This window comes from Myotis myotis, unplaced genomic scaffold, assembly GCF_014108235.1.
Source record: "Myotis myotis isolate mMyoMyo1 unplaced genomic scaffold, mMyoMyo1.p scaffold_m19_p_1, whole genome shotgun sequence".
In the NCBI taxonomy this organism is placed as follows: Eukaryota; Metazoa; Chordata; class Mammalia; order Chiroptera; family Vespertilionidae; genus Myotis; species Myotis myotis.
Window position 1 is genome coordinate 48,354,299 of NW_023416313.1, and position 144,179 is coordinate 48,498,477.

Genomic DNA, 144,179 nt, shown 5'->3' on the forward strand with positions numbered 1-144,179 from the left:
GCTTGATCCCCGGTAGGGGGCGTGCAGGAGGCAGCTGATTAATGTTTTGCTCTCACATCAATGTTTCTCTCCCTCTCTCTCTCTCTCTCTCTCCCTCCCTCTCCCTCTCTCCCTTCTTTTCTCTCTAAAAAACAATAAACTATTTTTTTAAAAAGAATATTTTCAAAAAACATGAGAAAGCATGAATTCAGTACAACCTGAGGTGAAATCTAATCTAATAAAAGACAAACATGCAAATTGACTGTACCTTTGCTACACCTTAAGCCACGCCCACCAGCCAATCAGAGTGACTATATGCAAATTAACCCAACCAAGATGGCGTCCGGCAGCCACAGAGCTGAAGCGAGCAGGAGGCTCAGTTGCTCCAGTGATGGAGGAAGCCAAGCTTCCCAGCCAGCTCTGAGCTCCACTCAAGGCAACAAAGTTTCAATTATAGAAGATAAATAAACCCCAGATACCTGCTCTCAGCCGGGCATGGCCATGGAGCTGAAGTGAGCAGGAGCCGGCTCTGAGCTCCACTGAAGGCAACAAAGTTTCAATTATAGAAGGTAAATAAATCCCAGAATAAAAAAAGAAAAAAGAAAAAAAGGAGAGGCTGGGAGCTTCTGTCGCTGGGGGGCTTGGCCAGCCTGAAAACGGCCCTCAGCCCCTCACCCAGACTGGCCAGGCACCCCAGTGGGGACCCCCACCCTGAAGGGGGTGTGACCAGCTGCAAACAGCCATCAGCCCCTCACCCAGGCTGGCCAGGCACCCCAGTGGGGACCCCCACCCTGAAGGGGGTGTGACCAGCTGCAAACAGCCATCAGCCCCTCACCCAGGCTGGTCAGGCACCCCAGCGGGACCCCCCACCCTGATCCGGGACACTCTTCAGGGCAAACCAGCCGGCCCCCACCTGTGCACCAGGCCTCTATCCTATATAATAAAAGGGTAATATGCAAATTGACCCTAACAGCAGAATCACTGGGAATAACTGGTCACTATGACACACACTGACCACCAGGGGGCAGATGCTCAATGCAGGAGCTGCCCCCTGGTGGTCAGTGCACTCCCACAGGGGGAGCTCTGCTCAGCTACAAGCCAGGCTGACGGCTGCCAGTACAGCAGTGGTGGTGGGAGCCTCTCCCGCCTCCTCAGCAGCACTAAGGATGTCTGACTGCAGCTTAGGCCTGCTCCCCGCTGGCAAGTGGACATCCCCCGAGGGCTCCCGCACTGTCAGAGTGATGTCTGATTGCCAGCTTAGTCCCAATTCCCCAGGGAGCGGGCATAAACCAGCAGGTGGTCATCCCCCAAGGGGTCCCATACTGTGAGAGGGCACAGGCCAGGCTAAGGGACCCCCCCCCCCGAATGCACAAATTTTTGTGCACCGGGCCTCTAGTCTATTAAGATATGTTACAACTGATGATGGAAAACATATGTCTGTTGCAGAAAAAGAAAAGCTTACTTGAATAATTTGCAAATATTGTGAAGATGTGTTTAAAGCCAAAGTTATTTAATGTATTTTTACATTAGTTGTGGTAAGTATTAGAATGTGTCATGTATTATTAAGCCTGTGGTGTCAATGGTGAACATTTGCTTTCATGGACTTAACTATTTTCAGTTCCATGGGTTTCCCCAACCCTCCAGAAATAGAAGCTGAATATCCTGACTTACTGTACCATATGTTAGTGAAATAATTTAGCAGTGGTATGGCTTTATTGTGTGTGTGTTTTAAGCTCAGATCTGAGAATAAAATTTTCCTGAATGCGAAGAACCGGTCCTCAATCACTATACTCTATGACTTTGGAAATTAGCTTTTGCTGCCCTCTGCATTAGTGAATTTCTTTGTGTTGCATGTGACAGAAACCCAATTTGAACTAGTTGATCAAAAGGGGAAATTAGTCCAATGCTCATAGATTGGTGAAAAGGGCAAGGATGTGGTTGCACCTCAGAGCAAATGTGACTAGAATGCCACCAGCTCTCTTTTCTCCCATTTCTCCCACTCTCTGAGAGTCAGGTTTCTATATTCTATTTCTGACTAGTTTCTTCCCCATGCTGGAGTGGCCCACCAGTGTAGTAGAAACCCATAAGTTTATCTCCAGAGAGCAATTATTAGTGGAATTTTGTGATCCCAAGTGTAAAAATCCTGGGAAAGTGCACTCAGTAAGGCAAACAGAATCTGATGTCCATCCATACCAATCACCGTGGCAACAAAGGCAGGCTGCATGGGGAGATGCAGCCACCACTGGAACCACCTGCATAGGGGAGGGGGAAGAGCTTTCCCTGAAAAAAAAAAAAAAAAAGGCTTGCTTTGGACAGATAAAACAGTTGATATTCATAGTAACCTTCTAAGACAGCGGTTCTCAACCTGTGGGTCGTGACCCCTTTGGGGGTCAAACGACCCTTTCACAGGGGTCGCCTAAGACGATAGGAAAACACATATATAATTACATATTGTTTTTGTGATTTATCACTATGCTTTAATTATGTTCAATTTGTAACAATGAAAATACATCCTGCATATCAGATATTTACATTACGATTCATAACAGTAGCAACATTACAGTTATGAAGTAGCAACGAAAATAATTTTATGCTTGGGGGTCACCACAACATGAGGAACTGTATTAAAGGGTCATGGCATTAGGAAGGTTGAGAACCACTGTTCTAAGATGTTTCACTAAACCAATAATCTTGAACATATGGGCCACAGACTTCTAGGGGTCTCCAAGATGATTTCAGGTCTGCAAAGTAAAAGGTATTTCCATAATTATAATAAGACTAGAGACAAGTGCACAAAATTTGTGCACTCGGGGGGTGGTCCCTCAGCCCAGCCTGTGTCCTCTCACAGTCTGGGAGCCTTCGGGGGATGCCAACTGACAGCTTAGGGGCATGTCCAGGGAGTGGGCCTAAGCCGGCAGTCAGACATCTTAGTGCTGCCACGGATGTCTGTGCTCGCCAGCTGTGAGCCCTTCTCAGGGCTTCTGGCTGAGGGGTGCTCCACCTGTGGGAGCGCACTGACCACCAGGGGGCAGCTCCTGCATCGAGCATCTGCCCCATGGTGGTCAGTGTGTGTCATACTAGTCATCTGCCGTTCCTTCTATTTGCATAGTAGCCTTTTATTATATAGGATGCTTTTTACTTGATTGATTGATTGATTGATTGATTTATATTGGCATGTTGACTTTTGCATTGATGGTGCAAAAGCAGTTGTGGGTAAAACTTCTGGTAGCTTAACATAAATGAAGCTAGTGGCACCAAATTATACAAGTAGTCATTACATACTTCACATACTGTGAATGTTCAGTTTAAAGTGAGGAAGAAAGCAAGTTTCACTTAAAAAGGTCTTATTAAATCTTGATCTTGAATATACATTTTTTCATATCTTTGTAAATAAATGGAATGTATGCATAAAGCCTGTTGGCTGCATACCAAAATGAGATGGCCATCTCAAAGAAATGCACTTTGTGATGACTTCAGTTGCAATCTGAACTAATCACTTTTTTTCATGGAACACCGTTTTTACCTGAAAAATGACTAGGAGACATACTGTGGTTATTTAGACGTGGATATTTGTATGACGTTTTCTCCATGGAGTTAGCCTGTCACTTCAAGTAAAACAATGAATAGTTTTGGTGCCAATGATAACATTCAAGCTTTTAAGTGAAAATCAGAAATTTGACAAACTTATATTCTCTACCATTAACTTTACAGCTTCCCAATATTTGAAGACTTTTCTGATTAGTAAATGTAATTTTTTGATGTTGTATAATGAAAGGTGTTAACATTTGGAAGATCTGCATAACACAGTGAACCAATATTTTCTATATGACCAATGCATGAAGTTACAAAATCATACATGCGTAAAAGGTACACTCAAAGTTCAAGATATACCAAAGGGTTTTAATGTAAAAAAAATACAAAAATTTCATTGGGATGCTTTCACATTCCACATTGCTGCTAACGTTTAAGAAACTACTACTTATTGAGTTTTGGTGCAATATAACAGAAGAAAACTACAATTATCTGAAAGGGCCTTTAAAATGCCCCTTCCACGTAAACAGTTTCTTAATACATTTTAGGAGTGTAAAGGTGTCCTAAGACCAAAATATTTGAGAAGTGCTCCTCTAAACTATGGCTACAGAGACTTCAAGAGACAAGTGATATTGCCAATGTCTCTGAGTAGTAAGGAGTCTCTAATACCCTAATGACAAGGGGAAGATTTTACTATTCATAATCATTTTTCATCATTCTCATAACTGCTCCTACCAAGTTATAACAGTAAGCATTTATTGAGTCTTTCCTCTGTCTAGGATCTGTTCTAAATGTTTTCCATCATTTATTTCTTGCAATAATCCTTTTAAGCAAAGCATTATAAGCATCATCTCCAATTCACAGAAGGGGAAACTGAGACTTAGGGAGGTTAATGAAGGTTAGAAGCCATGCAATCAGCAAGTGTTTGGCTTCCAACCACGCCACTGTCAGTGAATCAAGTCCACCAGCACCGCTCTGTGCTTTTACAGAACATATCCACGCGGCAAGGTAACAGACTGGGCCAATGCTCGGTAGCTACTAACCACATCTGGTTATTGAGTATTCAAAATGTGCCGAATCTGAATTGAGATATCATGTAAGTATAAAATATACACTGGATGTCAAAGACTTAGAATGAGACAAAGAATGTAAAATACCTCATTAATATATTTGTTTTCATTATATGTGAATTGATGGATATTTTAGATATATTGGGTTAAATAAAACATGGTTAAATGTGCTTTGAGTAATTAATGTGATTAAATTCATCTGTTCTTTCTCCTTTTTAAAAATAAGACTTCTAGAAATGTTTAAGTTACATATGTGATGTGTGTTGGTTCTCTGGACAACGCAGGTGTACAGTACCAACCCAATCAGACTCTAGACTTGTTTAAATGAGAGGTTTCATTATGTGCATTATCTCTGAGAAGCCTGTTTCTTCCTTCCTGAAATAGTTGTAGGACTTTCTCCTTAATTAAAATAAAAATTAGTGACCTGCGGTTAAGTGTCCTCAAAGAGCTCATGCAGCTCCAAACAACTTCATTTAAATAAGGAAAACAATCATGTTTCATCATGCCCTATTAAAACTGCCCTTGTTCAAGCAAATATTTCTTGGCAAAGTTCCAAATTTACCTTTTTTGCACATATTGTATAACTGTTTTAAGTATTATTTGCCATTCATTTTTTAAATATTTTTTATTGATTTCAGAGAGGAAGGAAGAGGGAGAGAGAGAGATAGAAACATCAATGATGAGAGAGAATCATTGATTGGCTGCCTCTTGCACCCCCCACAGGGGATGGAGCCCGCAGCCAGGCATGTGCCCTTGACCAGATCGAACCTAGGACCCTTCAGTCCACAGGCTGACGCTCTATCCCCGGAGCCGAACCAGCTAGGGCTCATTAATATTTTTAAAAAGAGGGAATTGGAGTTAAGAGACAAGCACACTGATGTGAGGAAGTGTAGCAGAACCCATGGAGACATGTTTGCAACTCTGCTTGGGAAGAGGAATGAAACCAAGGAGAAATACACCAGGGTCTACCCTGCTGCTTTCTGGCCTTTGGGCAGAGGCGGGTGGGAGTGGGGAAGGCGCTGCCAGAGACAGTTTAGAGCTCTCCCCTGCAGCTCAGTTGTAGCAGGAGTGGAGTTACTGAGGACAGAGCCCAAGTTACAGAACTATGTATAAAGTAGCTGCCGCAGGCATAAATGCTTTTTCTTTGTAATATAGATCAAAAAATTTTTTTAAATGTACCCCAAAGTTTCTCCTCTAATAACAGCTAACATTTATTGGCAGTTAGAACGTGCCAAGTTTTTCACATGTGTAATTCATTTAATCTTCCCAATAAAGCCAGGACAAAGCGGAGGCATAGAGATGGCAAGTTAGACGGCAGAGTTACTTGGTTAGATGGCAGAGGGCAGATTAGAATCCAGCCTTTGGGGGCCATGGGCTAGACCAATGGTCAGCAAACCGCGGCTCTTGAGCCACATGCGACTCTTTGGCCCCTTGAGTGTGGCTCTTTCACAAAATACCACATGCGGGCGCGCACGTACAGTGCGATTGAAACTTCGTGGCCCATGCGCAGAAGTCAGTTTTCGGAAAGGAGATAGATGAAACAAGTATACGAGAGGAGTGTAGATGGGAGAGTTGGAAGGGGTCGACCTCAGAGAACGTACCTCAATCAGATTGAGGACGTTTTTTAGCAAAGGCCAGCTTAGGAGTACCCTAATTAAGTTAATAATAATGTACCTACCTATATAGTTTAAGTTTAAAAAATTTGGCTCTCAAAAGAAATTTTAATCATTGTACTGTTGATATTTGGCTCTGTTGACTAATGAGTTTGCTGACAACTGATCTAACATATATTATATAACATTATCTAAATTATAATAAATTTAGCATGTCAAAAATTAAGTCAACAAGGATGTTGACATTTTTGAAGGTGTTGAAAGTCTACAACACTAGAAATTCATTTTAACAGTAATAAAAAAAAAAGTGGGAGTCAGTAAAGGGCAGATGTATTTTAGATTTTATCCCAGTGACACATTATAAAAGAATCAAGAGGATTCTGTAAAGACACCTGCTTTTGCTGTAAGGATTGACTAACAGGTTGCATGCAAATTCCATCCCTGACCCCATGGAGGAGTACAAGTCACCCTGCAAGATCTCATAGTATCTTTTGGTTTCCTTCATACTTAAACTCTTTTTAAGTATCTCTCAGGTGTTTTTTCTTGTGTGGATTTTGTAGGTGTTTTTGTTTTTCTTTTTAAATAAAATTGGGATAACTTTCTAGAGTGAGAAGTTTAAACAGATTACATAAAATGCTTGGAATAATCCCTAACACGTAGCAAAAACTCAATAAATGTTTGTGGGTATTATTCTTTATATCATACAACATAAATTATTGCATATATTTTTGACATCACTCATTCAATCTTTGACTCCCCATTACTAGAATATAAGCTTCCTAATAGCAGAGACAGTTAACCGTTGTGGCACGCTCACAGCTGCCCATGGCTATCAGCTCTCCTTTCCATCTGAGCACACAAGGAGATTGTGCTTCCCTGATTTCTCGAAGTTGAGCATGGCCTCTCACCTGCATTAGCCAATGAACTCTGAGTAGAAACTTCCAGGTGGAGGATGTAAATGTTGCACTGACTCTCCACTTCTCTTTTTCCCTATCTTGGTGAGTGTGGAAGCAGGTTTTGATCTGGAGGTAAAACCCTGATTCCTGACGTAGAGAACAGCTGCTCTGAGAAGACGTTGAAGAGCTAGAAATAAACCATTATTGCTTAAGCCTCTGAGACTTTAGGGTGTTTTATTATAACAGGATAACCAAGCCTACCCTGACTATTACAACCTGTTACATTCCCACAGCCTAGCATAGAATCTGGTACCTAGTAGGTGATCAAATGTGTTTTCACTAAATTGATACAATAACAGATTTAATTATTAATGAAAGTAAATTATTTTAGTCCTGGCAAGTGTTGCTAAATGGTTAGAGCATTGGCCCAGGCACCAAAGGGTCATGGGTTTGGTTCCTGGTCAAGGGCTCATACCTGGGTTGCAGGTTCGATCCTGTCCACAGTCAGGCACATTTGGGAGGCAACCAATGGATGTCATATCCATGTCTGTCTGTCTGTCTCTCTCTCTCTCTCTCTCTCTCTCTCTCTCTCCCCCCCCCCCGCCCCCGGCTCCTTCTCTCTCTCCCTACCCCTTCCTTCCTCCATCCCTTCCACTCTCTCTAAAAATCAATGGGAAAAAATATGAGGAGGTGAGGATTAACAAAAAATAAACTAAAAAGTAAATGATTTTGTTAAAGAAATTATTTCAACTCTATTTTGCATACAGTGAAAAACCTTGGACATTTTAACTGATTAGTATGTGGGCATCACCATCCTTTGGGTACCAAATAATCATCTTAGATATCAAGTCAGAATCACACATGCTTTGTACTCCATAGGGACTTCATTAAAATTTTGTTGAACTTCAACTGAATCATTTTTTCTGTGGTTTTGAAAAACCTTTATTTCTGTCATAGAGTCACTTAATACATGGCCCTAGTTAAAGGCACCAGCTCCTTATGGAGCAGCCCTGCAAAAATCCATCTGTGTGTGGTCCCTGACTCCATGACGACCACAACCCAGATGCAGAAATTCTTCATAATCACGTAGATTACATCAGAAGCCAGAAAGACCTCCGGTCAAAAGCATTCAGAGAACGTGTTTAACAAATTGAATTTGCAGTTTCTCTAGCCAGGAAGGAGGGAAGGGAGATGGGCACTGTTTGTGCTGATATATTTTACTTCTCATTCCAAAAGGAATCAATAAATTTACCAAAGCAAAAGAAAACCTCTGAGCCCAGTTTTTCTTTCTGGTTGTAGAAGCATGACAAGTTCTACAAGTGGTTGTCAGGTAGAGAAATGGACCCTGTCACAGATAAAGTAATGAGGCCCAAAAAGGGGGAAAGGTAAAACCTGAGGCTCCGGTATGCGAGAAAGAAGTCACAGAAAACAAAGCCATTCTCCAGCGCTACTAATGGTCCTGAACAAATCAATTCTTTTGGAAGGCTCATTAATTCCTGCAGCTTCCTAGCTCTAGTGACTAGGCGACCACCAGACTCATAGTCACATAGATATTACGTGATGATCCACCATCTGGTCTGATAGAGGTGAGAGAAACAAGCCAGTCTAAATTAGTGGAGGATTAAGTGAAAGGTCAGCTTGGATCAGTGTTTACACACAAAGCTTTGGGGGCTTTGAAGAATGAGTAGAGTACAGGGGATCACCCAGTGTGTTTGGCAGGCATCTTACCTGTACCATTAGCTAGTTGTGAGACCTTGGACAAGTACTTAAGTCTCTCTGTGTTTCCATTTTCCTCCCCGAGAAAATGAAGCTATAACAGTGCTCACCTCAAAGCACTGCTATGAGAACTTGACTTGGTGAAAACCTGTGCAGCACCGTTGTCCATGCAGCACACACTCAGGAAATGCCAGCCTTTGCTATTAGCGCCCTGGCGCATACAAACTGTGCAATTACGAGTCCAGCCCCTACCAGCTCTGCAACATTGAGCACATGACTTCTCTGTGCCTTGGTTTTCCCATACGTAAAATGGAATAATAATTATTATTATGTCATAGGGTTGTTAGAAGGAGTCATGGTACAAGACCTAGTCTTATGTCTTGCTCAGTAACACCATGATCAATGTTACCTGACATTAGTGCTATTTCTTCTAGTAAGAAGCTAAATCAAGCAGCAGACATCCTGGCTCAGGTACCAGGAGGTGCAGTGGGGTTGAATGTGTGCGAGGGTTTAATACACAGGCAGGAACCTTCGAAGAAAGGATGGAAAGAAATGTGTGTGCTCTTATAATGATGAGTTTGGCTCTTGGAGGTGAGGTCTAAAATGGCATAAGATCACCTGTTTAAAGACTGTAAGCTCTTGTAAAAACAAAACAACAACAGAAACCTGAGATAAATTCCTGAGAGCAGAGATCTGCTCACACTTCTTTGCATCCCTACTCCCCAACACGGAGCTAGACACTGAACATTCTCTGAACCCAGTCAGAACGCGGCTCTCCAGCCCTGACTGTCCAGCAGAGGCCGCCCTGGGCCGGGCTCCCGGGACGAAGCGCCGGGAGAGGGAAGGCCAGGGGGTGGCCTTGTGGTCGCCGCGGGCCGGGGTGGGAGGGGTTTGGCGCGGCGGGCGCGGCGGCGGAGGCGGCCCCAGGCTCCCGCAGCTGGGATGGAGCAGAAGCTCGCCGGCCGCCGGAGGACACGCAGCTGACGGAGCGGAGCCGGAGCCGCGCCGCGTTCGCCTGGCTTCCCCGTCCGCCCGCCGCCGGTACCTCCCGGGCCGCTGGGCTCCCACCGCCAGCCCGCGGGGCAGAGAAGGAGCCGTCGGCGCCTGGGGCGCTCGATCAGTCCCGACAGACTCTCCCGCTGCCCGCGCCGAACTCGGCACCCAGCACCAGGAGACCATGATCTGCAAGACGCTCTTCGCTCTCTGCATCTTCACCGCAGGTACTTTGGGGCGCCGTGTTCCCGGGGGACGGGGGGGGTGGGGGGGCGGGCGGCTGGCGCCAGGGTAGGGGCTGAAACCCGGAGACTGAGAAGTCAGTCCCCGCGTGCGCGGGGGGGCCCCCGAGTAGTGGGAGCCTCGGAGGTTGTGCTAAGGGTTGTGCGCCCTGAGGCTTGGGGTGATGTGCGCCTTTGGGGATCCTGAACCCCGCCGGACCGAGGGGAGGGCTGGGTCCCTCCTGCCACAGCCCGCGGCGTCCGCACAAAGTCCGGCTGAGTTTGTAGAACAGGTGGCTGCGCGGCGCGTTCGAGTCGCGGGTGGGCAACACGGTCTGCTTCTGGGCTCCGCCAGCACCGCCTGCCTGAGTCGGGCGCCCCTCTTCTCGGTGCGGTTGGACCCTGGGAGGGATGAACAACGGAAGAAGCGAGGGGCTGGGGAGCGGGAATGGGGGGAAAGTGGAAGTCCTCCGGGAAGGTGTTAGGCAGTGGCTGCGCGCCCCGCCAGGCTGGTCTGCGTTCGCGGAGATTTGGCGGTTTCTGGCCGTCCCTGCCTCGGGATGACGATGCGGCATCGGAGTCCCAGGGAAGCTGCCCCGACCGGGTTCAAGCTCGGGCTCACCAATGGGGTTTGCAGTTTTACCCAGTGGTCTGGAACCTCTAAAACTGCGTGGCGTGGCAGAAACTGTTAACTTAGCTAAAACTAGCATCCGCCCGTTTCATCCACTCTCCCCTGACATTCACGACAGAAACGCACTGCCTAGGACGGCTTCCCCGCCAGCGCCTCTCCGGTCTTGAGAGTACGGAGATCAGGAGGCTGGAGAGGGAGGAGCGGGACTGAGCTGGGCTCGGTGGGGGCCTGGGAGAGACGCAGAGTCTGGAGTTGGGATATCCGGTTTTTGCAGAAAATGCAGTCCAACAAGGGACACCGGAGTAGGGACAAGGCCAAGGCACGGGGGGAAACAGTAGCTTGAGTGCGCGGACTGGCATGTTTAGATAAGAATGTTGCAAAGTCACATGCACACGCCAGTTTGACTCCTGCTGGTAGTCCAGCTATAGTTTTCTTCCTGGTTTGCTGTAATTGTGGACACAAGTCGCTACAGTCCCTTGAAAAGAAGCTAGGGCTTCCTGGCAGCTCTCAAAGGATAATGCGTTTTGGGGAAAAGTTTCCCGACGTGAGACTATAGCGTGCGTTTTTCCTCTACTTGCTGTGCGCCGGAGAAAATTCCCTTTTCCCTCTGGCATCTGAACAGTTAGCAGACGCGTCTGCAGACGATCCGGACTGTGGCTGCGCAGCCCTGGGCCGGGCTGGGAGCACCTGGAACCAGCAGGTGTAACCCGGCATCCAGCCCCATGATTGCCCTTGTGGCAATATCCGGGATCCTCTGAGCAAGAGATGTTTACAAGTGACATGAAGGGTGCCTTCACTTTCTCTTACTAGAAATCCTTTCTTGAGGCTCCAGAGAGACTCAGAGAACCTTGAGTGAGACAGTAGAGCTAGTAGGTAGGTTTGTCTGCTAATTTTATTTCATGACTTGTCTTTTTCATATATATATATGCACTGGCAGTTGGCAAAACCGGGATTAATCCTACGAGGCAGTGTATTGTGACATTTTCCCCGCCTAAGGAGCTCAAGATTTTTTTACTTAGCCTGTTTTAGAATTCCACCCCGCTATTCCAGGGACAGGAATAATACCTTGTTCACTGCCAGAATGAGGAGGGTAGGGGTAGCGGGTGGCTCAGGGACCAGGGAGCCGCCTTATCTCCATCCCTGCACACTTGTGTGGCGGTCAGAGCCAAGCAGATAACAGGCTCCCTGTTCTGAGGCTCTCCTGGCCTGGAAGACAAAGTTATGCTTCTGTGTGTGTCTCCCCAAGAGAATGATGAAGCTTCCTTCCCTCCTGCGGGTTTGTACCTCTGAGGGAATCTCTTTAGGAGTCAGTGTGGTCTTAGAGCTACTTGAGGTTCTTTGCATCCCAAAGTAAAGTGTTTACAGAAACTGAAAAAGCACTTTTTAAAGAATAAATAGGTATGTTGGTAAATGGCAGAGGGTTGAGGTTGAGGGTTCTGGAAAGGAAAGTGGCATGCATGTTCCAGCTCTCAGGTGTTTCACCAGGCAGCGGCTTCTTTTCTGTTTTCTTCTCCCACCCTCCTGCAGCTTTAGAGGTTCAGGACAATTTCTGTAAAACTCTTCAGATGATACTATCGTGAGCCGGGAATGGGGTTTGGCAGAGCACATTTTTAGCTTAATAAATCAATATATACTTAGCATTTCCTCCACCCTGCATAATGGACACTGGAAAATATGTGTGCATTGTCAACCCAACAAAGTAGATCTCCATATTTACTCACTTGTATTTTTTAAAAGAAGGAAGACCCCTAACCGGTTTAGCTCAGTGGATAGAGCGTCGGCCTGCGGACTGAAGGGTCCCAGTTTCGATTCAGGTCAAGGGCATGTACCTTGGTCGTGGGCACATCCCCAGTAGCGGGTGTGCAGGAGGCAGCTGATCGATGTTTCTCTCTCATCGGTGTTTCTAACTCTCTATCCCTCTCCCTTCCTCTCTGTAAAAAAATCAATAAAGTATATTTTTTAAAAAATAAAATAAATAAAAAATAAAAGAAGGAAGAGAGAAACCATGGACTGTCTTCAGTTCTCTCAAAGTTAATTGTGGTAGAAAATTAGCTATCATGCAAGCCATTCCCCAACACCTCTAACGGCAGTGCAAGGCATACAGGAGTCCTGCCTCCAAACTGAAATACAAGCCAGAACCATCGAGGTTTGGCAGCAGAACCTGGAGTGAGGGAGGATAGCTGCCACAGAAGCTTCCATTTCCATCCCTCCCCCTCTCCCCTCTGGATTCTCTTTCTTCATTATCACCACCATCATTGCCACCCTTCTGTGTTCTATGTCCCAATTTGTTTTTAAAAACTTCCTCACTGAGATATTCTTGGACTTTCAAAGGGCCTTTCCCAAACACTCAAGAAGGACAAAGGGGAAAGAAGCATAAGTAAGAGAGACACAAACCCCGGGGATCCAGCCTTTCCTGCCCTGGGCCTGCCCTCCCTGCCCCTAGTCTCCCTGCATTCTGACTCACCACACAGGCCCACTTACTGGCTCCTGGGTGGTCAAGACCAGGAGCTAGATTCCAGTCTGCCACCCAGCTACAGATCCTATTTGTGTTTTGGGCCTATCATAGCTCTCCTCCAAGTGACTAACAGCTAGAATGTCCTCCTCCCTTAAGGACAACCCCACCCTACACATTTATGGCTCTGTTCTTACCACATATGTCAGGACCCTGTCATAAGCATATTGAAGCCTTATAAATCTTATCACAAACATGTTAAAAGTAAACAAAAAAATATGTACATACATTTATAGGAATAGCAAGGTTGCCTGTGGTTGGGTGGAGTGAGGGTGAAGGGTTGCTTGCGTTCCTTACTTCCTGCTCCCCTGAAGTCTGTGTCACAGTTCAAGAAGTGACACCTTCACCTGAGAAGGTGGAAGCTCTTCCTTGTTACCTGATACATTTACTGAGGCAGAGTTGCAAAGTGATAAGCACAGAGATCCTGCCGCTAGATTGTCTAGGCACAAAGCCAAGTTTTACTGCTTACTAATTGTGTAATTTAGGGCAAGTAACTTAACCCCTTGAGTTTTCTTATCTACAAAATTGAGGGATTAAACCTCACAAGGTTGTATAAAGTGTTAAATGACTGAAGATACCTACAGTACCCAGGACATAGTAAGCACTCAATAAATGCTAGTTATTGTTGTTGGTATTAGTCCTATTAATAAAATTTACTGTATTTGCCACCGATTAGGTCATCCTCTCCAAAAGCAGAGTTTATTATGTTTATTCTTGGACAATGTAAATCAAAGATCTCAACTAATATTCCAGCACAGTGCCAGCTGTTCTGGCAAACCCTAATGTGCAAATTAAGAAAAGATTCAGCTCAGCCTACTAACTGCCTAATTTGAAAAGGTTAATAACATGCCAGCTCCAATTTAGCACAACAGTCTCAAAAATGCTCGGTAGAAGTCTCACCAAGGACTTTATTTTTCCATAGTCTTTTGCAAACTGGTATGTTTCAAAAGCCCAACTCAGCTAAACCTTAAGGTCAGGTTCCCAGAGATGCAGATTTGAGATAATCCCATCAAACAACTTAGGAAAAGACAGCTCATGGTATCTGAATGATCCAGAATGGCTCTCTACAGTACCCAAATCATATTGGCCAGATCGCTACTTTGGCACATTTTGACCTGATCTAATTATACTTGTGTTTATATACTGTATATACTAGAGGTCCAGTGCACGAAATCGTGCACAGGTAGGGTCCCCAGGCCTGGGTGGCGATCAGGGGCCTTCCTTCCCCTCACTGCTGGCTGCTGGCTGGAGCCTTCCTTCATTCCACGCTGCCCCCTGGTGGTCAGCACACATCATAGTGAGCTGTTGAACTCCCGGTCAGTTGAACTCCTGAGGGGACAATTTGCATATTAACTTTTTATTATATATATATTAGCCTGGTATTTTCATAGTTTGAGCAGGCTTTTATAGCATCCACCCGAGAGAGACATTTAAATAGAGACATTTAAAAATATTTTCAAGAGGGATTGGCTGTTTTAATACCCAAATGAAAGGAATCCTGGCATTTACAACAATTTGCTTTCTTTTGGAACTATCTGTCACTGACATTGGATGTGTTAGTTTAGGAACCACATATTTTCTTTGCTAGTAAGAGATTGAATGAAATGAAAGAGTTGCTTGGAAAAATTGATGTTTCATTTAGAAGACAGAGGCAGTTCTTAAAAGAGGTAGGCTGAGCACATGTGCCTGATGCAATGACTACTTTTTACTTGAAAATGCAGGGCTAATAGGTTATAATCCAGTTAATGTGCAAACAGGGTGACTATAAACTAAGAAGATTTGTGTATGTAGTTCACGGCATTACTTTTTTTAGTCACTGCTTAAATTAAAGTGACGAGGATTGACATAACATCAGATTTTCTAATCTGTGGATCTTTAAATGTTCATTATCTTTTACAACAGCATAGCTTATTTCTTTTACCTGTTTAATGTCATTTATAAACCTTGAGACCTTTGCCATTTTATAAGTAATAGAAATCACAAAAACAAAATAGACAATTCCATAATACATTACAATTATATAATGTTTTTCTTTGGTTCAGGATGGTATAATGTAGATGGAAAATAAGTTGTTCTAATTTTACTTTGGCTAGTGTTGCCAGATTTAGCAAATGAAAACACAGGTTTGCCCAATACAATTTGAATTTTCAAATAAATGGTGAATTCTAAGTATATCCCTCCCACACAATACTTGGGACATGCTTAAACTAAGTAATTCTTCCTAGTTTACTTCAAATTTAACTGGGCATCCTGTGATTCATCGAGAAACCCTACCTTGGCCTTTTCACCTGCAGTTCATCTATGCAGTGGGTTTGACATTAAGATTAGCTTTATTTTGAACATGACCTCACCCTGCTCTATTTCATTGGTAACAATCTGTTCATGGGAAGACATGGGGATTTCATAGCAGCTCTCTCTTAAAGAGAAGCTACAAGGATTAGGATTCAGAGGCAGCTCTCCAATGAAATATTTGGAGTCTGACTATATATCCAGTAATAGTGCATTATTGTGTATTTCTGTTCAGTTGGTAGGATTTCTGTGCCTCCCTGAAGCTACATTACTGGACCCTCTTGTAACCATTCCTCTTTACAAAACTATATTTTAAAGGGTGGTAATGTTCATGCATAGGAGGTGGAAGTAGAAGCCTTCTAGAATCCAGCTGGCAGCTGATTACAAAAGAAAGTTATAGAAGAGCTTTGGATTTCAATGATCTCTTCTGTGCCAGGCTCTTATACATCTCACAAATATTAATTAGATAAGGTTTACATGATTCCTGCGGGAAAGGGCTACTGGTATCACTTGTGACTATATAAAGCCTGAAGCAGCATATTAGACAGAATTTCAAGGCAGATAAAAATTATTTAAGCTATCGGATCGTGGCAGAAATTTGTACCTTTCATACCCAAGGCAAAGTCTGTAAGTAGGTAACTGTTAAGTGGGAAAAAATTGTGGGAACTTACCAGGTGTCATATTTAGAAAATATGTATACTCAGTCTCAAATAAGATGAATGGTAGAATACAACTTTGATGATAATATCTTCCACTTACTGCCCAAATTCTGACATCTGATTTTCTTTTCCATTTGTGAGGAAATAAGGATATGGGAGCTTTAGTGCAGGTGTTGAACATGAAAAGGATTAAGGGAGAGAAGATTTTACTTACTTCTTTGTTTGATTTTTATTTTTATGGCCATGGTTATAAAATTCCAGCTATTATTCCAACTTCCCATTAGTTAAAATATATATTTTCTTATATTGGGTTATTAAAATACTAGAAGCCCATTGCATGAAGATTCACGTAATAGGCTTTCCTTCCCCTGGCTGCTGGCACTGGTTTTCCTCCAGCACCCGGAACCCAGGCCTTTGGTCTGGCCGCAGCGGAGAAGCCAAGCTTCTAGTCTAGGCTTCTCCCCTCCGGCCGCAGCAAGGCTTGGCTTCTCCACTACAGCTGCAACGAGAAGCCAAGCCTCTTCAGTCTTCAGCCTTCAGTCTTCAGTCTTCACTCCAGCCAGAGCCTTCAGTCTTCGCTCCGTGCCTGCATATGCAAATTAACCGCCATCTTTGTGGGGTTAATTTGCATAGTCACTCTGATTGGCTGGTGGGCATAGCAGAGTGACACCAATTTGCATGTTTCTCTTTTATTAGTGTAGATATCTTCTTTTAAAGATGATATTCTTGCCAGCTTTATGTAGTCCAGAAGCATAACCTCATTACTGACAGAATTGATTCACCCACTGCTGTACCCATGATGGATTGTGACTGGTGCTGCCTGCCCCTTATGAAACCTTTTCAGTTTCTGTTGGAAAAGCTTTTGTGATCCCACAGATAGACGGCAGAATAATACCATTATACTAGCAGTGAACTTACTTTTATTTTATTGCTAAACACTTTATACTATATGATTCTTGCTTTGTACTGTGATTCAGATCCTTTAGGAAGAACAATAACAATTATCTATACTAATAAAAGGGTGATATGCTAATTAGACTGGATAGACCGGATGTCTTCCGGACCTCATTCCAGGTGTCCTTCTTGACAAAGCCTGGGACATGGCCAGCCTGAAAACCACCCGCAGCCCCTCACCCAGACCGGCCCTGCCCCCAGCAGGGACCCCCACCCTGATGGGGGCGGGGCCGGCCTGCAAACCCTGCAGCCCCTCACCCCAGACAGACTTGCCCCCAAGCAGGGACCCCCCCACCCCAATCTGGGGTCCCCTACAGGGCAGGCCAGCTGGCCCCCACCTGTGCACCAGGCCTCTATCCTATATAATAAAAGGGTAATATGCATATTGACCCTAACAGCAGAACGACCAGAATGACCACTGGACTAGTCACTATGAGGTGCACTGACCACCTCTTGGTCCCTTTCCCCGGCCAGCAGACTTCGATCGCCTGATGGCCACCCATGGCAGGGGCAGGGCCAGTGAGTGGGGAGGAACAGCTGACCTCTCAATCCCTCCCCCGGCCATCAGGTACCCATCACCCAATGGCGAAGGGGGAACCAGGGGTGGGTGGTGGTGGAAGGAGAGGCTGGCTACAGGCAGCTGGGGAAGATGGCCCTGATCGCAGGCCAGGCTTAGGGACTGTATCTGCACATGAATTTTGTGCATTGGGCCTCTAGTTATGAGGATAAAAGGATGCTCTCCTATTCACAAGGCATTGGTAGTCTCTTTGTATTTTAGGGAAATGTCTAAGACTTCAGTCATTCAATTGAGTCATGTGTCATATTATGAAAGGACATCAATAGGTCTCCCAATTACAACATGAGGGGTCCCAATGCCCATTTATTCAACAGAGAGTCCTAAAGAAATCTGGTGGACTGAACACTTTTCTTGGCCTGGGAAAAGAGTCAAGTTATTGGTGGATCACACCCTCTGTCAGTCATGGCAGTTCTTGCTGTTGATGGATCTGCTGAGTGAGAGGCAAGATTAAGATGGATATGGCCATCATCCAACCAATGGGAAACCCTGGATATTTTGTCTTAAAAATTATAATTGTTGAGAGACAGAGAACCAAGATGGCGGCATAGGTTAACGCCGGAGTTTGCTGCTTTGAACAACTACTTCAAAAGTGAAACCAAAAAACGGAAGGGACATCACCCAGAACCACAGGAACGCTGGCTGAGTGGAAGTCCTACAACTAGGAGGAAAGAGAAACGCATACGGACACTCAGAGGAGGCGCAGTGCTGAAGTCAAATTCTGAGGTGCGGAGTGCTCGGAGCGGGCTGGCGGCGGAGGGCGCGGTTGGCGTTTTCAATCGGGAGGGAGTCGCAGACTCTGAGCTCCAGATCCGGGCGAGTCTTTAGGGTCCCAGACTCAAACGGGAGAAGCGGGACTGTCTGGCTTCGGTCAGAGCGAGTGCAGCTTTCTCTCTGAGCTTTGCAGCGGGTGCTGGGACTCAGAGAGGCAGAGCCCCTGGGGACAGGACTGAGAGCCGCCATAACTGCTCTCTTTGGCCCACCCTGTTGATCCTGTGCGACCCGCCCCGCCCAAGCCCTGCACACAGGCATTTGCCAGATAGCCTCAGGCAAAGGCTAGATTAGCACCTCCCTAGAGGACAGAAGTTCTCTCACTGCTGACACAGCTGATTCTCATAGCCACTTGGCCTGGAGGTCAAACCCTCCCTGGAATTAGCTACAACAATCAAGGTTTAACTATAAGACTGCGAACAAAGACCACTAGGGGGTGCACCAAGGAAGCATAACAAAATGCGGAGACAAAGAAACAGGACAAAATTGTCAATGGAAGATATAGAGTTCAGAACCACACTTTTAAGGTCTCTCAAGAACTGTTTAGAAGCCGCCGATAAACTTAATGAGATCTACAAGAAAACTAATAAGACCCTCGATCTTATATTGGGGAACCAACTAGAAATTAAGCATACACGGACTGAAATAACGAATATTATACAGACTCCCGACAGCAGACCAGAGGAGCGCAAGAATCAAGTCAATGATTTGAAATGCGAGGAAGCAAAAAACACCCAACCGGAAAAGCAAAATGAAAAAAGAATCCAAAAATGCGAGGATAGTGTAAGGAGCCTCTGGGACAGCTTCAAGCGTACCAACATCAGAATTATAGGGGTGCCAGAAGATGAGAGAGAGCAAGATATTGAAAACCTATTTGAAGAAATAATGACAGAAAACTTCCCCCACCTGGTGAAAGAAATGGACTTACAGGTCCAAGAAGCGCGGAGAACCCCAAACAAAAGGAATCCAAAGAGGACCACACTAAGACACATCATAATTAAAATGCCAAGAGCAAAAGATAAAGAGAGAATCTTAAAAACAGCAAGAGAAAGAAACTCAGTTACCTACAAGGGAATACCCATACGACTGTCAGCTGATTTCTCAACAGAAACTTCGCAGGCCAGAAGGGAGTGGCAAGAAATATTCAAAGTGATGAATACCAAGAACCTACAACCAAGATTACTTTATCCAGCAAAGCTATCATTCAGAATTGAAGGTCAGATAAAGAGCTTCACAGATAAGGAAAAGCTAAAGGAGTTCATCACCACCAAACCAGGATTATATGAAATGCTGAAAGGTATCCTTTAAGAAGGGGAAGAGGAAGAAAAAGGTAAAGATACAAATTATGAACAACAAATATGCATCTATCAACAAGTGAATCTAAGAATCAAGTGAATAAATAATCTGATGAACAGAATGAACTGTTGATTATAATAGAATCAGGGACATAGAAAGGGAATGGACTGACTATTCCTGGGGGGGAAAGGGGTGTGGGAGATGCGGGAAGAGACTGGACAAAAATCGTGCACCTATGGATGAGGACAGTGGGTGGGGAGTGAGGGCGGAGGGTGGGGCGGGAACTGGGAGGAGGGGAGTTATGGGGGGAAAAAAAAGAGGAACAAATGTAATAATCTGAACAATAAAGATTTAATTAAAAAAAAAAAATTATAATTGTTGATAGAGGTGGCATTCACAAGGAGAAATCCCTGGAATTCTCCTTTTTGAAGAACTGTTCAGGCAGATCTGAGCAGAAGAAAGGATTATCAATTTTTGAGGCTAAATGATCATTCATCATTTACATTCTAGGAGATGTTGGTGGGGAAGGAAGTTCCAAATTACATATGGAATTTGTCAGTAGAAAGGGGCTGAGGCTATTTTAGAAATTCTGCATAGGATGCGAGGGATAGGCTGGAGGTTGTCTGTTGTATGAGATGAGAAGAATATATCAGAATGGGAGATGATAACTAGAAATCATTTGGGGCTACTAAAAACCAAACCACTCGATGATGATGATGATGATGATGATGATGATGATGGGAATGAAAAATTCACGAAGTTTCATTTTTAGGGGGCAGGATAAGAGATTCCTCCTCAAATGTATATGAATATAAATCCTATTTTAGTATACTGTTTTAATTTTGCGAAAGGTTACAAATGGAGCCTTTTAGATTAAAAATGTGGTGGCCCTTAATGGCTGGTATTTAAGTACCATCAGCACTGTGAAAGGGGGCAAAGACTGAGACAATGCCCCGAGATGTCAAGAGGAATTCTCCTTCAAGGTTGGATCCATTAAAAAAGGCGGAGTGGCCTGGGGTTACTCACTCCCAGGCAGCCTTCCTAGAACTGCACTTCAAAAAGAGTCCTATTTAGAATATATTCTCCTTTAAATGCTTACAGGAAGAGAACACAGTCCTGATATTTATCAGGTGAGGATGGGATTTGTGTTACTTCATATGAGAAGCAACATGGTGCAGTAGAAGGGGCTTTAGAGAAAGACAGGCTGCCATAGAATGCCAACGCAAGGATCTTAGTTTCTTCCCCTTTAGGGTGATAATATACGGGGTAAACATTCAACAAATGTTATTGAGCAGGGGTACCAATAGATAGGTTTATTTTACTTTTCTTCATTCACTTGTCTGCCCCCCACTCATAGACTTTAAGGTGCATGAGAGCAGAATTTCAGCTATTTTGTCCCTGCGTTGTCCTCGGCAGGTAGAACAGAGCAAGACACATAATGAGTGCTTAGCAAATATTAATTATCTTTTCATGGAGAACCTACACGTGCTAAACACTGTCCAAGGCTCTAGAGATACAACAATGAATAAAATAGGCAAAACTAGACCCTCAGAGACTTACATTCTTTGAGGTTGACTAGTTTTGACTTGGTGAGAAGAAAATCAGAAGTTGAATATCTAATCACTATCTCAAGCTCAACATGTCCAAATCTGAACTCCTGGATTTCCCTCCCTCAAAAGGCCCCTAAACCCTCCCCATCTCAATTAGTGGCAATTCCAACTTTCTAGTTGGTCAGGCTGAAAATCACAAGTCATCGTTGAGCCTCTTTCTCTGAACACCCCTTATCCAAATGGAAAATGTTTATTTTTACTTTCAAAATACATACAACATTCAAACACTTTTTGCCACCGCCATTGCTCCTACTCTGGTGTGAACCACCCACATATTTCTCCTGGAGTAATGCAGTGGCCTCCGCTCAGGTCCACCAGCTTCGACTCTTTCCCTCCTAAGGTCTGTCCTCTGCATAGCAACAGTTGATCTAATGGAAATGTATCAGATGATGTCAGTACTCTGTTCACAGTTGTGCAATAGCTCCCATTGTACTCGGAGTAAAATTCCAAGTCCTTGAAATGACCATCAAGACCTGCTCCAGCTGCTGCCCCATCCATTCTTGGACCTGGTCATCTACTTTTCCTTTGCTCACCCTGTGCCAGCCACACTGGCTTCCTTATAGCATGCAGTGGCTCCTTCCCCTGTCTGGAGCATACTTTCCCCAGATATCCACAGGGCTAATTTCCTCACCTGCCTCAAACGTTTGTTCAAATGCCACCTTCCCAATGGGACATACCCTGACCAACATTTAAAAATTGCTTTGTTTCACCTGTGAATACCGTATTCCCAGTGTCCCTTATCTTCTCGTCTTTACTTTTTCTTTAATGTGAAACCCTCTCCATCCCTTCACTCCTCTCCCCGCCCCCCCACCCCGCCCAGAGATGTTGTCTCTTGTTTACTGTGGTGTCCCCAGTGCTAAATACTCTGGCACTCAAGGGGTGCCAAAAGTCTTTGTTGAATGAATAAAATACATTTTTGTGGGCTGGCAAAATGAAAACTTAATCCAAAATTTTCCTTAGATCACCCCAAAATGAGACATTGGCAAAACTTGCTTACTATCAGGTGCTTCTGTCTAGTGTCTCCAAATAGCTTTTTTGAAAAATGAGCCAAGGCATTCAGTTTTCATGGAGGGTTACAAAAAATAAACTTTAAAAATCAGCATTTTTGGGGGGAGCTGTGCACACGCAGAACACTTCTGTTTAAAAATGTATGCCTTTTTTTTTTTTGCCACAGCCATCACTGCAAAATAGCTGCAACTTCTGAAACTCTCTGGCCAATTAAGAAAATGTTGCCTTTGAGCTCAGCTAGAGGAGATAAAGAGACGTTCACTATTTGAACATTTCTGAGCATTTTCGGAGTAACTGAAAATAGCCTGGCGATGAAAGCGATCTGAGTCTGAGGGAAGCAGCTCCGGCAATTTCCCAGTCATGTCTGAGCAGCTTAAGTGAAGTTGGATGCTGAGGGTTGAGAGTGTCAGTCAGTCACTAGTGAGCAGAAGAATAGACTGGAGTTTTCTCGGCCCTCCAGACGTTGTGTTTTGCTCTCATTGGTGATTCTGAAATAGGAATTGTGTTTTAGTCCAAGCAATAAATAGAAGTGAAGTCCTGACTAAAATCAAATCTGGACCCTCTGAGCACCAGTCTGCAGGACTGACACCCCTTGATGTGACTGCTGTTAAAATCGCTCAGCCTCATCATCCCACAAATACTCATGGTACTTTCTAGCTTAAATAGGAACATTTGATTATTTAGCAACTGCCAAAAAAGAACATGAGCTTTAAATTTTATATATATTAAAAATATAACAATATATTGAAGCCTTAGGGATAGTGGTAAAATTTCAGATTATATCAACTTGAAGATCAACCTATAAACAAACCAAAAAAATGGAAAAGATGATACTTCATATTAAAAGCATGGACCTCACTTGTTCATTGAGGTCCGCGTGTCCATTCAGTTTTCTTCAAGTGGGAAGGCACTTGGCCATCTTGAAATGCAGCAGCATTGACTGTAAGCATTTCAGTCCTTTCTTAAAGGTGAGTAACCCTGACCTTGAGCTGGAGGACAGGCAGGGACATGTGTCTGATGTTGTGGATGACACTGGAGGACAGGTGACCATTCCCCCACCTCTCCTCCAGGGGAAGATACCATCTTCTCTGCTTAAAATGAAAAGCAGGGCCTAGGTTCTCAGTAGAAGGAAAAGGAAGATGCATTAAAAAGAGAAGGCTTGGGATACCTCAAATCTCAAAGGCAAGTGTGGCTGATGAAGGAGAAAAAAATTACCACATTACCAAGAACAGAGTTTTAGTTTGGGGGTTGTCAGAAAAAGGGGAGGTGTGATTTTTGAGATTCATAAATTTACAGCCAATTTTTTGTTAAAAACAAAATAAATGTCACCAAGTGACAGTTGCCTCTTGTTTAAAACAGTTTTTAAAAGCTGCACTCAAGCACTGATCTAAATTTTTTTTTTTTTACTCTGGAAACTATAAACATACACAGAGATTTAAAAAAAAAAAAAAATATATATATATATAGTACAAACCTGACTTAGAATCTTATTTGTTTGTTTTGGTTAAGAACTTTTACAAATATTAATACATTGGAAACAATGTAAATGTCTAACTATATAGTGCTAATCAGATAAACTAGAATGCATTCAATGTTTATTCCATGGGGAAACAATAAACAACTGCTTAAAATAATGAAGTGGTTCATTTTGTACTGACAGGTAAAAAGGGTTACAATATATTGAACTAATTTTGTAACCTAATATTTCACAATATATTGAAAAAGTAAGCTAAGGAATAAAATGTACATTGTGATGAAATATTTAAAACATCATGTTTATGTGAGAAAATGGTTAAGAAGGGTACAGTGGTTTTCTTTGGGTTTCACTTTTAAAAATAGTTTGTATTGTCTTCATAATTAAAAAATAAATGTATTATCAATATTTTAAATCCTCTTTATCAATAGTTAATGTGGCCACATAACTGCTAGATGGCTATATCTATCTTCAAAATCTTGATTCAAAAATCCTTCTGACAGGGCCCTCAAAAATAAGATCTTAGAAAAGCAAATAATCTCAGAAAGGTTTACAGGATATCACTGACATGATGGGCAAGGAAGGTTCTGGGAAGAAATTGACTTAAAGTAATATTGTATTTTCTAAAGCCAGAATGTTGCATAGATCATTGATCAGGACAACCATCGTAGATAGTATTTTAAAAGGCTCTGAGCTAACTGATTAGTATTTAATGTTCTTTGTTAGTTTTTAATATCTTCAACATTTTCACTTATGGGAGCAATTTTAAATGAAAACATTATTCTAAGCTTTTCTGGAAGGAAATTTGTCAACTTAAATATCAAATAAGAAAAACAGCCCTCAGAAGAATAGCTGATTTGTTGTTCTTCGGGCAACATTAAATTCGTTATATCATCTTTTTAATAAAATAATCAATAAGATGTGGTTTAGGCAAACGCTGGGGGATCCATTAGTAATACTCCATGGCATCATCAGAGGACAATGAAAGTGTGACTAGCGAGAGGGCTGGAGCAGACGGAACTAGAAGAGGCTTTGTGATCTGTACCAACTCCTTCATATGACAGATAAAAACTAGACATGTTAGAGAAAGGGGGGAGGATTCAACATTTTAAATTTTTAGTTGTACTAGGTATCACATGTTATACTATGTTCAGGTCAGCGAGTCTTGAAGTAATGAGCTGTAGATCACAGGTTGGTGTGAGAAAGTTAGGCTTTGAATCCAGATCTGTTATCTTTTACCCACCTCAGCCCCTACAACCTGAACTGCCAAATCAGCTAATAAATCCTTTTGTGTAAATTTAATCTCTAGAATTTCTCCAAACTCTGATCTCCTTCCCCATTCCACAGATGCTCTCTGATTAAGAATCTTATCATCCGTTCCTAGACTGTTACAGTAACTCTTAGTCACTGGTCACCCTTTTCTTCTCAGTCTCTTGCCACTCTGAGGCCAGAATGCCTGCTCCTCTCCCAAGGAGGCACAGACCAAGATTTGCTTCAGAGTTTCCATGTGCTTGGATTGTGGTTGCTAAGTTCCATTCCCACTAAAAGAAAGGAAGCTTCCTTAGAGAAGTCGATAATTTTGTGTTGGGTTAAGAAATGTACATGATGAGTCTGGAATATCTTATTATACCAGATATCAATGATGCTATTAAAGACCACCAGGCTCCTATCACAAAAACTCAAAACCACTTAATAAGGATCCCATGGACAAAAATGGAACAATTTGAGCATCAATGAGGATAATTTCAGTATTGAATCACATAGTCTAAACTCATGAGTTCATATTGATACCAGAAACAAAACAATGATAACACAAAACTTCATTGATCTCCATTGGAAGATGCTAATAAACCAACACATTATCTTGAAAAATAATAGGAAAATAGAAAGAATTAAGTATTACTGATTGATTAGTTGATCTTATTTTGCCTTTATGAGGTATACCACAAGGTGACCAATTATTAAATGACTAGAGGCCCGGTGCACAAATTCGTGCACCGGTGGTGTCCCTCAGCTTGGCCTATGGGATTAGAATGAGCCAAAACAGGCTCTTTGACATCCCCCAAGGGGTCCTGGATTGTGAGAGGGCTCAGGCCAAGGGACCCCACAGGTGCATGATCAGGGCCAGGGAGGGAATTGGGAGGTTGGCCAGCCGGGGAGGATCCGCGGGAGGGCTCCAGGGTGTGTCTGGCCCTTTTTGCTCAGTCCTTATCTGCAAGACCACAGCAGCAAGCTCACCTACCAGTGGGAGTGTCTTCCCCCTGGTGGTCTGTGCATGTCATAGCAAGCAGTTGAGTGGCCTGAGCATATCGTTAGGATATTATGCTTTGATTGGTTGAACAGCCAACTGGACACTTAGCATATTAGGCTTTTATTATGTAGGATGGGATGGCCAAGTCTCTATATAAGTATTCCAGAGAATAAATGAAGATGGCACAGTGGAAATAAAATATCACCATATTGCATGACCTAATGAGTTGGTAGATCTTGGCACTAACTATCAGTGGCTATCAACATCATGAAGTATGAAACAACCAATCCCCTATAAAAAAGTGATTCTATATATATTTATATATATATTTCCCAATATATATTTATTTGTATATATTTATATATATTTCCCAATCCCCTATAAAAAAGTGATTCTATATATATATATATATATATATATATATATATATATATAAAATATATATTTCCCAATATATATTTATTTGTATATATTTATATATATTTCCCAATCCCCTATAAAAAAGTGTTGCCACATTGAAAGGAAACTACATCTGATCAAGCCTCCATATCCAACAATCTAGTGATAAGGAGCACAGAGGACCAAGGAAAATGTTAACTAACACCACAGGAATAAAGTCAGCACACTCCAGACTATAGAAAACTCTACAGGATAAACAATGTGGTTTCTGCAACAAATAAACTACAAGGAAAAAAAAGAGCAAGAATGAGAGAAAGATTGGTGGTAGCATGGGGAAGGACGAATAGATTAAAAAGACTAAGAGGCATAGCAATTGTGGACTTTTATGGATCCTGAATCAAACATGAACTGTAAACATAAGTGGTGGCATTTATGAGATAGTTGTGAAGTTAATCATTGGCTAGATACTTGATTATATTAAGACATTGTTTTCAGCGTGATAATGATGTAGCCCTTATGTTTTCAACTGAAGTCCTTATTTTTTAGAAATACATATGTTTATATTTAGATAAGAAATGCTATGATGCCTAGGATTTGCTTCAAAATAATGTGGGAGTGAGACAATAGGCAGGGTTATTAGAAAAAACATTATTGTGAGTTAATTCTTGAAACTGAGCAGAGGGAACACAGGATTCATCATATTAGTCTCTCCCATTTTATAGATTATTAAATTTCTATTATAAAAATGTTGTAAAAACAATCTTCCAGAATTTCCCATTTCTTACAGAAGTAAGTCCAAACTCCTTAGCAGGTGGCTTTAGATCTGAATTAGACACAGCACCAAAGAAAGAAGGTGCAGGTAATTATGGTGTGAGAGGCTGGAGAAGCATATGGGTCATTCTTGTTTGGGAAGTGTTCCCCAAGACAGGAACCCCTGCCACATACCTTCAGGCTTCTGGCCTTGCCAGTCCTCATTCTAGAGCATCATACTCCTCCATTCTCTGCCACCAAAACTCTTCACCCAGCTGGCTCAAATTTCCCCTGAAGTTGTTTGCAGGTGTTAGCCCCAACAGAATTCCAGCTTTTGGAGGGCAGGGATCCTGGCTTAGTTTCATATCCCTCCTTCCCACGTATGAGTGCACACACTGTGGGTGCTCAGTACTTGTTGAATCGGACTTAGGTAACTGAGGCTTAAAGATGTGGACCCCGAGGTCTCCCAGCTCATGAGTAGCTGACCTTGGACTAAAAATCTCAAGTACATAGGAATATAACTTCAAAGTCTCCAAAACCCGTTCAGCATTGTGCACCACACTCCTCCCCTTGAGAGTTAGGATTTAAGATTTGGGGTCTCTGAGGAGAATAACACATTAACTTAGAGTAGCTGAAAGTTATTTCTCTATTGCCATGCTGGCATGTGGAGAGCATAGAGGCCCCAGGAGGGGGACTAAGGACAAATGAGTTTTGATAGTGGACAGTGGCCTGGGAGCTGGGACTCGGCCGGGATAAGGAGTTGCGATATGAGAGGCACCATGAATGCACTGGACTCCCACAGGCCCCAGAGAAGCACAGAAAGGAGAGGAGATCCATGCAGCCTGTTTCATGTGGTAACAGATGAGCACGGGAAGTCTGAAAAGGAACTATAATGGCTTTCCAGACAAGCTTGCTGTCTTTGGGCACTCACCCTTAACATCTTTATGAAAGAATATTTCCTCCGGATAAGTGAATCCAGTAAAGATTGTCTTTTAAAAGACCCACAGATAGAAAGAACTTAAAAGGAAGTGTGCCCTCCTGCATAGAAAGGGAACACCTTCTCCTGTCCTCTCAGTTACCCAGCAGCAGGGGCTGCCAGGAATGAAGTGTCCTGTCCCCAAACAGTACTCTCTCCAAACTGCTGCCAACTGCTTGCTCCCCTTGAACAATACCAGCCTGCCAAGCTCAGATACATATAGACTAGCTACTGTCTTCATTTCCTAGGCTTGTTGTAAAAAATTACCACAGACTTGGGAGGCTTAATAAAACAGAAATTTGCCTGGCCGGATGTGGCTCAGTGGTCGAGCATAAGTTCAATTCCAGGTTCGATTCCCAGTTCCGGTCAGGGCACATATCCAGGTTGGGGGCTCAAGTCCCAGTACAAGGCGTGCAGGAGGCAGCTGATCAGTGATTCTCTCTCATCATTGTTGTTTCTCTCTCCCTCTCCCTTCCTCTCTGAAATCAATAGAAATCTATATTTTTTAAATATCTTTTCAGTGTTTTAATTAAATGTATCTGGGTAACATTAATTAATAACATTTATAAGTTTCAGGTGTACAACTATTACTGGGTGTGGGACATAGGAGGTCACAGGAATCTTTCATGGAAAAATATCAAAATCATGACATTCAGGAACAGTGGATATCTGTTTGCCAGTGGTGTGTGTGTGTGTGTGTGTGTGTGTGTGTGTGTGTGTGTGTCTATGTATGTGTGTGTGATGTATATACAGGTATATTTGTGGGTAGGATATGTGTTTCCCTTCTTTCTTACCTGCTTCCTCCCTTATTAAGATAATTAGAAGAATTTAAAAAGGAGGAGACCAGTGGCACTAGAATAATGTCTTTTTCAGAGAAATTTATTCAGTGGATTCATACATTTTCTGGAATATCTAAAATTCATCTCTCCCTTCCCATAAAAAAAGCAAGATATTCTATACATTTAATGGCTATAAATCATTTATACCTCTGTCTTCTGATTAGTAACTAGGATGTTTATTAGGTAGAACATGGGTATTTATTTGGTTCTGGAGCTATCTACTAAATGTTTTTTTTGAATCATAGCTTTCCTTGTAAGTTAGAGTGAAAGTTAACATTTGAAATTCTTTTCCCCAGGGGAAATGTAATTTCACTTATTAGATTTAATGGCTTAGATAGCTTTGCTTATAAAAACAAGAGAAATAGCCAAAGAAAAGAGAGAGGTCTATTGTCTAAAGCCTTTATTGATTTGAGTTATTCTTAAAGGATAAAAAAATTTTAAGTTCTTATACCAAAACCAAAGCTGCTTGATGAGAGCTGAGTTCATGCTGAGATAAAAAGTTGCAAAGCCAGAGAACAGCCTCATTATATGTTTTAAAATTCCAGGGAGAGCCATTGTTTTGCCAAAGCCATGTGGTAAGACAGCCTGGGACCCAACATCGGTGCCCAGGAGACTAGGAGTAAAAAGCTTTAGAAGCTTTGAACTTAAAAAAAAATATTAAGATTAAAGGAGTTAATCAGGAAATCTGAGGTTACATAAGGGTGAGCAGGTCAACCAGCTCATATATCTGGTTTGCGGCACATACTTGCAATGAGCAAACTTTTCCGTGGAAGATTGTACTTTATGATAATTCTTCCAGAATGAAAGTAGTGACAAGAAACATTAAAGTTTGAAAAGCGATCCCCACTGCCACCGACATCTGAGAACATCCTAGCCTCTCCAGAGACATCCAGCAGAGGAAAGCACATGAGCCAGCTGGGGCTCAAACCCCGAAGGGACGGGCAGGAAGAAGAAGGAAAGTGGGTCACATTTGGTGAAACAGCCTGTCTGCCTTGGCAAGTCAAGCTGGCCTGGCCGCCTCGAGACCTCCTCTCCAAAGGTGGCATGGCTGATGCTCGGACTTTGCATGGCACTGGGGGCAGGAACTAGACATGGATCTGGAACAGTGATGGCGAACCTTTTGAGCTTGGCGTGTCAGCATTTTGAAAAACCCTAACTTAACTCTGGTGCCGTGTCACATGTAGAAATTTTTTGATATTTGCAACCATAGTAAAACAAAGACATATTTTTGATATTTATTTTATACATTTAAATTCCATTTAACAAAGAAAAATCAACCAAAAAATGAGTTCGCGTGTCATAGGTTCGCCATCACTGATCTGGAATATAGGCTCTGAAGCTCTCAGGCTCAATACCCACACTACATTCTTCTCAACATTAATGGGAAGAGGTTAGTCACTATTTAAGCAAGAACCACTCAGGAAAAAAAAAAAAAAAAAAGCTTTCTAAGATGGTGTGTTGAAGTGACAGGAGTTCTAAGGAAATGACCCAACTTCTTCTTGACTTAGTCAGGGTTGGGTGTCTAGGAAAGCACATAAAACTTGAAGTAGGGAGACAAAGTTCATTTACACATACCAGCTGATACCTCATTAAGTCTTTGCTAGTCAAAGTGACACCATTTACCTTCTTTCTGAAGCTGTGCTTATTCTGGTCAAACTTTACTGACACTAGTAGCTTAGATTTGAAAGGGCAAGGTTTTGAACAACCCACATTTGCCCTGTGTTTGACTCATAACGCCCAACAACAAAATGCTCTATTTTAACAGTACACAGAATGTGTTGTGTAGTTTGGACCTTGCTGTAAACTCAATGGTTCTACCTGCTCATTTTCTTTTTACTTGTGATGCTGATAGCCTGTTCTAGCACAGTGTACAGAAAACACAAACAAACCCCATTTGCAGGAGAGCAATTTCTGCTGGTTGTCATAACAGTGAATAAGTGACAGGCACCAAGTCCCCATCTGCAATCAGAATGTGGGCCCTCATCACCTGGATTCCTAAATGTAGGAATTATAGTGTGTATGCATTTTCTTGATTTTATTTTTATGAAATTAAGTTTCCTTAGCATCAGACTTAAGGAACACTTGATTTTTCTTTTTGATGAGGAATTTGGCAGAACATAGGCAATTGGCTGGGAGCCGTGTAAATTCAGGAAACCTGATTAACTAGTTAGATTAAAATTCATCTAAGAATTTAGGCTTAACCCCTGGTGAATAAAATATCCTTCTAAAAGCATTAGCAGTTTGTCTTTAAGTGGGACATTGGATTACCTCAGTCTGTGCTTCCTTGCCACACAGCATCCTTTCAAGATAGAAATTCAACTTATGGCATTGAAGATGGATACAATATGCATAAGCTTGTCTTGATTTATTAGGGATGAGGAATTCACTCTTCTGGTAAATAAACTATTCCAAATAATTAAGCTTTCTTTATATAATGTATGTTTTCACTTTTCAATAAAAATGGAAATAAAAACATATTTAAACTTATATTTAACATTTATGGTAAGGTTACTGATAAACTCCATGCCTGCATCTGTCATCTATTAAATAAGAATATTAAATCAAATGAGTTTTAATATCAGCTCTTTATGATATAAAACAGATTATTAATCTGAGGTAAACTAAAACATAGATGACCCATAAATGAGCACCAATAAGTCCATAACACTGAAATTGTATCCAAATTTGCATGTATGTACTTATGTGCCTTTTTCCAGTACTTGAACCCTAATAAGGTTAAGAACATCTAACATTCATTCTGCAATGAATTTCATCCTTAAATGACTCACTTTTTCTTTGAAAAGTCATAAGGCTCCTCAGGATGGTCTGGTACTTATGGGTGTCCTTACACGAACAGTAGTACTGGCTCAAGTTTATTTGGGCTGTGGCTTTCAACCTACAGGCTACTGTTGCCAAGAGCAAAGCTTGTCCTTTCAAGCTGTGGATAAGGAAATGGGGTTGGGGACAGAATGGCTCAGGATGTGTCACTGAGGCCATCAGTGAGAGCCCTGGGAGTCCATCATGGTGTTTTTACTTCCTGATCTGGTATTCTTTCTATTATAGTTTGTTATGTAGTACTAGAGGCCTGGTGCACAGATTTGTGCAGCGGTGGGGTCCCTTGGCCTGGCCTACGGGGATCAGACCAAAACTGGCAGTCCGACATTCCCTGAGGGGTCCCGGAGTGCGAGAGAGCACTCTGTAACTTTGCTCAGCGGATCCTGCATTGAGCGTCTGCCACATTGTGGTCAGTGTGTGTCATAGCTACTGGCCGGTCAGCTGGTCACTTAGGCTTTTATATATATATAGATGCCTTAGAAGCTAGATTTTAATGCACACAGCTAGAATTTTGGAGGCAACTTTGTTATTTAAGGTCTTTATACTCTTAGACCCCCCCAAAACACTGATCCAAAATTAATCAGACTCGTCTTGGCTGGGTGTGGCTCGGTGGTTGAGCTTCAACTCAGGAACCAAGAGATCACTGGTTTGATTCCTGGTCATGTCAGGGCACATTCCCCAGGTTGTGGGCTTGATCCCTAGTGGAGAGCATGAAGGAGGCAACCGATCAGTGATGTTTCTCTCTCATTGATGTTTTCATCTCTCTATCCCTCTCATTCCTCTCTCTCTCTCTAAAAATCAATAAAAACATATTTTTAAAAAACAAAATTAATCAGACTAGTGGCAAGTATGAAAATCAATTTAAAAATGGAAAATACTGCCCCGGCCAGTGTGGCTCAGTTGGTTGAACATCATCCCATGCACTGCGAGGTCACCTGTTGGACTTCCAGTTTAGGGCAAACACCCCAGTTTCCAGCTTGATCCCCTGTAGAGGGCATGCAGGAGGAAGCAGATCAATGTTTCTCTCAATCTCTTTCTCTCCTTCCCCCCACCCCTTTCTCTCTCTCTAAAAATCGATTAAAACATACTTTTATAAAAGAATAAAATTGGAAAATACAACCCTGAACATACATTTTTTTCAAGGCCCTTGCTCCTTAAATTCTAATAAAAACATTTGAATAGCACCTTGTGGTTCCCACGGAGGTTTCAGGTACAAAACAACCCTCAATCCTCACAAGCTGTTGACAGTCCGCTAGTACTCCCATCATGTAGATAAAGAAAGTCAAGACTCCTAGGAGTGAGGGCACATGTCCAAAACCACAAAGAAAGGGCAGAGCCAGAACTCAATGCCAGTCCCAACTTTGCACCTGTTCACTTGACCACAGCTGTCTCTACAGTGTTCTTAGGGCATTGGGGGTAGAGAAAGGGTGCCCAGGCTGGGAAATATGTTGTCAGGTGAGACCATTTTCATAGACTAAAGTGTTGGAGAGGGAGCTGTGAGCAAAATAAATTCTATAGTAAGATAACAGTGCATTTCCTGGAGTCTAGATTTGAAGGACAGATGTATTTCTAACCAGCTCTGAGACTGGAAATCCTCCAGATTTCTGGAGGAGAACTACTGAGACTGAAATCCTCCCTGGTTCTAAATGTGGCCCATAACTTCTTACAAAAACAAAAACTGTGGATTTGCATAGCCTACTTCAAAGCAGGGGGACTATGAGAGAGATTTAGGAAAAGAAAGGCTATTGTTGCTCTCTATGGCTTTGTGCAAATTCCATAGGATCCAAAACCCAATCATTATCCTATTATCTTTTGCCAATGATAAAGCTTTTTCCTAAGCAGTTCTATGACATTAAGTAGCTGGCAGAGATGTTTATATGATCAGTCTGTGCTGAAAGCACATTATAATTCACTGGAAGATGCATGATTTATGTATTCTGATTTTCATCTCTAAGAGATTTACAATGGGGCATAGATATATAAAATAATAAAGAGTGTTTTGCTAGTACAAGGGAAAAAAAAAAACACTCAAATGCAGCTAGTCTGATTCTATCACTGCAGTGGTAGAGGAGCAGCTCAGACAAGTTCTCCTTCCACAGCTGCAAACAACAAGTTAAGACCCAAAGCATGGAGGTATGGAACAGACTGACATACCTTGATGTGGGGGTGGGGGGACTAGAAGAGATAAACCGAAGAACTTCTGTGCATTGCCCATGGACATGGGCAATAGGGTAGTGAAGACCTGGGGGAGGGAGGAGGGTCTGGGAGGAGATGGGTAAAGGGAGAGAAGATGGGAGATATCTGCAATACTATCAACAATAAAAATTATATATTTTTTAAAAAGTACTTGGGTTTGGGGCCCATGACCCTACTTTTGAATTCCAACTCTACCATTTAGCAGATAAGAGAAAGGATGACTAACATTAAATCTAATAAGGTGCCAGCATGTGTTAGGCACCTTACAGACATTTTCTTGTCTGGCTCTACAGGAACCCTGGAAGATTGATATTACTGGTCTCTATTTCCAAATGAGGAAATAGAGGCTTAAGGATATCTAATAGTTTGTCCAAACCCACAGAGCTAATGGCACTCAAATTTGAACCCAGATCTCTCTACCATTAAACCCATGCTCTTTTTATTATCCAGGGCTTCTTTTCTGGGCTTCACTGTCTCTGTCTGTAAAATGTGATCATTCAGCACACCTTTTACCAGTAGGATTGTTGGAATACAAAAGATTAATCTACCCAGAACAGTCCTGATACACACAGGAGCTCTTCCATAAATTGTGTTTCCCTTCCTATACTTTGCTCTGGTAAAGTTCTGATTTTGTTTCTTTGTTGGTTGGTTTGTTGGGTTGATTGCTTCAGGTTTTGTTTTGTTTTGTTTTGTTTTGTTTTGTTTTGTTTTGTTTTGTTTTGTTTTGTTTAGATTCGGACCTAGCTCAACTCTTTTTAAAATTCCGAAGCAAAAAGTTGCCTCTAAACAGAGATGCCTCTATGACTTTAGAGAACAGGGAAGGGAGATACCTTTTTGTTCTTCTATTTGTGTCTGGGGTGAAGAACTGTAGGGCAGGGAGTGGGGTGTTGTTGTTCTGCTCCCGGGGAGAATGTATGGAGTGTGTAAGTGTCTCTTTAGTGTGCATAACTTTAACGTCCCTCATAAAGCAGGGGAGTCCCCTTGCTGTGGGAGGAGTTGAGGCAGTACCACGACCAAGCTGTACCGTGATAGATCTACAGTATTTCCAAGTGGCCTCTGTCAAGATAGGCAGGTAGCCCAGAGCACTGCCCAGGCCTGGGGCACTGGAAAGGTGAACAGAACTTCACCAGAATTAAGAAAAACTGGCAGTATTTCCTTGCCTGTAAATGACAGCCTGTTTGCAGAGCAGCTGGGGAAGAACTACTAGTCTCAGAAATCATTAATTAATTTAATTAATTAAGTAAGTTAGTATGTATGTATGTATCTAACTTTGCTTCCTACCTGAAGGCCCTGGAGCCCTCTGCTTACAGATAATGAACTATCCAATGATAATGAACCATCTACATGGCACGTTCCAGGGAAAATGGAAAGCATCCAGATAAGCTAGAGTGGTTGAAGAAAGGTAGTGACTCTTAATCTCAGAAAGATATTTTGATATTTTCATTGAATAGACATTGACTCAGCACCTTCTTTGAACTAGGGGTATAAAATAGTGATTGAGTCATACACCTCATCTTGAATGCACTCAGGGTCTGGGGGGAGAGCAGACTTGCAAACAGATTCTATAACGCAGCTTGGTGGGCTCGGTGTGGGAGGTCTGCGTGAAGTGGAGTGGAAACCCAATCAGGGTAACTATTTTGCCTGATGGAGGAGCAGTATCTGAGTTAGTTTTTTAAAAGATAAATAGAAAGTTGCCAAACAAAGAGAAGGTAGAGAGGGAGGGCATCCTAAGATAGTGCATGTGCCAAGGCCTGGTGTCCACAACAAGGGATTGTGAGAAATCCATGAGGCACAGCCATAAGACAATGAGACCGAGAACCAGCTTGGGGCAAGGGTGAAATATCTGGGCTCTGCATTATGCTAGTCAATGGGCTCAAGTCCTGGCTCTGCTACTTCTAGAACGTGACTAAATGACTCAATCACTATTGCTGAGGTTTGTTGTGAGCATTAAATCACAATAGCTCTTAGCCCAATTCTAGCACTAGTAGTCCACAGTAAATGTCAACTCTTAGTAGTATTTGTGGTGGCAATAATCAGTCTTACAATGAAGTCAATAACTAAGAACGTGAGCAGTGTTCTTAGTTAGACTTCTCAAGGGACTTTTTTAAAGAGAAAGATCTAAAACAGAGATGTCCAATAAAACTTGCTGCGATGATGGAGACATTCTATGTTTGCACCATCTAGTTCAGCAGCCATAGCTGAATATGGCTATGGAATACTTGAAATGAGAGTAGTTTAACTGAGAAACTATTTTAATTTTATTTAATTTAAATGGCTACCTGTACCTGCTGGCTACTATATTAGACCATGGAGGTCTAGAGTCATGGAATGATAAAATGGAATTATGAGAGAACTTTGAGGTAGATTTAAAGTGTTCGCATTCTCCCCCACCACTGCCATTTTACAGATGTGGAAATGGAGGCTCAGAGAGGGAAATTGACCTGCTCAGGGCCACACAATTATTTAATGAGAGACCTAGCACTAGAACCCAGCAGGTCTTCTGACTGGGTTCTTATTGTCCTGAAGTCTGACTAGGAACTTTCACTTTAGAAAGTCCCCATTACCCAAACATCGTAGGTCCTTTTGGCCACCTCCCCTTTCCCCACCATGCACATTTCTGCTCCTTTTATTTCTAATACATAGGCTGCATCCAGTAGGTTCCCAAGAATCCAAAACTCACTGACATGTACTTTAGTTCCTAGTTTTGACAAATGCTAATGGGAACATTATGTATTGGCAGCAGCTCATTTAGTACAGCCATTATTTTCATAACTAGTACTTTTTGTCCTTGTCATATTATTATTTTTGTTACTTTGCCTGGGTGCTAAACCAAAGTGTCAACAAAAAATACGAACTTTCTTACACTATTTACAAAACATGAACCCAGATTCTGTATTGGAATTTTGAGGAGATTAAATCACTTGACAGAATCATTAGTTAAGGAGGGATGATCAGGTGCAGACACAAGTCTTTGCAACAACCAATGTAGTTAGTTATCCTTGAACTCAGAGGCAGATAGGCTGAAGGGACTACTGTGGTATCCATTCTACAAATGTAGCCCTTTCCCACTTTATCTGTGGCAAACCCTGGTGAGGAATGGCATATGGTGTCAGGGAGCTGAGCTGTGGGTTTGTTGCCTCATTCTTGCCCTTGCAAACAGATACTGTACCACAAGGGATGTGGCTATGGGTGTGGATACTATAACCTGAGGCGTGGCTGTGGGTGTGGAAGCACAGGGTGAACAGCTAGGAAGGTGGGAACAGGTCAGTTAGCATATATTCACACTGTGCTCTTCCATGAAGTGCAGAGGTACTAACTCTTGTCCTCCCGAGCCGTCTCACCACAGCCTACATGAAGGACAGCACTCACAACCTTGGACATGGTCTTAACCTGGCTCTACATGAATGCTGAGGTCAAACAGGTCTCTGTGCTGCACACACACCATCCTCTACAGCTCCTAGAACATTCCAGTAGGCCCTCTTTTCAGCCTGAGCTGTGCTTTTCATAGTCAGTGTAGCTAACTCTTACTCATCCTTCAGATCTTCTATAAATGTTAGTCCTTCTGATAGAATTCCCTAATCCTTACTCTCAAAGAGTTAATCAGCTCCTATTAACATCTTGAAAAAAAAGTAGAGAAAAAAACACCCTGCAAATTATACACACACACACACACACACACACACACACACACAGTAGGTCTCATTTCATCCTTACTTGATGTTTTCATTATGATTCTTGGCATAATGCTTAAAATGATACCTTATTTTTATGATTATGTGTTTACTATCTATCTCCTTAGATCAGCAATTTTCAACTTGGTGTTTTATAGGATTTTTAAAACATGCAATACCTGACTATTTAGTCCTGGACCCTGACCATTAGATTGTCAAATAAAAAATAACAATAGCCAATACAACAATGCCAACCAGTATCAAAGAATCAAAATTATACCTATGTTTTGTTAGATTGGCAAAAAATATATGTTTTTGTTGTGCTTCAGGATTTAGTAATTAGTTTATGTGTGCCATGAGATGAAAAAGGTTGAAAATCACTGCCTTAGTTTATAGATTCTATGAGGGTAGGGATTATGTCTGTTTTATTTATTCTAGAATCCAGTCCAGTTCCAGACACTTAGTAGGAGCTTAGATAATATTTCTTGAATTCAAACATAAATGAAGAACTCTATCATAGCTTATTTAGCAACAATATACAAAGAATAATTTTTGTTGAGTGAGTGAATGAATGAGAACTCTAGGTTAATTTCTGCTTCCCTGGGAAGTTTAGAGATAGTGTTACCTACTAACCATTTAGGACACAGAGAAGGAGGAGTGAGTGTCAAGCAACTAAAGCAGTGTGATAAGTGAATTTGTGTGTGCCTTGTAAACATGGCTTTGAAGAAAGCTGATATTGAACCTTTAGGCAAAATAAACTTCTACTCACCTATCCTGCCACCCAGTGACTGGGACCAAGACAATTTGCCTTAATTCTACAGTTTGACTTGCATGGGTGGACCTTGTGTTGAAGCCATTTCTCACCTGATAGATTGTGAGTAGAAAATATTTTAATAAACCTTCTTTAATGTAAAAAAATAATATTTGTGACAGAAAAACGTGTTTCTTATTTATTATCCTTAGGGACTTTTGTGCAGGTGGGTCTTCAAAAGGGCCTTTGCTGAACCAGATGGTCGGTGCAGACATGCATCAAAGAGTTGGGAGTATAGGGTATAGACGGATTGCAGTTGGTGGGCTCAGAGGCTTCTTGGGCAAGTGGAAGCCTCATGGGCTGACCTTCCTATGGAAGAAGGTGGAACACTGATACGGGTGGGGATTTTCATTAACTTGTGCTGTTATATGCCATGTAACTCTCCTCCTTACCCTCTACCACTTTCCATCATGAAATCTTCAGTAAAACCTCTTACTAATACTTTGGAATGTGAGCTTCCCTTTGGATAGCTATAGAGTGTAAAGGGTCTTGCTCTAAGGTTAACAAGCAAAAGCTGCCCTATTTGCAACACTCAGAACAATAAAAGTAATCCCCAAAATAGGATCATGTGATAAAAAGGACACCTCACTTTTGTGGCATTTGTTCCAAAACTCCATAACCCCAGTCTCATGAGAAAACACAAACAGACTTAGATTGGGGGACATTCTCCTGGACAGCTGGCCCGTATTCCTCAAGACCAGGAGGATGATGACAGCAAAGATGGAGGAGACCAGGGAGACATGAAGACGGAATGCAAGGTGGTAACTGAACTGGACCCTGGGACAGACAGAGGCCATTAATGGAAAAACTGATGAAATCCAAGGAAAGTCTAATTAGTAATGAGTATAATTAAGTTTAAAGGTTTAATTAATAGTAGTGTAACAATGCTGATGTCTTAGTTTTAACAAAAGACATTAACAGAGGGAAGGGGCCTGAATGAGGGGTCCATGGCAACTCTCTGCAAATTTTCTGTAAATCTGAAACTATTCCAAAATGAACAGTTTATTTACAGGTAAAGCCTCATTACTAAGATAGCCAATGTTTTCTGTAAATCTAAAATTATTCCAAAATAAACAGTTTATTTAAAGATGAAACCTCAAAACTAAAATAGTCAGTGTTGACTTTTTGCTAAACTAGTGGGCGAGGCAAGTAAAATAATGACTAAAGTTTTTCTTTGAAACAGTTTATTTAAACCATGAGATTGCAGGAAGGAAAACTGGAGCTCCCTGCTGAGCAGACAGTGGCATCTTGTCACCACGGCCTTGACCTTTGGCTCCTCTTGCAGCACAGTCATGACTGTGAAAGAAAAGACTATTCTGACACTTGTTACAATGGTAAGGAAGATCTAGTCAAGATCTAGACCAGGGGTGGGCAAACTTTTTGACTCGAGGGCCACAATGGGTTCTTAAACTGGACCGGAGGGCCGGATCAAAAGCATGGATGGAGTGTTTGTGTGAACTAATATAAATTCAAAGTAAACATCATTACATAAAAGGGTACGGTCTTTTTCTTTTTAGTTTTATTCATTTCAAACGGGTCGGATCCGGCCCGCGGGCCGTAGTTTGCCCACGGCTGATCTAGACTCTTGCAATAGGTGTCAAGACCATCACAATAAAGGAGAGAAACTGGGCTCAACTCTGAACCCAGCAAGGACGTGTGGGGATTTATAGCCAAGGAGCAGAATGAGGGGGTCAATGGATGGAAAATTATGAAGAGGAGACATCAAAGATCAGGGGATTCTTGCTAAACCGACTTAATGGGAATCTTGCTGAAAGGAAGCCAAGGACGTACAACAGGAAAGGTGGGGGATGAGGAACTTGGTCAGGTATTAAAGGTGATCAGATATGATGGGTGGGGGGATTCTCAGTAAACTGACTTGGCAGAATGCTTGCTAACACTGGGCTGGGCAGGCCAAAGACAGTATGGAGACAGGAAAGGGGACCTCAAGTTCAAAGCCTAGTCTAGAGGCGGGCTCACAGGAGCCTAACTAAAGTTTGGTTAAGGGGAGTCTTTATCATCACCAGTCATGCTAATACCATCTGATTTCCATTGGAGTGGCGCCTCTGCTACCAGCCATGCTTAACTCGTAGACAGATGATTTGGTTGCATCGTAATCTTGGCATGCTGTAGCCGGACAGCAGATTGCACCTGTGATTTCACATCCAGCATCTGGATCTTGGCCACTGACATTGCCAGGTTAATCTTATATGAGCCAATTTCTTCCTAAATTGATTGGCTGGTGGGTCTGGATTCAGCGAGCTCTGAGGATTTGGCATGTTCTTTTGCAGATGGTTTGGTACCTGCAACCCACCAGGAAGTTCTTTCCCACAGCAGGAGTCCGTTTTTCCAGTCCAAAGAACCTTAGGGAGATGTAAGAACTTTACAGAGTGTAAACACAAGCCCCATACATCTGCTAGGTTAGGTCAGTGGTCGGCAAACTGCAGCTCGCGAGCCACATGTAGCTCTTTGGCCCCTTGAGCATGGCTCTTCCACAAAATACCACGTGCGGGCGCGCATGCATAGTGCGATTGAAACTTCGTGGCCCATGCGCAGAAGTCGGTATTTTGTGGAAGAGCCACACTCAAGGGGCCAAAGAGCCTCATGTGGCTCACGAGCCACAGTTTGCCGACCACTGGGTTAGGTGAAGAAGAGCTACATGAGGGCTGTATTTCCCTGTCCATCACATTTGTTCACATTAATATATCCAGGTGTCCAGGGCTTTGCAAAAATTGATAAGCTCCGTCTCTCCTTTGCATTCCTCTTGGTGTAGAATGTCATGGTTGTTCGTCATTTGCATAGGTCTCCATACTAGTAGTGTCTCTCCATGTAAAGCCAAGTGATAAAATGAGGACAGCCACAGGCAATTCCAAGCAGAACCAGTTTGGGTTTTTGGCCTGTATGCTGACCTAAAATTATCTTCACAATAGCCCTATTTCTCCAGCTGGCTTTGGCCGTGGGGCACCTTAGAGTTCCGTCTGCAACAAGACAGACTATATCACGGGGAGCATTGGAGGGGACAGCTTGTGGGGGACGGATGACAGAGGTTGACATTGGCACATGCATGGGCTGAATTGGTGAAAACTTAAATTCAAAGTTGTACCTTTTTTTTTGTTGGTTTCTGTTCCAAAAACAATTTCACGAGCTAACACATTTTGACTCTCTCAACTCCTTAAATAAATTCTGGAAGGACATGGAAGAAGGTCATAAAATCCAACCAAATTCATGTCTACCTGTAAGGTCCTCCTGTTCTGCTGTTATTTAACTTGTGGTTTTTTCCTACAGGGTTTATTAATATATGGAGAAGGTGAAAGAGTTGCTAGAATATGGGGCAAAATGTAGCCATTATTAAGCAACATGCTGACAGATTGTCAGCTAATACCCCAACACTTTGGTGGTCACTTGAGCATCCCACCAGCCCAGTAGATAAAGCAGCGGACACAGGATTCTGATGTCTTGGAGGACTGACAAAGATATAGAAGAGTTTCATTATTTTTGAAGTCTTTTCAGGGTTGTTTCCCCCCTTCCTATCATTTTCCTTCTTGCAAAACTCTTTAATTTTAACGCCATCTCTTAGCCAGCTTTCAAAATAAAATTAATGTGTATCTATGACTTCATTTCCTTTCAGCTGTTTATAATATTTAAGGACAAGCCAACCATAATTTATTTATAGAATTTGATCCCATTTCTGTTTCTCTATTTTGTCTCCTAGAAAGCACAGGAAAATAGCTCTAAATATATCAGAAAAATTAGACATTGAACTTTACTTTCTCTCAAATGCTACAAATAAAATTAGAGCATTTGTCTCAAGAAAAATTAAGGGAAAGAATACTGCATCATTTGGAAATCAGATTACTAAAACATCAGGTCTACATAATTAAGTTTGTACAGGTCAGGAAATAAGAAAGTTGATTTATTCTGGTTTTATGCCTGACCCTGTATGTGAGCACTGTATTCTGCAATAAGGCTTTTATTCTTCCTGAATTCCATGCCATCTCAACCTCAAGTGAGATTTGAAATTTGTACATGCCCTACCCTAATTATTTGTCAGTGTGCATAGAAGAAGGAAAAGAAGGGAAAATAATACTGGCACTTAAATTAACTGAAACAGTAATTATTTGTGAAAGCAGCAACCATCCCCTTAATGGGGTTTTGCTCATTTTTCCTCCTTTTTTTTTTCCAGAACAAAAGAAGGAATTTTTCCTTTTGATCATTTATATCTATCTCCCCATTACTCAAAGGTAGCAAAATACATGACGTAGTTTCATTGGACAGAATTAAAAGCTTAAGTTTGGGAAGGTGTCAGACTTGTATCCTAGAAACGCAGACCAATCAGTAAGATCTTTGGTTTCTGTTCATTCTAAGAGTAGTGGTGTTTTCCGATATTTAAGAAATACTGTGATGCATTGAGAATGTTTCCAATTACATGGCTAATGGTGTCATTCCAATGTCACTGCCCTCTGCCAGAGCATAGAAGCCTGGAACTCTGGGGGTAGAGCTTAGATGTTGCTTAATTTTATAACATCACCACATGATTCTAATATACAACCCAGAAGTGAAAAACACAGTTGTAACAATATTTCTTTGTAGCGGAAGAAAAAAAAGAAATGCAGCGAAAGACAATTGTAGATGATGAGCTGGCTTGCGGACGTGGTTCATGTTCAAAAATAGAGTAACCTTCCAGACAGAGAACCAGACTAGACTGAGTCCAGGCACGCAGGGAACCGTGTTTGGGCTGCCAGCCTCTCGGTGCCGGTAGATATCAGCAAGATAGCCACGGTGCGTGTGCACAGGGCTTTCCTGCCCGCGAGGGAGAGGCTGAGGAAGAGCAGCTGACATCCTCCTGCTGTCTGTCTCACTTTCAGGAGTGCCCGGAGGGACCCCAGCTCATGGGCCCCTCGTGGTGCTGTTGGGTGCTCCAGGGCCCCTTCCTGGCTGTGTGAGTCACTTCAAGTGTGTTTGCAATCATTTGGAAGGAAAGCACAAACCTAAGCTCCAACTTAATATACAAGAAGAGACTTCAACGCAGAGAGCATAGCACAACACCCAGAATGTCACATCGTCCAGGTTGCGGACATACAAGCACCAATCTGCATTGCCACCCCGATTTTACCCAGGCTAGCACGTGTGTCTCGCCTTCCAGACTCCCATGGTCCTCCACAGCCAGAGGAAGACAGAGAGGGCAGATGGCCCCACACTTCATTCCAAGAGCGAAGTGCCTGTCTTCCTTGTGAAAACAGCCAGTGTCTCAAGAGAAGTGACGCCCTCTCTCAAGCAACTGGTCTGAAGGCACAGCTCTGGGAGTGTTTCCTTTCTTCATGAAGCTGGGAACACACACACACACACACACACACACACACACACACACACACACACCACACACACACACACACACACTCAGAACACCAGACGGTGGCATGATGGAACCAGATACCTCATGAGAAGGCGATGCCTTTGTTCCTCTCACAGCCTGGATGCTCCTTCCCTGTCGGGTGCTCCTCAGCACCTTGCTATCAGGCCATGGGCAACAAGAGGGTGGCGAGGGAGCATCAGGTTTTGTTTCCACAGTTTTTGAGAACATAATGAATCACACTGTCATCTTAAGATCTGTGGGCTGAGCGCCAAGGCTGCTAACAAGGGTCAAATGAATATGGATGCGACCTTATTCTATTGTCCAAGTCAGCATCCTCCTCAGAAAACAGGACATTTCACAGCCAGAGGATCAGTGTCCTCGAACCTGTGATCCAGGGGCGAGTGCTCTGAGTTAAAGCATGATTGTCCCCACACACGAAATTAGAGGCCATGACTCCCTAAGCTACACTTAGAAGTGACAGTATGTGGACAAGAGGTGCATAGCATCTAGGGTTCCTGGGGCACCAGCCAGATGAGACATTCCAGATCATTCTCTGCCAAGCCTAATTAGTGCCCTGATGCCAGCCTGGCCAGAGGGGGCTGTCCTCTTGTGTGGCCTTGTCCATCCTCTCAAGGCTGAGGGGTTCCTGGGCCACCTGGAGCTGGAGAGTTCACATGACAGCCACCAGAGCATTGGGTGACAGGCCTCGCATTTGGTGGCACAGGAGTTATAGAGAAATCTTAGAATGCTAGCTTTGGGGTGGAGACAAGGGCTAGGAAATAAAATTGTCCTTTCCCCTCTCTCACTTTCCAGTAAGTCTAGATCAGGGGTGGGAAACATTTTTTTTTTTTTTTGCCAAGGGCCATTTGGATATTTATAATATCCTTCACAGGCCATACAAAATTATCAGTTTAAAAATTAGCCTGCTGTATTTGGTCAAACATTTAATCAGCTCACCCCTAATGCCTTGGCAGGGCCAGCCCAAATGATTTCACGGGCCTCGTACAGCCCACTGGCCGTCTAGATCGAGTAAAACATCACATCTCCCTGCCATTAGTAGGCCTTTTGTTGCCAGGCATGTGGATTTCCTACGTTATATATTTCCTGAGCACATTTTAAATCCAGAGGCACCATCTCTCCCACTGGCAAACATCTACCCAGGTTGCTCCCAACCTGTCTGTATGTGTTCAAGGCAGCTATTCAATTTTTATATTATCACAAGCACAGCCTAATCAGGAGCAAATGTTCCACAGACAAATTTAGTTCTGTTTCCCAGAGCTGGAGATCAATACCTTGAAGTGAGAGGCCACAGGGAGTTGTTGGAGCCACCTCGTAGGAGTCACGGGTCTCCTTTCCTGCCTCAGCTTCTCCAAAGCTCAGGGACTTTGAGTAAGTCACCCACCTCTGGACTCTAGGCTTCTGATCTGTGAAATGAAGCTACATTTGTGGAGACTAGGAAGATACCTAAGGACCGAGTATTGAGCGTCCGGGGCAATTGCTTACTACAGCTCATCAGTGCTCAGACACCACGTTTATGTCTTTACATTTACCATCTCTGAAACTGGGTGAGTCACAATCAACGGCCTAGTGTAGTTTATTGGTAGCATTTGCCTCTCTCTTAATAGAATACAAAATAATGGTACATCTGATCATCCCTACTTTTTAGGTCATGTTTCTGAGCTGGGTTTGTTTATCTGAAAATGAAGCAAGGCGAGCTCTAAGGCTCTGGGTTCTGCTTTGCTGAATGGCTCATTACATGCCTTTGATCCATTGGTCAGGTTAATGAGGACCTGTCTGGACTTCTTAATGACCTTATTCCTGATCCTAATTTTCTCCCAGGCTGGTCTAGACTCTTCTTTCCAGGAGAAAGTCCTCAAGGTTTCTGAGAAGTCTGAGGTATTGGGACACATTCTTCCTGCAGCACCGATTAGCTGGATGGCACCCGTCCCCACCAGGACCAGAGCACAGCCACAGCATAATGGTTTTATGTGGCAGGGGCTTCTTTATTGACACGTAGGTCCTCGATGTCACTGGGAGTGGGGACCTGGCTGGGCGTGTGCAAGGATGAACAGGGGTATGGACAACATGAGCGTCCCTGTCTCTGAGCAGGTCAGGGGTGAAAGCACTGGTACTTCCCAAGTCATGCCCAGTGGAGCCAGCCTGCCAGCACCACTTGAGGAGCTACAGAGACTGAGGGAGGGTAAGCTGAAGGCTGTACCGTGTGGCTCTTCCACAAATTGTCCTCACTGCACTGTTTTAAGCTTGGCCCTGGAAAGTTTGCCTTTTTAACTAGAATCAGTGCCTGGAAATTTGTGGATGCTAATTATACTAGTACTTCACTCTGGTTCCCTTTGCCCCTTACTTCCTCATCTTCCAGTTCAGCAATCCTCCAAGATCTATCTTGTTGTCTTTATTCTTTATGTCATTGATGACTTCCTGGCTGCTTTTGTTCATAGTTCTCTTCTAAGGTTGTCTAGACCATTAAAAGATAACCAGCTAGTATGACATTATTCTCTCCTGTCCTGTTGGAGAAACCATTCCACCGTCACCTGGGATCAGTAGAGAGCCCTTCAAGTTCTACTAAATTTCATGCCTCCCACACTCTAGTTGAGAAGAGCGGTCTGAAAATGTAAAACTTCCTTAGATGGAACACCAAAGCTGTACTTTATGAAATAATAAGTCTATGACTTGAAGCAGGATTTAACTTTTGCCATGCCTTGGCCCACGTAGGAAATAATATTTGCATAGCACACCAGAATTAACAAAGTAGTGTCCGGGGCCAGTTGCCTAGCTGCCCCGAAAGCTGAGTGACTTCATGTCCACATATACCTGTAACCCATTCTTGGCACCGCATTGGAAGTCTGTTATAAAGACTTGCCCTGCCACCAAACGAGCAGAGCTCACTTGTAGGAGTAGAAAGAAGTAGTCACTGTGCATTATATGTGTACCAGAAAGTTCTCCGCTGCTTAGGAGCATTATTTTGAGTACTAACAGGTTTCCTTAGGTTTAGAGAATAACGAAACAAAAATCATGAAGTGTGAGAATAGCTCATGTTGTTTAAATGTTCACTAACCTGGTACATAGTGTTCTAAGTGCTTAGGTGGTTATCAGGGAGGAACCCCAGTTGCATAAGAGTGGGGTCCTATCCAGCCCTCAACCAATTTTTGTTCAACTTGTGAATTAAAATGGTTTTCATACTTTTCAAAGGCTGTTAAAGAAAAAAAAAACACAAAAGACTAATATACCTAAAGCCTAAACTACTATCAGGTTCCCTGCAGACAAAGTTTGCCAACTCCTGTCGTAAAGGATGGCAAGAGGAAATAAAACTCCAAAAACATCCAAAAGACCTGAGTAAGCAGCAAGAAGACTGGCTTGCCAAAACTCCATAGTTACTGAAAGTAGACAATGAGACTCAAAAGATAAGAGCAAGATGGCTTTTATTTACAGCACAGCCAGAGCATCACATGGGAGGGCCGGCCCCTCTGCCACCAAATCCCACAGGACACGATAGGACAAGATGACGCCTGTGTAGGCACTTGTGCTGCTGCTGAGGAATCCAGGATCATGGGCTCAGCACCTTTTATGGCAAGTAGTGAGCAAGCCAGGCTCCCCCTGGGGAGTCAGTAGTCAGGTGGTAGTTGCTCTGTGTCACTTTGACCTACTTATTCTTCTGCATGACTACAGAAATGGCTCAGTGTCAGAGGATCCTTAAAGCTTGCAGTTTGGCACACTCAGCATGGAATTGTGCAGATGCTTGGACCTATGGCAGACTGCCTTCCCCACAATGGATTGTCCCCTTCATCCTCACCACAATCCTGCTCAGGGTAGAGATGACTACTGTCCCATTTTACAGATGAAGAAACAGAGGCTCAAAGGAAGGACAGTAATTTGCCCAAAGTCAAAAGTAACTCGCCCAAGGTTGCATAGCACCTAGGTGGTGAGCAGTGATTTAACCCTGAGCAGTCTAAAATCAGAGCCAACACAGCATACAGTTGCCTCATTTCATACAGCAAGGAGCCAAGAACCACAAGGACTAGACTTAAATTATATACTGATAAAATAATTCATTGTTTTGCCTTCTCCCTTTAATAACAATAATGCTAAGAGATGGCATTTTTACAATGCATAATGCCTGCAATGATAATCCATTTAAAGATTTACATATGTCTAGATACCAGCAGAAGTTTTCCAAAAACTTCCCTGGTAAAAAATGGATTTGGCTAGGTTCTATCTTTCCCAGTTGTTTTGAAAGTTTCCCTTTGCAGTTAGAAAGGCAAAATATAGATTTAATTACCCTTCTCCAGCTAATGTTCGAACTGCCTAATTACACTAAAAGCATTAATTGCAGATGTTGTGAACAGCAACTCACAACAAAATATTTCCTCATAATTTAACCAGGCCCCTCAATTAAACAAAGTCCCAGGCATCTTCTTCCGAATGCTTTGCGTTTTTCTCTCTACGTTTCCACAAACAAGTAACTGATGTGTATGGTTGGTGTAGAAGCAGGTGCAAATGCATGCTGGGCATGTGTGCCCATGTGTAAAACTAGCACTAGCATCAGAGGAGGTTGTGGAAGTGGGAATGGGAGCATATGCACATGAACTTGGACGATGAAGCTAGGTCTGATCCAGGGGGTGTAAATGAAGCTAGGTCTGATCCAGGGGGTGTATGTGACTTTTGGGCTACAGGTCCGAAATTTTTGTGAAGGGGGAGAATTTAAGAGGGAAAAAAAAATTGGTCTTCCTTATAACAACCAAAGGCAGAAAGTTCAGACAAGCCTCAGGCAAGATGAGGAAATCTCTTGATAAGGAAGCTAGTGCTCAGCTCTCTGAGTCCAAGGTCCCCCACCCTGCTCTGCTGTTCCAGGGCAGAGTAAACACACCAACAAGCTGGGCTCTGGACTCAGACTGCTGGGTTCACATCCCTGCTCTGCCTCTTGCGTTAATCTCTCTTTGCCTCTTGACTGTAAACACTTGATTTAGTTGCATCCTCAGAGAATTAAAGGAGATAGTACCCGACACATGCTAAACTCTCAGTGGTATTTGTGCTTCTCTCTCGTGTTTGCTTTATTCCTATTCCCTTTCATCTGCTAACTGGCTTCCCCTTCTTTTTTACGCACATGGGAAGATGCCCTCCCAATGGAACCATTAATTCTACCTGGTGTCTCAGTCCCAAATACAATTTCCTGGAGGAAGGTATCTGATTGGGCCAGCTTTGAGGTCAATGGGTCAAGTGTCTGCCCCAGTCAGCTGTGGTTACAGGGCAGGACCACAATGTTTGGGTGTGACTACAGGGGCCCATTCCTTTGAAGTGACACAGAATTCTTATAACACTTTTGTGTCTACTATAAATATTCATAATTATAAATGGGAGAGTGAATGTTCTAGTAGTCCTATTTATAGACAGTAATTATATTAAGGGAAGATGTGTGTAAATTGAATCCTATTTTGAGTAGTATATAAGAAGATCATGAAGTAAAATTATTTGTAGAAACCTCTTTTAAATTTAAAATAATAGCGACATCAAATAGTCATTTTGTACATTAAAAAATAAAATACTTGCCGAAACCGGTTTGGCTCAGTGGATGGAGCGTCAGCTTGTGGACTGAAAGGTCCCAGGTTCGATTCCGGTCAAGGGCATGTACCTGGGTTGCGGGCACATCCCCAGTGGGAGGTGTGCAGGAGGCAGCTGATCGATGTTTCTCTCTCATCGATGTTTCTAACTCTCTATCTCTCTCCCTTCCTCTCTGTAAAAAATCAATAAAATATATTTTTAAAAAATAAAATAAATAAATAAATAAAAATAAAAATAAAATACTTGAGGTGTTATTTAAGCCAGGTTATGTCAAGGTCAGGAGATAAAATTGTGCAGTTTTAAAGTCCGCTGCTCACTTAGGTTGATTACTTTTTGAAGAAACTAAACTTGACAGATTTTGTGTTGTTTTTGGTGTTCTCTTGTGGTTGATCGATAAGAACAGAGTTCTGTTCTGTTTTGAAAGGGATTGCAGTCAGATACAAAGAAGCAAGTGAGCACCTACTTCCTCCAGGGATATTAAAAGATCTTTGTCCTTTCAATTGTTTGAGACATAAACAGATTGTCAGGATCCTGACTCTTATCTGAACTGCGTTTATTTCATTAATTCTGGAAAGAATCCATTTCTATTCAATTCAGCATTTACTGGGTGCCATGCAAGGCCCTATGCTAGGCTCCATGAGTGAAGCCCGAAGGCGTAAGATGTGGTTTGTTCCCTTGGAAACTTCACTGTGGGAGGAAACAGCCATGCATGCAGGGGACACATCCACATTGCCAGGGGAGAGATGACCACTATTCAGTTAATTCCGTAGCATGGAACCTTTGCACATCATGGGTACTCCATCACTACTTGTTGAATTAATTAACTAATTGGTGCACCAAGGCAGGATGACAAAAGTACTATTGAACATGTACCAAATGTTATGATAGTATAAAAGAGAAAGAGTCATTCATTCATCAAATAAATACTTCTTGTCTGCCAGGCACTGTTCTAAGCATAAGCATATGGCTATTACTTCTGGCTGGAAACTTTGAGAAAATGACATGAAGGAGTTGGAATATGTACTGGACCTTACAGATCAGATTCATAGGTGTAAACAAGCGTAAATGGGCCTGAGAGAATTCCAGGAGAAGCTAGACATTCAGTTTGGCTGGAGATGACAGGTGTGGGGTGAGGTAAGATGGCTAAGATTACAAAGGTAGTAGAAGCCAAAATCACTAAAGAAAGGGCCTTCAGTGTTGGAGGTTTGGCTTGGATTGAGTTTTGTAGACAGTGGGGAGCTACTGAAACTTTGGGAGAGGGAATTCATATAAGCAGGCCATCCTTGAGGGAGTTTTACCTGGAAACACTGTGTGGGATGGATTGGTATCAAGAGGCAATGAGATCAGGGATGAGGCCTTCCATCAAAGTGATAATGGGAAGCTAGAGGGGGAAAATGAATGAGAACCATTGGAGTGTCAGAATTCATTGACATATAGGAAACATCATAAACGTAAAACTGTTGAGACTAGAAAGCAGATCAGGTGAAAATAGTAAGAAACCAAGGTTTTGGAGATGACTCTGGAGCTTTAAGCTTATCTAATCAGGAGATTGATGTCATCACTCATGAAAATAGGGGCCCACAGGGGAAGGATCAGATTGGCATGGAAAGTGAGAAGGTAAATCTATTGGACTTGAGGTAAGAGCAGAGTATCTGCATGAAAATTAATAGCATATCCATTGACAAGGTTTTTCATTCAAGCTAGCAAGACCTGGGAGCCACAGCCATTGGTCCTGAAGGAACTGCCTTTCACTTTTATTGATATCTTTATCTATAAAACCATTTTTCCAACTGGAAGGAGAAATAATTTTGCAACTACAATATAAATAGGGTTTGGTGAGTTCCTCCAGAATACTGTTGACCTCAGCCCAACACAGATCTAGCCAGAGAAGAAGCTGAGATATGTAGGAACAGCACCAGAAACAGTAAGTGGACCTCAGGCTCTGTCTGTGACCCAAGGGACAGGGACATAAGACCATCCAATGAAAGCTTTGGACAATCATAAATTGTTACCAGCTGAGTTGAGAAGACAATGAAAATCACAGCAGAGAATGGGAGTTTAGCATCAGAAGGTAGAGAGATAGCCAAAATAATGGTTGTCAATCAAGTATGGTAATTAGGATAATGAGACTAATTTTTGCCAGATGACAGGCAAAAATATTTGGCACATAAATTCCATTTTGTGGCCCTCTGGTGCTATCAATTTGCCACTAAGTATTTGACAAAGATAACAGTTAAAGCCATCAGATTAGGTGATATTGTGAAGAGCTCCTATATTTATAGACTAGAAAGAAGAACTAAAAATGGAGGATACAGAGATAAGAGAAGGTTAAAAAAGATGCACTATCATGGAAGCAAAGGGAAGACACTTCACTGCCAACCCACTAAAACTGTGGAATAATACGTGTTTTAAATTGTTTCAGTTCTGGGGTGATTTGTTATGCAGCAATATATAACTGATAAACAAGGAGAAGGGAAATGGAATGTATGTGGGGATAAATATAAAATACTTTAACCCTTACTTTTTACATATCCTTACAAGATAATTGAGTGTTTAAGACAAAAATAACTTTATATCAAATGAAGAATAGAAATGAATGACAATTTTTATATTTGGTGACAGAAAGCACATCAGTGGTTGTCTGTGAATAGGACTGGGTATAAGGAAGGGTGGGATAATGAAGGGGTACAAGGAAACTTTTGGGGATTATGGATATGTTCACTCTCTTAATTGTGGTGATGGTTTCATAGGTGTGTACTTATGTCGGATCACATTAGTTTTGTATACTTTAAATATGTGCTATTTATTGTACCTTATTTTTAAAGTCAGGAAAAGATACAAATAAAAGAAAAAGGAACAGGCAATAGAAGATTAAAGAAGGGAAATGTCAAAGTGGGTTGTAATTATTATAAAAGACTTTACAGAGGACAGAAGCCCTAGCAATAGAGTCGGGCTTTGGCAAATGCTAGAAGTGGACAGAGTACCATCGAGACCAAGAAGCAGGAATTGGTATGGTGTGTGGAGGAGAAAAATAAGCTGATGCCCAGCATTGAGCACAGTGTGCCTTTGGAAGACAATAGTCTTCCTCAGTCTTTTAAGGGTAATGTCTTCCTGAAAACCTCCAGAAGGCAAATTTCTATAAATCTAAAACACAATTACTATTAATTTCAAGAGACGGTGATGCTTATTGAGCCCTGGAATTAAGCCACGTATATCAAAACACCACCAAATCCCCTTTCCAACGGACACTATCGCCTCAGTGAATAACATTAGATGTCAATGCATGGCCTCCAAGGCAATTTCCCTTCATTAATTACTCTGAGATAAAGCTAAAGGCCTCTGTTCAGCTCATTTATGGCTATCGAATAACATACATTTAAACCTTTACTGTCCTTTCCTTTTCCAGCCCACAAAAGACAAACTAAATCAATAAAAGCAAAGCAAATGGTGCATAAGATTGTCACTTTTATAGACTTGCAAACCAAAAATACTGGGAATACTTCACCACTGGGAAGATGACCTCATAGGGGCTCTTCCTGGCATTCAGCTACTTGGGAGATACACACCTTCCAAAACAGTTCTCATAAATGTGAATAAATGCATCAGCATAAGCCAAAGTAGATATTACATGAAACTTCTTGCAAATTCAAATTCTTGTAAACCAAAAAGGCATTCTCTGGGGTATAAGTATAATAGAAATAAGCTTAGAGGAGAGTAAACAAGACCAGGTTAAGGAAGGGTTATAGTTGTTAGAGTAAAGATTTTGGACTTAATTGGGAGGCATGTGAGATCTGGAAAAGGGGAGTGACATGATGAAAGATGTTTTGAAGGTTAATCTAGAAGCCATGTGCAGAGTAGGATTAGGCAAGGAAATAATAAGGTGGGAAGGTTGTTTAGGATGCCATCATGGGGCTGAGGAGTAAGGTGTAATGAGACTGTGAGTAAAGAAAATGGCAATGTAATGCCAAACACATTTAATAATAATCATTGGCATTTACTGAGTGCTTCTTATGTGCCTGGCACTGTTCTAAGTGCTTATCTATATTAGCTATGCATGTACTGTGTATTTACTGTGGGGTATATCCTATTATTATCCCTATTTAACATTTGAGAAAACTAAGGCACCAAGAGATTAAATAACTTACTCCTGGTCACAGAGCTAATGAGGAGCCGAGTCAGGGTTTGAACAGTGCACCCTGGCTCCTGAATTCCATGTGTGCTCTGCACACCCTCACGTATCCACTGTGTGCAGGCCCATGCTAGGTACTGAGAGAGACATTAAAGGAGTTCAGTCCGAGAGAGGTCTTGGGTACACTCACTTGTCTCATATCCACGGCCACTACCTTTATCCAGGACAGTGGCTTCTCTTCTCTGAAACAGCCTCGAGCAGCTTTCCAGGCTCCGGACTTCCCACCCTCCCTGTTCTTTCCCAACCAACTTCTCATCCTCCACATCCAATCTGAGAGGTCACTTCCCTCAGAACGTCTGCTGGAACACCCTGACCCACATGTGCCTGAGGCCCTTCAGTGTGCTCGAGCAGTACCCATCGCTATCACTAATTAAACAGCATCCTATCCTCATGCCTAATCAGTGGCCCACTCCACTGAATTCTAAGCTCTGTGAGGAAAATGACCTTGTTCATTATTTTAAACCAAGAATTAGCAGGGTACCTACTACATAGCGGGCTCTAAATTTTTTTTTTAATTGAAGGATAAACGAGCATTGATTTTGACAGGACATGGGAAACAAAAATGAGAAAGAAATCAAACCTTCTTCTAATACATTAAACCTAACTAGTGCCACTGGCAGCACTAAGGGAGCGTTTTAGAGAACTGTTTTGGAATTGCTCAGTTTAGATTGGGACCTAATGCATACGGTGATACAATGCCTTCCTTCCAAGAAGAAATGCCCCGTGTGCAGCTGAAACAATGGAATAGCAGCTCATTTGGGAGATTGGAGTCTCAGAGTTGCTAATTTCTGGAGAACTGACCACTTTTTGTAAAAGGGAATTTTGCTTTCCTCCGTTTTTCTTAGTATTGCTTACCTAGACTGGTGGTGGCTTTGTAACAGTAAAACATAAATCAAAATTATTACCAAGTAATTAATTTAATTACCATTAATTTTATTACCAAAAATAATCAGTAGTTATCATCAAAAGTATCATTATACATAGAAAGGAGAATTAATTTCCTCTATGGTTCAGAAAGTTTTCTCATAGTTTTTGCTGTTGCTTGCTTAGGTCGTGAATGAAAGGATGGATTCCAGAGAGAGAAGCCTAAGCTGAAATGGTCTTGATTCAATTACGCAGCAAAGAGAAATGCTATTTCTGATCTTGCAAAGAATAATTTTGGCTTTCCCATATATCATTATTTGATAAGGACTTAGTGAAAGGTGGATTTTCTGGATGAAGACTTGTGAATGCAATTACAGCCCCATAGCCAGAAGCAGTGCTTCTGCTTCAATCCGCAGAGACTAACAATTGATAAGTGCTTTTAGGGTGAGATGTGAGTCTGTCATGCTAAAAGCAGCCTTGGAGCTAGAGAGAAGGTGTGTCACTAGTCTGGCTGTCACATAGCTCCTGCCAAAGGACATGTGGGCATCTGTACTAAGGCCTGAAGAATGACCCACCCATTTCCTTCTGGCTAGCTTTATGGGGAACTTATCAAAGTAGATAACTTATGAATATATCAAATCATATATTCTACACCTTAAATATATACAATTGTATTTATTTTTATTATTATGTAAGTTTCAGGTTTACAACATTATAATTCTATGTCTGTATATACTGCGAAGTGATTACCCCCAAAATTCTAGTTACTGTATCCATCACCATACAATTGACTCTCCTGCCCCCTTTTGCCCACTCCCAATCCTTTCCCCCTTTAGTAACCACCTATATGTTCTCTGTATCTATGATCTGTTTTAGATCACACATACGTGTAAAATCATATGGTATTTTTCTTTCTCTTTCTGATTTATTTCATTTAACATTATCCCCTCAAGGTCCACCCATGTTGTTGCAAATGGCAAGGTTTGATTTTTTTTTTTTTATAACTGAGTAGTATTACATTATATATAGCATATACTACATCTTCTTTAATCATCCATCCATTGATGGACATTAAGTTATTTCCATATATTGGGTGTTGTAAATAATGCTGCAGTGAACATAAAAGTGCATAAATCATTTCAAATTAGTGTTTTTGTATTCTTCAGATACATACACAGATATGGAATAGCTGGGTCATAAGGTAGTTCTATTTTTTATTTGTTCAATAATCTCTATACTGTTTTCCACAGTGATTGCATCAATTACAGTCCCACCAACAGAGTATGAGGGTTTCCTCTTTTCCACATCTTCTCTAACACTTATTATTTGTTGTCTTTTTGATCATAGCCATTGAACAGGTGTGAGGTGATATCTCATTGTGGTTTTGATTTTCATTTCCCTTATAATAAGTGATGGTGAGCATATTTTCATGTATCTGTTGGCTATCTATATGTCTTCTTGGGAAAAATATATATTTAGATCCTCTGCCCACTTTTTATTGTGTTTTGTTGTTGAACTAGATGAATTCTTTATATTTTTATATTAACCCCTATTGGATGTATGATTTGCAAATATCTTCTCTCATTCTGTGAGTTGCCTTTTTATTTTAATGATGGTTTCCCTTGCATTTGGAGTCAGATCCACAAACACATTGCTAAGACCAATGTTAAGGAGCTTAGTGCCTATGCTTTTTCTAGAAATTCTGTGGTTTCAGGTCTTATATCCAAATCTTTATTCCATTTTGAGTTGAATTTTGTGCATGATGTAAGATTGTGGTTTAGTTTCATTTTTTTGAATCCATTTTTATTTTTAAAACATAAAATAAAAAACTTGGATAAGGATGTGAGTGATGACAGAAGTAGAGGAAGTTCAAGGAGCTGGCTTGATGGAGAAAGATAAACCAGTTGCTAGACCTAATGACCTTTTGAATGCAAAGCCCAAAAGGCATTGGGAGAAAGAAGACTGGGACACCGGAGATGACACAAGGCTGGATATAGGAACCTTGGAACCACATTTAAAATAAAGCCATGAGGTAGAGCTGCCTTTACCTCAAATTAAGTATGTGTGCATTTAGGGTGTCACTGTATAATCCCAACGTTGCCAGAGAGAACATGGAACATTTTTAAGAAGTGGTCCATGAGGTATAGAATGGGCACAGTTATTTTTTGAATAATTTCTTTCTAAGTAGCAACACTTCTAAAGCTATTCTAAATTATTCTTTAAGTTGAGCTGCCAGCAGAGCCAATTTTTATACAGCCTCCATAATTCACCCAAGTTAGCTAGCATGGCCAGGTTCTGTCCTTTCAGATTGATGTGTTTAATAGCATCTGCCAGCAGTGGCTGTGGAGCAGCATTTTAATAGATCCCAAAGATTTTTATCAGATTATGCTGTTCTCCAGTAATAGCGCCAGTGGTCCCTCCCCAGTTGGTGTTGCTGACACTTCCCTTAGCCGGGGTGGCCGTGCTGCAGGCATTAAGAGATACTGAGAGTAACAGCAGTTGGAGGTTTGTTAACAAATGAAACCCTGAAGGCCAAGTAGTGATTTATGTTATTTTAAGCCAAGATGCAAACTCCTTGAGTAAGAAGAGCAAGCAGCTTCTTTCTGGAGTAGTGAATGTGTTAGGAAAGAAGAGCATGAAAGAGTCCTGACTTGTAAGCAAATTAAAAGTCAGAAAGCTTCTTATACAAGTGACAAATTAGGAGGTAATTAATCACATTAAATAAGGATTCGCTATGGAATTTCTTCAAACAGCTAGTTCCCCTCATCATGTAAAGTATTTGATTGAAATTCATTACTCACAACATCTTTTACACAAAGCATGGTTCCTCATATTGATTTCACTCATTATGGAGAACATTTCTGCAGAGGGGATTCACTCCCATGAAATTAAAATTTACTCTAATAACATGTAAATTGGAAATAAGATTTGTCCCCACTTAGCTTATGTTCTTCAAACCCTTGTGTGAGCTCCAAGCTTGCACACTAAAGTGGAGCCTCCTAATGATTGAGCTCCCATTCATTCTCCAGTGTCCTTCTCCTTATTCAGGGAGAGAATTGGCACATGGTTCCCTTTTTCCATAGGATGGTCTGCCTATCTTTGACAACATATCAGGACTTGGACCACATTCCATGAGAAAACAGAACACAAAGTCCTCTCCTGGGATCCCCGCTCTGCATATGGCTCCATCCACAGCCTCCATCCTCCACCTAGTCCTAGTTCTGAAAATAACCCCCCTCAGCAGAGAGGCCAAGCACAGCATTGAGGGTCCCTTGTGGGAAAAAAGGGTTAATAATCAGGGAAGCTGGGTCTCAAAGAGGAGAAGCAGCCTGTTGGAGAAATTATGGCCTTGACATCCACAAAACCAGATAGAGACATCAGGGTTCCACATTCTGCCTCTGCACTTCCAGCCTGAAACACTCAAATAAAGAATAAAACTCACTTAGATGTCTATAGAGGACAAAAAGGGCTAAAGAGCAGGAATTATAATCAATCAACACCTTACTTTAGTGTGTTAGTTAATAGTCTACCAATCCCCTTCACCCACTCATTTATCCCCTTCTGTCTTAGTTTGGACTGCTGTAACAAAATTCCATAGACTGAGTGCTTTATAAACACTGGAAATTTATTTCTCACAGTTCTGGAGGCTGGGAAGTCCAAGATCAAGGCCCCAGCATGGTCTCATTCTGCTGAAGGTCAGTGCCCTCACCAGGAGGAAGTTTGCTAGGGAGTTGGGTGGAGTCTCTAACCCCATTCACAAGGGCTCTACTTTCATGCCCTAATCATCTCCAAAGGCCCTTCTTCAAATACCTTCACACTGGGGATTAGGTTTCAACATATGAATTGAGTGGGGAGAGGGCACACAAGCATTCAGACCATACTAGACACAACAATCTGTGTAAAGAAAAGGTGGTAGAGGAGGAACTATGACTGTGCCAATATCAGAGGTCATTATTCTGAAAGGTCAAGTACAGAGACATTAAACATCACCATAAAGGAGGGGGGAAAATAAAGCCAAATTGCAGCCATCAATGGAAAGGCTACATGAAATATAAAACGAATTTCTTTCTCTTCCAGTATGCCTTCTTGCCCATCACTTAGATACCTGGGTGCCTTGGTCATAGCTGGCACTCAATATGTATTGGTTGAATTGGACCTAAACAAACAAAAGTCTAATTGAATTCTTTAAATGTAAACTGCTAAGTGATGCTTAAAATTAAAAAATAATAGTAGTGAGTGTGTTCTTGCTTGTACCTTATAGCACTGATAAAGCAGGCCAGCTTGTCTAATAATGACAAGGTAGCCCTACCAGTTTGGCTTAGTGGATAGAGTGTCAGCCTGCAGACTGAAGGGTCCCAGGTTCGATTCCGGCCAAGGGCACATGCCTGGGTTGCGGGCTCGATCCCCAGTAGCGGGTGTGCCTCTGATCAATGATTCTCTCTCATCATTGATGTTTCTATCTCTCTCTTCCTCTCCCTTCCTCTCTGAAATCAATAAAAATATATTTAAAAAATAAAATAAAAAATAATGACAAGGTACAGGTCCCTGGTTGTTGCTGGGTGCTATTTCCTCTGCTTCCTCAGCCTCCTGAAGCCATTCAGTCTCATGCATGTCATACGAAGACTCATGGTGAAAATTGTCCCAGAAATTTCTGAACCATCCTATCTAATAAAAGACAAAAAGGGTAATTGACCATACCTTCGCTATGCTTCCCATTGGCTAATCAGGGCGATACGCAAATTAACTGCCAACTAAGATGGTGGCCGGCAGCCATGCAGCAGAAGCAAGCAGGAGGCTTGTTTGCTCCAGTGATAGAGGAAGCCAAGGTTCCCCGCCTGCCGTGGCCCGGCTCTGAGCTCCGAAAGCAACAAAGTTTCAATTATAGAAGCTAAACAAACCCCAGATACCTGCTTTCAGCAGGCCGTGGCCTCAGAACTGGAGCGGGAGGAGCCAGTTCTCAGCTCCAGTGATGGCAACAAAGTTTCAATTATAGAAGGTATATAAATCCCAGAATTAAAAAAGAAAAAAGAAAAAAAGGAGAGGTTGGGAGCTTCAGTCGCCGGCCAGCCTGAAAATGGCCCTCAGCCCCTCACCCAGACTGGCCAGGCACCCCAGTGGGGACCCCCACCCTGAAGGGGGTGTGGTCAGCCTAAAAACAGCCATCAGCCCCTCATCCAGGCTGGCCAGGCACCCCAGTGGGGACCCCCATCCTAAAGGGGGTGTGACAAGCTGCAAAAAGCCATCAGTCTCTCACCCAGGCTGGCCAGGCACCCAAGCGGGACCCCCACCCTGATCTGGGGCACCCTTCAGGGCAAACCAGCTGGCCCCCACCTGTGCAACAGGCCTCTATCCTATATAGTAAAAGGGTAATATGCAAACTGACCCTAACAGCAGAACCACTGGGAATGACTGGTCACTATGACACACACTGACCACCAGGGGGCAGACGCTCAATGCAGGAGCTGCCCTCTGGTGGTCAGTGCGCTCCCACAGGGGGAGCTCTGCTCAGCCACAAGCAAGGCTGATGGCTGCTAGTACAGTGGTGGTGGTGGGAGCCTCTCCTGCCTCCTCAGCAGTGTTAAGGATGTCTGACTGCAGCCTTGGTCTGCTCCCCGCTGGCAAGTGGACATCCCCCAAGGGCTGCTGGGCTGCCAGAGGGATGTCTGATTGCCAGCTTAGGCCCAATCCCCAGGGAGCAGGCCTAAGCCAGCAGGTGGTCATCCCCCGAGGGGTCCCAGATTGTAAGAGGGCACAGGCCAGGCTGAGGGGACACCCCCCCCGCCCCCCGAGTGCACACACTTTTGTGCACCGGGCCTCTAGTCCTATATAATAAAAGGCTAATATGCAAATCGACTGAACGGCGGAACAACCGGTCTCTATGACATGCACTGACCACCAGGGGGCAGACACTCAACACAGGAGCTGCCCCCTGGTGGTCAGTGCACTCCCACAGGGGGAGCACCGCTCAGCCAGAAGTCCTGATCCAGGCTCACGGCTGGTGAGCACAGTGACAGTGGCGGGAGCCTCTCCTGCCTCTGCAGAAGCACTAAGGATGTCCCACTGGGGAGCAGGCCTAATCCATCAGTCAGACATCCCCTGAGGGCTCCCAGACTGCAAGAGGGTGTATGCTAGGATGAGGGACCCTCCAGTGCACGAATGTCATGCACTGGGCCTCTAGTGTTTAAATAAAGTAGAAAAATAAAAATCTTATTTAGCTTGCTTTTTTTTTTCTCCTTTCTGATGCAATCTGTGGGTTTGTGAGGCAGCTCAGCTTTCATAAGCATCAACCTAGAGAATACCTCCAGATACACTTATAGGTCCAGCTGCCTATTGCTTTGTTGAATGAAGGATGTCAGGAGTACTCAGTCCCTGTGGCTCATAGGTGGTGCCATAGTCTCCCCCTGATGGTGCCTAAAAAGTGCCTTTTGAAAATCATTAGCAGATTAAAGGAGCTTAGAGGTTAAAATAACATCCTAATATTTACTGAACACTTGCTATGCCACATAGTAAGCTTTTACATGGTCTATCATCTATACTGTAAGAAAAACTGACCAACATGCCTTAATCCCCAAAGGCATTTATTGTTTACTTAGCAGCAAGTCTGAGACAGGCATCTAAGGCGTAGGTTGGCAAAATCAACAATATCATCAAGGTGAAAGCTCTTCCTTTTTTTTACTTTCATGATCTTTAGTGGGTTGACTTTCATCCTTGGCTTCACAATATGACTGCCACTGTGCCAGACATCACATCTACATTAAAGACAGGGAGGAGGGTGAAAGAGTAGGCACCAAGAGAATTTCACTTTCTTCTATATTCCTCAAATAGAGAAGCAAAATCTTTTCAGAAGTCCCTTAGCTTTTATCCCATCAATCTCAGCTCTATAGATATATATATATAGCAAGATGATTAAGAAGGCAAGTCACTAAAATAGACTGCCTTTGATGAGTTTGAATCTAGGCTATACTACTTTCTACCTATATGTCTTGATAAATTATTTAACCTCTTTCTGCTTCAGTTTGCTTACTTTTAAAATGAGGACTAGATATAGTAATATTATCCTAGATTGATTGTGGAGGTTGACTTAATGCTTATAGAGTACCCAGAATTTGGCATTAGAAATGTGTTAACTAAAACGCTATAAAGCAAACAGCTTCATTTATCTGATTGCATTTCGTGGGCATTATCCTGTGATTAGTCAAACTGCCTATGAATTCTTCAATAAGAATGCCAGGATGGATCAGCCTGGGGGGCCCCTAAGAACGTCCTTCCAGAAGCAGATTGCCATGGAGCTGAGCACATAAACATCCACAGCTCTTTGTAGAACAAGGAATCATGGACAGGGCACTTAGCTGAGCTGGAGACACAGGAGGGCAAGAAGTGGGCAGTGCATTTAGGCTGAGAAGGCAGTGGTACAATGATACCAGGTCTTCCTCTGTCAGTTCGGTAACTCTAAGTCTAGAAAAAGGTCCTCTGAAGTAAGAGGTTCAGAATCAAAGCAGGCCAATATTATGAGCTTTCTTAAGTTCTCATAGTCCCCAGGGATTGCAGCGTATAAGAAATGACCTGATTGTGTGATTTGGGCTATAGGAGGTGGAGTGGAAGGAAGGTTATGCCTCCTCCCCTCAACCAGGCAAGAGATGGTTGCATTTTACAAACACCCATGCACAAAGTGTGTGTGTTTTCTTTTCAACCCCCCAAGAAATTTTTTGAAATTTCAATAACTCAGTGAACAAAAAGGAGAATCCACTGGAGCTGAATTGGGCTCCCAGGCCAGAGGGTATGGCCAGTGAGCACATGAGTGCAGGGAAGAGTCACAGCCTCAGCTCTGGGTCACCAGAGGAGTCGCTGCCTTTGTTTAAAGTTGGTCACCAGAAGTCACCCAAGGTGCTACCTGCACTTCCTCCCTACTTAGGAATGCCTGAAAACCCTGCCAGAAAAGTAAGGCCTAGGGAAGGGGAGTCTGCCCACCAAAGCTGCCAGGGAAACGTGTCCAGGTCAGTCTTCATCCTGGGTTCAGGCAGACTCAGGCCCAGCTGTGGCCTGTACTGCCCTGGGAGTTCCCTGATTTTGTCCATCTTGAGAGGTCCTTGGGAGTGGGCTGCAGGCCCTGGATGGAGCACAGGCTGGGTCACAGACACATCTTGATTCATAACAGTTTCATAGTTAGACATTCTCTTGCACTGGGACCCACACATGTTGGAACTGGGCCCATGGAAGGGAACCTGAGATCCTGACTTTGTTATTCAGAAGTGTCCTGCTACCTGAAGGAGGTGTGTGGTCTTCTCATCCCATTCCACTACCCATGCACTCACCCATATCCACCTTCATCCACAATGCAGTTGAAGAAAAGGTACTAGACCTCGCTACGTGGTCTCTCTTTCTCTCCACCCTGAGAACCCCTAATGTGGTACCTTCAGAATTTCAGGCATCTGTTGGCATCCTTGCTCAGCACGGCCTCCTTCTGAGGACGGGTAACACAGTCCTCCCAGGCTAATAATAATGAGTTGGGGTGGGCCAGGGGTGTGTGGATTTGACTGACAAAGACAGATGTTGCTTCCGGAGAAAAGAAAGAAAATGGTATATTTTTTCCCAGGAAGTGCACCATTCTTCACAAATGTTTTTCTCTCAGCCTTTGCCACACCCACAGGAGCCTGATGATACCACTAGTCCTTGTTTTATGGAAGGAGAAACTGAGTCATACACCAGGTCTGCAGGTTCTGACTTGGCAGCTGGATCACAGAGCACTTTTCCTCTTTTTGGACTAGAATTGTATCTCATTTCCATCAGGAGAATATGGCTTTTCTGCTTCAAACAAGTATCTTCTTAAGCACAGTTTGATGGCTTTGGGGCATACACATTCTGTCTAGACATATGATAGCTTTCAAACACCATATGGTTAGACCAGATTGATTGGTAATGGTTTTGCAGATGTTAGATGAACCTTCTGGAGTGTTGGGGCCCTAAGCAGCCCTAACCCAACCTAAAGCAACATGAGTTTTTGTAAGTGTGGGGGTCCAAACAGCGTCTTCACTCAACCTAAAGAATACTAAGACCTAGCTTACATATATAACATTTTAAGATTATTTTTTACTCTATCTCTCTTTCTCGTAAATGCTTGTTGAAGTTTAGTTCATTCAAAGCAGGGATAGTAAGTCCAGCCTCTGTGTGAGCCAACTGATTGATAGTCAGCATTTCAAGAGCTGGTGACTCTGGTCTATGTCATGCACACAGAGAAGAAACCCCTGAGGTCTCTAAAGTAGAAATGGGCAAGCAAACATAGCAAAAGACTGTTTAGAGATCCATCCAAAATTCATTAGCTGGTGGTTTTGATGGAACTTACCGACAAGGAAAGGGAGGATGCACTTCTGCTATCCTGGCCCAGCATATAAGCCAGAGAACATTCCTGTTTTCCAAAGGGCAGAAAATCCATGTTTTTACTCAGTGAATATTTATTGAGTACCTTCTCTGTTTCAGGCATGAAGACACAAAAAACAACACACAGTCCCTATTATTAGGGCTCCCAGCCGGATGGGAGACAAGCATGGAGGGAAAGTATGGCTCAGTATAATGCGTGCTACAATTAAAGTTTGTATGAAATGCCATGGCCACACAAAGGAGAAGGTCTCTGTGTGGCCACCGAGGAGTTAAGGCTCTACAGTTCTCATAATTGAGGTGGCGAGAGAAGAGTTAGGGTGGCAAGAACAGCAGATGCAAAGACAGGGTGGCAGACAGTGGGTATATTAGAATATAGATAGACAGGAACACACTGTGACTCCAATCCCTAAGATTACAAGGCTCATGAGGGGGTGGGGTCAGGGGATCATTAAAGGTGCTATGTGCTATGCCACAGAGCTCAGGATTTATCCATAAGACAATGGGGAGCCTGTTATAGGATTAAAGGGAGTTTGAAGGATTTAATATGGTCAGATACGTTTTTTAAAGATCAGTCTAGTGGCCTATACTAAAGAATTTATTAGGGGAAATGGAGAAAAAATTGGGGCCCAGACTTCAAAAACACCCTTGCATTTCCCAGTACAATATAGTAGAGTGGTTAAAAGGTTAGCCTGGAGTCAGACAGTTTCAGGTTCAAGGTTCAACTATGCCATATAGTAGCTGTGTGACCTTGGGGAGGTTACTTAACTTTTCTGAGCCTATTTCATCACCTGTGAAATCAAGATAATAATGGTTATTATGATCAAATAAGATGATGCACTGGTTCTGCTCAGTTGTTAGAGTGTCAGCCTGCGGACGGAAGGGTTGAGGTTTTGATTCCCAGTGAAGAGCATGTACTTCGGTTGCAGGTTCGCCAATTGAGGCGTATGCAAGAGGCAACCAATTGATGTGTCTCTCACATCAATGTTTTTCTATCTATCTATCTATCTATCTATCTATCTATCTATCTATCTATCTATCTATCATCTATATATCTATCTAGCTAGCTAGCTGTCTTCTCCTCCCTCCTACCTTCTTCTCTCTCTAAAAATCAAGGGAAAAAATCCTCGCGTGAAGATAATAAAAACTAAAAATAATAAAAATAAGATGATGCATGTAAGGTGCTCAGCACAGTGCCCTGTATAGAGCACATAGCTCATTCTCTCTCTCTCTCTCTCTCTCTCTCTCTCTCTCTCTCTCTCTCTCTCTCTCTCTCTCACACACACACACACACACACACACACACAGTCTATAGGGGGAATTACACAGTTATATGCCAATTTCAACGCTGTGGAGTTACAGAATGTGCTTTGAGCACATGAGGAGTTGAGGGCAGGAGGGGCGGATTTTAGCAAGAGAATCAGCAAAGGCCCTTAAGCTAACACTGGAAGGATAAATAGGAATAACTTGGGCAGAGAGAAGAGGGAGAATTGTTTAGGCAGAAGGAATAAAGTGAAGAGCCTGGTATGTTTGAGGATCTGGTGGGGAGCAAGGCTGGAGAGGCAGACTGGGGTGGGATCACAGCAAGCCTTCTCAGCCTCAGTGAGGATTTGAAGTTTTATCTTCAATGCAGGGAGAAGCCATGCAGCCTCTTTTTCTCCCCTCAGCCCTCACCAGAGGGTGATACGGTCCAGTTGGCCCTTCAAGAAGCTCACGGGGTGAGGGCTGGGGGGGAGGCAACTGTGTGGAGTAACCATTAGTAATTACTTAGCGTGTGGACCTTCCGCAGCCCTGGGGCCTCTGCCAGGTTGGCCTGGCATGATCCACTGAGACCACAGGCAACACTCGGCTGACTTGGCAGCAACAGGAGAGGCCTTGACTGCGATTTGATCGAGTTTCACTGAATTTGCCAAAGCTTTGTCACATGTTTTTTCAGGTACTTGACAAGCCAAGGACAGGAAAGGACATGTTGGGGGTGGCGGGTGGGGAGAGAGAGAACAGATGAGAGCAACACAGGTAATCAGGGTGCCTGGGACTCTGGCACTGACCCAAGTTGTTGCTCATGAAACCCCCAGGAAAGGGTGACAGTTCAGGGAACTCACTGTCCACCTGCATCTGTATCACAGACTCATATTCCTGACAACCAGTCAAGCCAAGAACACATGTGCAAAACACAGACTCACTACCATAGAATGTCCTGTAACTCCTCTCTGCACTGGGAGAACTCACCTACCTGTCTCACCCCTCAGCCCCCAAATCCCTCCTAGCAAGGCAAGAAACCAGGGATCAAGCCAGGCACAGTTCTTTCATATATCAAAGAGACGTAAACTGTGATATTGGTCTCCCCCATAAAGGGCAATATACATGGAAATAAATCATTTTCTATACAACTACCAATCTGCTTTTCTTCTGAACAACAAATAATCTGTCAGCTATTCTTACAACATGAAAGCTGACCAAACTTCAGGAAAAACTGTCATTTGTAAGCTTACAGGGAGGAATTTCAGATTTTGTTGGCCATCATTCCCCTTGACCCCACATTTTGGCCAAGTCTAAGAGATGTCCTTCCTCACATCAATCAGTCTCGGGCATGCAGGTCTGTCACTGCCCAGGCAGCATACACCATATCTGGCAAGGTCTCTCTGTTTTGGAACAATGCTCATTCACTTCTAATTTAGAGATGAATGGGTTCAATTTCTTCATTTTATTTCTTCTGCCATTTTCTCAAGGAAATACTAGAACTAATTCATTTTTTCAATGGAAAGTGACCCTACCTTGGGTTGGGAGATGTAGGGGGTACTACATTATTTTAACTTCTTCAGTGGCCCAGTCTCATGTGGGCTCCTCCTTGCTCACTCTGTAATGAGAGCTGCTACAGTATGTTCTGTGAGGCCAGGGCACAGTGTGGTGGTGGTGGTCAGAGGGTGGAAGTTCTAGTTCTGACTTTGTCCCTACACAATTGTTTCCAGATAACACTGCCCAACTCTTCCTCTCAGATGCATAAGTTCAATCACATCACCTCCCTCTCTGTGTCTGCTCCCTCATTTATCCAATGAGGGGCTGTCCTTGCTCATCACTTAGGCCCTCTTTAGCTCTAAATATTTCTTGAAATCCTGAAGAAATATATACATCCTACGCTGTTTGACTTACTCAGTTTGGTATGCCTGTACTATACATGAGAAGGCAAAAATTGTATTTCCTCAGTGATTCTGAATGTTCAAGCCCTTATCCCCAGTGTGATGGCATTTGGAGATGGAGTTTTGGGGAATTAGGATTAGATGAGGTCATGAGGGTGGGTCCCTCATGATGAGATTAGTGTCCTTGTAAGAAGAGACACCAGAGAGCTTGCATACTCTCTCTCTTTAGGGCCCTCCTTCCTTTCCTGACTCCCTTTCTTCCTCCTCAAGAACACACAAGGAGAGGCAACTCTGAAACACAGCTAGAAGGCAACTACCTACAAGGCAGGAAGAGTGTTCTCACCAGGAACTGAACTGGCCCATGCCTTGCTTGGACTTCCAGCCTCTAAACTGTGAGAAGTACATTTCTGTTGTTAAAGCCACTCCATCGATGGTATTTTGTTCTTGCAGCCTGAGCCAATAGCAAGCATCTCTAGGAGAGTCATGGTGCCTGAGCCTTCGATATTTTCATGCTGAAAGAAGACCACCCTCAAGCAGTCAGAGCAATATGGAATGTACCATCAAATAAGGCAGATACTCTTATGTTTTTAATGTTTAACTAAAAATTAAGGTTGTTCAAGTGAAGATAACCAGTATTGTTAAACATGATCTCACACATGGTTGTTTTGTTAGGAGTAGGAATTGCCTGAACTAGACTGTAAAGTATTTTAAGTAAGTACTCAGTAGGTAACATGGAAAATGAATGTACACCTCTTTGGAGGGTAGGAGTTGTAAAAGTATATTAGTCAGGCCATGGCTGGGTAGATCAGTTGGTTGGAGCATTGTCCTGATACCCTAAGATTTGGGGTTCAATCCCCAGTCGGGGCACATACAAGAATCAACAATGAATGTATAAATAAATGGAACAAAAAATTGATGTCTCTCTTTCTCTCCCTTCCTCTCTCTCTAAAACCAATCAATAAAAAGTTTTAAAGTATATTAGTCAGAATTAAGTAAGAAAATGAGTGTCTTGTGCAATAAAACCAGTTCCTGAAGAATGTCATTATTAGCACTGTAATAATTTCCATGGTACAGCTCTTAGCTCCATTGGAAATGACAATGCAAGTGTCACTCTGAACATCATATATCTTAAGTAGCATATTGTGTGTTCTCATCCTTTCAGAACCAACTGAAATGTCTTCTCTTCTGTGACTTTTATAAATGACATTTGTATTTTTTACATTCCATGGTCCTTATACAAAATTTATTTATCTTTCCTCAAGGCTTCCATTGCAACTTGCTTTGATTCCATAAGACATTTTTCATATCATATTATAGGAAGATGGTGTCCATTCTGTCCTGCTAGATAGTGAACTCTCTAAGGGCAAGGCCATGGACATGGAATCTACTCAATAAAAGCTTGAATGAATGAATGAATGCTCCTTTGTATATGACTCATTTCCCATTTACCCCAGACTTCCAAAGACTCTGATTCAGTTACCAGACTGAGGCTCTCTCTGCCTCCATCTGCCCATCTATTATATGATACTATGAACAATAGTAAACATTGTCATTTTTGTTTTTCTGATCCCAGAATCTTTAATAAGCCACGAGAGCTACTGAGATGCAGAGCCAGTAAGAAATATTATTTAATACTATTTGTCCCAACTGTTGTTTTGTCCACATTTCAAAGATCTCTTGATCTGTATTCATCCTGAGATTGTTGACACTTCACAGTTGCCAAAAGTCCTCCAGCACAAAATGGACTATTATGTAGCTTAATCTGAGAGATCCATCCTCATGTTTACTAGAGAATGACTCTTGTGGTTTATGGTCTTGACCAACCTTTTTTAAATAACATAAAACCAATTATTTTATAATAATCCAAATGTTAAATTCAGTTAAATAATGAACAAACTATATTTTCAGGATAGATTCTATAGCAGAACTTTCCATCAGCTGCTGAATCTATTGTGTGCAAGGATGAAGAAGGAAGCAATTTATCCCAAGTGCCCAAATGCCCCTGATGCATCTTTTCTCCCTTCTTCTGTGCTAGAATCCAGCCTATGTTTTATTCCTTATGAATCTTGATCATGGTTGGCTATGTTCTATATGCTATCCCCAAGGAATCTCCTCAGAGATTAAATAATCAAAGACCTACCAAGACAGCAGGCATAGGGATACATCACGGTAGAATGACGTAGAGTGAAGTTGACTTTTAAACAAGATTTCTGACCTCATATGACACTAGGTAGGCAACCATCCCTGAGGCAGCTGTGATAGATGTGGCCATACTAAGTGGTATGTAGTTCTTAAGTTAATTTATTTTTTCTACCTCTCTCCTTTCTTTTCTTCTCTCCTTCCTTCCTCCCTTCCTCCCATCCTTCCTATTTTCTTTCCCTCTACTTTCCTATCTACCTTCCTTTCTTTTTTTGTTCCTTCTACAAGTACTTAATTGAGTACTTAATATGACCTAGGCACTGTCCTAGGTTTGGGGGAAATAGCAGTGAATTAAGACCAGGTCCCTGCACCCTATGGAGCTTACATTCTGATAGAAAAGATAATAAATAATTAAGTAAATAATTTGCAATTCAAGGGATAAACTATTTTATGAAAAACAAAAATGAACAAAGAGTATAGCAGTTTCTAAGAATATTAACCATAGAATTACCATAGATCCACCACTTCCACTTCTGGGTGTATACCGAAGAGAATAAAGTAGGGTCTCAAACAGATATCTGTACACTCAGATTCATAACAGCATTATTCATAATATACCAAAGGTGAAAGCAACCCATCAAAGTCCATCAGTGAATGAACAGATAAACAAAAAGTAGCCTATAATACAATAGATTATTCAACTTTATAAAGGAAGGAAATTCTGACACATGCTATAACATGGATGAACCTTGAAGACTTTAGGCTAAATGAGATAAGCCAGTCACTAAAGGACAAATACTGTATGATTCTACTTACATAGGGTTCTTAGAGCTGTCAAAGTCATAGAGACAGAAAGTGGAATAGTGGTTTCCAGGAGCTGTGGAGAAGGAAAGGATGGAAAGTTTTGTTTAATGGGTACAAAGCATATTAAGGAAGATGAGAGGTTCCAGGAATGGATTGCAGGGATGATTGAACTGTAATGTGAATATACTTATGCCACTGAACTGTACACTTGAAAATGGTTAAAATGGTCAATGTTATGGTATGTATATTTTAACTTGGAACGTCATAGGGATTTTGTAACTTTGGGATTTTGTTCTAACTGCAACAGAATGCCTTTGAAGGATATTGATCAGTTAAAGAACATGATCTTATTTACCAGTTTGAAAGATCATACTGGCTGCTGTGTGAAAAGTAGACTGAAAGGAGGAGCCTGGAACCTTAGACAATGAAGAGACTATGTCAGTTGTCTAAGTGAGCAACTGGTGGCTCAGGTGGTGTTGAGGTAATGGGACAAGTTTGAAAAGTGGTTGGATTAGGATATATTTTCAAGGTAGAATCATCATGACTTGCTGGTGGATTTGATGTGGGGTATGAGGGATGATGTCTCAGTTTTTAACTGAGCAACAGAGTGAAAGGGGTGCCATCCGCTGAGATAGAAATGACTGGGGAAAGCTTTTCAGTGAATGGCAAGGGGCATGGGGAGGCGATTAAAAGATGTTTTACATAAAAATGAAATCATAAGCCCAGATTCTAGCAGGGTGCTAGCACATACAAGCCATTTATTAAATACTTGAATGAAAGAATTAATTAATTAATTAATTAATTAAATTGCATGGATAAATGGAGGGAAGGAGGAAGAAAGAAAACTAATTCTAAACTTTACAAAATATGAAGAACATTTTGTAAAATGATATGATCCTAAAGACCCCAGGCTAAAATTCAGAAGTCCTGAGTTCCAGTTTCAGAAAATATATCTAAACCTCCCATCCTCCTCTCAGCTTTTATTCTTGGACCTCCTGCCTTTCCTCCTCTGCAGGGAATGTGCTCAGACTTTTATTCATCTCAGCCAACAAGCTCATAGGCCTTGCATCCCGGGCATAAACACAGAGCTCACAACCCTGGGGCAGGGAAAAGTCAATCAATAAGCTTTCCACTCACCAACCATGCCTTCCCCACCCCGCACAAACCATAGGCATCCCCACAGGCATGTGGAGCAGGGCCCTCAGCAGTCCAGACCAATTCCCATAGAGCCAGTCCCCCAGAGAGTCTCACTTTTAAGGGCTAGGTTTGAAGCAAGCAGGAGACAAGATTAGGTTGTTCCATGAATTGGCTGGACTTGCTTTGACTGACCCACTAAATGCTCTTACTGAGCCTCCAGGCCGGTTTCTACTGATAGCCACATAGAAGAGGAGAGCAATTAGTGGGAAGATAATATTTTTAATAGATTTTTATTGATTTCAGAGAAGAAGGGAGAGATAGAAACATCAATGATGATAGAGAGTTACTGATCGGTTGTCTCCTGCACACCCCCTACTGGGGATCGAGCCCACAACCCGGGCATGTGCCTTTGACCGGAATTGAACCAGGGACCTTTCAGTCCACAATCCAAAGTTCTATCCACTGAGCCAAACCAGCTAGGGCAGTGGGAAGAAAATATTTAAAAGTCACTTTCACAGTTGGGGATGCGCAATGCAAAATGAGAACTGCAAAACAACCTTGCCTCTCAGGTTTTCACACGTTAACCACTTTTGTACTGGCTCTTCCACAGGACTGAGAGTGCAGAGCAAGCCTACATCAGCCCCCCTGCCTGTTTCTTTTCCGGAAAAGATTATCTCACCAACACCAACGACCTTCTGGACTAGCTCTCCACAGAGCCCTCCTGCCTCCCCCACCAGCGGTACACCCAGCAACTCAGTGCTCCCCGTTACAGTGTCATCAGTGCAGACATCTCTAACCACCAAGAATGTTGTCATGGAGCCCACAGGACAGGAGACCACCTTGACTTTGGAAGACCCAAACACAGACACCTTATCAACAAGCAGTGTGGTCCCCTTAACACCCATGCCCACAGAGCACAGCTCAGGCACTCCAGAGGCAAATGTGTCAGCCACAGGGTCGAGGTCCCTGGCTGAGTCTCCTTCACCCACCTCCGCTCAGATGCCAGCCTCATCACCCCCGGCCCTATCCACCTCACCACCACCAATTCTATCAACCTCACCCCCAGAGGTTTCTTCTTCTGTCTCTGACAATACCAACCACAGCTCCACTGAGACCAGCACCAAGACCACAGGAGCCCCAACCACACGAGAGTCGCCAGCACAGGAGCACAGCTCTGGCCACACCCCCACTTCACATGCCACGTCGGAGCTGGTGCCCACGGAGAAAACGCCCCAAACAACTGTGCCAGCCAAAGTGACCTGTATTCTGGTAGATATTGAGACCACCACCGCTTCCCCCAGGGTGATCATGCAGGAAGTGGAACATGCACTAAGTTCAGGTGAGTCTCATCTGAGAACCCTACTACCATTCTTGACCACATGGAGATGTTAAGAAAGCAATTCAGTTAACCAAACACAATTGTCAACTTTGAATTTTGGAGTGTAACACATGAACTGAAGTATAATTCCCAAGAATTTCCACATGATATCTCATTGTGGCCAATTGCCAACTTTATGATTTGTCTTTACATTTTGTCACAGAGAATGTAAATGAATGAAAATATGTAAGTAAAGGGATTAAAAGCATGGCATTTGGTCAAGCTTCCCAGATTTCAATTCCGGCTCTTGACCTTAGGCAAGTTAATTCATCACTTTGTGGCCTTCTTCATCCTCATCTGTAAAATGGGAATAAAAGAGGTTCCATGGCATATGGTTCTTGTGGAGATTAAGTGAGATGATATATAAAGTGCTTAGAACAGTTACTGACAGGGATTAAGTACACAGGAGATATCAGTTGTTATTATAATTTTGATCTGTACTAACAAAGTGTTTATGAAAACCAGTCTAAAAAGGTAAGGTGGAGGTGTAGAGAATTTTTTTATTCTTTATAGTCATTGATATATTTCATGAGAAACACAGTAAATTTTACAAGATGTCACATTTGTTTTTATTTTCCCAGCAACCCTGTGAAGTTAGTATTATTTTATCTTGATTTTGCAATCTTGGAAATTATAATGGAGAGAGATTTAGGGTCTTTTCTGAGGTCACAAGCATCTGGCATTGGCATGGAAACTAAATTTTAGGGAACTGAGCAGGAAAATAATTTAGTGGGAACATTTGGAATCTTGATTAAGAAACAGTGAAGTGAGAACAGCCAGGTGACGGGGGAACACGGGGCTGCAGCTCTTTCTCTGGGTAGTCCTGCTTAGGGGTGGACTGAGAGGGGAATATTCCTGACAGACCACCTGAGGTCAAAGGAATGGCTGTGAGGAGAAATTAACATCTTTGAAAAAAAGATAAACAATCACTATGAATAGAAACTCTATTAGACAGTGAAGGTGGGGAGAAATACAGCTAAGATGAACAAAATACGATTCCTCATGGAAGAGCTCATAGTTTATTAGGGAATAAAGCCCCAAAGAATTACAAATGCTTATTTCAAAATCCCAGTAGATCAGTGAAAGTCCCAATAAGAAAGGGAGGTTCAATTAAACCAGCATAAAGGAATTCATTACAAAGGTTTGGCTAGCATACAGGGGAACCACAAGGGACTATAATGGCAGAGTTGCTATGAGTCAGGCCTAGGAGGAAAGGCACGTAACCAGAACCCAGAGGAGAAAGTCTTGCAGAATAGACCACCTTGAGAGCAGCAGAGACTCTAGGTTGAGAGACACAACTAGCCCAAGGTTAACCTCCTAAGAGTGAAGGGAATCAGTACTCTGCCCTCACTCTCCCCTTTCCCTCTGATATGCGGAAGCCAAGGACAAGGAAACCCATTGATGTGGTCCATACAGGTCAGCCTCCTGGAGGCCTGGGCAGAGAGCAAAGTGGAGGAGTGTGGGAGTGGATTTGGAGAGGCAAAAGGAAGAAATCTAGCACATCAGATTCAAACATAGATTCCTCTGTGCAGCTCCCATTCCCATTTGCACCCCTGTTTATGCCTCCAGCCAGCACTTACCACACTGCATTTCGATGTGCACTTTCTGTCTCTGCCTCTGCCCCAGTTCCCACCCTACACCTTGCCTGATACTTTCCATGTTGCCAACATGCAGGTAACATCTCTAGCATAGTCTAGGAACCTGGAGCAGAATGGGTGTTGACTTGACTCAGTGTCTAAAGGACTGTCTCTAACCAAGGTGCCGTCAAAGGGCAGCTTGCAGGCAGTGGCCCCATCTCTTCTCTCTGTCCTAGTTCAGGCCCTCATCGCCACCTGTACACTGCTTCTTCAGCTTTCTCACTGATCTCCCTTTCGCTGCTCTCTACCCACTCCAGATACTCCAAACATGGTGGATCCACACATTCTGAGCCGGGCATGTAAGAATTTCCGTAATCTGATGGTCTTACTACTTTCCACAAGTGCCCTAGGTTCATGGGATAGAGCAGCGGTCAGCAAACTGCGGCTCACGAGCCACATGCGTCTCTTTGGCCCCTTGAGTGTGGCTCCTCCACAAAATACCAACTTCTGCATATGGGCCACGAAGTTTCAGTCGCACTGTACGTGTGTGCCCGCACGTGGTATTTTGTGGAAGAGCCACACTCAAGGGGCAAAAGAGCCGCATGTGGCTCGCGAGTCGCAGTTTGCCGACCACTGGGCTAGAGTATCTAAAACAGTCCTGTTCCAATATTCTGGCTCATGTGTTAGACCATGTATCTTAATTTCCTCAACTCTAAGCCAGCAAGGTCAAGAGCCACAAAATTAACGTCAGAGCTGGTCACGACCCTATAAAGTCCTAGGGAATATTGCAGCCAGTAGGAACTCCCGAGTAAATGAAGGAAGGATGGAATGACTGGACAAAAAATAAATGTGGCAGGTCAGAGGGAGATCACTGAGCAAGGACCAGACTCCATTTCACAGCCCAAAGAGGATTTATCCCCTATTAAAGAAGAAACTATGTGGTGTGCCTCTCCTGGGACCGTGTGCTTGATGCTAAGAAGCACGAGGAGTATAAGGCCTGTGCTTTCGGATTTCATAGTTTCAGAAGAGAGAAGGAGCCAAGTCACTCTTAATATGAATGAGCATGAACAAGGTGGATGGAGGAACCTTTGAGCAGATGTGATACAATCTGTTCATTTCAAAGGTGAAGAAATTATGTCCCAGAACTTTGGAGTGCCTCACACAAGGTTACACCACTTAGTGGCAGAGCTGGGCTCAGAGCCCAGGTCCTCAAAACCACAATCAAGTCTTCTTTCAGCACCCATCACTGTTGCACTGCTCCTCTCTCAGCCCCACATGTCAGGCAGCGCCCTGAGGCTGTGCTCACAGGTTACTATTTAGGGATGTTTTTGTTTCGAGATTTTTGTGCTGCCTTAATAGTGTATATAATATAGTAATAATACCACACTGTTATTTAGCATCTTGGATTACTCTGTGTAGGTTCACATAGCATATTTCTATTAATCCAAGAATTGAACCATTCGTAGTCACCAGTAAGTAATTCTAAACCAAGGTTAATGCTATTGGAGTTCAATTTCACTAGAGGAATTAAATAAGATCCCATGATGGTGCCAAGTTGTAGGAGAAGAAGAAAATTTAGGCCTGAGGAGGCCATTGGGGCACTTGTGTGCAAAAGTGGTAGTTAATGCTGCACTCACCTGACTTCAGAATGCACTCAGAAGTTGTAAGCACCAAAATTGCTCTTGTCAAGATATCCAGTGCCCTTCACTTTGCAAAGTCTGACGTTAATCCTTAGGCCTGGCTTGACCTGACCTATCAGCAGCATTTGACACAGGTGGTCCCTGCCCTCATCTTTATAACACTGTCCACTTGGCCTCCAGGATGCTCTCCCTATTGGTCCTTCACCTGCCTGGCTGGCTGCTCCTTCTTGGTCTCTGTTGCCTTACTTCACCTCTGATCTTCCTGCACTGGAGCACCCCAGGGCTAGGACTGCCCTCCTCTCTCCCTGAACTCTCTACACTCACATTCTCTCCTCTTCACACTCACTCTTGATATGACCTCATCCTGTCTCATGACTTAAAATGCCATCCATGTGCTGATAACCCTAACATGTAAAATCCTATGCCTGTTTTGCTTCATTGAACTAAAGATATGTAAATCCAGCTGTCAGCTAACTCACACCCACCACGTGGGTGGCTCATAGGCCTCGCACACTTAATATGTATGAGATGAATTATTGATTTCCTCAACCCTCGGTCTGCTCCGCCCTCAGCCTTTCCCTCTCTTCTTTCAGTTCTTGAGGCTAAAAACGTTGGACTAATTCTAGACTCCTTTCCTTCTCACATATTCCAGTCCATCAGAACCTAGTCTCCTCTCACCCCCCTGCTGTCTCTCACACGTGTGACTTCAATATTCCTGCAACTGTTCTCACTTCTCATCACCCTTGCCAGAGAGATCCTTTTGAAACCGAGGACAGATCTGTCACTGCTCAGCTCTAACATTCCCATGGCTTCCCCTGAGTCTGAGCAAAGCCCATGTCTGTGTCATGCCTACAGTGCTCAGCATGATCTGAACCCACACAGCCTCCCTGCTGTCATTGCCTTTCTCCTTTACCAGCAGACACACTGGCAGTCTTACTATTCCCAAACAGACCAAGGACACTCTTGCCTCAAGGGCTGTGTACTCACTACTTCCTGTGCCTAATACAGTCTCCTGCCAGGTCTTTCAGGGCTCACTCCTTGTCAGAGGTGACAGCTAACCAAAGTCTTGACTCATGAAAAGGAAGCCTTTACTCACTCTCCTGTCTGAAATAATAAACTCATCACCATTGATCCCTTCAATGCTGCTCTATTTTCCACTTGATCACTTATCACTCTCTGACTTTATCTCACTTATTTGGTGAGTAGGTGTCTGTTTTCTGCCCCTAGACTGTCAGCTCCATGAAAGCAAGGAACCTTGTTCACAAACAGGAAGATGTATGTTACACCCAACCCCTAGAACTGAGCCTTAATAACCAACCAGTTCCAGGGAAGCTATTCCATCTCTCTGAGCCTCGGCCTTCTCATCAGTAAGATGGGAAAAGGATATTTACATGATGGGGTTATTGTCAGGTTTAGTTGAGATAATAAATTTGCATCATACTAGCTACTGAGTAATGGCTCTGTCGATGACTATGATTATTTTCCTATGACTTACCATTTTATGATTTATCATTATTGCTACCATTTTGCTATTGCCCTTCTTATTGTTGTTGTTATAGTTATCATAAAGAATGCTTACCATCTTCAACAAACGTTTATTGAGCTTTACAATGCGTTAGGCATCTGGCTAGGTAGTGGTGATTCAGCAATGAATAAAACAGTCACTCCCACATGCAGTTTACAATTTATCATGTACACAACATGGCAAATAACCTAGCTTGGTGGATCCCAGACTGTGTGGAAGGGAACAGTGCAGGAAAGCAGGAAGGAAGGTTTCAGGACAAGTGTTAGAGGACTGTAAGTAGCAGGATGAGATGACTTACTTACCAGGCCATTGATAGTAACCAAAGGCTTTTCATCAGGGGAAGGAAATGGTAAGAATTACCTTTTAAGAGGTTTCAACTGGGAGAAATATGTGTAGTAAGTTTCATGGCATTCGGGCCTGGCAACAGGTAGACCAGTTTATACTTGGTCTGTGGCTTGCCATTGTCACTGATAGACCACGTCCCTTAACTACTCTGACTTTAAGAGCTCTTAGCTATAAACCAGGTACAAGAGAGATCATCTTTCGGTCCTTTTGGCTTATTATACTATTCAAATTGTTTATTTAAATTATCCTATGCCAAAGGAATGAGGTTCATATTCACATGAAGTTTGCTGAGTATATGCATGTTCCAAGGATGGAGCTGGTGACTGAGGTGTGCTTGAGGCTATCCATTCTACAGGTGAGGAAATTGGCCCAGAGAGATTAAGTGACTTACTCCAATTCTCACCTGAGTGATGCAGCCAAAACGCAAATTCAGTTCTCCTGACTGACCTTAAGTCAAGTGTTCCTTTCACTACACCCATCCTACCTGAATTCACAGAAAAGAAAAGCTGGGGGAGGACCAATGGCCTCCAGAACGTCTGTGGAAATGAATGACATGGAATATTGCCACATGCCGAGTGCCGGCCGCTGGGTCTCAGGGAGGGGCTGCCCTATGGGAGGAGCAGCAGGTGCTAGGAGCAGGCATTCCAAGGTGGCTGTCCAGAAAAACGAGTTTTAACTTTTGTTTTTCAGTTTTTGTCTTGCTTGTAAAGGAAGAGAGACATCTGTGATGTGTTAGGTTTGGGTTGCCTTATGTTATTAAATCAGAGCTCTTCACGGGTGGAAACTATGACTACGGAGTATTTCTGACTCCCTGAGCTAAACTGAATGGTGCTGTGCACAATTAGTTGCTCAGCATATGCTTCAGGGATTAACTGATGTTGCACACCAAGTTAGATTCAAGACATCATCAATTCTTGCATAGGCAAACTTTAGAATTAGACTCACTCCACTTGTTGCAAAGTGAATATTCTCTTTCTTCTGTAAAATCCAAGTGCCCGCTGGTCTTACACTCTCTTATACTTTCCATTACAAAAAGAAGGACACATAATTGTGAAAATTGGTAAAAGCCTTTGAACTTTAAATTGCTAGTCTGAACCCCAGTATTTGTTCAGCATGAACTGTTCTAATAAAACCATTAAATAAAGGGCTCTAAGCAGGCACAGACATCTAGACACCCATGTGCCCATATCTGCAAGGGACTTTCAGCTCCACATGACATCTGCTTATTCCAGATTAACTCTTAAAATGAACATAAATTTGAAAAAAGGAATTAACTCCAAAAAAAGTGCAAATAACTTTTAAAATAGTCATAAAAAATTTAGGAGTAAAAAAAGTGTATGTTATAGTAAGTTGATGACCATCATATTTAGATGATGTATTAAATATATGTTAAAGGTAAAAATGATGATTTAATAAAAAAATCATAAGTGAGAAGACCATGTAAAAGAATATTCATAAACATTTATTGATCAGATTCTTTTGGAATGCCCAAGATATATCAGGAAGCAATAGTCCTAAAAAGTATTATACCTATGTTAGGCTCAGCTTTACAAATATTATATCATTGTACATGCCCAGGCCCAGTGTCCTATAGTAAATGGAGCTACTATCTTTTCAGTTCACTGTCCTTCACTGCCTGGGTCCTCTCCACCACTGAATACTATTGATTTTGAACTCTTAGTAGCTCTCAATTCATCTATTTTCAGTTTTACCCTCATGTCAAAACTCCCATAACCCCATAATTCCACCATGATCGCTTCCTAACTGGCCTTTCATTTCCTCTCCTGTACCCATCTCACATCTTGCCCATTCTCCACATAGCAGCCAGAATGACAATTAAACACAGATCTGATTGGGTCACACACAATCTCAATACCACCAGCCCTTCTGGGCATCCCCTGCTCTTAAGCCCACAGGGTGGAGCCTCTGCCTGCCTTTCTGCCTCATCTCACCCCCTGTACCCCTATGTTGGCTATCTCTCAGTTCCATGAGTCTGCTGAGCTCCCTCTTAAGACAGAGCCTTTCCTTATTCAGATCCTTCTACATAGAACCCACAACACATTACTTACCTGGTTAATTCCAACTCATTCCTTAGGCTTCAGCTCAAACATTATCTATTCAGGAAGGCTCTGTTGGGGCCCCAGTCCAGCAGTGGTTTCCCAGTTACAACCTCTCACAATTCAGTTGTCTCTCTTCTCCATAGTGTATGATTATTCATGTGCTTGTGTGGCAGCATTGCTCATTGCTTACCCTGCCTTTCCAGGTACCTGAACTGGGGCCTTGTCTATTTGGGCTTACAAATAGATCCCTAGTAACTAACAGTGTCTAACTCAGTGTAGGCACTCAATAAATGTTTGATGAATTCATGAATGAATGACTTCTAATGACTAAATATCAAGCTTTAGACCATAGATTCACATATTTTCTGAACTTCATAAATCATGACCTTAATCTGTTCAGGTTTTTATAATAAAAACTAGAGGCTTGGTGCATGAAAATTCATGCACTAAAGGGGGGTCCCTCAGCCTGGTCTGCCCCCTCTCACAGTCCAGGAGCCCTCAGGGGATGTCCTACTGACTTAGACCTGGTCCCCAGGGAGCAGGCCTAAGCCACAGTCTGTGAGAGGCTACCAGGCTGATCAGAGGAAGGCGTCACCCCCATCACCCTACTGCTGCTGCCACTGCTGGCCGTCACGGCTGCCTGCCCGCCACAGCTGCCTTCCCTCCTCAGCCCTCACAACCGCTGTGGCCTTCTCTAGAAGGACGTCCGTCCAGAAGACGTCTGGTCTATCTGGTCTAATTAGCATATTACCCTTTTATTAGTATAGATACCATAGATGGAGTGACTTAAACAACAGAAAATTATTTCTCAGGGTTCTGAGGGCTGGGGAGTCTAGATTCAGTATTTGGTGAGGGCTGAGATCTTGGTTTATACAAGGCCATATTTTCTCTGTGTTCTCACTCAGTGAAAGGGGAAAGGGAGTTCACTAAGATTTCCTCTATAAGGACACTAATCCCATTCACAAGGGCTCCACCCTCATGACATCACCTCCCAAAGGCCCCACCTCCTCATGCTATCACATTTTTGGTTATGATTTAAACCTATGAGTTTGAAAGGACACAGGCATTTAGTCCATAATAATACCTGTGCATGCAAAGACACTCCTCTAATACCCCACCATCATTAGACAGTCTAAAGCAGTGGTTCTCAACCTGTGGGTCGTGAACAATGAAAATACATCCTGCATATCAGATTTTTACATTATGATTCATAACAGTAGCAAAATTACAGTTATGAAGTAGCAACGAAAATAATTTTATGGTTGGGGGTCACCACAACATGAGGAACTGTATTAAAGGGTCGCGGCATTAGGAAGGTTGAGAACCACTGGAAAGAGCTTGCTGCTCCACTCAGGGTTCTGCCCACCCCTATTCCCGCCACTGCTCCTCTCTTTTCCCACCATGCTGACTCTTATCTTTGGTCTCCAAGGACTTAAGGGCTGGCAAGTTATAAATTGTTATAAACTCTCACTCACATTTTTCCTTTTTTTTTCTTTTGTGCTCAATTGTGCTCAGTTCTTTAAACTTGACTAAACCTTAAAGCTTGCTAATGCCAAGTAAACTCCCATAAGGAGCTCCAACGGTCAGATTTTATTTTAGGTAATATTATTCTGAATTCTTTTCTCCATTGCTTTTATTTCTTCTTTGATTTACTTTTACTACTTAAATCTTAATCTGATTTTGAAAAAGTTAAAAACTATTCTTTGAAAAATATATGTCAAGGTAATAAAGTCAGCTAGTTGCCATTTAAATTATCTACCAGAACACAACTCCCTACAACACATTTACAACATAAATGTGACGAAGTTTAATCGTTTCAATGTCACCTTTCATTACATTTGGAGAGTTTCTGCCTCCATGGGACAATTTCTTCTTTCTGCTTCAAATGCTCTCACCAGTTATATATGACTAAAATGATTTTGGAAGTGCTTCACTGAGAAAGCAGGTTAGCTTAAAGCACATCTGATAGCATTAATGAATCTATGGCTTGCTGGCTCACTGAGAAAACTGATTGGAAAATGCCTGATTCCATATCCAAAATGAATTCTCACTGTAATCTTCTGACTCAAGAGCATGTATTTTCAGTTACAAAATAATATCAGGAAAGTGAGAATGGATCAGCACCGGCCCACTGTCTTTATCAGAAAAGGATCTAAAAATCCCGCCCCAGTCAGGAGCACTGTATTCAGAGAACATATAATGGATACTACATTGATATTTTCCTCAGCATGACTTGTTTCTCAGTTCTCAGAAAAGAAAAATATTGGCCAATAAGAGACAAAATTTTATTTAACAGTATCTTGCTTTTATCATTGGGCTCATGGCCTTCAGGGGTGGACGACAGGCACAAAAATGAAGGTAAATTTAGGTTAAAATTATATAATTTCAATAAATCCATGGGAGTGGACCATCAAAAACCATTTGCCATATTTCTGCTTGGAGAAATTAGGGGGTCATTTCAAAGCCAGGCTCCAGGAAGGCAAGAATATTGCTAATGGTACAAACTCAGGCATCAGACTGCCTGGCTCAGATCCCACTGATGCCATTTGCTAGATGGGAGACTTGGGCCATTGTATTCATCACTGGGTGTCACATATTCCTCATCTGTAAGATGAGGGTAATAATAGTACGGGCTTGCCCTCTAGGATTCCTATGAGGATTAAATGAGGCAAGTTTATAAAGTGTCTCACACAGCACTAAATAAATGTTAGCTGTTATTATTACTACATTTGGGTCCCTAATTCTCAGTGTGAATACCAACAACAGCTGACTCTTCTAGACTTTGATTTTCTTAACTTGAAAAGAAATAGAATGTTTGTAAACACTTTAAGACTCCCAAAAGGATTATTACTATAAGTATTCTATAATAAAGATACATTTAAGCACCTGCCTAGGACACAATACAAAAAAAAGATAACCCAAAAAGTGTAGAAGAGAAAAATAACTATGTTCACATTTAAAGTAGTAATGCTCTCACGAAACTTGTGAAATCCAAAGCAAAGGGTTAAAGAGTGCAAACAACTAGAGATTTCCAGCTGGGAGGAAGGAGGTCTTAGGGGAGGGAGGAGACAAAGGTTCAGCTATAGAACTTTGCCGAGGCCCCACTGGCCCCTAAGAGGGTGCCCTCTCCCCTTATCTGGCATCAAAGTTTGGACATTATTTTCTTTTCAGAGTTTTTAACGTAGTCTGGAAGAAATTAAAACTGGGTAAAATACAGTATCCAAAGGCAGGTTCCTGCCTGGCCTTGGTGATTAACGGAGCAAAGCTAAATGAACTAATGGTTCCCGGAGATCCCTGAGTCAGTCCTTGGGTTGCAGTTATTATACTGATGTGACTGCTCTTGGCCAAGGTGTTGGGACAGGTGATCTGAAACTGTGACTCTCTGCTCCACACACAGATTCCATAATTAAAATGACAAATTTCACACTGCTTAGCAAACAACATTAGGACTCTGTCTTGGGCTCTGAGAAGTACCCCCTTCCTTCTTGCTTATGTTCTCTGAACCAAGAAAATGCCAGTGTGGAACATCTTACTTGCTAAGACTGGTGAACCCTGAAGAAATCTGAGCCTTCACCTACAGACTGGATGAGTCTCAAAAAGGGCACATGCCAGCTTTCCCCTTCAGTATTGTTTGATCCGTGGTCATGCCTCATTTTCATCTTTGAAATACGAAAGGAATAGAGAAGGAAGTAACAACAAAAACCAAAACCTCTTTCTGTGTTCATGCAGATGAATGGCAGCTCTTAAGCAGGACAGCGGCATGCTTCTTGTGGTACGTTATTGGCCCCTCAGTGTGTCAGTCACGGAGAGTTGACTTCAGAGTTGAGATCCCCCATCTGGCCCTTAAGGCTGACTTCTCTACCTACACACATCCCTCCTGCCCACTGCCATGCAGCTAGTTGCTCCAAACTGAAAATATCCAAGGGAATTTTTTTTAATCATTTCAATACTAATTGCATCTAGGATGCTCAGATAGCAGAGAGATGTAGGGATCTTTTCCCTTCTTTCTGACTTGACTTCTGAATAGAAATATCTATGTCCTCCAGTCCAGGAGTGTAGGTGACCTAACTTGACACAGCCGACCCACTCGCGCTATAGGTAAGAATTTTCAGAAGAGCAGGAGAGTTCTCCTCATCCAGGACAAACAATAGAGGGGATCCTCTGTCCTTCTTCTTCTTTTTTTCTTCAATTATTCTCCAGAAATCTCTCCAACCCCACCCTCCTCTCCATCCCAGGAGATCTGGAATGGGGCTGATACAGAGTTCAGATTCCCACCCATATCACTTAGCCCAGTAGAAATGATAATTCAGCACAGGCTGAATTATATTCATTATATAAAGTAATTGTGAAATAGTTATGAATCTGTCCTGCAGGAGATATGAGAAGGGCAGAAACTGACATGGAGCATGTTAAGGAACAGACTTAACATCATGGACTTAGAAGTGAAGTCTTTGTTCATGTCTGCACTGCTACTCCTGGGAGTGGCTGAGTCAGGACAGTTGTCCCTCCTGTGCCACATTTCCTCCACTTTGGGCCTTCACCAAGAAGCAGTCTTCATGAAGCTGCCATGTTCCCTGGAGCAGTCCCACTGCTGGTCTCAGCTCCTGCCCTCTGTTCTTCCTGGCCTCTCCCACGGGCCCTGAGGGCAGCTGATTTACCCCCAGCCCAGTTTCTCTCTCACACACACACTCTCCACCCTGCCCAGCCTCTTTGTGAGTCCGGTTTTCCTGGAAGCAGTATTCTCAGAAGTATGGTTTAAGTCCCTACATAAGGAGTATGCAAGATGATGAACCTTGTTTATTCTAATAAAAACTGTTTTGTTTTAATGTGAATTTGAGAAAAGAATAAAACAACATATTGAATCATGATTGCACAGCTTTATTGCGTAGGGTATGGCTATATGTAGCAAATTTCTAAGGAAAAATTATGACTTGATTTAAAGACATACATTTAGAAAATAATAGTATAGGTATGTGGACATGGCAAAAGCATGAGAGTGATATGGAGGTGTTGGAATTTTGGAAACCCAGCACTGAAGTTGAGGCTGGCGTCTTGTCCTTGTTTATTGTCTCAGCTAACAGTGCTTTAAGGTTTTACTTGGGATGAGACCAAGGAATAGAGAATTTAAAAGGACACAAACCAGATATCAAAATGTGAGTTCTAGTCCTAACTCTGTCATTAACGGACTCTAATCACAATCTAATCACAATCAAATCTTTTAATTTCCATAGACTTCCATTTTATCATCTATAAAATGAAGGGGTTAGATTCAATGAAACTCCTTAGAATTTTTTTCAACAATAAAATTACATTATTCCATTGGTCATGATCTTGCTGAAAGCAAAACTTGAACTTGAGATTCTCACTCATTTCTAATACCCAAGGTAGCTCAAATCTCCTCTGGATCAAGGTTCTTTTCTGGCTCAGAGTTTTTATGGATAAGAGGTGCCCTGAGGTTAAATGGGACCTTTGTATTGCATTCATGATGCACAAAGCATTTTAAATATGCTAATTTGTGAAAGCATTCTATGAGGAAGCAAGCATTTCATCAAGTCCACAGTAAACATCAGCTGCATGAATGATTGAATGAATCCCCATTTACAGGTGGAGATAGGGACCAAAGGAGGCATGGAGGCTGGGAGGAGTTAAGTGACTTGCCCAAGACTCTTTAGCTGCTGTGTTTATGAAGCCCGTCTCCATGCCAGGTCTTCTCATCACAGAGAGTGGGAAAGCATAGGTTTGGGGAATCTAGCCCCCATGGCTGAATCCCCTTTATGCCTGCTATGCAGGTGAGCAGAACTTTTTTAACTGCATTATTTCCGAAACTCCAAACTGCAAATTCCCAACCAGCTCTGCCTAGCTTAATGCCTGGCATAGGGTAGCCGCAGTAATGGTGGTTTCTATGACTTTTATGACCGGATTGTTTCTCTTGATGCTTCCATTAGTGTTCTTGGCACAATACTACAGATGTCCCCTGGGAACTGTTGTTAAGCCAAGGCTGAATTTGGAACAGTCTTCGAGGAGAGTCTGTTAACAGCATTCAGATAGAAGGGTCACCCATACTTCAGGAGGAATTCTCATTCCCTGCAGGCTCCGTTTGATCTGGGCAGCACCTTTAGGCCAACTGAATGAGGGGAATGTTCCCTGACATTGACCTAGGACTGTTGTGCAGCCATGGACGTGTCCTAGTGCTATGGGAAAAGGGATGAGGTGGCGTCCCCTTTGCTATTCTTAGAAATCCAGTCTAGTTCACACATTACAGGAGTCAAAGGAGAGCTGGGACTGGGTGACCTAAACAGGTAGTGATAATAAATTCCAGTGGAAGAGAAGCCTCATTTGTGCTGGGAAAGATTGTAATTGTAAGTGAAGTGAAGAAACTTTTAAATGTTGATAACTAGGGACTGTGCTGGCTTGTGTGCCCCGGGTTGCATTAATTGCAAACCTAAGCTCCCCGTGTCCTTCAAGTACAGACGATGTGAACGCATGAGAGAGAAATGCAGGGAGCGGGATCAGCCACTTGCCTGGCCAAGTACAAATCTTTTGTTTTCTCCACAGAGATTTATATTTCTGTATACATTTTTAACTATATGCTACCTATGTAGGTCAAATGCTCTTAGAGAAAAAAAGTAAAACCAGGTCTCCTGATTACAGGAAGTGGAAAGTATAGATATTGGAGATCCTGCCTCAAAGTTTGAATCCAGCCCCAAGGCAGGCCTGATTCCTGGATGCCAATAGAAAGCAGACAGAGGACACACTGGAGGAGCAGGTTTTACCACAAGCAGATGCAGAGCTATCGCTAGAGCCCAGGATGACAGGAGAGCCTCCTGGGTACCAGCATGGAGCCTGCTCTGTGTCCCAGTTCTCCTTACCATGTGGTTCTGGGCCCTTAGTGTCTCTGTGCCTTGGTTTCCTCATTTGTAAATGGATATAATAAGCATAGCTACCTTATGGAGAATTACATTAATTGAAATAACTGAAGCATAGAATAATCCCTGACACAGGATAAATAACAAGAAAGTGTGCACAGCTATCACTTTTTTCTGTTGTTGACTGTTACTTCTATTATCATTGCTGTTCGAAGGAAGGAGTTGCAATGAGGGACTATTGCTATAAAGAGGGAGGAGCCTTTTCCTAGGGTAATAAAGAGAAATCCACACTCACACAGACCTCAAACCTTCAAGCCCTTTCTTCATCAGGCCCATTTCCTTCCTCCAGCACAGACATGTGCTTTCACAGAGAAAGAATCCCTTTGAGATGAGATGTTCCTTTCCTCTGGGTCACACACTCTAAAACGGCCATCTGCTTCTTGTCTCCATTTCTTACCTACTCCCTGGACCAGGAAGAGGAAAGAAAAGTGCAAAAATATTGAAAAACAGTCAAAGAGGTTGTCAAAGATGCTTCTCAAAATAGATCAGATGCTCACAGACCCAGGAACTTGGTCAAAGTATGGACAGGGGCGTTCTAAGTAAGCTGGCTGTTGAATTTCCAAGGACCGTGTGGTTCAGGAGTCATCCACAGAGAGGAGAAGACCACTCACCTTATTGTCACCCCTGGAAACATCCCACCATCAACCCTCTGCCTTCCGCTCTCTCAGAGCAATAACAACCTCTAAAAGAGCTGTGACCGGGCAGGACATCAGGCTGCACTAGGGTGTGGTTTGCACTCTCCAGAGCTGGACTTTATTTTTCCCAGCAAGCCCCAGTTCTATTGTTTTTGTTTGTTGTGTTATTAGGTTGTTGTTGTTGTTGTTATTGTGTGTATGTGTGTGTGTGTGTGTGTGTGTGTGTGTGTGTGTGTGTTTTCATAATATGGCAAAGGTTCAGGCAAACAGTGTAGTGGTTTTGGATAACCCTTCTCCTTTCTACAAATCATTCGAGTGCAAGATCACCTTCCAGTCTGAAGACTTGGAGTGGAAAATTATCTATGTGGGCTCTGCAGAAAGTGAAGAATACGATCAAGGTTTAGACTCTGTTAGTGGGCTCTGTGCCTGTAGGAAGGCATATGTTGGTATTTCAGGCTGATGCACCTCATCCAGGGCTCATTCCAGGTGCAGATGCAGTAGGTGTAACAGTTGTGCTAATCACATGCACCTATCGCGGTCAAGAATTTATTAGAGTTGCTATTGTGTAAATAATGAATATACTGAGACAGAATTAAGGGGAAATCCACCAGTAAAACCACTTTTCTAAGCTTCAAAGGAACATTTTGGATCTAATCCCAGAGTCACAAGATTCTACATTATTTGAGAAGATAACACAGAAAAGCTAGAAGATGCAGCGAGCAGTAATCCAAATCTACAGTAACATCTTTCAACAGATGCATTACCTGCAGCATCAAAGGGATGATCCACGTCAGAAAATGCACTCAATGTCACGTTCGAATCCCACATGGACTGCACGTGACCCCCTGCCACCCTTCAGTACAAAGCTGTAAAAACTCACAGAACTAGTTCCCTGAAATTCCATAATCAGTCAGTCACTAAGACACAATGGGAAGAATTTATTTTAGAAAATCCTGTCGAGCCTTAGCCAAAGTTGTTCAATGGTTAGAGTGTTTCCCCACACACTGAAGAGTTGAGGGTTCAGATCCTGGTCAAGGGCACATACCTGAGTTGCAGATTTGATCCCAGCCCTGGTCAGGATACTCTCATGTGGGAGGCAACTGATCAATGTATCTCTTTCACATTTATGTGTGTCTCTCACCTCTCTCTCTCCCTCTCCCTCTCCCTCACCCTCTCCCTCTCCCTCTCCCTCCCTCCCTTTCACTCTCTTTAAAAATCAATGGAAAAAATATCCTCAGGTTAGGATTAACAACAGCAACAACAAAAAATCGTATAGAAAGAAAGGAAACCAGTATTTGAGCAAATGTGGAATATAAGTACAATTATTTTTAAGTAATTTTCCTCTAAGGTGTTATTTTATTTGTTCTGAAACTTCTCTGACAATATATATAATGTTTTTTCTCCTCTATATGTAATTAAAGCACTTGTAAAAACATATGACTCATAAAGCCAGGTTATAAGGATATTTTAGCCTCCTGGACAATAATCTTTGGACCTTCAAAAGAACAAAGTTCACTTCAACTAAAATGCTTCTTCCTGTAATAACAAATAGTTGGTTTAATTTAATGGGTGAATTTCCATTATTTTTTGGAATGCCCTAAAAAAAGGAATTTGAAGTCAACTATATGCTACCAAGAACTATAGGATCACCCAGCTGGTGGGTTCAGTGGTTGAGCATTGACCTATGAACCAGGAAATCACAGTTTGATTCTGGTCATGGCAAAATGCCTGGGTTGTGGGTTCCATCCCTAATGTGGGCATGCAGGAGGCAGCCAATCAATGATTCTCTCTCATCATTGATGTTTCTATCTCTCTTTCCCTCTCTCTTCCTCTCTGAAATCAATAAAAAATATATTTAAAAAAAATAACTGTAGGATCTGAATTCCCAGGCCATCTTGAAGCCTCCTATGGCTACTATTACAGTTCACATAATGTTAGATAGCATTCAATTTGGTTCCTAAAATAATAACAAATGTGGTTAATTGTCCTCTGGCTATGGTTTTTGTTTTTATAACGATTTAGGACATCAGAACACTCCCTGAATCATATAAATCATTATTACCCAGTGCAATCAACATGTCAAGAGCAGATAAAAATTCCCTGAGTTTAAAAATAGGAAAGTATAATGACTTCGATCTGTTCATTTGATTTATAAAAATACTATAAACTTAACTCTTTAAAATTGTTTTCATAGATCATATGTTGGCAGCATCTATATAAAAACAGTGGATTTGGAAAGGTATATTTAGCTTTATTATAACAGATAAATTACTATTTTGGAAATATATATATTTCCACACATGTAGTACTCTTCTCACATCCCCTGACACTCATGCAGAATAAGATGAGGCATATTTGTAGTAGACATATTCTAGATAGCTTTTCCAGATAAGCCTTTTAAAAGCAATCTTGGAAAGGAATTCATTAACTAAATGAGCCAAAAAGTTCTTTTTTTCTTTGAGGAGAGCTAGGTCCTTCCTCAAAAAGTTTCCTATGCTCCATTAAATGAAGTGTAGAATATTCTCATTACTCTTGCGGCTAAAGCAAGACACCAGCCACGTGATACAGAGTTATGCAGTGCCTGGCTATCTAAAACTTTTATACTGTGCTTCTTAAAGCTTTTATTTTGAGGAAGGGAAAAAGGCATTTGTCTGAATATGGAGTCTAAGTTGTACATAGTCCCTGTCATTCTAACAGTGAATTCGTGAAGCAAAATTTTGCTAAATGTTAAAACTTTGAAATTTAATGTACCAGATTATTAAAGTACTGCCCATTGATTAGTTCACAGATTTTAAAAAATAAAATACATCCTACTGTTAACAATAAGTAAATAAATAACCTCCGAGAGCCTAGGAAAGCTCTTTCTTAAGAGGCGGTTCAGGGTCACCCCATCACAGCCTAATATTGTCATGTTGGATGTAATTGGCAAGTATCCTGTCAAAGAGGTCAGATACAACATTTCTTTCATGTTTAAAGGGAGGAAAAGAGAAAATGCCTCTATGAGAAGAGTCCCCAGAGGAACAGTTGAAGAACTTGGAATATTGCTAAGCCCAGGAAAACAGGAGAGCACCTTCAAGTGGGGGGGGGGGGGTGCAGTTTGGACAGGAAAGTCCCTTCTGAGTGTGGAAGACTTCCTGTATCCATAAAGGGCCAATGGGAGTGTGACAAAGAGACGGGGGTGTCTGTGGCGGGAGAGGCAGATATGGGGAGAAAGACCCCTTAAAACGACGTCTCAGTTTATTCCAGGACTGCACAGGGCCTAGAGCAGAGTCAAAGCAGGTCAAGTGATGACCTCCAGCGCAGCCTCCTTCCTTGAGGAGTCTGACCAGGTCAGACTAGAAGCATGGTCTCCTGAGAGCTGGCTCTGGCTCCTTCAAGGAAATGATCTGACCCTATTCAGACAGTTACTCCTAAAATAACTCTCCTCCAGCTCCATCGTCCCCTGGACCAGAGCTATAGAATCATAAGGATAGATACTCAGGTAAGAGCTGGAGCAGGCGACTCCATATTGGACAGGTGGAGAGCCTGCTGCTTTGGGAACTTTTCTGGCACAGTGACTGAGCTCAAAAACTGCCAGTTAATTTTTTTGCCAGTATGGCATTTATTCATTCGACATTAAATGCATGAGTTAAGTACCCACTGTGGCCTACAGACTGTGGCTGAGGCTAAGGGTGTGGTAGGAAGGCGGTAAGAAGGGGAAAGAGATGCAAGATGAATACGATTAGAACCTGCCTGGGGAAGCTCACCACGGAGTGCTTGAAAGAAGCAGGTATGAGAAGCTAACACACAACAACACTGTAATTTGCTTGGGGTGTCAGGAAAGCTTCTCAGAGGGGCTTATATTAATTGTCATGAAGAAAGAGTAGGAGTTGGCCATGCTGAGAAAAGGGCCAGGGAAGCAACCAGTATACCAATGATTACAAATGCCAACCCTAGAATAAAATAGTCCTGGGTTCAAATGTTAGCTTAATCATTTAGCAGATCATAAAACCCGAATCATCTTTCTGAGCTTTAACTTTCTCATCCATAAAATGGGAATAATTGCACTCTGCTCACAGAGAGAATGAAATGAGATGATAGCTGTAAAGTTCTCGGCCCAATGCCAGCCCAGAGTAACCACCTGCAAATGTAGAGTAGGTTGTTCTTCAGCCTGTCCTGGTTTTTTGGTTCTGGGTTCTTATGAAAGTGGTAAAATGGCACCCTGAGAAACCCGACCTCTCAGAGAGGCCCAAAAGTCAAGAAGGCTTTGGCTCCTGGATCTCCAAACCCCTCTGGTCAGGCAGAACACATTGGCATGGTGGAATGTGCTAGCACAGTGGAATATTCTTGTCTCTTGGCTTATGAAATATACAGATAAATTTATTCCAATTCTCTCTTAATTCGTCTGGCTCCCAGGCTTTACAGTGTGAGTCGCACCTAATCCGTAACTTCAGATCCCAGTGAGGAAGGACTGTAACGCCATCCCACCCCAGTCCCAGTGCACTACCCAACTGTCCACACCTTCCTTCACAGGCAAAGCCGCCCCTGCCCCACTGCACCTTCCTCGTGTTCTCATTCCCTGCCCCACCTTGAAAAAAGAAACAGGAGGAGGAGAAGGGGAATTCCAGTTCAGTTTAAACAGAACTCAGTAGGAAATGACATTTGTTTTCACAAGGAGGAAATTAAGCCTTTTCTGTTACCATTTAAAGCTGTGCTAATGTTGGCTCAGCCACCCCCTCATATGTTCAAACTATAATGCCCTGAGGTGTGGAACTTCCCAGGGTGAGGTTCCCCACTGCTTCTGAAAGTGGCAGGTGCTGTGGAGGTGACAGGGAGCTCAGGACACAAGACATCCTAAGTGAGGGGCCTGATAAAGGTCTTCCGGTTCCAGAGGACCTTTGCTACCAAGGCTGGCAGCCTCTGGGGAAAGCTAGTGGGTGGCAGAATAGTTAACAGGATGGTCCAAAGTATAATCCATTTTACCTGACATGTTTGGGTCTCATGTTGGCCAGCACCAACCCTCAGAAGTGCCCCTTTTCTCAGCTTCCCTCCAGGACCCGTCAGGTAGAAAATCACCTGCTGATTACGTGTAGCTCTGGTCACACGGGCTATCCCTGAACAAGAAAAGGTGGCCTTAAAGAACCCCATTTGAAGACCATGGTTACACTAGACAGCTACCAGTCACATCGAGGAGAAGCAGGTCACTCTGTCACTTGCTGTTTTTTAAAAGAAAGAACTGCACTTGATTTGGGAAACTGCCTGGTTTATCTTTAGAAAAAGGTGGTATATAAATAAATTCAGTAAATCACAGCGTTGGAGGAAATCCAACTGCTCAGAGTTAGGGAAGAGAGTTTGAGAAAGGTCAAACCTACAATTTCCTATATTAAACTATCCCTGGGGCAAGAAAGAAGAGTTATGGGGAAATCAACTACATCCCACTTTTTTAAAGGGGGTGAATTAAATGAAAAGGTCTATTTTTAAAATTTCTCTTAATTGCAATCACTGTATCTTTTTGAAACTTGAAATACTCCCAACACCTTACCTTGTAGTAATACTTCCTCTCATATGCTCTTAAAAATGCTGTCAATAGGCTTCCATGACCATGGAATTGTTCTCATTTCAGTACAGTTTGGAGGCCCAGAAGCTAAGCATAGCCTTTCAAAGTAGGAGTGGAGGCTTTTCATAAGGAGATCTGACCTTGACCTTCATTTGATCTGGTCCGCACATTCGGGCATTTAGTGCCATAATTCTGTCTTTACAATTGTTTAAAAAAAAAAGGGGGGGGAAATGTATTGATGGTTATGCTAATCATGCTCTATAGATTCCGGGAGCAAGGAAATAGGCATGTAAGTGAGTGTCCAGAGGGCGGAAGTTCTGAGATGGTGCAATACAGTCTATCTGTGTGGACACACCCAGCTCTGGTCTTAGACTCTGTGTTAGCAATGAGCAACCTTGGCTCTCAGAGTCCTATTCATTTGCTGAAGTAGTGAATAATTTCCCAGTGGCCTGAAAGAGTAAGTGGGGTCCCTAATACCAGCATTCATGCCAGAAAGTCAATATAACTATAGGGGACAAGAGCTCAATTGATTCTTGGCACTTCCAAGGTGAAGTATATACATTATTAGTCCAAAGCTCACACAAAAAGAGTGTTGTGCTTCAAAGTAGTAATCTTTGGAAGCTGTCTGGTTATTCTTCCAAGGCTACATGCTCAAAGGGGTGGGTGGTGTGGTGGTGTGGTTTTTTTTTTTTTTAACTGCTCGTTAATGGTTGCCTTTGGAACCAGATTTCAAACTACACAATAAAACATTCATGTTACATTGTAATTGCACCAGATTAATTCTACAAACAAAAAATACTGTTACCTACCAGACTTGACCTTGTTTTTATACCAAGCTTGACTTTTTTCTCTACGAAATCAAATTCACCTTCCAGGATGAAAACGGGACATACTTCCCAAAGAGGAATTTTTTGAAAGGCTTTGATTAGATGGCATCATTAAGATCTGTGCCTCTCCTACCAAGACGACCCTTTTGAAGCGGACACTACTAATACAACTGTGTGATTCTGGTTTATTTAAAAACCAACCCCATTACTTTGTAGTAACCCTTCAACAAGACATCCCAAGCCTCCCAATATTTTGCCAATGATAGAAAGAGGAACCAGAGCTTATCAAAGAACAAAGTAAGATTTCAGGGTATTTTAAATCCCCTACCTCTGTAAACAGCAGCTGCAGCATTACAGATTAGTGTCCTTTTTAAAAAGATAATCAAGTATTACCGTGGGCTGTTCTCTGATCTCCAGGCCTGCAAAAAGGTCTTACTAAATACTGATCATTTCCCAAAATCTCACATAGCTTGAAAAGCATTCTGGAAATAGAATTAAGACCCTGGATTTCGTTCCAGCTCTGACTTCTCTGCGAAAGGATCTGGAGTGAACCCCCTTCCTCATCATCTCTCTGTGCCTTTCCTCCTTCACAGGCAGCATCGCCGCCATCACAGTGACCGTCATTGCCGTGGTGTTGCTGGTGTTTGGAGTTGCAGCTTATCTGAAGATCAGGTGAGAGGCACTACTGTCCTTCTTTTTTTAAATTTATTTTTATTGTTGAAAGTTTTACAGATGTCCCCCTCCCCCCCATTAACTCCTTCCTCCCCACTTCTGCCCCCTTCCCCAGGCCTTCACTGCACTAATGTCTGTGTCCATGGATTATGTATATATGTATATAAATTCTTTGGTTAATCCTGCCCCCCCCCCCCCACCACCACCACCACCCACACCCACTTCCCTCTGAGAATCATCAGTCTGTTGTGTGCTTCCATGTCTCTGGCTCTATTTTGTTTGTCAGTTTATTTTGTTCATTAGATTCCACATGAGTGAGATCATGTGCTACTTGTCTTTCTCTGACTGGCTTATTTCACTTTGCATAATACCCGCCAGGTCACTCCATGTTGTCACGTACCTTACTCTTCTTTATGAAGAAAGGGATCCCGTGTTGTTTGGCTCCAGGCAGAGGGTTGTTTTGCTAAATGCTTGTTTCTTAATAAGTGTCTTAGCTCTCAGATATATTGGCAGGGAAGTGAAAATGGCCAGTATACTCCACAGTGGACAGGAATAGATGGTACAGTATCGAATTTTGGCAAAGCAGAAGAAATCAGCTGAAATACACAGCATGATGATGTAATGGAACAAGAATGAACCTGGAATCAGGAGATGGAGGCCTCGCCTCTCTGCCCTTAACTCACCTCCTGACCCTGAGAGAAGAGCCACATGACCCCTGACCCTCAAGTTGTCTCACCTAGAAATGGGGCACAGCAGTGGGATCAATGGTTCCCAACTACTGAAGTTCTGAACACTGGATGCATGCCCAGTCTGTAAGGAAGTTTTCACTGTCCTAAAGCAAAATGCTGAAAATACAAGGAAAATGTGGCATTTTCTATAAAAATTGTTTTTTCCCCCCTGAGATTATGTCCTTATGTTTTTGGTTTTAAAATATCTTTTGTTATGAAATGAAGGTGATCACAGATGGTAGCTGAGTTTTTACTCTTTTTAGCTAAATAGAAAGTTACAAAACTGTCAGCCCCCACTTTTGTGGTCTATTTGCTCTGTGAAATCCCAAAATCTCAAAACCACATTACTCTCGCTGAATGTCCTTGCAGCTGTCCAATGCCCAATGGCAAGGGCCAGTCTTATTTGCCAGTCTGTGCAGTGCCCATCAAAAGGCACAGAAGGACACGGCCTCCATGTGAACACAGCCACTCCTCGACAACAGCCAGAGCCATCTTTCCCGGAGCCCCTCTGGCCCCGTCACTCCCTCCCCTAAAAGCCCCCAGGGGCTTCCCGGGCACTTAGAATTCAATCCAAGCCCCTCAGGTTGGCCCTTGAGCTCATTCATGGACCACGGCTGCCTCCCTCTTCTCTCTCAGCACATCTGTCTTTCCTTTTTGATCTCTGAGCTGCAGTCACACTGGCTTTCTGTCCAATGCTTACAGCGTGCCAGGTTCTTTTTCTCTCGGGGCCCTTGACGCTCCCTGGTCTCTCTCCCTGAAATCCTTGTCTCCCAGCAGCTTTGTCTTCCTCATGTGCAGCTTTCATGTCACCTCCTCCAGGAGACTCCCCTTCCAGTTTGGTTCCTGCTATTCGTTCTCTTATTTTTATCTGGCTGTTATCACTGCCTGTAATTTCATTTGCTTTTTATATATTTTTTTGTTTATTGTCTCCTTTTCCTGGCAAAAATGAAAGCTCCACAAGGACCCAGATTTTATCTGGGGGCTAGCGCTGGGCACAAAGAAGATGCCCAATAAACTGAAAAAGTGAACAAATGAGAATACACAGTCAGTCGGGCACTGTCGTGTGCACACGCCCGACTGACTTCTCTTCCCCACAGCCATGCTTCTTCCTTAGAGGCCTGTGCACACCCCGTCCTTCCCTCCTGTCCTGGTTCCCCAGGTGGAGCTCACATATTTAACTTCGCATCCCTCTGCACACATCACCTTTGCTGCCTTCTCTCCCGGCCCTCTCTCATCACCTCTAGTCACCCTGCCCTAAGCAAAGCCCACTAGTAGGGAACTCTCCCCTCCTCCTTCCCTTTTATCTCCTTCCACTTCTTGTTTTAAATGTGCACCAAATCAGTGTAATGATGGAATCAAGTATAAGAATGCCCTGTAATGTCACCTGTATTTAAGGTACAAAGAACAGGAAAGCCAGGTCTGGAAGAGAAATTGGAATCAAAGGCCAGCATTACCTGTGTTTAAAAGCCTTTATAAAAGCATCCTTAAGTCTCCTTCATATTAAAAAAAAGAAAATTTTTCTCTTCATTAAATCTGTATTTCCTTGAGCAGCAAACTTAATTTTATGAATTATATCTTACTGAATGGCACGCTTTTTTCACTGGTTTAATTACTAGTTTATTACTGCAGATACACTATATTTTAATTATAAGTTAAATTGGCTTTATGAACTAGTCTAGGCACCTCATTCCCACTTTATGGCAAAGTTTCTCTTTGTGTTGGGAGTGCTCATAAAAAAGGACCCCCGTATTGATTTAGAGTCATTCTGGAATCACCATTGGTGAGTGTCTGAAGGGCTATGTCACCTGGAATAGGACCTCCACTGGAGTGTGGCTTGAAATAGAAATTCTTCCCTCTTGCCACACACTTGCCGAAAAATGATGTTGAAATAACCCAAGGAAGGACTCTTCTTCTTGAATTCAGGCAAGAATTCAAATTGACCATCTCAAACCTCCCACCCATTACAGACAGGCAGCCTAGAACAGTGATGAAGAATTCAAACTCCACAGCAGGGAGAGCTCGCTTTAAATCCCAGCTCTACCACTTTGGAGCAGGTTCTAGTGTGACCTGAGCGTGTTATGGAGCTTCACTCACCCTCACTTCCCTCCCATGTAAAACAAGGGCCTTAATTTTAACTCCTTGCTAGCATTGCTGGGAGGATTATTGGATAATGCTTCCCAAGGACATAGCCCTGCCACCACCACCACCATCATCATCATCATCACTAAGTGATCAACTGGAAGGGACCCCAACACTAGGACAGTTGCTTGATGATAGTTCTGAGTATTAGCCATGTGCCAGGCACCCTTCTGAGCCTGGGAGCGGGGGATCACATCCGTGATGAAACACAGTCCTGCCACCACAGAAATTACTGTGTTTGGAACATTTTTGTTAGCAGGCCATTTAAATGGGTTCTAATGAGCACTGGTTAAAATTGTATAACATTTTATTTTAAAGATTTAAATATTTTCTCAAGGTATTCTCAGCACTAGACAAATGTGGTGAGTGGTTACATTGGATCAGTCATGGTTGCTCTCCCCAAGATAGATCCTCCCAAATGTAGAAAGGCCCCCAGTGGCAGAAGGTTGCTGTTTACCTTTGGCACTGCAAACTTCAGGATGAATAAAGTGATCCGATCTCTGCTTAGAAACCCCCTAAGGAAAACCCCATTCTGCTGCTCTGTTAATTATTTGGGCAAAATAACATAAGGAGGTTAATAACTGTCATGAATCTTAAGGCTGTGCTAAAACCCTTTCAAGTGTTGTTTTGCCAGATTCTTGGAAAGACCTGCTAATCATTCATCAAAAATACATTTGGCTCAATTGACCGACGTGTGTGCGCGTGCTTGCATACATGTGTCTACCTAAGGCTGGGTTTTTCTTTGGCTGGAAATTTAGTTTATTTTTATCATCCCAGATATCTGAGAACAATAACATGGCAAGAAGTCTGCTGTCTGTGGTCGTTTAGCTCACTTGGCTGGAGTAGCAAGTGACTGAAATATCAACCCATGAGGGAACCATTAGCTTCTGGCCTGAAACGCAGGCTATGTCCCTGCAAATGCAAAAGAAGAGTCTACTTGAGAAAGCAGCAGCCTCACAACCAGAAAAAGGGCGCCCCCTGCAAGCTCTGGTACCAGGATCTTAGTAGTTTCACCTTTCTTCCAAGTTCTACTTGCCTCTGAAAGCATCAGTAAACTCATTAGCCATCTGTTTTCTCACTCCGATTCTTTGGGGACCGTAACCCCTAGTTTTGTCACAGTGTCCCCTGCTGGAGAGCCACATATCTCTGAGACCTAAGTCACTTTTGGATGCGGGTCCTAGAAATGAACTTCCCTGCACCTTCCAGGGCTCTTCTCCATTATCTCCGCCACCCCCCCCCCCCCCCCCGCACCCCGTTGTAGCCAGCAGCAGTGTGGTATGTATGAAAGGAGAAATGTGGACTTGGTGGTCAGGTTCTATTACCATTTAAGCAAATTATAATCTCCCTGATCTTTAATATTTTCATCTGTAAAAATAGAGGTAATATCTATCTTTCAAGCTTGTTTTGAAGATGAAGTAATAAATGGAGAGTACTGGGAGAGACCAGATAGCATGGTGGTTAAGGACATGCACCCCAGGGCAAGTCTATGCATCCTTCTGTGCGCAGTTTCTTCCTTTGTAAAATGGAACTATAGTCATACCTAACTTGGGCCTGTTAAAGATTAAATTGGGATACAGATAAACATACAGTGCCCGGGTATGAGATGAGAGCGATGGGAGGACTAACCACTGTCATTGCCATTGTTGTTAAAGCAATGCTTACTCAGGAGCTTAGCAAAATGATAACTTCCAGGAGTCCCATTTGGTAGGCATCAGGGACCAAAGGAGAAGGGGGTGCTAGGAGGAGGAGGAGGTGGCCCAGGAGCTCTGTTTTCTAATATTGCATTTTGGCAGTTTGAATTGTGCTCCTTCTAAATGCCCGGGAAGTTGCATCCGTGTCATGTTCACAAATAGAAACTACCTCGGAGCACTCTTTATTCCAGGGCTTGTTTGCAACTTTAAAAGAAAGCAGAGGCTTTGCCTGCCTCTTGCAGAAGGGTGTCTTTAATTAGTGATGATTGAAGAATGAAGTAAGTCGGTTTTGTTTAGTTTAAATTGGCTCAAAACCGGTCGGCCACGAGATAATCCCCTGCGCAAGAGACCGTATCTGCTATCGCCAGCAACGTGGATGCTGCTATAATTAGGTGTGCTGGCAACCCAGACAGACAAGACGGCTGTTCCCTTCACAGAAATAAATGTGGTATTGATTTATAGACACAACAGGGCCTCGCTCTGAAGGCATCTTGTTAGAAGTCACCTGTTTTGCTTTAAGTCTCCTGGTGATTATATTTTATAGAACTGGATTCTTTCTGGTTGTTGTTAGGTTTAAAGAGGTAGGCCCAGCCAGTCACAAAGCCTAGGATCTTCTAGAATTTGTGATCTACAGGTTGCCTTTTCCAGTTCAGCTTTGGCATTCTGAACGTCTAGGTGACTTGATTCTCTACCTCAGCCTTTAATGTGCATAGGAATCAATGGGAAAGTTTATTAAAAACACAGTTTCCCGGGTCTCAGCCCCACAGGGTCTACTTCAGTAGGTTGGGGTGGGGCCTGTGCACCGGCCTTTCTCACCAGCTCACAGGCGGTGCTAATGCTGCTGGTCTGATGACCGTATTTTAACTAAGCCTGCTCTACCTTCATCTCCCAGCACCCCAAACACACACTTTGCTCTAGAGCAGCGGTTCTCAACCTGTGGGTCGCGGCCCCTTTGGGGGTAGAATGACCCTTTCACAGGGGTCGCCTAAGACCATCGGAAAACACATATATAATTACATATTGTTTTTGTGATTAATCACTATGCTTTAATTGTGTTCAATTTGTAACAATGAAATTGGGGGTCACCACAACATGAGGAACTATATTAAAGGGTCGCGGCATTAGGAAGGTTGAGAACCACTGCTCTAGAGTTTCCCAAATGAATTGCCCTGCTGTTTCATGCCCCTGCTACTTAGAACATGCTGAGCCCTCTGTCGGAGGTATTTGGTCCACCTTTTGCTTATCTGGCTGATTCCAAGTTGTCTAGCTCTAAAGGGACCCCCTCCAGGAGCCTCATCCCCACCTCTCCACGGGAAGTTCCTTGCAGCATGCACCTCCTTCGTACCACTCAGGTCCCTGTCCTGGAATCTGTCTCCACCAGTCTCCTCCAGCAGAAGGAGATAAAGGCCCCGGCAGTACCTGGCATATAATAGTTGCTTTATAAACATTGTTGCCTGAGTGAATGATTCTGGGCAGGAAAGTTTAGGGGAAGCAGGATTTGTTTTCTTCAAGTCAGGAGAAACGAGATTTAGAGGAGGGGAAGCCATGGGAACCTGTTAAACCTCACACTTGCGCTAGTTACCCGTGACTCTGAACTTGTTTACAGATGGACAGGTGTTCTAATGTGCAGGCCTTTTTTAATGAGTGTCTGCCAGCATGATATCTGCAGATAATTTTTAAAAATAAAATAGACAAATTTTATCTGTCCCTTCAAAGTAAATGTGGCTATTTAAAGATTAGTTTGAAAGTAACTGCTTTTTAAGAGAAATCCAGACTATGTACAGAGCATTTGAAAATGATATTTAGAAATGTTTCTATTATTGGGATTTTGGTAATAAGAAGATGAAACTGATAGAATTCCTGAATTATGATACTCATTCTGCCATCAACTTGCTTTGTAACTGTGGGCTAATAAAATCACCTCGAATGGTTACAGTTTTCTTGGCTTCAAAATCGTAGCTCACAATTCTTAGTTTTGACAAATGTGCCATGGTTATGTAAGATGTTACATCAAGGGAAGCTGGGTGAAAGGCTTATGGGACTTTATCTTTGTAATTTTTCCGTAACTCTAACATCATTCCAATATTACAAGTTTATTTCTTTAATTATATTCCAGTAGCTACCTCACAGATGTGTTGTCTGCTCCTGCCCCAGAGCCTTTGCACTTGCTGTTCTCTCTGCCTGTAGGGTATATCTCAGGCATCTGTGTGGCTCATCCACATCTCCTTTATATGTCTGCTCAAATGTCATCTTAGTGAGACTTTCTTTGATCGCCATATTCAAAATTATAATGCCCACCTCCCATTTGGAATTCCTCACTTCCCCTTCCCTGATTTTCCTCCATTGCATTTATTACCATATACCTTCTTATTTTTCATGTCTTATTTTATTGTGTCTGCCCCACTAGAATGTAAGCTCCCTTGGGACAGGGAGTTTGGTCTTTTAATTCACTGAAGGATCCCCCAGACCTCATAATAGAGACTGATAGATGGTAGGTTTTCATTGAATAGTTAACTAAAAGGAGCCAGGCAGAAAAATGACAGAGAATGAAAGCCACCAATGGAAACAAAAAGGGGAGACAGTGACAGCTGCACCAATCTAGCTTTGCTAATGAATGATAAGAATCTACGGCTTAATTACTAATGACTAATGAGATGCAAGTTCAGCTATGTTTTCACAGCATTGAACCATGTCTTCTTCATCTATATATCTCTCCTTCTCAGCACATAATAAGCACTAATTATTGAATGGCAAGACTCGCTTGACTAAAGAGGAGAGGAAAGGTAATAAAGGAGCCTTGATGAGGAACTGGGGTTGACTTTTATAAAAGAGAAGGTGTTTTCTAAAATATGTTTGTTTCAGCGCAAAGAAAGTAAAACCTCATTCATCTTCTAAGACAAATGAGCTCCATTAAGTATTGAGGCTACAGCTATCTTACAATAGGTTCCATTTGTATGTGTGGAGAAGGCCTCAAACCACAGTGTCACTATCACATGTACCAGTTGTCATCAACAGGGACTCCCTGATTGGGAGGGGGGCGACGGGGGAGGACTGCTTTCTCTTGGCGCAAAGCCACTTGAGAAGGAAGCAACGAGGCCAGGACTTAACACAAATCATGCCCTGTTTCGTCCCCTCGGGTTCTGCTCTGAGCTAACAAAGCCATAATACAGTAGAATAACGCTGCCAGTAAGCGCAGCACCATGGATTAGCCAGACTATAAGCACCGTGCGGAGTGCTTTAAAGCCATGTCATCGCATGGGAGGAATTTAGCTGTGATTCTCTTTCCTCTTCCTATTTTTAAGGTCAAAATGGTGGCTTTCACCCTTTATTAAATTCTTTAATAAGATGTTTTTACTTTGCCGCAGTTATATTGCACAATGAATTGCCACAGGCCATACAACTCCCTGCTGGCATTGACCAAGCAACCTCCATATATACTATTTATGTGCTACTGCATGTATGCAGTTATCATCAAATATTTATAAAAGAACCACTGCATCAAGAGCAACATATTGGATGTTCAGAAAATAAGAAGAAATACAAGACACAGTCTGCCCCCCAAGAGGTTTATCATTTAAGGGGAGCCAAGGCACAGCTAATGGAAACAGCTCTGCTGGGCTGGTGCCAGCCTTCACTGAGAGATTAAGTAAACAAAGCCACTTGGACCTGGCGATGATGTCATTCTTTCAGGTTGCTATTCAGATTGAAATTAGATGAGGCAGTGTTGTGTTAACAGAACGAGGAGACCTAGGTTTTAGTACCAGCTCTGCCATTAAATCAAGTGGACAAAGTTGTCTAGATTCCCTGAGCACCGCGTTCCTAAATTTGGGAATTGGGAGTATTTTCACCTCTAGGCTCCGTAAATAAAAACCTCCTCCATTACCATCTAAAACAGGCCATGATTTAAGAAGTTTTGACCTAGAGAGATCGTTTAAAGTGATCATGAATTATTCTCCCCTTATCACACACACATACACATGTGTTTGTCTATCTCTATATATAGTAGGATTTCAACAAACCTGGCTTGAATCCCAGCACACCCAATTCTTCTTGCTTAGCTCATTAATATATTAAATAAGCCTTACCAGTTCAGTACATTCCCAAATATGGTTTATCTAATCTCTTACTTTGCCACCATCATTTATCAGTATTTTTCTCAACACACTATTCAATCCAATGAGAAGGCTAAGAAAAATGAAAGATCTATCTATTCCTTTATTTTGCTACTGTCTTGTGTGTGCAGTAAATTCTCTTCTAACACAGCAGATTCAGGTGCAGTTCTGATCAAATAGTCTTACCTAAAATAGCCATTATCAGTAAAACCTGATAACCAGAAGGTTTTTAATCCTCTAACCTCACTCCAGCATGATAATAATTTTTAAAAATTCAAATAATAATATAAGAAGCTGGTTTTATAACTGTGCCTGGGGCATAGTTTCAAGAGTTCCTGGTGGGAGGGAGACTCTCTTTTCACTCAATGTCTTTTATTTTATTTTTATTTTTTACTTTTTATAGATATGCCATGGGCTTGTGTAACTTTCATTATAATAAAAATTAAAAAGCAATATTGGCCAGCACTTATTGTGTATTTACTATGTGCCAGGCCTTTTATATGCATTACCTCATTTAGTCCTCCCAACAACTCTAACACAAATTTTTTAAAGTTTTTCCATTTTATGGATGAAGAAACAGGGGGTTAAAAACACATTCAAGAACATACATCCATTGGCCCTACTGACATCTTAAGGGAATAAAAGTATATGATAGAAATAAACATGGTGTGAGAAGTTAATTTACCATACAAAGGTGAGACAGGAATGCCCTATCAATAAAGGAGCATGTTTAGTAGGTAGATGTTGGCCAGCCTTGCAACACCAAGTCATGCTGAAATTTAGGCTCGGCTCCAGTCTTATAATCCCCAGGTTTCCACTTGCCCATGCTACAGCTTCCATTTCTCAACCATCTTGTTAAAAAGTATTTGATTGGAATTGGAGGTTTCAAATGTGGGGGGAATGTTGGGGATGGATGCTCATTTATTCAGTCAAATGAGAAGATCAGATCTCTTTCTTTCTCACACCCACAGAAATGAATGTGGACCTTTAGAGAAACCAGCACATCAGGGTGTGGTTCTTTACAACAGATCAACTCTTTTCAAATACCTGGCAGATGGAAGTAGGCTACAGAAAGTAACAACAATTATTTTAGCAACAAATAAAAGTATAGCACATTCTTGTTGTGCTTCTCAGACTGTATTTTCATTTTGTTTAATTTTTATATCTAGCTCAGACTGGGCATGTTTATCTGTACTATATATAGCATAGCTGATTTCCAAAGGCAAGGTGTAATAATTCACACGCTAGCACAAACCTCAGAGGCACCACCTGCTCCTTTTGTAATATTTTCCCAATCCTGTCATTAGTTTTAGTCTTAAAATTACTATAATTCTTTCCAGGAAGCTCCCAATTTGTGAGATTGGCCTTGCAGGATGTATTTTTTCCCAATCACTATTTCTTCCACCAGCATTTATTAAGGACCTACTATGAGCCAGATATTCTTCTGGAAATAGAGCTAAGAACAAAGAAAATGGGCAAATAATCCATACTGATAGTCTAGTTAAGGGAGAGAGGCAACAACAAAATAGGTAAGTAAATTATATATTATGTTAGATGGTGATGAGATCTATGAGAAAAATGAAGAGGGGTGTGGGGGGGCGGGGAGCGGGAGAGAGTTGCAAGTTTAAATGGAGTTCTTAAGGAAGGCCTCACTGAGAAGATGATTTTTGTACAAAGACTTGAAGAAGAGGGAATGAGCCTGTGGTAATCTGGAGGACAACTGTTCCAAGCTGAGGGAACAGTGAGTGCAAAGGCCCTGAGGCAAGAGTATGCCAGGCATGAAGAGGAAGAGCAAGGAGACCAGCATGTTGGAGGAGAGGAAGCAAGAAAAACTGGAATAGTAGCTGATGTGCTCAGAAAAGTAACAAGAGCCAGATCTTGTAGGGCTTTGCAAACCATCGTAGGTGTTTTGTTTTGTTTTTATTGATTTCAGAGAGAGGAAGGGAGAGGGAGAGAGAGATAGAAACATCAATGATGAGAGAGAATCATTGATTGGCTGCCTCCTTTTAGTCAAACCCGCAACATGGGCATGTGCCCTGACCGGGAATCGAATTGTGACCTCTTGGTTCATAGGTTGATGCTCAACCACCAAGCCACACCAGCCAGACTGCAAACCTTTCCAATGACTTTAGCTGACCTCAGTTTCTCATAGAAATAATATTAATTGTGGGACATATTCCCAGAATGACCCATCAGAGCCTGTTAAACCCATATTGCCATTGAACTAAGGTGCTAATCAGACTCTGGGAAGCTGAGATCAAAGCACTGAACTTAGATCCAGGAGGTAGGGGTTTGACTCATAGCTCAGTTGGGTGACCGAACATGTCAGTTAACATCTCTGAGCCCCATTCTTCTCCTTGGAGAAATAAGAATAACCAATATCTACCCCATGGCTTTATTCTGGGGATGAAGTAGAAACAAAACATAGACACACTTTGTAGACTGTAAAAACGCTATATAAATGTCAGGAGGGGTGGGAACATTCTTATTTCAGGGAAAATTAAGTCCAGGACCTAAGTCAAAATGCCAGGAATGCAACCTTCCCTTTTTCTCATTACTTCTTTTTAAATAGCCGTGGGAATGGACCTCTCCTTCTCAGCACTGGAGGTCAAGGAGAGAGTCAGGACCCTGCTGATCTCAACAGAAGGCGCCATCTGGGCTCCCAGTGGATCAGTCGTAACTCACAGGGTGTCTGTAGACTGGGACCTCCATGGTTGTTAGGTCTGTTGCCAAGGGGTCATCCTAGCGAAGAACCATGGCTTCCCTCCAGCGGCCCTGTGAGCCTCCCCAGCTCAGGCTGCCAGGCATTAGGCTGTCCTCAGATGGGCAACTTCTCCCAATAACCACAACCTCTTCTCCTTTCCACCAGGCATTCCTCCTACGGAAGGCTTCTGGATGACCACGACTACGGGTCCTGGGGAAACTACAACAATCCTCTGTACGACGACTCCTAACAGAGGAAGATGGCCTGGGAAGAGGGATAACTCTTTATTTATAAGTGCTTATCCAGTAGAATTGATAACAAGTACCTGACGCGCATTGAGCGACAATCTTAAGCCCTGTCTTATTGGTTTGGTTGTTTCATTTTCCTCCCTCTCCTTTGGCTGCTACAACTTCCCCTTTTTGGTACCAAAAGAACCATTATTTAATAGTGTGTGGAGGCTGATTTGCAGCTGAAATGGGCCAACCTTCAACGCCAGGCCAGACCACCATGATGGAAGCTTCTGCACCCGCCACCACAGGACCCACTGTGAGGACTGGGGACGAGGAATCCAAGCATTTTGTTGGGAGTTACTTTTAGAGGAGCTTTTGTTTGTGGTATTTCTTAAACTTTTATCTAGAAAATGTCATGAAATCTCAATCAGTGAAAAAGAAATGAGTAGTGGGAGGATCTGACCCTGCAGGTGAGAAAGCAGGGATTTCTCAGATTCCTTCCTAATCTCTGTTTATCTGGCTGTATCTGACAGGACCCCTGCTTGGCTCTACTGGCTGCATCCCAACTTCTTACTAGTAGCTGCCTAAATAATGAAAGAGGAAACTAGAAAGTGCCCCCGAGGAGACCAGCAGGCAGAGGGGCCGAGTGGCAGGTTGCTGTCAGATCTCAGCACACCTTCTACCTGTTCTCCCCTCCAGGCCACCATCATCTCTGCTAAGGATGCCTGTCCTAGTCATCAGCAGCCGGGGTCACAGCCCAGGAGCTTTTATGGAGTTGTGTTTCCCCAGGAGCTGAGCTTAGTTAGAGAAGAGAAAGGGAGAGGCGTGTGGAGGAAGTGTACAGTGGAGGCAGTGGCGGAGGGAGGGAGCCGACATGCACTGAGTACCTCATTAGGTAAAGTGGGAATCAGCTCTCAATAACGGTCAGAGGCACCCACTGCTTGGAGGAGCCCAGAGATTCCTTGCTTTATGCCCATCAAGCAGCTGGTTCACTGCTAACTGTCTGTTGGATAATGACTGTAAACTGCGTAAGAAAAAGAACTTTAAGACACTATCTGCAATGCTCCGTGAGGCATTTTCATAGGAAACAGATACGGTGATTAATCCATTTATTACTCCCATACACTTATCTTACTAATTCTGCCCTCTAATAAATCAAGACCCTGGGTAGATAGTCTTAAAATCCTGCATAATAAATTTTGAGAAAGAACGGGTCATTTTTGCAGGTATCCATTTATTGCAGTGGTTCTCAACCAGCAAGACAGTTTTGCACCACCACGCCCCAGGAGGTTGCTGGGGGGAACATATGAAGATGTCTGGTGACAGTTTTGATTATCACAATTTAGGGGTGCTAATTAGTCAGTAGAGCCATGGGTGCGCTAAACATCCTAAGATGCACAGAAGAGCCTACCACGACAAAGAATTATTTGGCCCAAAGTGTCAATAGTGCTGAGTTCGAGAATCCCTAATTTATTGCAGTGCCCAGCGTAACAGAACAGGGCACTCACAGATTTTTAATTAAATAAAATGATTTGTTAAGTTTTTCTCTCAAAAGTGTTTAATTTGCTAGCTGATGGGTTGTTTTGAGCATGCCAGTTGCCTCTATTTGTTTGTGTGTTCTTGATAGCTTTATCTCATGGCTATAACTGCCTCCTACAACACATATTAGCAACCGGCATCTAAGGTCCTGATTTCATGGAGGAGAAAATATACATTGGGTCCCATTTCAAAATATGTTATATTGTCTAGAAATGTCATAAAGAGCTTGACACTGGTTGACTTTTATTTCTAAACTTGGACCTGCTGCCATGACTCTGTTAGTTTCCAGAAACTTGACCCTCAGCTCATCTTGTCACTTGTTGTGACCAGTAAAGTACTGGCCTATAAACCACCAGTGCCAGCCGGTCCTAAAACCCTCTGGTGTCATAGACACTGGGAGCCGGGCCATGTCCACAAACCTGCCATCCCACACTCTAAAAAGAATTTATTCCTAAGCTCCTTAGGCACCAAAGGAGAATGAGCAACCTCCAGGGGAATTTTTAAAAAGGAGTGGGTAATAAGGAGTGGAATTCTGATATCTCAGATTATTTAAAGCAAAAAAAAAATTGTTTAAAGTGGACATTCTCAGAAAAATGGGCAGGAATGGCCAACCATGACCCCTCCAGCAACACTTGGCCTGAACAACTGTCCCTCTTCCCCACCCTCATTCCTTGCCTAGGCTTTCATTTTGGCAAAAGACGATTCAATGAAATCAGAACATTCCATTTTTTTCTCTCCCTCAGTCAAAAGCATTCTGACAAAGTGTTCAGGAAACACCTTGTAGAGGTGTGCACTTCTGGACACTGCTTTCGTCATAGACACTGGATCAGAGGAGCCCGCCTCTTGCCAAGGAATTCTGACCAATATAAGCCATGGACTCAGCCAGCATCTTTCCTTACCGAGGCTGTGATTGTGCAAGAGCAGTTGATGTGTTTGTTGTTCTTATTAACTTCCAAACCCTTACAGAAAAGAGGGGGTCGTGGAGTTAAAGCAGATCTCAACCAGCAGGCAGTTTTACACCTCCCCCAAGGTGACAGCTTCCCATAAAAACTCACTCCTTGTGATGTTAGTTTAAAATACCAATGAGACAAACCTTATTTTGCCAAATGCATTTTTTTTCTATTTTTGAGTTGGCCAAAGGATTTTAGCAACTGAATTCAACAAACTTGCTACACACACACACACACACACACACACACGAAATATATGGATAATTGACGACCTTTACCTCAGGGAGAGTCTGTCCAGCTCTACCCAAGGGAAATGGCTCCATCGGATCTAAACAACCACATACCATTCAGGGACAGGAATAGTCCAAGCATTAGAGGAATGTCAGAGCAGGAGGGAGGCAAGCAGCCTCTTCTAGACTGTAGCTTGTAAATGATGGGATAATGAGAGCCAACGTTGTTTTCTTTACTCATGGCCCCAGTGAAGTCTCCTGCTCTCTGGATGTCTGTGTCGTCACTTCTTAAATGGGGGTGATGCTTTCATGTTGACCTCACCCCATGCTACCTCACAAATGTGTTGTGAGGACTAATGAAATCATGTCTACAGTGTTTTCAGTTTCTGCAGAGGAATATTTATAGACATTTTAAGTATTATATAGACATATAAGTGATCTCAGTTCCTTGTTTGTTGTTATACTGGTGTGTTGTTTTTACTTAAATCTTTTACTTATAACATGACAGCTGTATTGTAGCCACATCAGACAGCTCTTACAGCTTCAGGCTACCGCCCAGTGCAGCGACTGACTGAGGGTTAATCACGCCTGGAACCACAAAGGTTAGTTTCCATCTGCAGATGAAGAATGGTTGAGACATATTCTCACAGACTGTTGAGTTAGGATCCAGGAGGTTAGGGTAGGACAATATGGATACCTGAGCACTAACAGCAATAGACCTCTAGCCTTTGCCATGCTGGGGTCATCTGGGTTCTTTGTGGAGTTGATTTTGGTTTGATATCATCTGTTTTCCCTTCATCTTGCTTGCAAGGGTGCATGGTTCAAACCCTTGCATCTGAGAAATGAATTTTGCAACTGGGCTAGATGCTAATTTGCACGTTGATTCACCTTCTTTGCCTTTAACCTTTTTTTTGGCAAATGAATGTACCATTTCAACTTTGATTTTAAAGTGCTAGTTGATATTGGTAATAAGTGCTAACCAAGAGACCAGTGCCGGATTGCTTTCTTAGGGTGAGTTAGCCAACATCATTTAAAGATGCGAAGACCTGCAACTTCTTTGATATTGGATGTAATTGTATCTACATTTGTTGTAAGACTTATTGTATACCAATTATATAAATTAAAGGTGTTAAAAGCTTGTGTCTGACAATGGTGATTCACATTTTGATATGTTTTATTACTCAAGCAATTCAGTTGATATGCCCAATATTGCTTATATTAAGTAGCTCTTGCTTGCTCTTATAGAAAATTTATTCCACATCAATAAATACTATTTTCTACAGTGCAGAGAGGTATCTTTGATTTTGAAAAAGAATTGAAGAATGTCCGTAATAAAGCAACTTTCCAAGCAGTAATTTTACTGTTAACTATATACCAGGCCTTATACTAAAACAGATGTAAAAAAAAAAAAAACCAACTTTGATTCAATAAATATATGGTGATGCATAATCAAGTCACATAAAAGCATATTGGCAGCAGTAGTACATTTGATAATACTTGGTTCATTCTCTTTCAAAAAATTACATTTAGCGTACCCATCTTTATCGGAAAGGTAAATGCAAGTAATATCAATCATCCAAAACATAATTTCAACCCTAAGAAGCTAAGCAAAGATTATTCTGGTTCTAAAGAAAAGAGCAACACCAAACCTGTAAGAGGTCTCATCTCTTCTCTTGAAGTACCTAACCTTTGGAAAATGCAGAATGGACATTTACTGCACTAAAGCAGCATTAATCAATTTGAGCAAACAAATAATTGCATTTCTATTTTAAGCAAGACACTGAGTATTTGGCTATTTTAAAAAATGATTCTAATTAATATTCATTACGGACTTTAGGTGCCTGTGGGCATTGTCTAATGTAACCTTTGCATTAGCTATAGTGGCCATGGATTTTGCAACATATGAGAAGAATGGAACCATCTACAAACTAGAGCTCATTGGTTTCACAATGCATGTAAACTTCACATCACATTTATAAGTTTAGATACCTGGATTCCAGGGCACAGCATGGGAAAAGCCAAGTCAGGAAGTGGGAAGAAAGCATGGAACAGGCCCTTTCCGACTGGTTATTTGGTATTTCTGGAGGACCTATTATGGGCATGAAAACAAGTAAAGACTCCATTATTCAAAGCTTCCCTGAACAGAATTGGTCAGAAAACACTTTAAATGCACATAGAAAGAAATGGCTTAATAATAATATGTAGTGTTTATATAGTATGAGCTTTTGGGTTCAAAGCCAGTATTTTCCCAAGTGTTATAGCTTTTTCAAGTCAGATCATAATCTGTTTTGACTGTTTAACAACCTATCTACAATCTTTTACTCTCCTGAAATTCAGTAGGCCTGACCAAATGCTAGCCATATTTTGATTGTTGTCAGAAAGCATTGAATCATAAATGACACTTGAAAAGCACTGATCAAATTGGGAGAGAAAACCTGTAAGAGGTCTCATCTCTTCTCTTAAAGTACCTAGCCTTTGGCAAATGCAGAATGGATTACATTTACTGCACTAAAGCAGCATTAATCAATTTGAGCAAACAAATGATTACATTTCTATTTTAAGCAAGACACTGAAAATCTATTTTAAAAATGATTCGAATTAATATTCATTATGGACTTGAGGTGCCTGTGAGCAATGTCTAATGTAACCTTTGCATCAGCTATAGTGGCCATTACACTCTCCCCATCTTATAGATGAGGAAACTGAGTTCCAGTATATTAAATCATTCATGCCTGTACTGAATTCTATGTACTCCATAGAAGTCAGATGGCTCCTGCTCTCCACATATTTACAGTGTAGTAAAAGTCAGAGTTGGGATCCAAACCAGGTTCTTCAGCCACCAGAGTCCTGTGTCTTTTTCTACCTAAGGGATTGGTATCTGATGTAAATATGACTCAGTTCTTATACCTTTTGCTAAAGTGGGACCTTCTACCCTTTACAAAGTCCTCCTAAGCTATTTTGGGCAGTTTTGAAGGCATCTGGCATGCAGCCCATAGCAAGCCCAGTCAGCTCCCAAGCACATGTCTGCTGACTCCTGCTGCCCTCCTGGGCTGTGTTCTCTGCCACAGGGGAGGCGGCCTCCCTGACCCCGTTCAGGTAGGGCACCAACACAGGGTGCCTCTGTCTCCCAGAGTTTTAGTGAATACCTCCCTCTTAGTTTCCACTTGAGTCCTCCCTGTTCTCCTCCCATAGTTACGTGTGAGTCCACAGCAGCCTGGTCTAAGGATGCTGCCCTTGGAATCACTCATGCTCTTACTCAAAGTCTCCATCCTCGCCAACTTGTCTGTCCTTGGTGTCATAATAATAATGATAGCTTTCTCACAGATGGCACTTACTATGAGCCAGATCCTGTCCTAAGCATTTTATATGAATTATCTCCCTATGAGGTAGATGTTATTAATATCCTCAGTATACAGATGAGAAAACTAAAGGCCAAAAAGGTATAGAATCTTGCTCAAGGTCACATAACTAGTAAGTGATAGGGCAGAATTCAAATGGCAACAGTTGGCCTCCAGAGTCCATGCTCTTGACCACTTCTACAAAGCCCTCACTCTATGCTGGAGTTTCCTGACACACACGCTCACCAGTCATCAGACAGGCCATCTATGTCTAAAGCCAGTGTGAGACAACCTGAGGCCACCTGAAAGAAGGTTTCTAGAGTGACCAAAGTGGGTGGGGACAGGTACTCGTAGGGCATCCGGCCTGGCAGACTCTGAGCTGCCTCTATCTAGAGTCTGGCACTTCCATCCAAGGTCATCCACTCGACATCCACCAACTCAACAGTAGGGCCCTTCAGGATGACCCTCCCTTGTCATCAGATCCACACAGCAGCTGTGGTGAGACAGTCCAGACCGCTGTCTTGCTCTCCCACTAGCCATTTCTCCCTTGGCAGCTGGACAGAACTCACTGCCATAAACATGGCTGGGCAGTGTTGAAAAGTTCAGGTCGGTCAGAAGCCAGGTGTTATCGAGTGGTGTGAGAAACAAACGGCCACCCAGCTCCTGGGCCAGGACATTCAGCTCTGTAACAGCACTTCATCAGGGAAAAGAAACACACACACACACACACACACACACACACACCATTCCTCCACGGATTCCTGGGATAGGTATTAAGGGCTTCATACAAAGTTAAGGATTTTGTATAGAGATAGAGTCTCACACAAACTTTGCAAGAGTATGAAGAGAAAGGGTGAGGGAGGCCACTAGCTGGTGACGGCTGAAAGGCCGCAGCAGTGAGGTGGGTGGTCTTTGAGAGTGCACTGGGAAGTCACAGCTGCCTCCACACCTGTTTCTGGAAAATGGTTTTGCCTTTTTCATATCTCATCTGAGAAGCTCTCATGGGCAAGTTCTAGCCAGAATCATACAGGAAAAGGGATTGCAGGAAATGTGGTTCCTGGCTCCTCCCCTGCATTGCACGGGAGATGTTAGAAAAGGGTGGCAACGATGCTGAGCTGAAAATAAGCACCGAGCACACGCCACATTTCTTACTCCAGATGAGAACTTCCCAAAATGGACAATAAGGACATCATGTTATCCCTAATGTGGTGCAATTGTCTTTTACACAACCGAGGGTTCACTCCCCGGCCCCCTAAAACGAAAGTGTCCCGTATGTTGCTTTAGCTCTGAAAATATTCACTCCTAGTTCAGATGCAATCTTCCATTGATAGTCTATGATTTAAATGCACATTATAAGGTTAATCACTTTATATTGGAATTGATGGGAAATGAGAAAGGAGAGAAAAAGAACTGAGAAATATATATATATATTAATATATATAACAAAGCAAAAATGAGAATAAGTAGTTACAAAAGACTTCCTTTCTGCAACTAGTCATTGACCATATTGGTGTTTATAGCATTCTTCTTCCACTAGCCATTGCATGTTCCCTTTGTCCTTGGCCAACATCTCACCTGGCCATGGCTCTGTATGTGGCCCATGACTTAACCTTCTGTAGACATGCAAAACTTAGGAACTAAAATAGAGAAAGGGAGCTACTGACCTGGATACTCACCCATTTCCAAATTTTAAAAGAAGGAGAGAGGGAGGGTGAGAAGGAGGGAGAGAGGAGACTCACATTGTATATAATGTACCATACTCCCCCTCCCTACTTTCATTGCTCTATCCTCTTTCCTCCCACATCCTTCCAGCCCACTTCATCCACCCCCAACAAATAGGAGAAAAAGGTGGGAGGGAGATACTAGAGAAGGAGTTCAAAATCTTTTTCAGCACTTAGCTTACTGCATGCAGAACCCTGGGTCATTCCACATTTCTATCCACCCATCAAGTCCTCCCAACTCCCCCATTTCTACTTGGGGTCTCCTCAGAAGAATGATACATTCTTCAGAAAGCCAGAATTTAATAAAAGATCTACTAGGACAAGTGGTGGAGAATAAGAGCAGGGTTTCTTTAGTTTATTCTCTTTCAACATAGCAGTTCCACAGACCATTCCTCCCTTCATTTCCTCCAAAGCCCCCATCCCACCCCTTGTGAGGGAAGTCCAGTCTGCAGAAGGTTTTCTGAGCCATGAAAGCAAGCTCTTGAGATCATAGGCAATGAAATGAAATACATTTAACTGTCACAGGATAAGTAACCCTCGATGGGAATTAATCTCAGGACCTGAGACCAAGGGTTGTTGGAGGGGTTATGCCCTGTGCTCCTGAACAGCCATTTCTGGAAAGCAGCCAAACTCACTATGCAGCCCTGTTCAAGGGGGCATGACCTTGAGGCCTTTGCCTGTCCCCTTCCAAGAGTTCCCAGCATAACCTATAGAGTGGAGAGGCTGTATATGTCTGTCTCCCATGGGCCAGTTTTAATGCTCACACAAGTTCAGGCAAATCTCTAAGCTAGCTTCTTGGGGACTGACCTCATGAGTCTGCCAGGGGACTGACATGTGGGTCTTCAATAAAGAAAGCCACAATCATTCTTTCCTACCGTCCCTGAGATCGTGGAAACCGAGGCAGCTGGTTCCCTGCAAATTAACAGGCTCTCAATCCAACCGCAGTCAAGATCATAAGCAAAGGAGAACTGGTAGACCAGAGATTCTGCCAGCTTTCTATTATTCCCCATTGGCTCCTTCTCTATAGCTAGGACACTAGCTATAAGAAGGAAGGGGGCAGTGGGAAACCTAGGCTGCTACCTGATAGAGGCTGGTGGGATTTGAGGCCAACACGGACTCATGTGCTCAGGAAGAGCCTTGATGTTTGCTGTATTAAAGGCCCCACAAATTCTCCTAAGAAATGGACTGTGATGGAATTGTAGCATTGAAAACAAAACTTACATTCACTCAGCATTCAAAAAATAGTATTCATTATGCATTCTATAGATGTATAAACAAGTGAAACAAAACACAATCCCCCAGGTAATATTCATCCTCAAAATATTTTCAATCTTATACTAAAACAGTCAATCTGTGTTTCCATACACAGTGATGGGTACCAAGGTAGAGTAATGTGCAGGGACACCGGGAGCACAGAAAAGGATGTTTTGAGAGGATCTGGAAGTGCTCTGACAAGTTTATTTTCATCTTCCTTATTTCAGATGCTTCTCTGAATTTCATTCCTCCACTGTCTTCCTTATCAACTTCCTGGACATGAACTAGCCCTCCCCACCCCCCACTCTTCCTTTGAAGTTTCATCCTTTGCCATTGGTCAGAGATTTTATCTTAAAATTTTAATTTGTTTCTCCTAACTGACCCTTTGGAACTAGGAGGACTGGCCTCTCCCAACCCTGGTCACATTCAGATCCTCCCTCTCTTCCAGTGCTTGTCATGCCCCAGCAACGTCCCAGCTAGAACTTGATAAATATTGTGTCTCCAATTTCAGTAAGAAAACAGGAGAGTCGGGAGAGGTGAGAGGAGAAAGGAGAGAGGAGAGGAGAGAAGAGAGAAGAGAGGAGAGGCGAGGCGAGGCGAGGCGAGGAGAGGAGAGGAGAGGAGTCATCTTTTCTTCATCTTGCTATGATTTCCTAATGGTCACCAAAGAGTCCATCTGGTTTTCCTGTGTCCTTTAATGGAAGGGAGAAGAGAAATGGCATTTATTGAATGCCTGTTATGTGTCTACACTGTAATGATGGTATTAAGATCTTTTAGAGATCAGGAAACTGAGGCTGGAAAGATTAAGTGACCTTCACATGGTCACATAGCTAGTAAGAGGCTGAGTTTCTATTTCAATTGTGGACCTTTTTACTCCAAAGCCCATATTCCAGTGATGGTGAACCTTTTGAGCTCGGTGTGTCAGCATTTTGAAAAACCCTAACTTAACTCTGGTGCCGTGTCACATATAGAAATTTTTTGATATTTGAAACCATAGTAAAACAAAGACTTATATTTTTGATATTTATTTTATATATTTAAATGCCATTTAACAAAGAAAAATCAACCAAAAAAATGAGTTCGTGTGTCACCTCTGACACGCGTGTCATAGGCTCGCCATCACTGCCATATTCTATCTAATATGGCACTGCTTCTCAAACATTAATGTGCATGCAAACCACTGGAGATCTTATTAAAATGCAGATTTTGCCCTGGCCAGTGTGGCTCAGTTGGTTGGGCATCATCCCATGCACTGAAAGGTTGCCAGTACAATTCCTGGTCAGGGCACATGCCCAGGTTTCGGGGCTCAATCTCCAGTGGGAGATGTGCAGGAGGCAGCTGATGGATGTTTCACTCTCACATCTATGTTTCTCTCTCTTTACCTCTCCTTTCCTAATTCTCTAAATATCCATAAAAAATATTTTTTTAAAAAATGCAGACTCTGATTCATAGGTCTGAAGTGGAGCCTGAGATTCTGCATTTGTAATAATTTCCCACATGGTGTGGATGCTATAGGTTCCTGGCTGCCCCAATTTTGAGCAGTGAGATGATATAAGATGCAGCCTTCTTATAATCCCAGGTAAACCTAAGGGCCTCACAGGGAGAAGTTTTCAATAGGGGTGATAATACCATCTTTTACCCCAAGGCAGCATATTTTGAGTTTGTTTTTAGTTGTCACTGTGACTGGTAGAATTCTGGCATTTAGTATATGGGGGTTAAGGATGCTACATACCTTCTATGTATGATAATACAGGTTGATTTTCTCAGAATAGTCCTACACAGCACAGAATTATCCCACCTAAAATTCTTTTAGCCTTCTCATAAAGGAAGCCTGAACAGCAGCACAGGGTTGTGCGAATTGCTATCAGTGATCCCTTCACTGGCTATCTCCATTCCTTGTTCTCAGTCATTAGAAACATCAGCTAGCTCTGTCCTCCAGCTGTTCTGCTCCAAACTGTCATCACTAGCAGCTGCTCTCCAGGATATCACTGCTCACAGGAGTGCATTCTAATGTCTTGCTTCCTGGAACTCCAATGTGTCAACAGACAAGATGATCCAAGATGGGCCTAATCCGAGATCACATGTTTCTGGGTGCCCCAAAAATGCACAGAGATGCTGCTATTACACAAACTTGGACATTTAGGAAAACATGTAGACCAGCTGATAAGTTCACATGGTCTTGCATTCCACAAGAATTTCAAAATGTATTTATTAAGAAGATGGCAGAGAAGCTGACATCTACTAAGCTACTGCTATGTGTCAGGAATGGACAGGTGCTTTGTAAATACCATTTCACCATATCTGTAGCATGGGATAGTCATTACAAATTCAGACTCTGGAGCTAGCAGGTCTGAATTCCACTTCAGGTAATTTCTAGTTGTATTACCTTGAATGTAATATTTAACCTCTCAGTTCCTCAGTTTCTTCATCTGTAAAATGGGGACCAAAATGGTACCTGCCCCCTTAGGCTGCTATGAAAGTTAATACCTGTAGAATGCATAGAACAGTGTCTAGCACAGGCCATGCTTGCTAAATAAAATAGCCATGCAAAAGAAATTATTTTTCCATATTTTACAGATGAGCAAACTGAGGCTTACCCAAGTTCACACAGCTATAATGTGGTGGAATATGTCTGACTAACCATAATAAAAACTAATATTCACTCAGAACTTGCTATATCTGAGACTTTATTCTAAGTGATTTCCTATCATCAGTTCAATTACTCCTCTCAACCATCCTAAAAGATAGTTCTCATTATTCCAATTTTACCAAATGAGAAGAGTGAATTGCCTGAGAGTGCCTATTTGGTTAATAGTGACTCCAGGAGCTGAAACTGTGTGTGTGGTGGAGAGGGAGGCCCTGTGAGTCTGGGTGATATAGTTCCCAATTTCATGCTTTATCCACCTCCCACCTACCCCTGTGAGTCATCTCCTGTGTGTCCAGCACTGAGCTAGGCATATTTTGAAGTAAAAAGAAGTAAAGTCACAATGGTTACTACTTTCAAGTTAATAATTTAATGCCATATTTTTTCTCTTCTTGTAGGATAGCTTATTGGCACAGCAACATATGAGAATAAACCTGCATTAAGTCTCAGTTCTGCTAATTACTAACTTTAATGACTCTGGGCACATTACTTAATCTCTCTACATCTCAGAAAGTGTGGATGATAATACTCAACAGTGACAGTTATACAAACTAAATAAGATCCTTTGTGCATAGTACTCAGTAACTGTTAATCCTATCTCTTCTTTTCCTTTCTCTGTACCTCAGAAGAAATGACAAACTGGAATAAGAAATTCAGATATTGTTGACAGATGGTTTACAGTAAAGTTTCTGGATGACATCTAAAAAAGAGTCCCTGTTGACTCTTGAATTGGAATTTGTTCCTGAAAATCCACATCATCTCATTAAAATGCCAAATAATCATGAAAAGAAAAAAAAACATGCTTTGGATACACATTGAAAAACATATATTTAATATGTAAAAGCAAACACATAGTATAAATCTATATTTGAAAGTATGAGGGTGGGGGCGAGGTTGGGCTAATTGGTTACTAAAAAAACGTGAGCCCAATGAAATGTGGACTGAAAATGCCTTCTCTTCTTTATTGTCAGAATCAAAAGTTTTCATTGGCCTGAGGCCCCTGGAAATGCTGGATATTTGGTTCACTGGGGGTAAAATTTTTCATTGATGAGGTAATGAGTGTGAATGGTCAATTCTATGGGAGGAATTTTGAAGGTGACATCTCTTACAGTGATCTCACTCACCCTTTTCAAAAATTTGAAACACCTATCTTGAACAGTAGCCTTCATCTTTGAAGATGTCAGCCAACTTGTCCAGAAGAGCTGTCCATGTCTTTATATCAGCCCTTTTAGCTTCCCTGAAATCTGAGAATTTTCCAGCTAGTTCTCTTTCTGAATGATTCAACCATTCTTTAGTACACTTATCACCTGCTCTTAATTGTTTCCCAAGCTCTGTGCATACATGTGATAATCAATGTGCCTTTGCCAGAAAGAGGCATGCACCTCAGCCAATCCCGAATACACATCATCAAGTTGTTTTCACCTCTCAAATCAGCACACCACATAGTCTGACGACTAATTATTTGCATTGACTTTATTCTAAGAGCACATGGACTTCAGCTCTTAGCTAATCATGAATGCAAGTTTGTTCATTACGGTTAAAGTACTATTTATGATAGCACTTAAGACAACTTCTCAAGTTAAGCCACCCTAAATCAGGAGGTGCCTATTTCCAAATAGTCCATTAATCACATATGACGTTTTTGCTCAAAATGAGGATTCTGGTCCATTAACTAATCCTACTAACATCACTTCTCTCAGAGCTAGAAAAAGATTCCAGGTCTCAATTGAGTTAGTTTTGGCAGTAGGTAATTCCATGTTCCAGAGACAAACATTTTTGCATGATCAAGTTTTAAAATGTCAGTAGCAGTTTGAAGGGCATGAAAGTATTTCTAACTTTTGAAAAAACTTCCAAATATCCTTAAGTTTGTTTAACCTAATGAAATCAGATAAATGCTGAAGTTTTTGTCAGTCTGAAGGGGATTCCAATACAGGGCCATGGATGCTGAGAGCTAAGTCTGCACATTTAATCCTAAAATATGTAGCCCTTCATCCAGAAAAAATAGCCCAGCCTTGGAAAAATTGAAGTCACAAGCTTGAAAAGTTTAAACAAACAAGGAAAAGTCATGAAGTATGTTTATAGTGTCTTAATAAAAAACCTATTTATATTTAGCATACTTCTAACCTAATTCTCTACCCCATTTCATTAATTGACCCTTCTAGGAATATGGGAGACTGGAGGACAGAATAGTGTCCTATTTTTGGTTAGCAAGACTAGCAAACTTCAAAATCTTCTGCTTGCGCACCATGGGAAATAAGTCGGAAAAGTTAAAAAGAAATGGCCATTGGTCTGGAGGACATATAAAAACCAGGTCCAACAATATTCATGCCCACAGACATTTTACAAATGTATATGTAAGAATATTTTCAACCTTGCTAGTGATTTTTAAAATTCTAAATAAAACAAATGCACTATTTTGTCTAACACATTTATACAACAGAAAATAAATCTCCAACTTTAAAAGCCAAGGGAGGGGTGTGTGTGTGTGGAGGTGGAAGAGGATACAGGGGAGATAAATGATGATGGGAAAAAATAAAATAAAGAGGGGGAAAAAAAATAAAAGCCAAAATATCCAATGCCAGGAATTCTGTGATAAAACTATTATTTCATATATTCTTAATGAGATATAATGTGACACAATCCTTCTGTCAGAGGTCAGAAACCACACAAAGCTGTCCATCTTATGTGTCACTAAGTAAATGAATTAAGTCAATATTCCCAAACGTGCAGTAGGTAGGCTGCCTCCAGAAACCAAAGATACCTATCAGCAACTGTGTTCTTTCCTACTGATAGGAAAGATGCAAAAAAACGCAAAAATCCGGCCCTAACTTCAGAGAGAACGCTCCAGCATGTCTCAGACCGTTAGCTTAAAAATTGCATTAATGCTGTGGGCCCCCAAATCATCTTAGAATGCATTGTATTGATTTTCTGTTGTTGCAACAAAAAATTACCACAAGCAACAGCTTAAAACAACACCCAGAAGACAGGGCAGACTCAATTGGATTCCCTGCTAGGGTTTCACAAGGCCATAGTCAAGGTGTTGCTGCATACCATCTCAGTTCACCACTTGAAATGCTTACCATTTGCATGACCACCACTTGCCACAGCTACCTGTGTTCTAACTACCATCAGCAGATTTTACTTGCTGCCCAATGTTTTGCATAATACAATCAATGTAATGCACTGAGTAGCCATTATTTGTATTTATGACTTTCACTATTCCCTCTAAAATTAAAGCCTGTGGCCTACTTCACCACCCAACCATTCCATGTGGATAAAACAGTGAGTGATTTCACATTTCAACAAAATCTCCTCCTTCGGAACTAATTCTCAATGTTTGTTTTCCTAGCTACACCATGACTTACAATGTTATTATTATTTTTAAAAAATATATTTCTTTATTGATTTCAGAGAGGAAGGAAGAGGGAGAGAGAGATAGAAACATCAGTGATGAGAATCATTGATCGGCTGCCTCCTGCACGCCCTCTACTGAGGATCGAGCCCGCAACCCAGGCATGTGCCCTTGGCCAGAATCAAACCTAGGACCCTTCAGTCCACAGGCCGACACTCCATCCACTGAGCCAAACTGACTAGGGCTACAATGTTATTATTAATGAAATGAACAAAATCTCCTATATTATGGGTTTTCAGGAATAAGTAGAACAAAAAATTGTGAAGCAATTTCCTCTCAGATATAATGTAACAAATGTCAACAGCTATTTGAAACTCTGAAATTGTGGTTTGATAGAACTACAAAGCAAAGTACTTACTATTACCAGGTACTTTTAATAGTAATTGACCCTTCACATTTTATTTCATTGTCATTGAGCAATACACAAGAGCCATTTCATAAAGGAATTTTACTAATAATCCTCAAACATTATATTTATCATCAATTCTTATTATTTGTGTGATAAGTACTCATTTTTGTCATGAGTTGTAGAATTTTAAATAATTTGTCTTCCATTTTGGTCTCTTCTTTGCTTTTAGCAACAAAATATTTTAATATTGTACTAGAAAGCATTATTCTGTGCTTATTCTGGGAAAACTGATTAGCTTGATTTGGAGGTCATTTGTGAAAGAAACTGCTATACAATCAATGTCTAGTCTCCCCTTCCCTTAGGATCAGAACCTCAAATTTTAGATGGACATTGTTGCTCAGATAGAGGACTACCTACCCACCTCCCTTGCAGTTGGTATGATCATGTGGCTAGTTGATACATAAATAGATATGTCTGTGTAGGAATCTTGGGAAATCTCCCTGAGAGGGAATATGTGTGCCTATCTTTACTTCCAGATATCACAATCCCACTGCTGATTACAGTTATCTTTGACTATGAAGTAACTGAAAGAGCAGAAGCCACACATTAATATGGTAGAATAAAGAGAAAAGAGTCTGTGGCTTGGATGACACTATGGGCCTATTATACCAACCCTAGACTGCCTGCCCCAAGACTTCTTTAAGAAAGAAGAATTAGCCCTGGCCAGTTAGACTCAGCAGATAGAGCATCGGCCTGTGGACTCGGGGGTCCCAGGTTTGATTCCAGTCAAGGGCATGTGACTTGGTTGCGGGCACATCCCCAGTAGGGGGTGTGCAGGAGGCAGCTGATCTATGTTTCTCTCTCGTTGATGTTTCTGACTCTCTGTCCCTCTCCCTTCCTCTCTGTAAAAAGAATCAATAAAATATATTTGGAGAAAAAAAGAAAGAAAGAGGAATTAATCTCTCCCTATTCAAGTCACCATTATTTTATTTTTAAATCATATATTATTTTTCAAATACACTTGACATATATAAGGGTCATGTTTCAGGTCAGACATTTATATATTCTACAAAGTGATCACCCTGATAAATCAAGCACACATCAAACACCATACATAGTTATTACAACATTATTAATTATACTAGAGGCCCAGTGCATGGAATTCATATACGGGATTGTGGGGGAGGGGTTCCCTCAGCCCAGCCTGAACCCTCTCCAATCTGGGACCCCTCGAGGGATGTCCGAATGCCCGTTTAGGCCCGATCCTGGGAGTCGGACATCCCTCTCACAATCCAGGATTGCTGGCTCCCAACCACTCTCCCGCCTGCCTGCCTGGTTACCCCTAACTGCTTCTGCCTGCCAGCCTGATCACCCCCTAACCACTCCCCTGCCAGCCTGATCGACGCCTAACTGTTCCCCTGCCGGCCTGATTGCCCCTAACTGCCCTCACCTACCAGCCCGGTCACCCCTAACTATTCTCCCCTGCAGGCCAAATTGCCCCCAACTGTCCTCCCCTGCAGGCCTGTTTCCCTCCAACTTCCCTCTCCTGCTGGCCTTTTTCCCCCTAACTTCCCTCCTCTGCCAGCCCAGTCACCCCTAACTGCCCTCCCCTGCTGGCCTGATCACCCACAATGGCCCTCCCCTGCGGGCCATCTTGTGGTGGCCATCTTTGACCACATGGTGGTGGCCATCTTATGTGTTGGAGTGATGGTCAATTTGCATATTACTCTTTTATTAGATAGGATTCCCTATGTTGTACTTATATCCCCAAGATTATTCTGTTACTACCAATTTGTATTTCTTTTTCTTTTTCTTTTTTTTTATTAGTTAAGGTATTACAAATGTGTCCTCATCCCCCCCATTAACCCCCAACCTCCCCCCCACACACAAACTCATGCTCCCATCCCCCTGTTGTCCATGTCCATTGGTATGGCTTATATACATGTATACAAGTCCTTCAGTTGATCTCTTCCCCTTACCCCCGCCCTCCCCTACTTTCCTTCTGGGGATTGATAGCCTGATTGCTGTTTCTCAGTCTTTGGGTCTGTCCCTTTTCATCAGTCTATGTTGTTCTCTATAATCCACAAATGAGTGAGATCATGTGGTATTTATCTTTCTCTGACTGGCTTATTTCACTTAGCATAATGCTCTCCAGTTCCATCCATGCTGTTGCAAAAGGCAAGAGTTCCTTTTTTTTTTACCGCAGCATAGTATTCCATTGTGTATATGTACCACAGTTTTCTAATCCACTCATCTGCTGACGGGCACTTAGGCTGTTTCCAAATCTTAGCTATGGTGAATTGTGCTGCTATGAACATAGGGGTGCATATATCCTTTCTGATTGGCGTTTCTGGTTTCTTGGGATATATTCCTAGTAGTGGGATCACTGGGTCAAATGGGAGTTCCATTTTTAGTCTTCTGAGGTAGCTCCATACTGTTCTCCACAGTGGCTGCACCAGTCTGCATTCCCACCAGCAGTGCAGAAGGGTTCCTTTTTCTCCACATCCTCTCCAACACTTGTTGTTTTTTGATTTGTTGATGATAGCCATTCTGACAGGTGTGAGATGATAACGCATTGTCGTTTTGATTTGCATCTCTCGTATAATTAGTGACTTTGAGCAGGTTTTCATATGTCTTTCGGCCTTCTGTATGTCCTCTTTCGAAAAGTGTCTATCTAGGTCCGTTGCCCATTTTTTTATTGGATTGTTTATCTTCCTTTTGTTAAGTTTCATGAGATCCCTGTAAATGTTGGAAATTAAACCCTTATCGGTGGTATCATTGGCAAATATGTTCTCCCATGTAGTGGGTCTTCTTGTTGTTTTGTTGATGGTTTCCTTCGCTGTGCAAAAGCTTTTTATTTTGATGTAGTCCCATTTGTTTATTTTCTCTTTAGTTTCCATTGCCCTAGGAGCATTGTCAGAGAAGAAATTTCTTCGGCATATGTTTGCGATTTCGCTGCCTGTGGATTCCTCTAGTATTTTTATGGTTTCCCGTCTTACGTTTAAGTCTTTTATCCATTTTGAGTTTATTTTTGTGTATGGTGTGAGTTGGTGATCTAGTTTCATCCTTTTGCATGTATCTGTCCAATTTTTCCAACACCATTTATTGAAAAGACTGTCTTGACTCCATTGTATGTTCTTGCCTCCTTTGTCGAATATTAATTGGGCATAGTGGTTTGGGTTGATTTCTGGGGTCTCTATTCTATTCCATTGATCTATATGTCTGTTCTTGTGCCAGTACCAAGCTGTTTTAAGAACAGTGGCTTTGTTAATACAGTTTGATATCTGGTATTGAGATCCCACCTACTTTGTTCTTTCTCAGGATTGCTGCAGCTATTCGGGGTCTTTTTTTATTCCAGATGAATTTTTGGAACGTTCGTTCTAGATCTGTGAAATATGCTGTTGGTAATTTAATGGGGATTGCATTGAATCTATAAATTGCTTTGGGTAGTATGGACATTTTGATGATGTTGATTCTACCAATCCATGAACACGGTATATTCTTCCATCTGTTTATTCTGTTACTACCAATTTGTATTTCTTAATCCCTTCATCTTTTTCACCCATTCCCCCAATTCTCCTCCCATCATAAACCATCAAAATGTTCTCTATATCTATGAGTCTGTTTCTGTTTTACTTGTGTTTGTTGTTATTGCTGTTGTTTTAGATTCCACATATAAATGAAATCCTGTGGTATTTGTCTTTCTCTTTCTGAATTATTTCACTCAGCAGAATAGCCTCTATGTCCATTCATGTTGTTGCAGATGGCAAGATTTCATTCATTTTTATGACTGAGTAAAAATCCATTGTATATCTGTACCACTTCTTTATTCATTCATCTATTGATGGGCCTTATGTTGCTTCAATATCTTGGCTATTGTAAATAATGCTGCAATGAACACATGGATGAATATGTCTTTTCCATTTAGTGTTTTGGGTTTCTTTGGATAAATACTCAAAAGTGGAATTGCTAGGTCCTTCATTGTCTCTTGTTATACATGGCCATTGTTTTAAAGTCTATTTTGTCTGGTATAAATATTGCTACCCCAGCTTTTTTTTTTTTCATGAAGTGTCTTTTTCCATCTCTTTATTTTTAGTCTGTGTATGTCTAGATCTGAAGTGAGTCTCTGATAGACAGCATATATAAAGGTGTTGTTTTCAGCCACCCTAAGTCTTTTGATAAGAGCACTTAATCCATTTGCATTTAAAGTAACTGTTGATAAATATGTATTTATTGCCTTTTTATTATTCATATTTTTTTACTTTTTTCCCCCTTCTTTTTCTTAATGAATACCCCTTAACATTTCTTATAATACTGGCATGGGGTTGATGAACTTCTTTAGCTTTTTCTTATCTGGGAAGCTCTTTATCTGTCCTTCAATTCTAAATGATAGCTTTTCTGAGTACAGTTATCTTGGTTGTAAGTCCTTGCTTTTCATCATTTTGAATATTTCGTTCCAATTCCTTCTGGCCTGCAAAAGTTCTGTTGAAAAATCAAGTGAGTCATATGGGTGCTCCCTATAGGCAACTGCTTTTCTGTTGCTGCTTTTAAGATTCTCTCTTTGTCTTTAACCTTCTGTATTCTAATTATGATGTGTCTTGGTATGGGCCTCTTTGGGTTCATCTTGTTTGGGATTCTCTGAACTTCTTGGACTTGAATACCTATTTCCTTTGTCAGGTTAGGGAAGTTTCCTGTCATTATTTTTTTCAAAATAGGTTTTTAATTCCTTGCTCACTCTCTTCTCCTTTCAGCTCTCCTTTGATGGGAATATTGGTATGCTTGATGTTGTCCCAGAGGCCTTTTCAATTATGCTCATTTCAACTCACTGTTATATCAGTGTTAATTTCTTAAATGCAGCTGAAATTATTTTCTATTGTACTTTGTTTTAAAAAGATTCAAAAGCTATAATGTCTTCATGCTTCTATTAGACAATATTTTTCAATCAACAATATTCCAAGTATTAGGGAAAATTAAGTTGTCAGTTCAGTAATATTCAACTTTCAGATATTTATTGTTATGCTTTCTAATAATACTTCTTGTTCTTATGCAAAATTATTTCCATGATTCTCTAGTTCCAGCTAACTATCTAGGAAATTAGTATATGTTCATTATATTCACATTCTATATCAGTGATGGCGAACTTATGACACGCGTGTCAGAGGTGACACACGAACTCATTTTTTTGGTTGATTTTTCTTTGTTAAATGGCACTTAAATATATAAAATAAATATCAAAAATATAAGTCTTTGTTTTACTATGGTTGCAAATATCAAAAAATTTCTATATGTGACACGGCACCAGAGTTAAATTAGGGTTTTTCAAAATGCTGACATGCCGAACTCAAAAGGTCTGCCATCACTGTTCTATATTGAGTTCTATTCATACATTCTGAGTTATAGTATTTATGTGAGTATTATTATCATTACATTTTCACTTTGATAAGTGCTTTTAAACCTTTGAATCATTTGGATAAAATCAAGATAACATACAACAACCAAAATTTTAAAATAACAAACATAAACAATAATACCAAATAAAATAGAATGGGGCTGGGGAAAAAATACTACTCAACTTTCCAGAATTTCTATGCACAATAGTTTGTAATGGTCTCACCTTCAGTTTAGGAGTGAGATGGACAGAGAGCTTGTAAGTGTGACAGCTACAAGGTAAAAAGTTATTGGTGTGAGAGCACAAATGAATACACATGTATGTCATACTAGTATAAGCTCATCTCTGTAAAACTACCTAAGATGATGACAAAGAATGACAGTAAGATAGACATAAATTGGAGGCTAAGATAATATCTACATATTTTTAAATCTGTACTAGTAAGTCAAAACTACCTGTTAAGTTTTGGCAGGAGCTAAATGTGAGAGTACAGTTCAAAGAAAGTAGTTGTGGACAAATAGGGGAGGGCAGAATCTCCATTCTGGCCTAGGGTATGGCAGCTGGGATTGCAGATTAGGCTCCTACAACTCATAGATCCTACTCACTTCAGCCTTTAAAACCAGCCCCAAATAAAGTGGTATTCTGAACAGCGTTCATGTATTTGTGAAGAGCATCTTGTCCTTGTATATTCATTTGTTATAAGCTCCCCATGGCTGCTCAAACCTATCACATTATCTCTGTGGCTCTCCACATGTCCAGCCAAGAATACAAAAAGGTTACATTCCTCTGAATCCCTTACCTGAGCCAAGCGAAATGGGGAAGGAAGGAATGCCTAAATGTGTAAAGCAATCTTGTTTATGCCATTTATTCTTGGCCCTGTAGTCTAGAACAAAAATATGTCTGTGTCTAGAGAAGTGATTATGAACTTTTTCAAATTAACACCCAACACAAACACAGTAATAGAGATGAATGGAATGTTAGCAAGGATAGCTGGCCCACTTGTCCTTTGACACAGCTACATTTTTGGAATATTTGGTTTGTTAGGATGGGACAGTATTTTTCTGAAATCTGTAATTAATCGTAATAGCAAATATATTAAGACTGACACTTCCTGAGGACTTCCTGATAAAACTGCAGTGGTAACCAGTGGTCTTCGGAGCCCATTCAGACCTCCTGGACCTCTGAAGCCGAAATGTCACAGTCGGAGAGTGAGTTTATAGCAGAAGATCCCTGAAAATACCACTTTGATGTAAAAGATGGATAGGAAGGAGCCAATGCACAGCACTGAAACAAGCTGTTTCTAAAACTGAGTACCTTCTGAATTCATCAGGAAAACTGAAAATCACAGCAGCCTGTCTGCAGGTCCTTGGCAGTGCGAGTATACTAGCTGAGCTATACATGGCAGCTGCCTGGGAGAGGGGGTTATATACTAAAAGGAAAAAAATTCCTGTTGTGCTTTATATGCTTTTATAATCTCCAGCCTCTACTTTAATCATAACTCCAAGCACGTTTACTCTGGGCATTGAGATAAAAATTTATCTGCTAAGCATAGTTGTTTGTTTGTTGAACCCCATCAAGGTTTTACCAGTCCATACTAAGCATAGTTTTATGACTGCCTCTGGGTTTAGGGAAGAAGAGTGTATGGTGGCTTTAGTTATTCCATCCTGAGAAGTTCTGAGTTAGAGTTCCCTGCACCCAGCCCTCGTCATCCTTGCTGGCTAGCAGGTGTAAGCCACCTTCTTGGGCACAGGCAGAGGAACCAGAGGAATGAATTGAGGATCAGAGTTACTGCATCTGCCTGCACAGTGGTAAGGGTACCATTTCCAGGTTCACAGTGCCAAGGACACCCCTCGGTTGCACAGTGTGGTGGCTCTGGTCCCAGAGAGTACTCTGCCTTAAGTTCTCTTCTCTTCTAGTCTCCTCCAGTGCCCAATTCCTACCACTCCAAACTTCTTCAAAATGAGACATGGGCCTGGCCAGCGTTGCTCAGTGGTTGAGCATTGACCCCTGAACCAGGAGGTCTCAATTCGATTCCAGTCAGGGCACATGCCCGGGTTGCTGGCTCTAACCTCAGTAGGGGGGCGTGCAGGAGGCAGCGGATCAATGATTCTCTCTCATCATTGATGTTTCTATCTCTCGCCCCCTCTCCTTTCCTCTCTCTGAAATCAATAAAAATATGTTTTTAAAAATCGGATGTGAAAATGCTTTACAAAGAATAAAGAACTATGCAGATCTAAGGTATTTTAGGGAGTATGGTGTTATTTCAAATAGCCGCCTGTTAACATATCATTGTGTTACCTAGAAGGTCTGACTTATTAACATGTTAGTCCATTCTAATAAGTTGATCTAATAAGTTTACATAATATTTTTTTAAAAACTTAACAAATTTCAAGGAACACTACAAAGTAAGGTATTTGAATGATAGTGAGTGTTTGGGTAAAGAAGTACTATAGTCTAATGAACAACAGAACCCAAAAACAGATGAAGACTGGTGAGGTATAATGGGAGAAGGAGTCATGGTTAGCCAAGGTATGGCATTAATGTAAGGGGAGTGGCCATAGAAACAACAAGGTCACTGAGATGCTCAGAGTAGTGGGGTTAGAGAGGTCCAGAGGATAAATGGAGTTGCTGAAAATAAACTTCATTCCCTTAACAATTTCCCTTTTGCAATCACAAACTCATTCTATTTTCCTTGCTCTCTATCTTCCCCTATATAGATTCTTGTCAGGTTTCAATTTGTTAAAATAACCAAACTTCTCAGTTCACTCAACCAGGGCTGTTAAAAGATTAATTAAATGTTCAGATCTCCTTGAGTTTCCTCTACTGGGAATAAACACGCTGACCACATTCTTTCCTTAATGAAATCTTAGAGAAGGGCCTACAACAGAAGGCCCCTTCTCCAGTTTGCCTGCCCAGATTTCTGCCCTCTCCTCCCCAATGTTTTCCACCAGAGTACCTTGCTCATAAAGTTATCTCATCATTTTTTCTCCCCCTCCACCCAAATACACTAGATTTTAAATCCCTTGAAACAGTGCTAGCATCTTATCCATACTTCCATTTCCCAGTGCTTAACGAGGAATATGATTAATACTTTAAACTACACTGAGCTCCTCAAGTGAGTGGCCTCACAGTTATGCTAACAGCCTTCAGTAAGGGGGAATAGTGAATTTTATTAAGAGAAATTTAAGGAACCTATTAAGTACTCAAGAATCTCAATACTTATTTTTCCTCAACAAATTGGAGATGGCACTTATTATAAGTTTCCTGGGCCCACTGGAAATATAGACGCACAGGTTTAAAAGAGTCCAGCCTTCTCATGCCAGAGCCCCTGGGGCTCAGAGAAGAGATGGCAAGACAGACAATGAAACTTAAAATCTAGTGGGAGGAGACAAACAAATGAATAAGTTGTAAAATCCCTGGATATTGTAATTGCTAGTGTATATTTGACATTTAAACCCAAATTATAATCATTAAAATCTCCCCTTCCCACAAAGCCAGTGTGTCTCGGTGGTTGAGCATGGACCTATGAACCAGGAGGTTAGGGTTTGATTCCCAGTCAGGGCACATTCCCCGGTTTGTGTGCTCGATCCCCAGTAGGGGGCAAGCAGGAGGTAGCCCATAGATGATTTTCTCTCATCCTTGACGTTTCTGCCCCTCTCCCTTCCTCTCTGAAATCAATAAAAACATATTTTTAAAAAATCTCCCCTTGCCTGTTTGTAAGGAAACTAACATATGATTAAATTAAAATCCTTCTCTTATGTGACAGTATTTCAAGTGTGAAGTAGTGAGCCTGATCCCTTTTCAGGGGTGGGCAAACTTTTTGACTCGAGGGCCACAATGGGTTCTTAAACTGGACTCAGAAGAAGGAGCTGTGGCCGTGTTTCCCGACGTTGCCATGTTAACACTGCTGCTGGTGAAGGGGCGGAGGGGAGAGCAAGAGAACCCTCCGCTCTTTCGGCTCCGCGGGCCGGATAGAACAGCCCAACGGGCCGGATCCGGCCCGCGGGCCGTAGTTTGCCCACGGCTGCTTTAGATATTACTTTATTTAACTCCATAAATTTAAGGTCGTGGTTAAAGGGTAGTCTTTGGCATTCCTTGGAAGGAAATAGTAACTTAAATCAAAGCTAAAAGGGGATAGCTATAAAATGGAAATATTCGTATGGTGGTTTTTCCAGGTCAACTTGGTAAAGCTGAAACCACATTTCCCAGAATTCTTAAGCCTGTATATTATACAGAGTTAAAATCGGTCAAAGTTGGAATTTGCATGGAATTTGAAAGGTGGAAATGAAGCAGCAGTCATTATCCTCTGAAGGTCATCAAGCTTGGATTCAGTGACAGACATATATGCAGTGCCAGTGAGTTCCATGTTGTTGTCACTCTCTGTTCCATGTTGCTGTTTAACAGAGATCCCAGGGTCTTCACAGATGTGCTTCCCATAGACCTCTCCAGCAGTTTCTCTGTTGGTCTCCCCTCGGCAGCTGAATGTGCTTGGCTTTCAGATTGACTGGTTGGTGTCGTCTATGATCCACCACCTCAGCCTTCAGATCTTCACTTCCCCAGACTCCCATACCTGTATAGGGTCTAATTCCTGCAATAAGTCCTGTACCCATAGTTCAGAGAAGTCAGTTTCTTAAATGAACCATGGTGTTACCATTAGTTAGAAAGGATCATTCAATTCCATTAACATTTATTGAGTACCTATCTGGCTAACTTTCTTCACATACACTAATCTCATTGTATTTTCATGATATCTATGTGAGGTTGCCATCATAACACAACCTTACAGATAGAAAAACAAAAGCTGCAAGTGATTTACTGGCTTGTCTTAGAGAACTCAGCTAGAAGAGAAGGATGAGGAAAGCAAAGCATTTCTCCTTGGTTTGCCATTCCCTGCCCCACCCACCTCACACACATATATACACACCCAGCAAAAAAGATGCTACATTTTCACATTTCCATTCCAGTTGGAGCAAGAAATGAATGATTTCATGGCTAAGGAAATTAAAGTAATCAAGTAATTAGTTAAATGGGGCCTAAGGCTGAACAAGAAGCAGATGGGTTGGGGGAGAATTAAGTATGTGGGGAACACTCCACAAATTCTCACAACACTCTAAGGTAGACTACTGCTATCCTGTTTTTAAAGACTAAGAAACTATAAAGCTTCAAGGCAACTAATCAATATAAAGCAAGTCTTCAAACACTCCAGTTCTTTAATAGCAGAATATTCAGCTAGAACTCTGAAAAAGCCACATGTCTTTCTCAAATAAAAAAAAAAGAGAAAGGGAGAGGGAAATGATGACAAGAGTGAGACGGAAAGACAAAGAAGTAGAAATGAGAGTGATAGGAGAAAATGAGAAGCAAAAAGGCAGATGATCTCCATTTATTACAAAAACATTTCTAGGTCACCTGCTCTGGGTCTGGAACTGTACAGACTCAGGGTATATATTTTAGTATATGTGCTGCCGAAGCGAGCACCAGACTCAGGGTATATAATATAAATAAATCACCTCCCACTCCATAGAACTTACATTTCAGTACGTAAACCAGACATTAACCTGCAAATTTAACCATTGCTATATTGTTGGCAATTTACTTTCAATTACTTCACAATAATTTGTGATGTATAGTGGGCGCTTTAATTTATGCACTAGGGGTGATACCATTGTAATTAGCTAGTTATTAATAACAGAAAGGAGCAAAGGGAAGGCAGCCATTATATAGACATGCCATTTTGGCAGCTTCACCAGGAAGCTGCAATTTCACACTCTCCAGGGAACCACTGGCCCATTCTCCACAAATCACTGGGGAAGGCATCTAACAAAGAGGAGATAGATGCATACCCTGTAAAGTTGGGATGAGATCAGGAAGATGCCTGTCAGTCAAACATCAGAACAAAGATCATTGGCCAGAGGGGACAGGGCCACTACAAACCCACAAAAATTTAGGAATACGTAATTCCCCCAAAAAGGAGTACTCTCTTTCTAGGCTCTTGGCTTTTGGCATTTGGCTCTTGGCTCTCTGATTCCTTTGACTTTGCTCCTGCAGACCCCACATGCGATGGACTAATGGACTGCAGCAGGGAACCCAAACGAAGCTAGCCTGATGCTGAACTGGACACTGCTCCAACATGGAGCAAATCTCTGGGTGCTGGCTTTGATCCTAACTCTGCTGAAACCATGGCTACACTTCTTCTATGGTGGGACTGAGGGAAATGGGACTTTGGAAACTGAGGGGTATAATTCCATAGAAATAGAGCTTTCTACAATACCTTATCCTCCCCTGGGGGCCTCCATAAAGTCTTATTCCAGTGGCACTCCAAGAACCCCACTCCCACAGCAACCAGTGGGGGCAAGATTTCCCCACCCATAACAGGAATGGTTGGTTAATACCTTAACAACCCTAATCAAAAATATGCTCTCCAGGATGGTTAGTTAGTATTTGAAAGACTCTAATCAAAATCCACTCCAGGGGCAGCTATGTTAAGAGTTTACTTACCTTACTATCTGATCAACAGGAGGTTTGTCACTTAGTATAATAAATGTTGAAAACTATTTTTCTTTGATAAAATAAATGGTCTTCCAGTTATATGGAATAACTAAAAAGATTATATAGGCACTGCCACCCTTGCATAAACAAATATAGGAATCTAGTAATGCTAACAAAATTGTATCTTTTTTACCTCTTTTTGTTTTACTTTATTTTTTCCATCCTCACTTATCTTCCCCATACTCTCTTTCACCTCCAGCCACCCCTCTCAGTCCTGTATCTTTTATTCTCGGGGGGGGGGGGGGGGGAAGGGGTGTGGGGGTGAGGGAAGAGATTGGACAAAAATTGTACACCTATGGATGAGGACAGAGGTGGGGGAGGGGGTAAGGGCAGAGGAGGGGGTGGGAACCAGGTGGAGGGGAGCTATGGGGGAAAAAAGAGGAACAGCTGTAATAATCTGAACAATAAAGATTTAATTTAAAAAAATAATAAAATGATGCCCAAGGCCTTGGTATTTCTTCTGAGGAGGAAACTGGTCTTGCAAGGCATGTCAGGCCATAAAAACTGTGAGCAATGCACTGCCCGGGCGGGGGGGGGGGGGGGGGGGGGGGGGGGTCATTATTGCTGGCCCCAGGACAGATCAGCAACACCTGGGGGCCTTCCTGTAAGTCCAAGAAAGGGGGCAGAACCGTATCTGCAAGACAAAGACCCCAGAAGGTTATAAAAAGCAAAGCCTCTGCATGTTACTTCACTCTGATTTGGAAATTATTCCCAGAGTCCACTTGTGTTACTAAATGGGGTCCCTCCTTTTCTCTAAGAAGCATGCTTGGTATTTCTTTGACCTACTGCAACACTTCTGGTACCATATCCTACCATTTAGACAGTATTTGATACTGATTAAATATTTAGCTGAATCTTGCTGCTAGAATATTTTCACATTTGCCTCAAATGAACCCTTTAATTAAAAGCTCATCTGGGTGCATAAAAAGAGAGCTAGGATTTCACTGAGCCTACAGAAGAGGCTGTGTGATGGGTTTTGTGTCTGCTTGATGATACTTGTAGTGCAGAGTCCATTTTGAGACTTGCCTTCAGTGTGATATCCCTGCTGGTTGTGAGTTCTGGAGATGTAATAATTATAAATTACCAAGTTAGCTTAAGATCATTTTACAACAGCAATTAATCTTAAATATTTCAAATGCCCTAAGGGAGAAATATAAGATAACATGGAAGCATATGACATTTCTTCCTTGTCTAACCTAATTAATCAGAGTTTAGATACACTGGGGGTAGGGTATGAATCCATTGTAGGTAAAAAATCAAGGAAGGTTCCATTATCAAGGCTTTAGAAGGCCACCTGTGATAAGCTGATTCCGGGAAGGTGGTATTGGTTAAATCAAAAAGGAGCCAAATTACACAGGGCCTTGTTGGTAAAGATTTTAACTGGATGTAGTTAAAACAGGCTGAATGGATGAATACGATGTTTCCAAGGAAAAAGCAGTGGAAAGAATACGAGGTCTGCACACACAAATCCTTTCCATTTGACAACTAAACACCAAACTATAAAGGAGATGCTACTTGAAGGAGCTTGATCTTGGACAACTTAGACAAGCCTTCACCCTTAGCAAGGAAGATTTGTTAGTCTGAGCAAAACCCTTTAGGTGAGTTCTTCTGGTATCTTTATCTTTGTCCTTGGGCATTGTTTTATCTTAGTTGGCAATGGTGTTTTTGTACCAGTGCCCAATCAGCCCACAACTCCTCAGCGAACAACAAACCTCATTCATTTGCATAATTGTTTCCTTTGCTGCTTCCTTTATTAAAAATAATGAGCCATTATGCACATAATGAAAGCAAGCTTAACAAATGAAGGCCAGGCTGACAAGAATCACATGAGAAGGTCAAGAGAAATTAGCATCAAGGCCTGTCTGCTAACCATAAGACCAATCTAATATGCACTGCCTTCGGGGAACAGAGGACTCCTTTGGGGCTTCTGCTTTGGGATTTGCACCAAGTTCCATGGTTTGATTTCATCCAGCCCTTCTCCTTCTGCTTTTCTCCTTTTCCACTTATCTTTTTCAATGAAAAGTTATCTGGTTTGCTTGTTATTAGAACATTCTGCAACAAATCCTCTCTTTCCCCCTTTCCTTGAGTCAGATATTTTCCCAATGAACCTTACTAAAAAACTAATAGAAATAAGCAAAGATCTTTAACCCTAAGAAGTCCAGTGATAAGATTTATGGAGACTAATATTTTTCCTCTTCAAAATAGCAATATTCTGTGATCACAGAATGGCTAGAGCAAGACAGAGACCTAGCCATATAACAACCATAGTCTATAATGATCAGATCCTACCAACATTACTTGAATGCCTAACATATGCCAGGCACTATTAATTGTTCTCACACACATGACCTTATGATATTCATCCCAACACTATGAATCTGTTTTTCTTATCCCTGTTTTATAGACTAGGGAATTGAAGAGAATTTTACCCAGTCAAGAAAACTGTGTTTATGATATCTCATTATGGCATTCATCAATACAATATGTGATCTCTTATAATAATACAGTGAGAATCTAGCAACACAATAGAACCTTTATAAACAGAGATGCCAGTCACAATTTGTGAGAAACCAGCAGTAGAAAAAAAATTGAATTTATTTGCCTAACTCGGTCATATGAACAGCAGGGAAGATGACAGGTAGAAAATGTTTTGGACTTCATTAGCTTGTCTGATGCAGATAAAGTCTGACAGTAACTAGAAGTTTACTTGAAAAACAGATAATTGAAAGAGATAGTCTAGGAGGTATAGTAACTATCACTTTTTCTAAGTTATCTAAGTTATATCTGACTAATTTAGATCATCCGTGCACCTGGACTACATCTTTCTAGTTCCCAAAATAAATGCCCTTACCACCTCAGGGTTAGATGTGGTGTAGCAAAGTAATTAGTAGTACTGACTCTGAATACAGACTTCCCAGGTTCAAATCTCAGATCCTCTGCTTTCTGGCTATGGGAGTTGGTTCCAGTCACTTAATTTCTTTGTGCCTCATTTTTTATCTGCAAAACATAGATAATAATATCTTCTGTTCACAGAGTTGTTATGAACATGAAATGAGTTAGAACAGTGCCTGTACAGAATAAGCATTATTGAAGTGCAGGCTATTATTATTATGAATCAGTGTTATGTCCTTGACTTACACAGGCGGTCAATATAGTAAGTGATCATGCGAGACTTATCCAAAGAAATGGAACAAAATAGCCCAGGAACAGACCTTGCTATATATAAGAATTTAGTTTACAGTAAAGGAGACTATTTTAATCAATAAAATAAAGATTGGGTTATTCAATAAATGGTGTTGGAAGAATTGGATACCTTGGTCTCCCTTTACCTTACCCTCCATCTAAACTCTATCATATGGTGATACTTCAAGTAATCATGATGGCATCACATACTATGGATTACTAATATCTTATTTCCCATGGCAAAACAAGAGGTCATTCATATATTCATCATAAAAGTCAGAAGCTCATTTTAAAGTTTTATTTCTGCTGACCCTCCTGGTACCATTTATGTAATCCATTAGAGCACTGGCATGATACAGATGGTACATTCAAACAGAGTAGTAGAGGAGAGTTTAGTTAAGGAACTATGACAAAAATGTGGTCAAAACCACGAAGAATGGTAAAGAACTACAGTCTAGCAACAAGGAATTGAATACCATACCTAGGTCTGAAGAGATGGAGTGGTTATCAGAATGCAGTAAGACCTGTGGTTATTGGACAGTCACCTGACAGAAGCTGTGGCCTTGGTAGGGGAACTATCAACCTGAAGCCTGGCAGGGAGGGAGAGAGACATGGAAACAAATACTTTGCCTCTATCTCCTCTGGCACCCTCTCACTTCTGGATTCAAGGGAGCCTGATTGACCCAGTGGATACATGTCAACCTCCTGTGGCACACAGGAAAATGGAGAGTTGAGAAGAATAAACCTTAAGGAGTAAAGAGAAAATAAGAAAATATCCAGCATTTCCTGTAAGGAAGCAAATGTTTTGTTCTAAATAACTGAAGGGAGTGGAGGGGAAGCATTGTCTTAGTTTCCTAAAGTCTCCTAATGACCAGAGGACATCAGTCTTAGACAGAATTAGTGCTTATCTGTTACCCTGATAGAAAGGGTACTGTATCAATGGCATCTAAATTTAAAGAAGAGAGCCATATAACCTACATGCCCTAGACTTGCTCATATTATTATTAACATCCAAGTTACCTTAGTGTCTATAACCCCCATCCAGATCACTTCAAACTTTAATTGCATTTCAAGATACATAAATAATAACAAACTATCCAAAAAGTTAATTAAGAAAATAATCCTACTTATAACTGTATCAAAAAGAATAAAATACTTCGGAAGAGTTTTAACCAAGGAGGTAAAACACCTGTGCTTTTAAAACTATTAGACATTAATGAAAGAAATTGAAGAAGACACAAACAAATGAGAGAATTCATATTGTTAAAATGTCCATACTTTGTACAGATTCAATGCAATTTAGGATAAACAGTCCTAAAATTTGTGTGTAACCACATAAGGCCCTGAATAGTCAAAGCAATCTTGAGAAAGGCATCATACTTCCTGATTCCAAACTATATTACAAAGCTAAAGTAATCAAAACAATATGGTATTGGAATAAAGACAAACACATAGATCAGTCAAACCAAATAGAGAGCCCAGAAGTAAATCCATGCATATATTGCCAATTAATTTACAACAAAGGAACCTAGAATATACAATGAGGAAAGGATAGACTCTTCAATAATCATGTTGGAAAAATTGTTTATTCATATGCAAAGGAATAAAACTGGACTGCTGTCTTATACTACACACAAAAATCAACTCAAAATGAATTAAAGGTCTGAACATAAGGCCTGAAACCATAAGTCTCCTAGAAGAAGACATGTGTGCTGGGGAGAGGGGGGAGAGTAATAGCCTCCTTAACTGTTCTTTTTAATGATTTAGCAAATGAAACAAAAGCAAAAATAAATAAGTGGGACTACATTAAACTAAAAGTTTCTGCACATCAATAAAATAAAAAGGCAGCCTATAAAATGAGAGAAAATATTTACAAATCAGAAATCTGATATGGAGTTAAAATCCAAAATATATAAAGAACTCATGCAAGTCAATAGTGAAAAACAACTAATCCAATTAAAAAGTGGTCAGAAAAACTGAATAGACATTTTTTTCAAAAGACATAAAAATGGTCAACATGTACCTAAAAAGGTGCTAATCATCAGAAAAATGCAAATCAAAACCATAATGAGTTATCATCTCACACCCATTAGAATGACTATCATGACTATCATGAAAATACAAGAGATAACAAGTGTTAGTAAGGATGTGGACAGAAAGGAATCCTTTTGTACTGTTAGTGCAAATATAAATTGGTGTGGCCACTATGAAAAACAGTATGCCGTTTCCTAAAAAAATTAAAAATAAATCCATCATATGACTTAGCAATCCCACGTCTGGTTATATATCCAAAGGAAAGAAGACAGAGCATTAAAGAAATATTTGCCCTCCCATGTTTATTGTGGCACAATTTGCAGTAGCCAAGATATGGAAACAACCTAAGTGTCCATCAATGGATCTACAAATAAAGATGTGCCCAGCCAGTGTGGCTCAGTGGTTGAGCATTGACCTACAAACCAGGAGGTCACAGTTCAATTCCTGATCAGGGTACATGCCCAGGTTTCAGGCTCCTGCATTGAGTGTCTGTCCCCTGGTGGTCAGTGCACTTTATAGCTACCAGCTAGTCACTTAGGCTTTTATATACATAGATAAAGGTGGGAGAAAAGAAATTACTAAAAAAAAAAAAAATTGTTGGAAACTGTTGGGAAAAGTATATATGACTGTTTCTTTTAAACATAATATGGCAGTTGAGAGAAAGCCAAGCTGAAGCCCTTTTAAGCCTTGCCCAAGACAGTATCCTGTAGGTGATATGGGACTTAACCAGAAATAGTCTGTGTTATGGTTAATTTTATGTGTCAGCTTGACCAGGCTGTGAGACCACTTATTTCCTCAAGCACTAGTCTGGATGTTACTGTAGTGGTATTTTTTGGATGCGATTAACATTTAAGTCAGTGGGAGAAAATTACTGTTCACAATGTGGATGGGTCTCATCCATTGGCTGAAGATCTTAAGAGCAAAGATGAGGTTTCCCAAAGAAGAAAAACATCCTCCCCTATACTGCAACATAGAAACCCTGCCCGGGTTTCAGACTCAAGACTGTGGCAGCAACTCTTCCCTGAATTTCCCTCCTATCAGTTCTCTCTCTCTCTCTCTCTCTCTCTCTCTAAAAAATAAATAAAGAACTAAACAAAGAAAGGAACAAAGAAAGAAACCTGAGGTTGTGATTGCACAATCATTTTTTATTGTTATTATGTAAAAGTAAACCATGGCAGGGAAACATTTCCTCCACTGATGATATTTTAAACAGACAGTGAGAAATAAATAAGTAAATAAATAAATGTTTTTTAATATATCCCAAGAATCCTACCTGTTCAAAGTAACAATTACACAAGTATTTTTAATGACTTTAAAAATCAATATTACTTTTTGAATATCAAATTAATTAATATTTTATATCTCTTATAAAACCTAATTGAATACATTCTCTGTTGTACCATCTAATAATGTCTTTCATATGAGGACTTTTGTAATAAAGTCTTCAAAGATTAATTCCGTCCCTCAAAAAACTAGATTTTCCAGAAAAATATATTTTTAAAAATTTATAATAAAAATTATATTACCTCTACTACAAAAAAATATGTTTGCCAACCTACTACATGCTAGATATATGCTAACGATAACAAAATGGACACTGCTTCTGCTGTCTGAAGCCACTGGCTGGGAAGGGAGACAGTGATTCCATAAATAAACATAAAATTATAAATTTTGATAAGCATGACAAGGAAAAGTGTTATTGAGAATATAGCAGAGAATGGCAATTTAGATCAAGAAGTTTAGGAACTTTTCCTCTGAGAAAGTGACATTTAAGCCTGGACCTGAAGGAGTGGCGGGAGCTCAATAGCGCAGCAGAAAATAGGAGGAGAGCATCCTGGCAGAGAGACCGCATGCCCCACAATGTGGCTGGAGTGCAGACAGTGACAGGGAGGGTGTGGTAAAAGGGAGGAGTCTGGAGAAGCAGAGCATGCCGGGTTCAGCCTGTATATGTGTAATGTCCATATGTGTAGAACACATTAAGAATTTTGGGATGTTTTTACTTTATTTGTATGGCTTACAGTATTACAGATGTCCTCTTCCCCCGCCCTTTGCCTACCTCCCACTCCTGCTCCCCTTCCCTCTGGCCATCTCCACACTGTTGTCAGTGCCCATGGGGTATGCGTATGTTCTTTGGCTAATCCTTTTACCTTCTTTCATCCAGTCCTCCTTCCCCTTCCCTCTGACAGCTATCAGTCTGGTCCATGCATCCAAGCCTCTGTTTCTGTTTTGTTCATCAGTTTATTTTTGTTCATTAGATTCCACATATAAGTGTGATTCTATGGTATTTGTCTTTCACCAACTGGCTTATTTCACTTAACATAATAATCTCCAGATGCATCCACGCTGTCCCAAAGGTACTAGTTCCTTCTTTTTATGCAGCACAGTATTTCACTGTGTAAATGTACACAGTTTGTTTGTTTTTTATCCACTCATCTACTGATGGACACTTTGGCTGTTTCCAGATATTGGGTATTATAAATAACACTGCTATGAACATAGGAATACATATATTCTTTCAAATTGGTGTTTCAGGATTCTCAGGATATATTCCCAGAAATCAGATGACTGGGTCGACCATAAGGCAGTTCCATTTTTATTTTTGTGTGGAAACTCCGTATTGTTTTCCAGTCTGCACCAGTCTGCATTCCCACCAACAGTGGATTTTGTCATAAGTTTCATGGGAACCCATTAAAGGGTTTTAAGTTTGATTTATGTTTGTAAAATGATCACTTTGGCTGCAGTGTAAGGAATGGCCAGACATATATGCTGGGAGAGTGGAAAACTAAAGAAAACAGCACAGACCATGGCATTAAAACTACAAATAAGGAACTTAACCATTTGGCCTATGACAAATTGGTAAGCTACAATTACAGGTTCTTATCAATGTCACAATAACAGCCCTTATCAATATGTATTCTCTTTGACAATTGCATTTTTAACAAGAATTTATCATCTAAATATTAACAAAATATTAAATTTTATATAATATTTAAAACTAAATGCAAATGATTCTAACTTATCACCCAAAACATTAAGTAATAGTGAGAGCATTTATGTTAGAATCACATGGTCTCTTGCTTTAACTATTTCTAAAGTTATTCCACCCATTTTTCACTGTTATCTGGTCCAAACTCAGATGATACCCTGGTGCCAGAAACTGCACAGATCCATAAATCAGACAGACAAATATAACAGAATGTCTTGGTAATGGGCTCTGTAACATGCCAGAGACACCATGTTATAGCGGAAATAAACTTTACTGTTTTCAAAGAGAAAATAAAAAAACAATAATGACTCCTGGGTTTCTGGCAAGAACAAGCAAGTGGAAGGAGTTGGCATTTATTAAGACAGCATGGACCAAAGGGAGCCGATAAAAGGGGATAAGCAAGTCTCAAACATGTTGAGTTGGAGGTGCCTGAGACGCCTGGGTGGGGCAATCAGGCTTACAGTTGTATATATGGGTCTGAGTTTAGAAGAAAGATCCAAGCTAGAGATAGAAAACAAGTTAAAATTGTTGGCATGTAAATTATATGTAAAACCTTGTTAGAAGATAAGATTTCATTTTTCAAAAATTAAGTGTAAAAGTGAAATGAAAAGAAAGCCCAGGACTGAATCCTAAGCACCCCTATATTTAGAAGCAGCGTCCAGAGAGAGTATGCAAAAGACACTGAGGAAGGGTGGTCAGAGAGATAAAAAAACAGGACCAGGGTATCATGACATCCAAAAAAAACCCACAAAAACATTTTCTCCCCATTTGCATTTAGGAAATTAACTAAATTCTGGTAGTTAACTCACCCCAGGTTTGGCATATTTGGGGTACTAATATTTCTCCACTCTGCTAGCCTATAAATAGACACATTTCACTAACTTTGCCTGTTCATTTCCTGATTGTGTTTCATGCAACAAGAGTTACACTGGGCATTTACTTGGGAAAGCAAAGCAAGTCTAAGAGAAAGCTCATAGCTATACAAATCAGCCTTCAAATAAATTCCACACCGCCGTAACCAGTTTGGCTCAGTGGATAGAGCGTAGGCCTGCGGACTGAAGGGTCCCAGGTTCGATTCCAGTCAAGGGCATGTGACTTGGTTGCAGGCACATCCCCAATAGGGGATGTGCAGGAGGCAGCTGCTCAATGTTTCTCTTTCTCTCTCTCTCATCGATGTTTCTAACTCTCTATCCCTCTCCCTTCCTCTCTGTAAAAAATCAATAAAAAATATATTTTTAAAAAACTTCCACACCTAGACCCCAGAATTAACTTTGTAACTTCCTTGATTGTGGAGTCGGTGCAGAAGAGGGATTAAATAAGAGAGATGTTGGAAAGCAAAGGGTAAAAAAAAATGGCGGGGGGGGGGCGAGGAGTGAGAGAGCAAGAGGGATGTCTCTTCTATTGGGCTCTCATCACTAAATCATTTAGCTAGGCTTTCAAATCTTTAAATGCAGGCATAGCCTATTTTTAAAAAGAATGATCTCAATTTGGCATACAAATTAAGGTCAACCAAATAATTTATAAGGCCTCCACTTGCTATGGGAAATTTACACACAAAAAAGGGAAAGTATCAGTTCAGCATTCCTTCTGTTTTAAAAAGAGGACTGGACCATTCAAATAATTTCCAAAAAGGCCTTAAAACTTTGTCAAAGGCAAGCAAAATCAGACTTGAATATTTTAAGTGACACTCATTGTAGTTAGTGTGCTGGTGACAGGTAAAATATATTGTAGAATTAAATTAATGTAAAGTGTGTATCATTAATAATATGTTGGAGACTTACATGTACAATATTTACATATATTTCATAAAACTCCATAAAATGCTACCTTCAATTATTTTAGATGCCTTTGTTGCTGTATTTTTTCTTTTTGACATCAGAGATTATATCTATGGTATATTTAATTCTGGATCTTAAATCAGGATTGCAATTCCAGGGTATAATACTGTTGCTCTTTTTAAAAAGTGGCTAATAGCCCTAACCAGTTTGGCTCAGTGGATAGAGCGTTGGCCTGCGGACTGAAGGGTCCCAGGTTCGATTCCGGTCAAGGGCATGTACCTTGGGTGTGGGCACATCCCCAATGGGGGGGTGTGCAGGAGGCAGCTGATCGATGTTTCGCGCTCATCAATGTTTCTAACTCTCTATTGCTCTCCCTTCCTCTCTGTAAAAAATCAATAAAATATATTAAAAAAAAAAAGTGGCTAATAAACTAAGTGAACTAAGCCAGTCAGAGAAAGACAAGTATCACATGATCTCACTTATATGTGGAATCTAATGAACAAAATAAACTGATGAACAAAATAGACTCAGAGACATAGAAGCATGGAACAGTCTGATGAATTTCAGAGGGAAGGCAGGGGTGGGGGAGGGATGATTAACCTGGGAACATATGCATGGACACAGACAATAGTGTGGTGAAGGCCTGGAGTGAAGGGGGTCAATGGGGGGGGGGGAAATACACAAAGGGGATATCTGTAATACTTTCAATAAAGATAAATTTAAGTAAAAAATAAGAGTGGTTAATAATACAGACTTTAGAATTATATCTGTACTTGAGATTAGCTTCTACAACTTGCTCATTATACCACCTTGATCCAGTTAGCCAGTCTCTCTAAAGCAGCCGTGGGCAAACTACAGCCCGCGGGCCGGATCCGGCCCGTTTGAAATGAATAAAACTAAAAAAAAAAAAAAAGACCGTACCCTTTTATGTAATGATGTTTACTTTGAATTTATATTAGTTCACACAAACACTCCATCCATGCTTTTGTTCCGGCCCTCCAGTCCAGTTT

At 41.8% G+C, this 144,179-nt stretch overlaps 1 protein-coding gene, 2 long non-coding RNA genes and 1 pseudogene across 3 annotated transcripts; all 4 read left to right on the plus strand.

Moving 5' to 3' along the window:
- Positions 1-9,524: 9,524 nt before the first annotated feature.
- PARM1 (prostate androgen-regulated mucin-like protein 1) lies at positions 9,525-109,685 on the plus strand. The gene is made up of 4 exons (XM_036336425.1): positions 9,525-10,025; positions 71,702-72,430; positions 94,134-94,212; positions 105,752-109,685. The coding sequence occupies exons 1-4, from the start codon at positions 9,983-9,985 to the stop codon at positions 105,834-105,836; spliced, it is 936 nt and encodes a 311-aa protein (XP_036192318.1). The 5' UTR covers positions 9,525-9,982; the 3' UTR covers positions 105,837-109,685.
- On the plus strand, positions 35,335-39,966 carry LOC118669899. Its single transcript, XR_004972168.1, has 3 exons — positions 35,335-35,445; positions 38,463-38,588; positions 39,709-39,966. It is a non-coding gene; the product is annotated as an uncharacterized LOC118669899 (long non-coding RNA).
- On the plus strand, positions 63,023-67,576 carry LOC118669906. The gene is made up of 3 exons (XR_004972170.1): positions 63,023-63,208; positions 63,977-64,054; positions 67,462-67,576. It is a non-coding gene; the product is annotated as an uncharacterized LOC118669906 (long non-coding RNA).
- On the plus strand, positions 86,852-88,188 carry LOC118669897 (annotated as a pseudogene).
- Positions 109,686-144,179: the final 34,494 nt, after the last annotated feature.

Excerpts from the sequence above, each read along its gene's own strand:
- PARM1 (XM_036336425.1), top strand. The coding sequence starts at position 9,983 with ATGATCTGCAAGACGCTCTTCGCTCTCTGCATCTTCACCGCAG. Across the intron at positions 10,026-71,701 it reads TCTCTGCATCTTCACCGCAG|GACTGAGAGTGCAGAGCAAG; the intron begins GTACTTTGGGGC and ends GCTCTTCCACAG. Across the intron at positions 72,431-94,133 it reads GGAACATGCACTAAGTTCAG|GCAGCATCGCCGCCATCACA; the intron begins GTGAGTCTCATC and ends CCTCCTTCACAG.